Source organism: Schistocerca serialis, chromosome 5, assembly GCF_023864345.2.
Source record: "Schistocerca serialis cubense isolate TAMUIC-IGC-003099 chromosome 5, iqSchSeri2.2, whole genome shotgun sequence".
Taxonomy (NCBI): Eukaryota; Metazoa; Arthropoda; class Insecta; order Orthoptera; family Acrididae; genus Schistocerca; species Schistocerca serialis.
In genome coordinates, this window is record NC_064642.1 from 204,971,170 (window position 1) to 205,115,348 (window position 144,179).

General features: G+C 39.8%; 1 protein-coding gene across 5 annotated transcripts; it reads left to right on the plus strand.

Annotated features, from left to right (window-relative positions):
• The first annotated feature begins 237 nt into the window (after positions 1-237).
• Positions 238-114,906, plus strand: LOC126480865 (uncharacterized). 5 transcript variants are annotated; one of them, XM_050104240.1, is made up of 12 exons: positions 238-351; positions 15,569-15,630; positions 19,799-19,828; positions 34,031-34,182; positions 44,778-44,863; positions 44,998-45,111; positions 51,807-51,908; positions 57,891-57,965; positions 68,563-68,674; positions 86,895-86,950; positions 90,023-90,101; positions 114,107-114,906. In XM_050104240.1, the coding sequence occupies exons 2-12, from the start codon at positions 15,580-15,582 to the stop codon at positions 114,573-114,575; spliced, it is 1,326 nt and encodes a 441-aa protein (XP_049960197.1). In that variant the 5' UTR covers positions 238-351; positions 15,569-15,579; the 3' UTR covers positions 114,576-114,906. The 5 variants fall into 5 exon arrangements, with proteins under 5 accessions (XP_049960197.1, XP_049960196.1, XP_049960200.1 ...); XM_050104239.1 differs by lacking the exon at positions 238-351 and adding an exon at positions 434-603; XM_050104243.1 differs by lacking the exon at positions 238-351 and adding an exon at positions 9,398-9,736.
• The last annotated feature ends 29,273 nt before the right edge of the window (positions 114,907-144,179 follow it).

Below are 144,179 nucleotides of genomic sequence, written 5' to 3' on the forward strand. Positions count from 1 at the left end.
CACGTAGGGTTATCCCACACGGGTTCTCAGAGAGCGCAGCACTAGCCACTTTAACTTGAGAAAAATCCACACGAAAAAGTTTTTGTATTTATATCTCTGTAATTAATTAAATTTATTTCAATGCGTCTTTTGGCCTCAAAGTGGAAAGTTAACAGGGTTGCAGTTACGCAGCTGTAGCGTCCATTATGTCTCGACCATTAGGCGTACTAGCAACCATGGCTACGACAGGCTCAGACTTGCCCGGCGGTCCGTCGCTTGAGCATAGCGCCGATTGGCTTCTGCAGAAGTGGTAGTGTAGCGCTACTGTAGTGACGGGAAGGGCATATTCTTACGCGTAGCATCAGAAATTAGGTAAGCTGATGTAATACATTTGTGTTGTGAATGTGCTATAAGTAATACTGTTCCCGTACAGTGTTTGCCGCCGCATCTGTTTGTTAATAAGACAACACGTACATGAATTCAAAATCATTTGCTTAACATACACATATACCTCTTCTGGGAATAAATGTAGTGATGAGGTTTGCGTCTACGAAATTCAGAAGTTGGAAGCCTCATCTTGTCATTTTTGGTTACGTGTTTCGATGGAGAGAACTTTTGTAAACGGTACGTAGATTTTGTAAAATTATGATCAACATGGTTTTTCACTATATACGAAATAATCTTTTGCCTCATTGCTTGGATTTGGACATGCATGCATTGCTAATCAAGATTCTTGTAACTATATTGCTGTACGAATGTACAGTTAATTTGCAGTGAAGAATTTGGGACTCGGATATTAAAGATGCCAACACCTTTTTTTCGCAATGTTTGAAGGTGGTCTTTCTTACTGTTCCGTGAACCTTGTATTGCTCTATGCTCATTATATCAGTTTTAAGTCCTATGTAGCTGTTTTTCTCGAAACCGAACGAGTTGGCGGAAAGACACTGGATTCACGTGTGGGATAAGCGCTGTGCAGATTCCCCGTTCAATCGTTTAGACTTAGTAGTTTTCTAATTCAATTATGGCGAATGCTAGGATGATTCCATTTCCTTCACATCTTTGTGCAATTGTAGCTGGTACTTCTTCATGAAAACGCTTAGCGTACACAAAACCTAATCTTGTTTACCCAGTTTCCTTTCTTTCCGCGAATCATCTATCAGGTGGTTTCCGGGTGAAGCCGTTTCCCTTCTGTAACTAACCGCAGATAATCTCTATCAGGCTAGACAGTTGTTATTTTTGTGTCTCGTTCTGTAAATGCAGTGTGCTATGTGTATTAACAGGCAGAACTTTAAAAAAAATGTGTCATTTGCTAGTTCATTACCAGTCCGTGAAAGGACTTTTTTTCTACATTCTTCCATTGTTGTTGATAGTCTGTGTTCTTTTGCCTCATTGGGGAAAAACTGAGAATGCACGCATGCACGATTCTGTTTGATTTTAAATGGTTTGTTTCTTTCTTTTTCGATAGAGAAAGAACTATTGAATCAAAAGATGTCGATCCCGTAATACAATTTGCACAGTTTCCCCAAAAGTTGACTATCACTATCATTGTGATAATTAGAGCCCGGATTTTCATCACTACCAAATCGAAAAACCTGCATGCATTCAGGCAGTGTCATATATTTAAATATACACAGTGATATACCAGAACAATTTAAATAAGCGGTATCAAAATTCATTTCTATAATTACTTCTATTTCATTCTACAACAGCACACAACAAACAATTTTATTAGACAAAAATTTTTGTACATAAAAAAGACCTTTCTACATCACAAGACATGAAAGGTGCATATTTAACTGAAGAAATGTTGGAAAAAATCAGATAAAGTCTTTTTATATTTTCACTAAAAAATATTTTTGTCAACTTAATAAGCTCAAAATCAGGATTTCATCAAATAATTTTATTCATCTTATTTTTTGCTGCAATCATGGCTGCAACACCCACCACTAGAAATAAGGATGATTGCAAAGATTTTTCGCCTCTTCAATAATTGCCAGATTCCATGTGTTACCTGTGGTTCCTACGCTGTTACTGCCGCAGACAAATGCGCAAAATTTGATTTGATACAAATGTGTTTTTTTTTCAGTCTGTTTTCCTAAATGCCACTTCCGCAATCTACATTAGTGGCTTAGAAAGTGTCTACAACCCAAAACCGGAAAAAAGAGCTAGTGAGCGGTAACTTGAGGCTTTTCCATAGAACGAAGCAAACAGATGATAACGTCTATAATACTACGGTAATTTGCAGTCTTTTGCCGATTTAACTTCATCAAAATTATTACAGTAGAAGATGGCAGCATTTGTCCAGGTACAATATCTGGCTAAAATAAGTTGTGCTGGGAAAACTAAATCTGGCAGTATATCTCTGAATTTGGCAGCACGGACATTTCCTTTATAGAATACGTTAGGTAAAAAAGATGCATGACAACTAATCGTAACAGAGTTATCAAATCTTTGTACTTTGTGCGTCCATTTACCTTGTTTGTAGAGGATATCAGCGTCCCTATTTCAGCTACACGATGTAGAGCAGGAGTTAATATGTAACGTGCCTCAGGCTATGATCAATTTGTTCTGTCCCAGCCTTCATCCTATACGGGATAGCATCGCCTAACAACAATAGGAATTTAGTAATTCTGTTGGCACGAAGTACTGTATATTGATCGGAGCATTGCTTTATTGAGTGCGCTATGAAGTTTACAGACTGTAACAAAATTATTCATGTTATGCTCTTTTGGCAATTACATATAAAAAACCTCAGTAAAAGGTGCTCTCATGGAAGATATTGCAATATATGCGCTGATGCCATAAAATGATATAATATGCGTTGTAAACGTCTAAAATGAAATCTTCGAAATATGCATTTATTCTCCAAATGGCAAACACGCATTTGCATGGAAATCCGGGCTCATGTGATAATATTTCGCTTTGCACGGAGGAAAAGTGGTTATGCTCCTAATGTGGCTGATAAGAAATAATCATGACATTAAGCAACTACCTTGCACAACCGTTGAGGCAATAACTGGTTTTTAAATCATATATGAGTATAGGGACTTAATTGGCAGTTCACTCAAGTAGAACAAATTGCTTATAACTTTTTCTGTCTGGTAGTACTTTGCACCAATTGTCGGGTAAGGCGAGAGCGGATCAATGCGATATGTGCTGTTTCCAAATTGTATTATAGAAGTTTGAATAATATTCGAAAAATCGAGAACGCCACTATAGTAGTGCACAAAGGGAGGGTTGAAGGTAGCACCAGACGCACAAAAAACAGTGATTAACGGTGGGTGGTTTCACTCACAAAAACCTTAATTTATATGAATTGATTAAATGAATCGAATATAGTATCACATTTCAAGGTTTCGTTGTGTTAGGCCTACAGTAGACGAGACGAAGACTAAATTCAAGTACCTCCTCGCAATGTTGGAAAAACAGTTTGTTGAGCCGTGAGAGCTGATATTGGTCCACGGATTTCTTTTCGAACACAGTGTGTCATTTCTTTTGCCTTATTGTTTGCTATGGCTATTACAGTAACTGCAGCGACATCTTTATTGCAGCCATCTCGTGATCACATTAGTCTCATACATTCACTTACACATAAAAAATAAATGATTAAAGAGACTGGAAGCTCATGCATGTGAACTTTTCTGGTGCGCAGATCATTCCTCTTATTTCTGAACGTTGTGATATTTGTGTATTGGAAAGAGACAACACAGCTGGGTTTTTAGGTGCAAATTTGTGCATTTATATTGTGTATACTGGTTCAAGAATACTGCTTCAAGTTGAGATTGCTGCACCAGGAAGGATAGCAAATAACGAAATTTTTGCTTATTGTGCGTATACAATATAGTAGGAAATAAGCATTATTAAATTTTTGGTCAGTATGAGGGTGTGCAAGGTGCAAAAATTTGCAGCACAAAACTGCCCCTATGGCAGCAACAATATGACAAAGAGAATGCGATCAATGGCAACTTTCTTTCTCCTCGGAACTTCTACAGACAAATGGTCGGCTGTCGGTCGGTGTTGCTCAAAAATAGATGTTGTCCACCGTCTTGGTGCAAACAAGCCTGTTTCCCTCCTGAAGTAAGCGATGTCGCTGTACGGACACTGCACGGTCGAGCAAACGTCTGTCCACTCTTGAGCTAATCGCGTGAGAGCATCGAGAGAGCCTTCATGCCATTAAGTATGGTCCTCCAGAACCCGGTGATTCCATATTCACATGGTACCCCGACTAACGCGACCAGCAGTATCACGGAACGGTAAATCGCAGTCTCGATAACTTAGATGATGTTACTCTTGCCTATTTTGTGAGATTGTGCTGAAAAGCTAATCATTTGCATATCCAAGCATGATGTTACAATTTTGATGGCTAGCATTACCGCAAAGTTATATAAGACGTGCTTAATCACATTTTTTCATGTTTAGGGAGTTAAAATTATTCTGAAAAGTGATTCATCACCTGTGCCACAATTCTTGTTTCTAAATTACGACCACATTTATCTTCTACACTGTTCTCTAAAGACCTCTGCCTTACCTTGAAATTAGCATCTGGAAAGGTATGCAACGAACAAAACGTGCTTGTCATATCATATGTAAAAAATTACTCTGTGAAGTAACTCGCGAAATCGTAACTTTGTACAGATTTCTCGTATCTTAAAAGGAATGGCTGAGAAATTTGTCTATATTTCTATCAGTTGTGCGTTAGGTGTGTTGGTTAAATGCTGAGAGTAGTGATGGGAAGCTCGTGAATGAGTCGTTCAAATGAACGCTTCACTCCAGTGAAGTGTGAACTAACCACTCAATTTCAATGAACTGGTACTTCAAACTCTTCACAGATAGCACACTCCTCACTTTTTTCTAGTTCACTCATTCTCTTCCCCTCTCCCTCTCCCACTACATCTGCGCTACGTCACTCATCCTCCCTTCACTTCAATCCTCCCTCTATTGCCTATCGACGAACCGCGTGGTGTTTGTGGAGAACGATAGGTTTACGAGGGTTGGGTTGGTGAGGGGCGAGGGGAAAGCAGCGTCAGTTTGCTTCCTGCAGTGCTGACATCATTAACCGTGACTATTTGTGCAGTTAAACTTAGCGTCTACGGGTAGCCTACCGTTGGCAGCGCCTGCAGACAAATGAATATTAAAGATACAAACAAAGAGGCTGGCTGTGTGAGCACGCACAGCCAACATGAAAATAAAAGGTTTCTTAATAACACTGAAAAAGGGATTTTACCTGAAATCGTACCAATGACTACAGACGACAGTTAACGTTTTGAAGGAGGGTTATTATTCTCAACAAAAGTAAAATCTACAGGAAAACTTCTGAATAATTACTTAACGTAGGTACATAGACTTTGTGACAGTGGTAAACATACTCATTCTATTTTGGATTAAATTTTAAAAGGAACATGGAATTGGACTGCATTTCGTTGGTAGCCCTAGTTTTCAGTCCATGAATACAACAAATAATGTTTCATTTGGCAGATAAAGACTTTTTTGGGCGCTTCATGAGAAAATGTCGAGCAAGATTAAATATAATACCTTCTTTATATGTGACAGGCTTCTCTGTTTATCTTTCCTTTGTCCCCTTCGACCATGCTCTATTTAACTCAGACGCTGTAAGAGCTTAAAACGTTGCGTACACGTTACTGCATAGTTCGGCCATCTGTTGGTAAAATTATGAAGTATTACGAAGCTTTATTGTACTAGCGAGACGAAGCGAGCGTAGCCGCGGCTGAGCGGCGAACTGAGCAACTTCGCCAGGCTTTCGTACTTCATGAATGAACTACTTCATTTGAACGCTTCACGGCAAAGAGTGAAATGAATGAAGTAGTTCATGGGAATGAACGAGTTCGATCCATCTCTAGCTGAGAGTATACCCACAAGCGTGTGGCTCTACACTAGCGCTAGAAGCGGCAGCGGCATAACGTTACTGACAGTCAGCTGTCGTATACGCTACTGCCGGAGCTACCAACATTCAACCTCGTACCACACAGCTACTAGTAACAATAAGATGATGATGTTTGCCTCTAGGACTTCCACTCGCAATGCTCATGAGCGCAAGGCACTTTCCTCTTCCATGACCCCTGCCCCTGCGACAGCTGACATGTCATTGATGCGACAACAGCTTTTAATTTCCTGTACGAACTCGAAGTATCCTCTGCACCGGTAAGAGTCTTACGGTAGAAAGAATAGGGTATAATATCACAACGACGGCGACGAGGTTGTTAAGGCAATGCTAGGATGTGCTAGAAAACATGAAATTTCCATTTAATCCTTTCCGTCGCGGCATTCGCCTTCGTAAATTTGCAGAAGCCACGGAAATATGAGTTCCGAATGGCCATACCGTGATTTGAAACACGTTCCATCTGAATGCGCGTAGTGTCTAAAACCACTGTGCAACCTATCTCGGTAAAACTCAGCGGAGGCCAGTGGGTCCATTATGTATGAATTTTTTCTTCTCTTGGTAACAAAAATGGTTCAAATGTCTCTGAGCACTATGGGACTTAACATCTATGGTCATCAGTCCCCTAGAACTTCGAACTACTTAAACCTAACTAACCTAAGGACAGCACACAACACCCAGCCATCACGAGGCAGAGAAAATCCCTGACCCCGCTGGGAACCGAACCCGGGAACCCGGGCGTGGGAAGCGAGAACGCTACCGCGAGATGCGGGCTCTTGGTAACAGAGAAAGGCTTTGCTCTGTAACCGACGCTGGATTTTGTTTTTTGAAAGCAACTAAGAAAGCACTTTTAGTCGCGATTGAATTCGTAGAAATTAGTCACGCATAATTATTATCATAGAGCCAAAGTGACTGCCCTTCATTTCGCAATCCTTAGATTTACAATTTGTACAGAAACCAGATGGCAGTTATAAGAGTCGAGGGACACAGAAGGGAAGCAGTGGTTGGGAAGGGAGTGAGACATGGTTGTAGCCTATCCCCGGTGTTATTTAATCTGTATATTTAGCAAGCAGTAAAGGAAACAAAAGAAAAAAATCCATGTGGAAGAAATAAAAACTTGGAGGTTCACCGATGACTTTGTAATTCTATCAGAGACAGCAAAGGACTTGGAAGAGCAGTTGAACGCAATGGACAGTGTCTTGAAAGGAGGATATAAGATGAACATCAACAAAAGCAGAACGAGGATAATGGAATGTAGTCGAGTTAACTCGGTTGATGCTGAGGGAATTAGATTAGGAAATGAGACACTTATAGTAGTAAAGGAGTTTTGCTATTTGGGGAGCAAAATAACTGATGATGGTCGAAGTAGAGAGGATATAAAATGTAGACTGGCAATAGCAAGGAAAGTGTTTCTGAAGAAGAGAAGTTCGTTAACGTCGAGTATAGATTTAAGTGTCAGGAAGTCGTTTCTGAAAGTATTTGTATGGAATGTAGCCATGTATGGAAGTGAAACATGGATGATAACTAGTTTGGACAAGAAGAGAATAGAAGCTTTCGAAATGTGGTGCTACAGAAGAATGCTGAAGATTAGATGGGTAGATCACATAACTAATGAGGAAGTACTGAATAGAATTGGGGAGAAGAGGAGTTTGTGGCACAACTTGACAAGAAGAAGGGACCGGTTGGTAGGACATGTTCTGAGACATCAAGGGATCACCAATTTAGTATTGGAGGGCAGCGTGGAGGGTAAAAATCGTAGAGGGAGACCAAGAGATGAATACACTAAGCAGATTCAGAAGGATGTAGATTGCAGTAGGTACTGGGAGATAAAGCAGCTTGCACAAGATAGACTAGCATGGAGAGCTGCATCAAACCTGTTTCAGGACTGAAGACCACAACAATAACAACAACAACAACATGAAAGTGACTGTAGCTGTAAATAACGAAATCGTCCCTGTCGACACGAACATCCCGATTTTCGTTTCGTACTCGCATGTGAGCTTGGATACGGTAGTGCCTCACCAAGTCATTTATGAGGACTTGACACTGAACTTCATTTCAGCAACCGCCTCCTGTTTTTCCAAGAAGCCTAAAAGTCCTTTTTTTTAAGTCTTCGACCTTCCAGGAATAGCTAGTTTGCAAATACCGGTGCTGAAGTGGTGTTTAAGTTGAAAGATGTTGTCACTAATTCCGTCGCATAAAATTAGCGTGGCAAAAATGCAAAGCTGTAGAAAAATTCTCCAGTTGAAATTACATGGTTTTCTGATACCGTGCTGCATGTGAAACAACTGGGTAAGATTGCTCCAAACTAAAGAAATGCTTTTGCAATGATGAAGAAATGCTTTTGAAATGATGATTTACATCATTCCAGAAGCACCCCATTTTTAGTTTACCGTACGGAATGTATGAGAACCGTTCTGAGAGTTAAGTCTGACTAGATCAGCCCACTCCCGCGGAGTCTAATATAAATAAGACCATATTTCAAGTCAAGTAATCGAGAAAGCCTTTTACTTGCTTTTGCGATCATAGATAATCTGCAATAAATTTCAAGGTATTGTATGACCATTATTTAAGAGACTGAGACTGTTAAGGTCCGAGGGAAAGTGTGCATAAGACACTCAGCAAATATTTTAGAGGCGAAAAATCACTAAAACCAATTATTTCTTATAAAACCAAAATGTGTCGCAGAACCTCTTAGTGAATACCAAATAACAACCAAAAAATTCGCTCCTGCGAACTGCTTCAAAAATTTCTGATGTCAGGGAACGGCAACTTTTAATGACAATGCGCGTTAACTGGTTGTCTAGTACCTATTTATCCGTAATTGTATGAAAAACTTTAAGAGAAATTTGCACTTACTACTTGGCCAGGGGCTTAACCAAAGTGACAATGGCTACACTGCATTCGTATTGTGTACATTGGGAAACAATTCCCGTACAAATCTGTACTGATGTTCTGTGTGTTCAGTTCTAATAGAAGATGTCTACTCCTCGATATTGATTATTGTTATTTAGAACAAATATTCACCACAGCTTAAGGAAACCAACAAATTGCTTATGAAACCAAAGCATTTTTTTGGAACTGAAATGTAAGCTGTAGATTATTCTTTCAAGACGTGGATGATGGTAGATCAAACCTTGTCCGAAAGTCAGAACCGCAAATTGACACGCCGCATGGAGTTTTCGGGATAACCGAGCACTTGAAAAGGTGTTAGAAGAGAACTTCTAATGTCTCAACTGTGGCAACAGCGTAGGAAGTGCGTACAGGATCCCACGCGAAGCCATTGAACTTTATGACCTTGACTTAAATACAGTGGGTTTCCCCGCTATAGTGAGTCATGTCACTAGTTCCGTGCAAGACGACGCTGAGATTTTTAGGTCGTAAACTTCAGTGCCAATGTGATGGGGAAATCACGCCATACTGGATTAGGAAATCCCACGCCGCAAGGCGGGGTTTGCTGTTGCATCATCCATAGATCCTAGTTACTGCGCGTATCAAAATGTTCTATACGAAAAAAATTTCCGTGTTCTAGCTTAGACTAGGGTAGTTGGTATCGTTTAAGTCTTCCGTTTTCCAAAGTCATTCAGCTAATATTTCATGACGTATTTAACGATAGTCAGAACGATTCTGTTTGTACCCGTAAATAGTTTATAACGTCGACATATTTGAAGTAATTTAACTGGGTAAACACTAATATCACACTGTCACTGACTGCTAATTTACTTGATACATTTCAGTAGATCAGAGTTGTACCATGCAAAAAGTCACCTTCCCCATACGCTGTGTGGACGTTTTGTGCCCCATAGACATACTGCAGTTGCGAACTTCGTGAAGGGAAAGAAGATGCTTGGCTTGCAGCAGGTGTGAACTATGGAGGGTGTATTATAATCAGTGGCCTAAACGCATACTGTTGGAAGTACACGCTACTAGAAATGAAAAGGTCTAGTAAACACATGCTCCAGAACGCATACCTGAATAGTTATGTCCACTTCTTCATCTTAAATACTGTGAAATAAATCTCTATTACTGCAAACTCTTTGCTTTCCATATTTTGAGAGGTATTAGTGACCACCAAAACAGGAAAAAAATCCAATAAGCATGGGTCCTAGAATGCATACCTTAAGATCTATGCGCTCTTGTTCAGTAGAGGGGATGGGTTTCACATAGCTCTTAAGGTGTGGATATTGGAGCCCATATTTTTTAGATATTTTATTCTTGCCTTGGTCCATACTATGTATTCCCAAAATATAGAAAACAAGAGGCTTGCAGTGGAAGAGGTTTGTTTTACACTATCAAAGATGAAGTGCCCATTGCTCTTCAGGTATGCATTTTAGATCCCAAATTTGCTATACCTTTCTTCTAGTAGTATCATGTGTTTGCAGTTGTATGCATTTATGCCATTAATTGCATAATCACAACAACTAAAAAAAAAAAAAAAATAACAGTGCTGAGACAGATTTGCTCAGATAATCTTCTAACATAACGCACAGCTTTCTATCTTGCGAGATCAGAATGTAAGCCAGCCCGGGATTGATTGTATCTGGGTGGTGAATGACTGTGGCTGGTGCACCGGCCACACTGAGAGTTGTTTTTAGGTGGTTTCCCATGCTCATTTAGGTAAATGCTGAGCTGGTCCCGAATTTCTGCCTCATAAAATATGACATGCAGAATTCCCCCCCCCCCCCCTCCCCCCCTCCCCACCACACCACCACCAGACAGATGGCGGGTACAACTTCTCACTTCACATGTTACATCAAGTAGCAACAGTAAGGGCATTTGTCTGCAAAGTTTAATAAAATGTGTTTACCAAATCTTGAGTACAGCGGTCCTCATACCAGAGGGAGTTAATGCTGAGAAGAATAAGTTACAAATGCATATGTTAGTATATTTTCTGAACTAAGAGAACTTGGTCAAAAATCCCTGCTTGGGGCTAGCCAGCTACATGCAATACTGAAGTAAAGATATGGCTCCTCACCTCCCAGTTCTCTAACACAATGAATAGTTCTTTTGCCTTTCGATCACATATTTTATTGATTTAAACAATTATTGGAAGTTTAAATGACAAAATTTTATTGTAAGTAGATGTGGAAATACGTTTTATTATATTTCGATTTTATGTAATGTTTATAGTTTGGAATTGGGAAAGTAGTAGGATTTAGTATGTTAAGGCATTCTTTCTATGAAAATACTTACTAATCAGATCATAGAAAACCCAGATAATATCTTCTGCATGAAAATGAGACTCTTGGCACTTTGGGTCGTAACTGTTAATACAGTTTTGTATTGGAATGAATATTACTGGATAATAGGAAAAACGTAATAGTTCTGTTTTTATATGCCCCAAGCTTTCCTTATAAGTCAGCCAAAGCTTTAATGAATGAATTAATAAATGTCCACAATACAAATATTCAAATGGAGTGGCACTGTGAAAAATCAAGCACTGTTACGGTACCACCTTTCAGCTTCTGTATCATTGGAAAGGTGTATTATATAGCAACAAACCTTAGGCATAGTGAAAAACAACAAGAACCACCAAAACTCAAACAAGTGCTAAGGCACAATGAACTCCCCATCAGTTTTTGTGCCAAAATTGCAAATGAATGGGCTTCACTTCAAACTAAATTTGAAGCAGACACCTAGGTCAGAGATCTGTTAGAAACAACTTGAAAAGATAACAAGAAAGTCAGCATAATTGACACATGGAATTAATTTTCCCGTTCATCTCTATCTGTAGCAAAAAGTGGAGAATGTTGTGTTGAGGCAAAATATGATTATCATGGAAGAAAACTACATGAAAATGGAAATACTTATGAATTGAGTCTGGGAAACCAAAATACTTCATACTTTATATCCTGAGAGACAGGCAGAACTAAATTTTCTGAGGAGACTGGAATATTAAGACTGAGTTCATTATTTTACTAAAAGAGGTTAATGAATGTACAATGAGTAGGACATTGTTGTAGGAAGAAAAGAGCGTTATTTGTCAGGAGAAAAGGACAGGCTCATTTTGTTGCAGAAAACTTCATCACATCTGTGATTCTTGAGTTTCTCCCGGCGTATTTGATAGTCAAAATATCCACGGGTGTGCTGCCGGTCTATAGTGTCCAACGGGCACAATATTTCGGCGATCATACATGTCGCCATCATCATGGCGACATGTATGATCGCCGAAATATTGTGCCCGTTGGACACTATAGACCGGCAGCACACCCGTGGATATTTTGTTCATCACATCTGTTTGAAGAGATGAGAGAGTTAGAATCATTTGAAGGCACAGGCTGCAAATTCAGAAGTAGATTATTGAGCATGACAGAGCTACTATATATGGTGATGCAAAATAGTAATAAAAAAAAGAACTTTCCCTAGGCACAACAACAAAATTTTTTGTTGAGAAGATTGGCAAAACATTTATGTTCATAACAATGTTGACAGCATATTTTTCAGAACATCTGTACTTATTGAGCATGACAGAGCTACTATATATGGTGATGCAAAATAGTAATAAAAAAAAGAACTTTCCCTAGGCACAACAACAAAATTTTTTGTTGAGAAGATTGGCAAAACATTTATGTTCATAACAATGTTGACAGCATATTTTTCAGAACATCTGTACTATGTTTGTGTTTGTTTGTGTGTCTATCGACCTGCCAGCACTTTTGTTCGGTAAGTCACCTCATCTTTGTTTTTATATATAATTCTGCTTTAATGTAGCATTTACTACATAATTAAAAATGTTAAACCTAATGACATAAGCAATAGCTAACTAAAAACATAAAAATTTCCAGTGGGAGAAACAGACTTATGCACCATTGTTGTAAAAAATATAAATTTACCTAAGGAATTTGCAGAGTATTCTATAAAGCCTGCAAAACAATCTGTGTTAGGGTACTCAAATAGGTAAAATTATGTGGAATAATAATTTGATAAGACACTCATCAAACAAAATGAGATCAATGTTGAGAGTAGCTCAGTACCAGAAAGAAAGAATGTGTGATTTAAACTAGAGAGCTCAAAAGGCACAGACTCAAATTCGCTTGTGAAAAAATTAAACAAATTTCATGTTATGGAGCACAGCAATCAGTTGTCCTTTACTTTTAGGCTTTATGAAAGCAAATCTAAATTTCAGCTAGTGCCTAGCCATTATCAATGCACTATTTCGTAGTCTCAATACGTGTCCTAATATGTTCTAGACTGACATACTAGGACATGTATTGAGACTATGAAATAGTGAATCAATAATGGCTAGGCACTATCTGCAATCTAGATTTGCTTTAATAAAGCCTGAAAGGAAAGCACAACCGATTGCTAAGTCATATCACAGTTGTCGAGTGCATTCCACATTCCTAATGGAAGGTAACTTGATGAATTCAATGAATTCTTCACTTCACTAATTGAAGATCTCATTCAGGTAAACATATAGGACCAGTCATCTGTGTTTCCAGTAAGATGGTGATCTTGGATGCCTCTATGAATAAGAAAGATTGGCAAAGCATTTATATTCATAACAATGTTGACAGCATAGTTTTCAGGACATCTTTCTGTACCATTTTAATGTAGCATTTCCTACATAAATAAAAACATTATATCCTAACAGTAAGCAATGTCTAACTAAAAACATAAAAATTTCTAGTGAAAGAAACATTTCCGCAACATTGTTGTAAAAAAATGTAAATTTACCCAAGGAATTTGCGGATTATTCTAAAGCCTACAAAAGAATCTATGTTAGACAGGCTAAAATTACATAGATTAACAATTTGATAAGAAACTCATCAAAGAAAATGAGATCCGTATTAAGAGTTATAAAGAAAGAAACCTGTACCTCGGTACCAAAAAGAAAGAATGTACCATTTACACTAGAGAGCTCAAAAGCAACAGACTCAAATTCAATTGTGAAAAATTTCAATGAATTCTTCACATTGCTAGCTGAAGATCTCATTCAAGTAAACATATAGGACCAGACCCTGTTTCTCCAGTAAACTGGTGATCTCAGATACCTCTATGAAAAAATGGTTGTGCGGCATTGATGAGTGGGAGACCTCTTCTGGGGTTGTTTGCCTGATGCAACTCTGTCTATTTGGAATCATTTTAACAGCTTGCACAATTTTGTGATGAAGATGAGACAAGATGATTAGGACAACACAAACACCTAGTCCCCAAGCAAAGAAAATCTCAAAAGCCAGCTGGCAATCATATGCAGGACTCAGTGATCAAGAAGCAGCAAAAATGAACTGTGGACAGGATGCCTCTATGCATGTTCATAAAACAAATTTCCATGAAATTATAAGTAAAATTGAATCATTAAGTTATAAATGTGTAGTGGCCATGATGAAGTACCTGACTTCATGTTAAATACTTGGGCTTATTGCATAAAAATGCCATTTGCAAAAATGTTCAGCTTTTCTGTAGAAACAGATGTCTTTTCTGATGTTCTGTAAATAGCAAAAGTTTTACCACTGCTAAAAAGGTTTTTCCGATACAATACAATCTATTGACCTGTGTCACGATAAAGTCTCATTTCAAAAATTGTGGAAAAACATTTTTATCAAAGACTCATCAATTTCATAAATAAATATTCACCTCTCATCATACAATGTTATGGGTATGGAAAGATCAAATCTATACAAACAACAATTTTTGAATTCTTTTAACGTGCTATAAAATCCTTTGATCAACATAATTATCTGCAGGTATTTTCCTAGATCTTTCAAAAGCCTTTGATGTCCTAAACCATAAAACCCTGCTTGAAAAATTAGAAAGACAAAGTGTAAGAAGCACACGCATTACTTGTAGTGTTAATAGCTGAAAATTGCAAGCAGAAGGTATCAACAAACCCATTATAAAAACTGAAAAAAACTTGTGTGTGCTAGCTTTCACTTATTTCCACCATCTAAGTAAGTTCGAGTGAGATTAAAAAAGATCCTCTAGAAAAATTTTTCGTGTGTGGATTAAGAGGACTTAACATGGGATATGCATGTAAATAACTTATCAAAGAAGCTCTCCTCACCCTTATTCTATGGTCTAAGAACACTGATGACTACAACAAGAAAAAACTGTACTAGAGGCATACTGTGCACAGTTCTACTCATTGCTCCATTATAGGATAATTTTCTGGGGACATTCAACTCATAGCATAAATACTTTTAGAATGCAAATTATTTATGGCCCTAAAATGATGAAATTTTTGCAAATTTTTAAATCGGGTATATACCAGAAATATTCCAGAACAACCTCCTATTAAAGGGCTAATTAATATTAGTATCATACTTCACAATAACATACCATAGGAAACAGAAATTGCTGTGTATTCAATAAAATGAAACTAGAGGCATTTATAATAAAGCTCTGTTTTTATTCTATAAAATTATTTTTGAATATTTGAAAATGCATATTACTTAAACAATTGTAAGAATGGGGGCCTAATTTTATTTTTAACCACTTTATTGCTGATTTTATGTATTACTGTGTCCTTATTCTGACATGTCCTTAAAGAGTATATGATAAACTTACAGAGATGTCTAATAAAACTGGACCAATAAAAAAATCAATCAATCAATCAAAGACATATGTAGGCCTGCAAAACAAAACACATTTTACTTTGTTTGAAAGGAAATAGGTAGCAACTTAACAATTAAATTTTATGATTTTATTGTGTGCCCCCTAGACACAAAACCAAGTTCATTATTTTTGTTGCAGTTGACAAGAACATGGAATCTGCCAAAATCTTACCACTGCTTCTGGTCTCTGCGACACTATCAGTAAGTAGACGTATCACTTTTAAATACCACCAAAACGTTACATCTCCCAGAATAATGAACTGCTTTAATACTATAAAAGAACTGTAACAGTGTCCCAAGCATTACTTAATTAAGCAATAAACACACTTGTCTGTTATTGTATGTAGTACACGATAGTGAACTGGTGTCCTTCCAGGTTTGTGTATTCTGTGAGTTCTGCATGATACTCTGATCAACACTACTCAACTTTCACTTTCATTTGTTTGTTTTTGAAGCTCATTTTGCTAATTAAGTAGCTCATTATATATATAGTATGGTGTCAGAGTTGCGAAGTTTTGTTTTGCAAGTAATGCACTTTTCTGTGCTGAGTACTAATTCTAAAAGTTTTTTATTTATGTGTCCACTTCAGTAGTATCTTGCAGTTTTTTATTTTCTTCATTAAATTTTAATTTGTAGTTAGTTTACAAATGAAATCCATCCCACATCCTATCTATAAAAACAGGAAGTTGTCTTTGCAGTGGCACGTAGATTCTTCAAACTATAACTTGTGAAATAACTCATTCATAACACAGCTATGTGGGATGAGTATTAGTTGAAATTTTGATTGGACTGTTCACTGTCCATTTTTCCGACTATGTTGTCGTACTTACTTTTATAATACTGTTGTGTATATGTGGTTCTTCTTGTCTTTTATGATAAATAGCTCAAACAATACTGACATACTAATGTATGTTGTGCATTTCACTGATATAATGCGTTTAACTCCAAATAAAATGCAAGCAATCAAATTTTTCTCCGAGATACTTTTCTTAGCCCCCTTTTTTGTGCAACACTTGCTGTTATTCTTCCCCCCACCCCATACCCCTCCCTCCCACTCCTTCAGATGTTTTGCAGAAGATGTTTTTGGTTGGTTGGTTGGTTTGTGGGGGTTGAAGGGACCAGACTACAAAGGCCATCAGTCCCGCAGATGTTTTTAAACACATGATTTGGAAAAAAGATGTAGGTCTTTGATGTTGGCTTCATACCCTTCATGCTACTTCCCTACAAGATGTGTACCCCATGATATTAATGATTTTAACTCTAGCAAATGGTTATAGTATACTAGCATTGTGCTTAAAATTTCTACAATCTGTTATTTACTTATTTTGTTAAGTCCTTTTCAGATTTGTGGGGAGCAACGGTAGCACAAATGTGCTACAACAAAAATATTAAGAGATGAGAAATCATATTGAGGAAAAAACAATAATAATGCTAAGAAATAAAATTTTGTTTTGTGAAGACAAGTACTCTGCTGCATGCCCCTAGAACTGATTTAGGTGCCAAACCATGGAGAAAGTCTTTCAAACATACATTAGTAGATGGCACATAGTCTTTGAGCCAAGCTGTGCTTCTTTCGTCAAGGAGTTCTACTGGTTAAAAATATAATGCTGTATTTCTGTACTTGTATTATCACAAAGAAAATGTCGTGCCTCGATGTTAATGGCACTTGGAGCAAAAACTTACTCCTACTATTCTGTTGAGAAGTGAAATTTTTGAGACTATATGTACAAAATACAAGTGGATTCTTACAAAGAAGAAAAAAAACAACTAACTCCTGTTAATAATTCTACTTATCTACACAAATAGTGCTGTTACCTCCTTTGAATTGACAGGTTCATTGTCAGATGGCTCTTAATGTTTTTATTACATTTCAAGACCAGTAATGGTGCTATTTGAGTAAATAAATAGCATTATTAACAGTGCTGTTTGCTGTTTTCTTCTTTGCAAGAATTAACGTGTAAAACTTTCTCATTGGCACTTAAAACCAGTCAGCTTCCTGGTATGGCACTTTGAATGTTTTTAATAAAGCATTTATTTTATAAATTTTCTCATTATTTTTTGATGTGGTGGGCCGTTTGGTACAAACAGAGATACACTGCATTTTCATGCTCCTGAAACAAATGTTCAAACTGGTACTTAAACGTCTTACATTTCCATTATTCATATGTAGTTATAGAGACTGTTTGTTGTACTGTGAATACTAGATTCTAGTCCGTCTAACAATCTGTCTGGTGATTTTACACATATCGTATTTCAATATGTGCATTCAATTTTGCCTTCTAAGTTCTAAATTCTCTTCTGCCTCCTATTTAATAATGAGTGTACTAATTTTGAGCTGGCGGGAGTGGCCGTGTGGTTCTAGGCGCTACAGTCTGGAGCCGAGCGACCGCTCCGGTCGCAGCTTCGAATCCTGCCTCGGGCATGGATGTGTGTGATGTCCTTAGGTTAGTTAGGTTTAATTAGTTCTAAGTTCTAGGCGACTGATGACCTCAGAAATTAAATCGCATAGTGCTCAGAGCCATTTGAACTAATTTTGAACTTAGTTAATTGAACTAACTGAAGTGCGATATAATATCAGTACGCAATGGTTAATGGCTTCCTGTTTGATACAAACCAGTGAAGAATCCATGGGTCAATCTCAATATTCACATCCTTTACTTTATTCCGTCTCCTGTATTCATATTTCAATGCTCATCGGAATCCTAAAATGAACAGCTACAGCAAAAGGTGGTGGGTAGGAATTAGTAACTTACATCTGTACATAAAAAAAAAATAAAAATAAAAAAAGGAACCTTAGACATGTTCAGCATTTAGCCATATTTACAAATTAATTTGCGATGTGATTTTAAAATGACTCATTCCACATCTATGATTTATTGTGTATAGAACACGAAACTAAGTAACACTTTCCTTCTTTTAATAGTAGATTATTTTTAATTTCCCTGGACATAAATAGCTAACATAATGTTAACTGAAAATGGATTGTAAAATATTTTCAAGTTGTTTCTATTGAGATAGTTAGCATTTGTCTCAAAACATTAGCTAATTTGATGTGTGTCTTTTGTTTCAACCTTTCTGCACATGTTTAATAATTATAAATCATTGTCTATGCTCTCATTTTCTTACTGTATGCACTAATCATATTTAGTATAGATTCTACACACTGATTTTGTTGGTGGTCTTCTTCTTGGATAAGCCACACTATCTTTCAAAATAACTGAAACCTGTGACAAGCCTTCCATGCACTTTAGATTATATTATCTCATCCTATCATTAGTCATAGATATTGCCTTTCTGTGCTGTGAGTCACCTACATTTGAAATTATCAGTGAAAATTGTCCATAATTTTGTGATCTGAGTTGGGAAATATACCTTCATGTCTTGAGATAGATAGATAGATAGATAGAGAGAGAGAGAGAGAGAGAGAGAGAGAGAGAGAGAGTCCAGACATTAAAAACTATGGAAAGATACTTTGCCTGTTGTAGTTTGATGTGATACTGAATCAAATGTTTTAGGGTATATTAAAGATGTTGTAGAATCTGCATCAGTACACCACATAGTAACTATATTCAGCCTGATGTACTCTGTGCAAAGTTCCTTGCAAAATTCTAAAATACATAATTTTTAATATCATAGGTTTATAACTTTGATCTAACTTTTTGGAGTCTTTACAGGCTTTTAATTTTCAACAACTGCCAGTCAGAAATTAGTGTAGAATGTAGCAGAGATGCCAGCTGTTTCAATGGCCTAGTATTTTTTAGTGTATTGATGTTTATATTAGTTTGTATTCTTTTTTTTACAGCTTCACAAGGAATATCTTTCATGTTGTATGTTATGTTTCAACTAAATGTTATTTTGTGACATGTTGCTTACTGTTATCAAAATGACCAATGGATAAATAAATAAGTAAATAAATAAATATATGCAGTCCTGCACTGTATTTGGAGCTCACTACCTTTTCTTTGTAGTTAATATGGTTTTATAATGTTGGAACTGCATCATATTTAAATATTCTTCTATGTTCAGTTTCTCCTAGAGGGTGACTAGTTTTGTTCTAGATGAGCCTGTAAAATTTCTCTTCATTTGCCTTACCTGTATAAGCTAAAGTATTCAGATACAAAGTACATTCTATTGATTTTTAAACTACTTTGCTGTTGATCTGAAGATGCAGAGCTTAAGTCTTTGTTGTAGCATAAAAACAACTGAACAAAATCGAGTTTGATCCTGGTAATGTAAACACAGTACATCTGTATTCTTTGATAAACATGTAAATCAGCATTGGTGTATTTTGAGCAAGGATCAGTGGATGAATCATATCTGTAAACCACACTTTTGGTATGAAATACAGTGATTATTTCTTCTGTTTCAGGAAGTGGGAGGAAAAAATCTTATTATTGAGGTGAGTAATCCTAGTGCATCTATCATATTATTATATAAGTATGGATTCCTAGCATTAGTTTTCACACAGATTGTAATACATAACATGCTGGGTCTATCAGCTCATGTGGAACTTATCCAACACAATATATGGTAAATCACAGTAGTTTTGCAAACTTTATTTTTTTCTGAACTCTGTTGTATTTGGATAAGCATAAAATCATTTTTTGTGGAAATTGTGAGTCTTCTAAAATTTTAATAAGATAAATGCTTTAAGGTGTAGATCCAAGCAAATATCTCTCACAAGAAAGCTGTTTACTTTGAATCAGCAGCAACAAATAACAATCTGTGTCAGTCACCTCTTCTATCAAACCTACCACTATAATCCCATCTCATCTATGCAGTACAACTACTAATAACTACCTAGACCATTAGTTGCATCCCAAAGTTCGTCACCTGAGTGCTTCTCCCTTCCTGTACCTTCTTTTACCAGCTCCCAGCCTCAACAAACCTGTCTCCTCTTCCTGTGGGCTGCCCCATTATGGATGGTTAGTGCATAGAAAGCTTCTCTGCTTGGGCTCACTAGTGAATGTTTACAGATTGCACAGGATGGTGGACAGGGACCATCTCAGCTATATTACTTTATTCCTGTTTATTATATTCACTCGTCCATGCTGGTGATTGTCAGGGTCATGTGAACTAGGCAGGGTAGGGGTCTTGGTTGGCACTGCACTTGAGAGCTCTTTTATTGGTGGCCTCTAGAAGATGGGGATTTAAGTATCAAAAATCAGTTGCATGTGGGGTAGGAAAATTTTCAAGGGATACAGGAGCACGGGCAAGTGAATTTAATAAACAGAAGTCACTTTTGAGAGTAATCTATTCATGCAGCAGTTGTTGTACAGGGTTCCATGTGCATATTACTTATATGCTGTCTGCCCTCGTGAATGACCAGTCTAAACTGTGGCTAACTGCAAAAATGACAACATAATTGATGAACAAGCGACATACATTATTTGAAACCTGACCCCCTCTACCCTTCTCTCTGTCTCCAGTACATTCCTGTTTCTGCAGTCCCCCTGGCCTAAACTTCATCTAGTCATCATCCTTACTGTTTCCTTTCCACTCCCTGGTATACCAATGCCTCTTCCATAGTCTTCTTCTTGTTTCTTCTCTATCCCGGCTTCTTGAGATCTCTTGTGAAGAGACACAATACAACATGTTCAGTAGTGGTGTGGGACAGTCAATGAAGTTACACAAAAGTTAGTAATTTAACTTTTGAAACCGCCGGTTTATTGGCATTTCTGGAAATAAAATCACTCATATTCTCATGCGGTCAGCAAATTTTGTGTAACAGTTGTTGCCCTCCATGAATGCTAAATGCCGACTCACTCGGGCTTTGTGTGCAACGCTTATTTAAAGACGCATGTAAGACAGAAATTACAAAATGTTGAAAGCTATTACATTTTAAATATTAACTTGAGACAGAAAATAATATAGAATAGATTCACTTTAAACACAGTTGTTATTGGGGTTCACGTTGCTGAATGTCCTTAAATGGGTACAAATAATGGTGGTATTTTATGGGATGGAAGTTTTGGCATGCACTCAGATCTACAACAGTCTGCCAAAAATTTTTTGGAAACATAATTTTATTAATTTGCATATTTCATAAACTAACCTGTTATTTTAGTAAAAGCATCAATTTTTGGGAACAGAAAAAAACTAGTAACACAGGTATTTCAAAGGGCTAATATTTAAACATACTGATTTTGAATAAAGATTACTTTTGAAATACAAAGTTATTTGGAAAAAGTAAAGAGTTTATTTGAAAGAGGAGAACAGATTCATTTAAATAGGGAATGTAAATGCTAAAACAAATAATTATTAGTGAGGTCTGACTCTGAAGTGCATGTGGTTTGTGTGATTCCAAAACTGTGAATATTTCTTTAACTAAAATGTTTAAATATAAAATAATTAACACTGTTATTTCCAGTGGTCTGCAAACTACACATTTAATGGTAAAAGTCAGCAAAATACATCTTGACAAGAATCTAGCAATGGTATGTTAATATAGTTTATGCCTTTTAGTTGAGTATGAGCACTGATGACCACACTGTTGAGTGTGCCCTATACATACCACCACAAACACCATCGTATTTGTAGAAGAGGTGGACCGAGTGAGGTGACACAGTGGTTAGCACACTGAACTCGCATTCGTGACCCGCCATCCAGATTTAGATCTTCCATTATTTCCCTAAATTGCTACAGGCAAATGCCAGGATGGTTCCTTTGAAATGGCATGGCCAATTTTCTTCCCCATCCTTGCACAATCCGAGTTTGTGCTCTGTCTCTAATGACCTCTACGTTGGTGGGACATTAAACTCAATCTTCCTTCCCCCTTCCTTCTGTAGAAAAGTTATCACAAAAACAAAAGAAAAGCGTTTATTTAAGAAATGGGATTCTAATAATTGGAGTCACTGCACCTTGCTAGGTTTCATAATGTTCTATGAGTCAGGACATGGGATGTCAGATGCTTGAATGTGGTAGGGAGGCTAGAAAATCTGAAAAGGGAGATGCAGAGGCTCAATCTACATGTAGTAGGGGTCAGTGAACTGAAATGGAAAGAAGACAACGATTTGTGGTCAGAAGAGTGTAGGGTAATACCAACAGCAGCAGACAGTGGTATAATGGGAGTAGGATTCGTTATAAATAGGAAGGTAGGGAAGCCAGTGTGTTACTGCGAACAGTTCAGTGATAGGGTTTTTCTTGTCAAAATTGACAGCAAGCCAACACTGAATGATAGTTCAAGTATACATGCCGACATCACAAGCTGAAGATGAAGAGATAGAGAAAGTATATGAGGATATTGAAAGGGTAATACAGCACGGAAAGTGAGATGAAAATCTAATAGTCATGGGGGACTGGAATGCAGTTGTAGGGGAAGGAGTAGAAGAAAAGATTACAGGAGAATATGGGCTTGGGCCAAGGAATGAGAGAGGAGAAAGGCTAATTGAGTTCTGTAACAAACTTCAGCTGGTAATACAAAATACTTAGTTCAAGAATCATAAGAGGAGGGGGTATGATTGGAAAAGACTGGATGACACGGGAAGATTTCAGTTACATTACATCGTGGTCAGACAGAGATTCCAAAATCAGATACTGGATCATAAGACGTACCCAGGAGCAGATATAGACTCAGATCGCAATAGAGTAATGATGAAGAGTAGGCTGAAGTTTAAAACATTAGTCAGGAAGAATCAATATGCAAAGAATTGGGAGTACTAAAAAATGACGAGATACGGTTGAAGTTCTCTAAGGCTATAGATACAGCAATAAGGAATAGCTCAGTAGGCAGTAAAGTTGAAGAAGAATGGACATCTCTAAAAAGGGCCATCACAGAAGTTGGAAAGAAAAACATAAGTATAAAGAAGGTAACTGCAGAGAAACCATGGGTAAAAAAGAAATACTTTAGTTGATCGATGAAAGGAGAAAATACAAAAGTGTTCAGGGAAACTCAGGAATAAAGAAATTCAAGTTGCTGAGGAATGAAATAAACAAGAAGTGCAGGGAAACTTAAGACAAAATGGCTGTATGAAAAATGTGAAGAAATCGAAAAAGAAATGATTGTTGGAAAGACAGACTCAGCATACAGGAAAGTCAAAACATTTGTTGGTGACATTCAAAGCAAGGGTGGTAACATTAAGAGTGCAACGGGAATTCCTCTGTTAATGCAGTGGAGAATGGATAGATGGAAAGAATACATTGAAAGTCTCTGTGAGGGAGAAGATTTGTCTGATGTAATAGAACAAGAAACAGGAGTTGATATAGAAGAGATAGGGGATCCAGTATTAGAATCAGAATTTAAGAGAGCTTTAGAGGACTTAAGATCAATTAAGGCAGAGGGGATAGATAAGAACATCCCATCAGAATTTATAAAATCATTGGGTGAAGTGGAAACTAAATGAGTATTCGCATTGGTGTATAGAATATGAGTCTGGTGATATACCATCTGACTTTCAGAAAAATACTATCTACACAATTCCAAAGACTGCAAGAGCCAACAAGTGTTATAATAATTGCACAATCAGCTTAACAGCTCATGCATCCAAGTTGCTGACAAGAATAATATACAGAAGCCTGGAAAAGAAAATTGAGAATGTGCTAGATGATGATCAATTTGGCTTTAGAAAAGGTAAAAGCACCAGAGAGGCAATTCTGATGTTGCGGTTGATAATGAAAGCAAGACTAAAGAGAAATCAGGACACATTCATAGGATTTTTTGACCTGGAAAAAGCGTTTGATAATTTAAAATGGTCCAAGATGTTCGAAATTCTGAGAAAAATAGGGTAAGCTATAGGGAGAGACGGGTAATATACAAAATGTACAAGAGCCAGGAGGGAATAATAAGAGTGGATGATTAAGAATGAAGTGCTTGAATTAAAAACATGTAAGACAGGGATGTAGTCTTTCTCCCCTAGTGTTCGATCTGTATATCAAAGAAACAATGATGGAAATAAAAGAAAGGTTCAGAAGTGGAATTAAAACTCAAGGTGAAAGGATATCAGTGATAAGATTCACTGATGACACTACTATCCTGAGTGAAAGTGAAGATGAGTTATATGATCTGCTGAATGGAATGAACAATCTTATGAGTGCAGAATATGGACTGAGAGTATATCAAAGAAAGTAATGAGAAGTAACAGAAATGAGAACAGGAAGAAACTTAGCATCAGTATTGATGGTTACGAAGTAAATGAAGTTACGGAATTCTGCTACTGAGGCAGTAAAATAACCGATGACAGATGGAGTGAGGAGGACATCAAAAGCAGTCTAGCAATGGTGAAAGGGCATTCCTGGCAAAGAGAAGTCTAGTAGTATCAAACATTTCTGAGAATGTATGTGTGGAGTACAGCATTGTATGGTAGTGAAACATAGACTGTGGGAAAACCGGAACAGAAGAGAATTGAAGCATTTGAGATATGGTGCTACAGACAAATGTTGAAAATTAGCTGGACTGATAAGGCAAGGAATGAGGAGGTTCTGTACAGCACTGGAGAGGAAAGGAATGTATGGAAAACAGTGATGATAGGACATCTGTTAAGACATGAGGGAATGACTATCATGGTACTAGAGGGAACTGTAGGGGGCAAAAACCGTAGAGGAAGACAGAGATTTGAATACATACAGCAAATAATTGAGGACGAAGGTTGCATGTGCTACTCTGAGATGAAGAGGTTGGCACAGGAGAGGAATTATGGTAGGCTGCATCAAACCAGTCAGAAGACTGATGATCCAAACAAAAGGACCCTTTTGTAAATTGCTGGATATTGATGTTACTGTGAATTTGGGTGTTGAATTGACAAATAACTTTATCTAATTTTAGTTAAAGTTAAATTAATTTAATTTTGTTATGTCTAAATATTTCAGAACTAAATTTTGTGATTATTTTCAGTTAACTTTTAAAAATCCTTTCTCATCTGCGTTCTCATATGTTGGTATTATGCACACACACACACACACACACACACACACACACACACACACACACACACAAACACTACACATATTTTGCTGATTTTCACTTGTAAATAACACTTTTGCACTTTGCAAAACACAATGTTATTGTTGCTGGTATGTTTCCAGTCCCTGTTGACGCTCACTTGCTCTGATGACAGATTGGTGCCAAATTGCTTCAGCTATGCTGTCCTCCCTCAGCTGTATCCAGCTGACGTAGATTCCATTTCTGGACAGTTTATTACCAATTGAACATTGACATGAAATTGTAAAGTTTCATTCACCTATTGTAGCAACCTCCTTAAAGTAATCTCATGTGACACAACTTTTACACTTTGGGAACATAACAGAAAAACGTAATTTCTCTAATGAATTTTCTTTGGGATGTGGCAAGTAAATTTTCTTGAATGTGTGCTGTGGTTGTCCCATGGCTAGGCGTCAGACTACTAACACAAAAATTCTGTGTTTTATCTGCAGTTGGTCTTAGAAAGTTCTCATTTGTGTGAGAACTTTCTAAGGCCAACTGCAGATAAGTGTGAGAACTTTCTAAGGCCAACTGCAGATAAAACACAGAATTTTTGTGTTAGTAGTCTGACGCCTAGCCATGGGACAACCACAGCACACATTCAAGAAAATTTACTTGCCACATCCCAAAGAAAATTCATTAGAGAAATTACGTTTTTCTGTTATGTTCCCAAAGTGTAAAAGTTGTGTCACATGAGATTACTTTAAGGAGGTTGCTAAGATAGGTGAATGAAACTTTACAATTTCATGTCAATGTTCAATTGGTAATAAACTGTCCAGAAATGGAATCTATGTCAGCTGGATACAGCTGAGGGAGGACAGCATAGCTGAAGCAATTTGGCACCAATCTGTCATCAGAGCAAGTGAGCGTCAACAGGGACTGGAAACATACCAGCAACAATAACATTGTGTTTTGCAAAGTGCAAAAGTGTTATTTACAAGTGAAAATCAGCAAAATATGTGTAGTGTGTGTGTGTGTGTGTGCATTGTAGTTTGAATACCATGTCAAACTTTGCCCCGCAGCATCTGATTGGGTCCAGTTTTATATTGCTTCTGTTAGGATCACAACTAGTTAACCAGCTTACTTTTTTTTAAAAGTAGAAGATTAGTTTGTTAATTTTCAAGCAAGCAAGCACTCACTGTCTAATCTTATAATCTGTGGTACAAATAATGGGTACTCTCTAACACCATTGCAGAGTTTGCATTGACAGTATGAGAGACTGAGACAATGTGCCATCTTCAAGAAACTGGAGCATGTTTTAGAGAAATGTGAAAGACCCTTGTTTAAAATAAATGTATGTGAGAAGTTGTCATTAAGTTTTAATTATCACTTTGCAAAAATAAAGCTATGTAATTAATCTTTTGTTTGAAATTTCCTGGCAGAATAAAACAGAGCACTGGACTGAGAGCTGAACTCGGAACCTCTGCCTCTGCTCTTTCCACCGAGCTATACATGCACAAGTCAGGATCCATCCTCACAGCTTACTTCCATCAGTATCTCATGTCAAATCTTCCTCTTTACAGCTGTCCTGCGAAACTCTCAGGAAAGCGCTCCTGGTAGAAAGGATATTGTGGAGACATGGCTTGACCACAGCCTAGAGAATGTTTCCAGAACGAAATTTTTCCTCTGCAGTGGAGCATGAATTGATGTGAAACTACCTGGCACATTAAAACTGCATTCCAGTAAGATTCCGACTCAAGACCTTTGACACTTGGAAGGTAGGCGATGAGTTACTGTTGGAAATTGGCCTGGGAGTCATGCTTGGGTAACTCAGTTGGTAGAGCACTTGCCCACAAAAGGCGAAGGTCCCAAGTTTGAGTATTGGTCCATCACACAGTTTTAATCTGCCAGGAAGTTTCATATCAGTGCAGACTCCACTGCAGAGTGAAAATTTTGTTCTGGAAACAACCCCAAGGCTGCGGCTAAGCCACTTCTCCACAACATTCTTTCTTCCAGGAATGATAATCCTGCAAATTTCACAGGAGAGCTTCTGTGAAGTTCAAAAGGTAGGAGGTGAAGTACTGGCAGAAGTAAAGCTTTGAGAATGGGTCATGACTTGCACTTGGGGTGATCAGTTGGTACAGCACTTTCCCATGAAAGGGAAAGGTCCCGAGTTCAAGTCTTGTCCTGGCACATAGTTTTAATTTGCCACAAAGTTTCATATCAAGCACACTCCACTGCGGAGTGAAAATTTCATTCTGGAATCTCTTGTTTGTTACCACATACAATGTCTGCAGTCCTGGTACAAATGGAAATCCCCACATTACAGTGTCTTAGCATTCTGCTTGGGGAGCCAATGCTAAATGTTGCAGCCCATCTCCATTCTACCAATGGGCTATGCCATTTTGCTTTGGCTCCCCAAGCAGCTTGTTGAGAAACTGTGGTGTGGGGATTTCAGTATGTCCAGGACTGCAGACGTGTGCTTGCAAACAAACAAAAGTGAATTATGTAACTTTTTTTTTTTTTTTTTAATTGTTAGTTAACGCTTTATCTACTCCTCTTATTTCATCCTCTGTCATGTATCAGTGCAACCTTTGCGAAAGCTTGTCCCGTTGCCTTCCACTAAAGGAGTGAAGTGCTGTTGTGTCATCTTTAATTGGCAATTTTATCTGTTATAATTTTACAGAAATTACCACTACTGTACATGGATGAGCGTGCTTCCTGGCTGTGTTGTCACATCCAGTTAATCTTCAAATGCATATTTGGGATGCTGGTGTTATATTTGATACTGTTCTGACTTCCTCCTTGAATTGTGTATTATTGTTGAACGGTTGTGGATAAGTACCACTATTCTTTGTGTCCCTTAAGTCAAAAGTGGTTCTACGTGCTACTAGCGACAGTAAAACCACATTTTTATGTTCCCACACTTAAAATTTTCCTGTTTTTTATGTTAATTTTTGTCTGTCCTAACAGAAGTCATATTCTCTCAATACAATGATTTCCTGTCATTTGACAATTCCGTGCTACAACATTCCTGCATTTTAAGCTTTCTTTGGCATTGTCTCGACCTTTAATGTTGATTTCATTCAAATTTCTGCAAAAAGTGCATCATATTCATGCTCAACGTCAGTCTTGGAACAAAGCGAAAAGTGCAAAATATACGCAAAGTTATTGATCCTGTAACTGAATGTTAGTATGGTACTCAAGATTTTCATTGTCAGCATGTTGAATCATGGTTGCCTGTGTTACAAGTTCACAGTGTTGGAAAGGGTGGGAAAGTATGCTGAGTTACTGCTTCAGTGATAATCACAATCTGATGATAGTGACTGTTGTAGCAACCTTCTTTCTGCTCATTGCATTGTATTAAAACAGCTTTAATTTAATTTTACAGTCATCTATACTAATAAAAACTGCTTTTGAAGATGGCTGTCTCTATAATGGGCTTTCAGGAATTATTGTGACTTCCACGTGAAACATGTTAATTCTAGGTTCTCAGTTTAGATTGGTATGACCTGATGTCAGATGTAAACATTCCTCTTCAAGATTCTCCATAACATGACGGCAATTTCCACCCTCTTTGTCACCTAGAACGCCCCTGAACCGAGTGACCACCTTGTAACCATCAAGTTGTAGGTTTTGTGCCTGTTCTTCTCCATTTACAAAGACTGCCAACTTTGGTGTTTTAATCAGTATTGTGTTACAATTATTTACCATAATTTTTATTGATTATCAGTAATAAGTCTCACATTAGAGTATGCATAGCTTTTTAATGTGGTATCAGGTAAGACTTTTGCTTCTGTGTTTTATTTACACATTGGCCATGATTGGAACAGTTCAAGCCATTGCACTGGTAGTGCATGAGGTGATGATTGTGTCTGATGCATTGGGTACTGTGGAGAGACAAGTAGTGCTAACTGCTATTAGAAAGAAACAAAAACAATTAATTATTTCAGATTTTTTTTTAATAGCCAAAATTTAAATTGTTTTAATTTCATATTTTGAACAATATAAAGAGAATGACAGTAAGTGTAATTTATTAATTTTTGTTGTTGTTTCCTTTGCCTTCCTGTGTTTAACACTTCCCTGCATTTTACACTCTGTGGGGTCGGTCCACTGAAAATTATAAAAAGGGGGTTTTACTGTAACTTAAATGCTCAATTAGCTATTTATTTTTTGAGATTGTTTACATAAAACATATTAACCCTGCTGGGTACTAGTATACATCTTGCTGGTAATAGTAGTAGTAAATGAAAAAAAAGGTGGTGACAACAAATACTCAAGAGAATAAATTTGAAGGCTGTAGAATTTAATTCTTAATGAAATTGATTTGAACAGCTTTTTGAGTAATGTGTCATAGCAGTGAATTTGACAACATGAGTCAGTAGCAGTTAGCATCTTATTTTCTCATAGTAGCTGATTGAACATGATTTGTTGGCTCTGTGGTAAAGTGTCCGACTACAAATCCAAAGGTCTCAGGTTTGATCCCCGCTTAATTTTGGGAGTTTTATCTGCCATTCACCACTTCTTTCACCTCTGGCAATGTTTGTTGATGTGAAAAATGCTTAGTTGCACCATGGTTCAGAATCCACGTTAATTTGAAGGTTCCCCAATAGCTGGCTCGGTAGGTCACTTCAGAGGTCGGAGGAAGACAAGCACATTTCACGTCCAACATTGTTATGCCCAGTAAAGTACTATGGTGTTCAAAACAATCTTCAGCTTGATGATTGCTTTACATACATTATTAATAGTGTCATGGTGCCTACACAATGAATAAGTTGTACTGGAGCTGGTAGTTCTGCAGTGTAAACATTGTAAATAAGAAGAAAGCTTGGTGTTTATCGGCGAACTATAAAAGTATAATAGCTTGAATAAAATAATTTTATGATTGAAAGACCGCAGTGGTGAGGGGCAGCATAGCTGGCATGCAGCTGCATGTGCTTGACAGTGCTCTGCATTTACCTACAAAAGAGGCAATACAGCAACCATGTGCTTTTCTATAAAAAATAAGATTGGCTAGCAGTGCCACCTACCATTTGACTCACTTAAACATCAATCAGTTTTTTTAATAGGTTGTCAAAATGTGATACATGCCTTCCAGGAGAGGAGGGGTCTTGTAGTTCTGTTGAACATATCAATGGATCAGTTGATATAATCATCCATATGTTCAGCGAGATCCAGTGGAGTATAAACCAACCGATGCCAGATCATGAGGATAAACAGCAGCAGCTGATTTAAGGACTACCTTGGACCATCTTGGTTGTACTTGGCTCAGCTTGCCAATGTATACCACCTGCTCTCTTGTGGAAAATCACCTTATGGTAATTGAATATCCTGTGGAGACTGATTTGTGCTGTTTTATTCCACACCATAGACATTTAGCTTCCATATGGACAGGCATGGTATGGGCATGTTAAGAGGATGCATGGGCAGAGACTCCCCAAAATTATGGAAGAACTAAAAATGGATGGGAAAAGACCTAGAGGGCGCCCAAGAACACGGTGGAAAATGGGAATGAAAATATCTGTGGAAAGGAGAGGTGTGACCTGACAGCAAGTGGAGGAAGAAAAGTGGTGGGAGGGTCAAGCCAAATGGAGAGGACTCGGCAGCATGCAGACCCGGCAATAGCTGGAGTGAGATCTGGATATAGATAGATAGATTTACAGGCCTTGTTTCCTACTGAGGTACTGTCATTGTTCTCTATTTGACCGCATGTTGTGCCTATTATGAGTACTTACATTTGAGTTATTCAGGAAATTTCCAGAGTAGTTTTTACTGCCACGATGTATCCACCGCTAGAAGTCTTGGTTTTTGTTTATTTCAGTAAGAGTCATGATTTATTATTGCCTGTGGTTTGTTTATACTTAATTGGTATGCAACAAAACTGGCATTCTTCAAGAAGCAGACTTGTAACAGAGGGAAAAAGGGGGGGGGGGGGAGTTGAAAATATTCATATAATTAAAAATTACAAGTCATTCTGAGTTTATAAACTACCTATAATACATACTGGATATTTATTTAAATTTAAAAAATATCCATTTGATGGCATATATTTGTTTTGCTGATAAGAGCAGTGTGCAAGAATTTTCTGCTTGTCATGGAAATGACTACCCCCAAAAGGATTTTTGGTGTCATCAATATTTTCATTGCTGAAAGTGCAATTGCTTGCGATAAATGTAAGGGAAAATGTGAGGGACTGTACTGGATTATGATAAAGTCAAAGCTCCCACTCAAGAAGCATTATGAACCCACTGTATGATCCACCAAGAGCAAAGTATAGTGAATGAACTAATGTAATGTAAAAAATCTATTCACCAAGTGGTGGCAGGAGAACGTGCTTATAAAAGATATTACAATTTGCAAGCTTTCAGAGCCAGTGGCTCCTCCTCCTGGCAGAAGGGTTGAAGGGGAAGGAAGGGTGGGGTATAAAAGGACTGATGAGGTTTAGGTAAAGGGGTAGAGTTCGGAAAAGTCTCCCAGAAACCCGGGTCAGGGGAGACTTAGCAGATGGGATTAGAAGAAAAGACATTGTTGGGGACTGCACTGGAAGAGATTTGCAAACCTGTGTGAAGCAAAGGTGGAAGATAGGGTATTATGCCAGAAAGAGATTAGTGCAGGAGTTAATAAGAGCAACAAGCTATATGCATTGTATGTGATAGAGGTAAGAGGGTGACAGTGAAAAATGGCAGGTCAGAAAATGAAAGATTTAGAAAATTAAAAGACAGTGAGGAAAGGAATAGTTCTCCGAAGAAATGCTTAGACCAAAGAAAATAACATGAATTAAGGCCAGGTGGGTGGCGAAAACTAAGGACATGTAGCACCAGTTTCTACATCTACATCTATACTCCGCGAGCCACCTTACGGTGTGTGGCGGAGGGTACTTATTGTACCACTATCTGATCCCCCCTTCCACCTATGGAGTTCTCAAAAATTGGCATCTGGGGGAAGAAACCAGATGACACATGTGATAAAACAGGCACCAAGGTCATGACTGTCATGTTGTAGAACATGCTCTGCAACAAGATATTCTGTTGCCAGAATACACCCTCTACTTACGCCTATTCATCCTAACTTGGGGGTAGTCATGCTGATGGAAAAGACCAAACAGTGTTTACGTAACAGCTGGTATATGACGTGTCATTTCACAGGTGACCCTTTCTTTGATAATATTTGTTTTTCCAGTTACAAGGCTGATATAGGTGGTGCTAGGAGGGCGCATAGGGCAAGTCACAGGAGTAGGAACCATAGGGTAGTAAGATGGATGCAGAAGGAGCATAGAGTCTGACAAAGATACTGCGGAGATTGGGAGAGTGACAAAAAGCTATTCTAGGTGTGGTTGGCAAAAATCTCACAGAATGGATCTCATTTCAGGGCATGATTTGAGGAAGTCATAATTTTGTCGAAATAGCTAATCAGCTATCAAGACCAGGATAATACCGAGCGACAAGTGGTGTACTCCTAAGTTGGTTTTTGGAGGGACCAGCAGTACCAGAATTGGATGTGATGGCCTGAGAAATTGGGTTTTGAACTAGGCTAGTGGGATAACTACATCCAGCGAAGCTGAGGTGAGAACGGTGGTGTGTTGCTTTAAAGAATCTGCATCTGAACAAATATGTTTGCTTCAGATGCAGAGACTGTGTGGGATAGAATGTTTGACAGGGAAAGGATGGCAACTGCAAATATGAAAATACTGTTGTTTGTTAGTAGGTTTAATGTGAACAGAAGTATGTAGCTGACCTTTGGTGAGGGTGAGATCAACATTGAGAGAAGTGGCATGAAATTTGGAATAGAACCATGTGAAATTTAATTTGGAGAATTTATTTAGAGATTCCAGGAATTTTAACAGGTCAGCCTGACCATTTGTATTTATCCAGTACATTATATTCTCAAAAAATTATTATTTTTGTTGATATATTAGCCTGAGTAAATGAACTAAGTGTGAGTCTTACATAACGAAATGTCGTTTTGATGTTATGTTGCAGCCAGTTTCGGTGACTCAGTACACCATCGTCAGGCTTCAATGACACTGAGGGGGTGAACTCCAATTGTATGTATGATCCCATCAGTAGCCAACATCTGTGAACTGGCTTACATAGAATACTGTAAATCAATGTTGTGTTTGCATCCATCAGCCGTGGAAGCCAGTTCATAGGTGTTGGCCACTTATGGAATCATGCATACTATTGGAGTTCACCTTCTCAGTGTCAATTAAATCCTGAAGATGGTGTTTCGAGTCACTGAAATGGTTTGCAATATAATAAAATAACATAAGAATGACAGCTGCAGGTGTTCCATTTTATTATGTAAGTGAACGGCTGAAGTCCCACACAAAAAAAGTGTGACTCGCTCTGCTGTTGTACTTCTTAACTCATTTCACAACCTTGAAGGTTCTTTCTCACCGTGGCGCCTCTGGTATACCGATATGTGTTTCACATTTGAAACGGTGACCAATTTCATTTGCCAGAAAATATTTTGTTAAAAAACATATTGTCTTCAATCTGAATGCTGCAGTTATAATGTGATCTGCTATATTTGCATTTAACACGATGTATTGCAACATTTGTGAAAAGAACGTATTGTACATCTTAACAGATAGAAATCGTAAATCTTATTGTTTACTTTCTAAAGTCATAAAATGGTGTGTGAAGTGTTTGATACCATATCATTGTCATGTTTGTCATAAAAGTTTATCATTTGATAATGTAAAATTATAAATTAATCAATTCAAATATGTTCATTGTTTTTCAGTGTGAAGAGGATCATGAATGTGGAGAAAAGAAATTCTGCTATCAAACTGGCCTATGTGCCCCCTGCACAAACTGTTCCACCTATTTTAGGATGCCACATGAGTGGAAATACTGTTCAAAATCTCCAAATGAATGTGGACCGTGTCTCCCTGGGTAAGTTAATGCAACATTGCAATGAGTTAATTTAATGTAAAATATCTGAAACCTAAACTTATTATGGAAATTAGGAGTGGGGGCAACAAGTTTGAACTTACTTAATTCTCTTCTTCATTTCCTCCTATCTCTTCATCTGTTCACTGTGGTTTCTCTTGCATTCCTTGGTCTGTCTTGTATTTCATTCAGCAGGCATCACAGCAACTCATCATCATTCATCCTCATTACCGGCATGCAAGTCACCCACTGTGGCGTTGACTGCAATAAGGCTTGCACTTGGCAGTCGAACTTCCCCGGGTGGGGCCTCCCGGCCAACAATGCCATACGCTCATTTCCATTTATTAGATAAGAGTTTTCAGTTTTGATCTCTTCATCAATGATTTCGTGACAAATGCAGTTTTTTTATGTCTTTGTGTTGCTATTAGCTATTTATTGATAATTTTCATTATAAGGCAAGCCTTAAATTTTTGATGAGTCTATTTGTAACCCTTCTAAATGGGTGACTTTAAAACTGCTGTCATCCATTCATGAAGGTATCTATCAAGGGCCCTAGTTGGGTTTGATAGCCTGAAACATTACTTGTACACTCGTGTGCAAAACTTAAGGACAAAAGTAATTTTTGCATGGTGTGACACTGCCAAGTAACATAGCTCAATTAAACTTAGACCATACATACAAAGAACTGCTATGGTATAGTGCAGAAGGTAAATGAAGAAAATATGCAATGAAATAAACAGAAATAACACTTTTCTTCAAAGACAATAATTATGCTGAGGTCTCTGTGATTTATTATGTCCCCCTGGACATTATAAAAGGTGAGACATGGTTCTTAATAGCTTATGTGAGCACAAGAGATGGCACATTATTCTCTGCAACATGCTCCCATGCTGGTCATGAGGTTGGTAAGGAGTTCTTGTTGTAGGGTGTTCCATTCTATCACCAGTACACTTGACAACTGCTGGAAGGTCATTTGTGCATGTGGAAGTGCCGCAGTACAGCTCCACAGTGCATCCCACATACACCCAAAGTGGTATATTTATTTTTATTTAGTTATTGGTTTATTTAACCTGGCAAGATAAGGGGCATCAGGTCCCCTCTTGAAAGTAACAGGGGATTGTACATATTTTACATTACATGTATTTCAGTAAGCATGTTATACTACATTTAAATATTACATTGATACAAATAAAAAAATGCATACACACAGATATATCAACAAAAATAATTAAATCTACTCACCAACTGGCTGCAGGAGGACACACATATCAAGGTATTTAAATTTGCAGGCTTTTGGAACAAGTGGCTCCTTCTTCTGGCTGAAGGGTTATAGAAGAAGGAAGAGGGATGTAGGAAAAGGACTGGTGAGGTTTAGGAAATGGATAGAGTCTGGAAAAATCGCCCAGAACCCTGGGTCAGGGTAGACTTACCAGACGGGATGAGAAGGAAGACTTGATTGTTGGGGACTGCACTGGACGAGCCTCCAACAATCAGTCTTTCCTTCCCACCCTGTCTGGTAAGTCTTCCCTGACCCGGGGTTCTGGGTGACTTTTCTGAACTCCCTCCCATTTCCTAAACCTCACTGGTCTTTTTCCTTCTCCTCCAACCCTTCTGCCAGAAGAAGGAGCCACTGACTCCGAAAGCTTGCAGAGTTAAATACCTTTGTATGTGTGTGCTCCTGCCATTGCTTGGTGAGTAGACTTTTTTATGAATCCAATTACATTATACAGGCACAAAGTTAATATTCATACATGATAAGTACAGCAGTACTTAGCAATTAGGGTAAGGAGGGTTTTTAGTAATGTGCACTAACAGCAGTGGACACAAGAAAAAGTTGTGTAGAGGGGAGGGAAAGAGGAATATGGTGACACACAGTTAAAGAATGTAAGCAAAAAGAAGATAGGGTGACTCAGAGAGGAAGGAAAAGAGAAAGGAGAACAACTGAGAGAAGACAGGAGCATTGGCTTTGCTATTTGACATCGGGGAAGCTGGCTTTATATGTTAAATTTTGAGGGAAAACATTATTAGAATAGGACACCCTTCAACTTCTGTAATAGCAACAGTGCATTGAATTGCTCAGAATGCCCTCTACTTCTTAATAGCAACAGTGTGGCAAATTGTGTGCAGAGTGCAGGACAATTTGTTCCAAGAGTGTTACGAATGTTTCTGTCATGTCAGTGGGCACAGGTAGGATACTAGATAAATGGTATCTTGGGTTAAGATTCTGATTACATGAAAGTTGTTTAATCTCAGATGCGAGGTAATTGGGTGCTTGTGCTCTGAGGAGCTAGTGAAGTAGACACAGCATGTGATAGCTACATAATTTGAGAGAAGCAGAAGTCTTCCAAGATATTGCAACACTTTTCTCTATCCAGGACTGGTGACCTTGCCATTTTGGTTCCATAACCCCTCTAAATTAACCAATCAATCAATATTATCTATCCAGTTGAGATGCTCATTCAATGTTACGGCCAAGTTCTCCACAGTTTTTGTATGGTATTGGAATACTGTCAAGCTGAACAGGACTCAGTTGTTCACAGAATTCTGGACTTAATTTCTGATGGAATACTAAGCTTCTGTGTGATTTTTTTGCATTTAGTTTAAGGCCTAGGTTTATCACATCATTCATCTAAATGATCACAGTATTTATATCGTCAGGTGTGGCACTTTGTCAAAATTGGAGATCATCAGTATGAAAATGATTTTGCAGAAGGACAGAACCAGTGAAAGGTCATTGACATATAAGGAAACAAAAGAAGGCCTAAGCCTGATCCCTATGGTACTCCTGAGGCATGTTTCCAGGAAGATTTTCATTCCCGTAGACAACACATTGCTGTCTGTTTTTCAAGCAGCTTTCAAACCACTTCATCACACTATCTGAGAAATTTAGCTGTTGCATTTTTCTGAGAAGTATGTCAAAGTTGACAGTAACAAAAGCTTTGCTAAAGTCTAATACTGTCACTATTGATGCCTCATGGTTGTTGGTGACATAGTTCAAGGCTTCAGTTACCTTAATTAGTGCAATTTTTGTGGTGCGGTGTTTACAAAAGCGGGACTGATATTTGTGACATAGGTTGAATCTGCACAAATGTTTGGTGAGAAATATATTCCAGGACATTGGAAACAGCAGGTAACATGCTAATTGGTCAGTAACCAATTGCAGGTTTTTGATCTTAAGGATGTGTCGGACTGTACTTTTTTTTCCGCAAAGTAGTATATATTCTATTATCGAAGGAAAAATTAAATGTCAGTTGATGCAGGTACTAAGCTATTGGTGACATTATTCAAGAATGAATTTTCACTTTTCAGTGGAGTGTGAACTAATATGAAACTTCCTGGCAGATTAAAACTATGTGCCAGACTGAGACTCGAACTTGGGATCTTTGCCTGTTGCGGGTAAGTGCTCTACCATCTGAGCTAAGCAAGCACAATTCATTACCCGTCCTCACAGCTTTACTCATCTCATCTCCTCCCTTCCAGATTGGAAGATTGTGGCCATGTTGATACCATTGTTGCATGATGCTTCAGAAGAGATTTTAATTATTGCATTTCTTGTTGTATGAATTGTTACTTGTTTGAGATGGAAAGCATTTTCGATAGTTTTGTAGTTTGGGGATTCTATTGGGTGATAGTTCTTTGCCACAAAGGGTTTAAGAGTTGCAGAGAAGAATTCATTCAATTTGTCAGCTGAGCCTTGAAAAGCAGTTTCTGATATCACCTTTTCAACACCCAGGCTATCGAGATACTTCCACAGAGTTGTGTGTGTCGTATGCAAGGTAACGAGTGTGCCTGATTTTGGCATTACAAACGCATTGCTTTACCCTGTTTTGTAGCTTTCTGTATTTTTCGTAATGGTCTAATTTTGGATTTGCCTTGAAAGTCTATGGGAACTATCCCTATTGCTCATTATTTGAAATAATTCAATTTTCAGCCATGATGGAGGAGGATTTTTTACATGGTTTGTGCTTGTAGATACATATTTGTCATAGAGAGAAGCAAGTTTATTAGCAAGTTCATTGATTTTGCTGTCAGGCTTTCTGGTTATTTGATGCCATGAAGTTTCTGAGCAATCAGCTGTTAGAGCATCACAATTAATGTGTTCCTACAAGTTATGTAACATGATGCGAGTTCTGGGGACTGTGCAGAGTATACTGGGAATATTACTTCATCTGCTGAGAAACCTGGAGCTGGACTTTGACCAATATCTCTTACTTTGTCAATCTTTTTCATTGCATTTACTTCTTTCAGAACGTGACTGTGCGCCACATGATGTGTAGCTTGTAATGGAAGAATGATCATGTTGTTTTAAGTAAACAATCTTCTTAGGATTTACGTCAAGGAAATGATCAGGCCAGTCAGTGTGCCAAATATCTTCTCATTCCAAGAGCTGGTCCACCAGTGCAGTTCAGTGTGGTTGCATATTGTCATACATAAAAATGAAGTTAGGGCTGAATGCACCTCTGAAAAGATGCACAGAGTAGTGTGTCTCAATAATGCTGACAGGTGAGTGTACAGTATTCAAACATTTGGAGGTCAGAATGCCCATGTGCCCCCATACTATAACACCTGGGCCACCAGAACGATCATGTTCAACAGTGTTCCTGGGTGCATTAGGTGTCTGCATCCCTCACCAAATGAGGGTATGTAATGCACCTAGGAATATTATCAAACGTAATCATTTTGGTTGTCCAGGGGTTGTGGTGTGTGGAGGCATAATGTTGCATGGGTGTACTGACCTCTAAATCAAAATTATTTTAACACTATACTCCAGCCACATGTGCTTTTTTTTTCAGGGATACAGTCAGCCTTGAATTCATTTTTATGGATGACAATGTGTGATCGCATTGAGCTGTGCAGGTAGAGGTGCTCTTGGAATGAGGGAATATTCACTGAATGGCCTGGCCCGCCCATTCCCTTGACTTAAATCCCCTTGAGTCTATGTGGGATGCATTTTAGAGACATATTTCAGCATGTTTACATGCACCAGCAACCATCCAGGAGCTGTCAGCCATGCTGGTGGAGGAATGAAATTACCTATCACAAGAACCCCCTTAACAATTTTGTGGCTAGCATGTGAGCACATTGCAGTGCATGTATTGCTGTCCATGGTATCGCACACCCTATTAAAAACCATGTCACACTTATTTAATGTCCAGGTGACCCCCATGAATTGTGGTGACTGCAGTGTAAATATTGTCTTTCAATAAAAGTGTCATTACTGATGTCAGTCTTATAAGATTTTCATGTGATTTTGTAGGTGTTGGGTATAGTCTTACTGTTCTCTTTATTTTCCATACCAACTTGTGCCTTGAAGTCTCTCAGTAATATTATGATGTGTACAGGAATTTTGTTACTTCTTCTAGAAGTTCCTAGAAGTCATACAGTTTTCGTGAGTTTTTCATTTTGAGATGGTTTTTGGAAAGAGCATATTGATTACTGTGTATGTCTTGTTTCCTCATTTGATGTGAAAATGTGAAAATTAACACTGAACTGGTGAAATTTTCTTTAAGCACAAACACTTGTCTCAAACCAGTGGTTCGTTGGAAGCATTTGTGGCTGGCTTTCTTGTATAGATCCTGTAAATCTCCTGATCCAGAATAATTTTTTATGCCTATAGCAGCTTTCCTGATGTGTTAAAATTTGAATGTCAAGTATATTTAGCACATCCATTAATAACTTTACTTTGTTATTTTGAGTATTGACTTTGATAATTAACGCTTGAGCAGGTGCGCCTATGTATAAAATGCGCCAACCGCAAATAACAATGTCTTGTACTGTTTCATTGTTGTTGTACAGTCATGATCCCATATCTATTCCTTCATTATTGCTTCAGCTAACACATTGATGTGCTGTAGTGTCATACATCCAAGAGAGCACCAGTAATATAAAATAAACATTGACATCCACATTTATACTCTGCACACCACTGTGAAGTACATGGCAGAGAGTACATCCCGTTGTACCAGTTATTAGGTTTTTTTTTTTACCATTCCATTTACATATCAAGCATGGGAAGAATGATTGTTTGAATGCCTATGTGCATGCTTTAATTATTCTAATCATAGCCTTATGATCCATATCTGCACCATACATAGGGGATTGTAGTACATTTCCGTAGTCATCATTTAAAGCCAGTTCTTGAAACTTTGTTAGTAGACTTTCTAAGGATAGTTTACGTCTACCTTCAAGAGTCTGCTAGTTTAGTTCCTTCAGTATCTCTGTGACATTCTCGCATGGATCAAATGAAAGCTGTGACCATTCATGGTGCCCTTCTCTGTATATGTTCAATAGCTCCTGTTAGTCCTATTTGGTATGCATCCCACACACTTGAGCAATGTTGTAGAACCGGTCACATGAGTGATTTGTAAGCAATCTCCTTTGCAGATTGATTGCACTTCTCCAGTATTACCGAGCGAGGTGGCGCAGTGGTTAGACACTGGACTCGCATTCGGGAGGACGACGGTTCAATCCCGCGTCCGGCCATCCTGATTTAGGTTTTCCGTGATTTCCCTAAATCGCTCCAGGCAAATGCCGGGATGGTTCCTTTCAAAGGGCACGGCCGACTTCCTTCCCCGTCCTTCCCTAATCCGATGAGACCGATGACCTCGCTGTCTGGTCTCCTTCACCGAAACAACCAACCAACCAATCTCCAGTATTCTACCAATAAACTGAAGCCTACCATCAACTTTACCAATGATTGAGCCTGTGTGATCATTACATTTCATGTCACCACAAAGTGTTTTACCCAGGTATTTGTTTGAGTTGGCTGATTCCAACAGGGACTCATTAATATTATCGTCATAGGATACTATGTTTTTTTTTTTTCTTTTTCATTTAGCTTCTTTCAGACAGTACATCATTATAGATAATTGCATCATCTGCAAACCGAGCGAGGTGGCGCAGTGGTTAGCACACTGGACTCGCATTCGGGAGGACGACGGTTCAATCCCGTCTCCAGCCATCCTGATTTAGGTTTTCCGTGATTTCCCTAAATCGTTTCAGGCAAATGCCGGGATGGTTCCTTTGAAAGGGCTCGGCCGATTTCCTTCCCAATCCTTCCCTAACCTGAGCTTGCGCTCCGTCTCTAATGACCTCGTTGTCAACGGGACGTTAAACACTAACCACCACCACCACCATCATCTGCAAAAAGACTCAGGTTACTATTAATATTGTCTGCCAAGTCTTTAATATACAACATGAACAGCAAGGGTCCTGACAAACATTCTCGGAGCACACCCAAACTTACTTCTGCATCTGATGATGACTATCCATCCAAGATAACATGCTGCATCCTCCCTGCCTAAAAGTCCTCAACCCAGTTACATGTTTTATAACAATGAAAGCAATCAATTATTGACAAAATTATTTAATTGGATAGATAAAAAATCTACTCACCAAGTGGCGGCAGAACACTCGCATAAAAGGCAGTTGTAATGGGCAAGCTTTCAGAGCCATTGGCTCTTTCTTCAGGCAGAAAGGTTGAAGGGGAAGGAAGAGGGGTGAAGGAAAAGGACTGGGAAGGTCTAGAAAAAGGGGTAGATTTCGGGAAAGTCACCCAGAACTGTGGGTGAGGAGAGACTTACCATACAGGATGAGAAGGAAAGACTGATTGTTGGGGAATGCATTGGATGAGATTTGAAAACCGGAGAGCTTAAAGGTGGAAGACAGGGTAATATGCAGACAGAGATTACTGCTTAAACATCATGCATGAGTTAATAAGAGTGAAAAGCTAAGTGCATTGTATGTCACAGGGATGGGAGGGGGGTGGTGAAAAATAGATGGGAAAGACAATGAAAGATGTAGAAAACTAAGGTGAAGCAGTTGCTGCACCCATTTGCCTACCCTTTGTGTCCTACCCCCTTGACCGTCTCTTCTGCAAGATTTGCTCTATGCACCCTTCTACCACCACCTATAATAGCCCTGTAACTGGCAAAACAAATACTATCAACAGGAGAGCCACCTGAAAATTGACACGTTGTATACTAGCTGTTATGTAAACACTGTTTGGCCTATTACATCAGCATGACTACCACCAAATTATCAATTAGGATGAATGGGCATAGGCAGTAGGTGTATACTGGGAACTCGCAATATCCTGTTGCAAAGCATGCTCTACAACATAACATTCATGACCTCGGTGCCTGTTTCACCTCACGCACCATCTGGATTCTTCCCCCAGACACCAGTTTCTCAGAACTCCACAGATGGGAACAAGCACTACGACACGTCCTTGGTCCTCGCCACCCACCTGGCCTTAATTTACGTTAATTTCTTCTGTCTCAGCATTTATTCACTGTAAATATTCTTTGCTTCACTTCATTTTAGTTTTCTACGTCTTTCGTTGTCTTTCCCGTCTATTTTTCACCGCCCCCGTCCCAACTCTGTTACGTACAATGCACTTAGCTTTTCACTCTTATTAATTCATGCTTGATGTTTAAGCAGTAATCTCTGTCTGCGTATTACCCTGTCTTCTACTATTAAGCTCTCAGGTTTTCAAATCTCATCCGATGGAGTTCCCAAAAATCAGTCTTTCCTTCTCATTCTGTATGGTAAGTCTCCCCTGACCCGCAGTTCTGGCTGATTTTCCCAAAATCTACCCCTTATCCCGGACCTCTTCAGTCTTTTCCCTTCACCCTTCTTCCTTTTCCCTTCAACCCTTCTGCCTGAAGAAGGAGCTACTGGCTCCAAAAACTTGCCAATTACAACAGTTTTTTATGTGTGTGTTCTTCTGCTGCTTAGAGAGTAGATTTTTTTTATGTATCTTGTTACATATTTTTATAATGGAAGGAAACATTCCACGTGGGAAAAATTATATATAAAAACAAAGATGAGGTGACTTACCGAAGATTTTGTCTGATATACCATAGGATTGTATTTTTGATAATAAGCACAGGTTTGGTACTGGGTCAAAAGCTTTTCAGAAATCAAGAAATATTGCATGTATCTAACTGCCTTGATCCTTAGCTTTCAGTATGTCATGTGAGAAATGTGCAAGTTTCATATGATTGATGTTTTCGGAATCTGTGCTGGTTGGCATAGAGGATGTCATTCTGCTCGAGCTATGTGAAAAAATGAGGCAGGTGTCTATGAGATAATATGTGATTGAATAAGCAGTTGGGGCTGGGATCTGATGCAACTGTATGATTTAACACTTCAAGTGGGTCATTACTGTGAGATAATACTTGTAACAGCAGCAGAGTCATATAATAAAAGTTTATTTTATCAGTGTTGAATTAAACTAAGATTGAACTGTGATTTTGCTCACACGTTTACCTTGGTAACATAGACAGCTATTCTTCACTTGTGTATAAAGTACGCTATGCGCCCACTCATGTTTTGATAAAGGCATGCCTGCTTGAGGGCTAAGTAACTGTGAAGCACTTGCATTACAGAGCTTTGGGAAACAAAGATGCATTTTTACGTGATGGTCCTGGTCTCCTAGTATTTAATGATGGAAATGGCGTAGTATGTCTTCGGAGTCTGAGATAGTTGCATCATTTGCAAACATATCCTTTATGCTAATAGGTTCAAGATGATGAAGAGAATTTCAATCAAACATAAAATGCGTACACATGCACACATATACAGATATGCCCCCCTTCTCCTGTGCACACACACACACACACACACACACACACACATACACACACACACACACACGGAAAGACTAACAGTTCTGTTAATAAGTTGTTGTCTGGATAGACACATGTGAGGGGCAGAGGAAAGTATTGGGCAACTCTGTGATGGGAACACACTTGGGGCAAGGTGAGTACAGTGAAGGATATAAAGCAAAGACAGGGTATAGAGCAGAAGAGAGGTGGCTGTCAGCAGCAGTTGCTGAAAGGCCCTCCCCTACACCATTGACACTAGTTGGAGTCTAGACTCTTATATTTTGCATACCACTGCTTTTTTTTTTTAAAAAAATTAAGGTCAGTCATTAAATTTCTTTTGTAAAGTTGAAGTAACATCCTCTATCTTACGTCCAAAAAGGAAATCCTTGGTGCTAGTCATATTCAAACTGGAACTTTTGTTGTAGGTTATTTTAAATTTAGGTGAATATAGTTCATTTCTACTTAAGTTAGCTGTTTTTTGCTGTTTCTGTCCCATTCCATTTTTTGTTGCCCTTGAATGTTTGTCTGTACCTGTAACATTATCGGCTTTGGGCACAAAGTAAGCCTTTCCAAAAGGGCTAAAGTACATTGTAATCAGTCATCTTTATATTCCATTTCAACTTTGTGCTCCATATCCATTGCTTGAGAGAAACTTTTGAAAGATTTAGTCTTCAATTTCCAGCTTTTAACAGTAAGCTAATTGACACATTTTGTAATGTCTAGCATTTGCATGTATAATAAAGTGAATTTGATTATTTACAGTTTTGTTCAATACACATAAGTATTAAACTTACTTGTATTACATATTCTTATTCCTCATTACATTATTGATTACATATGGCAATTATCAGGCTTTAAGCAGATGCAATTTTGGAATGGGTTTAGATACTTTAGTTTTTGAACTGTTTGTCTTCCTAGTATCTGATTGTAGAAATACTGCATGTGAGGGATTAATGAAAGTTTTCACTGCTTATTTCATTCTTTCAGTTATGCAGCAGATCCCCTGACAGATGGCAGGGAGAGAGAGCTCTGCACGCAAGTACAACAATCAGATGGCAGCCGAAGTATTCCAGGTATGACATTTGTAATTCACTGTCATCATTTGTCAAGGCCATTAAAAAAGTTCAGATATAATGTTAAAAATTTACATTGAAAAAATTGTTTCATTGCATAGTATAACAGAATTATATAACAATATTTGTTTTAGGTGACCAGTGGTCTCACTGGCTTTCTGGAATCATGGTGATAGGAATTCCATTAGTAGTGTTATGTGTCATCCTGCTGATCTGTTGGAAAACTGGCGCATGTCGAATCAATAGAGGTAACGTACTTTTATTTTATGGAGAGATAGACTTTGAGATGTCTAAAAGTGGTTCCTTTTATAACTGGCAGAGAGCTCAGTAGAGAGAAACAGAATGAATAAATATATTTTTAACACAAGTAGGAAATGTAGTCCACTCCAGACTGGAGTACAGTGTAATGGTGGCCATTATCGTGGTTAATCTTCACTTAGTATCAGCCCATTTTTCAGCAATGTGACACATCACAGGATAGAAAAGTAAGTGATTTAATGTGTACTTCAGTACTCAACTCTTTATTTTGATAATCAAAACATTATTATTATTATTTACATTGAAATGTTTAGTATTACCTCTTCTGGCATAGTTCCTTAGTTTCACAAATTAATGGTTCACTCAGCTAGGATATTTTGATGGTGCACTTCTTTATACTCTTTAAATGCTTGGAAGTTGCTGTAACCATTAACTTCCACCAGGAGACTTATTGCTGCCCATTGAGATTGTAGTGATACACAGGATAAATCCTGGCCTTTCTTGTCTGTCAGTTTGAAAGTGTAAAGTTAAAAAAATGTATGTTTTGTTGCATTACTGTCATTATCATTATCATCATCATTAAAAATGCCTTGATATCATCCTTTTAACACATCTTCACCAGAACACTGTGCACCAATGTCCATGTATATTGTACTACATGCTGATTTTCTAAAGGTTGCATCATATATACAGGTAACCGTCAAAGTTTGGCGAGAATGGGCAAAAACCCAAGGATTTCTGCTTCACCTGTGGGGAAGTCCTGCAGGATAGAGGTTGTCTATACAGAGCATAAAATCAGAACCAGAAAACAGCCTACTGACCCAAACAGTGCAGTCCAAACACATTGTGTGTGCCAAAATTTCTGTTGGTGTTTGGCTCTAGGATGTATCTTCCTGCTGCCAGTGAATTGTGTAATTTTCTGACAAATCTTATGTAAGAATTTATTAACTGTTCCCGAGGATGAGCCCTGGTTTGGGCAGATAGAGAATAGAGAATGCCAGGACAGAAATAAAAAGAACAGATAGAAGGCTGACAGTGAGACTGAGAGCAAGATTGATTCAGATACCTGGAAAGATGAAGTAGTCAGTAAAATTAGTAATACCAGAGTAAAAAGACAGTAAGGACCTTTTCAAATCAGGAGTGACCTCTGACAGTAGTAACTGTGGTTCTGTTAAGATAACACTTGTAGTGTCTCTCAGTGTTCCCTTTCTTGTTTTTAATTTTTCCTCATTACTCCTAGTTCATGGGGAGAAATTAGTGCCTGTATACTAACTTGACCAATGAAAGCTAAAGACAAATTAAGACCAGGGTCAGCTTAAGGCCCAAATGACTCAGACATCTGCTTGTGACACCAAGCTGAAAGGCTTATCAGAGGTGCAAATTTTATGTGCAGACTGTATTGTAATTAGTACTAAAAACAGACACAGGTGAAAGTATATGATAACAGATTTAAAAATGTTCAGTAAACAAGGGTCCACAAATGAGACAACTAAAGTCTGAGGTAGGAAAGGGCAGGATGTGAAATGGATATGCCATTTGTGTGAAAAAAATGTTCTCAAACCAACCCTGGTAAACACATTCTTTTCATGTGTTAATTAAGAGAGAGAGAGAGAGAGAGAGAGATAATTTTCCGGACAAGATTTAATGCACATTGTCAACTGGCAACAGTTTTTCTTGGGGACTGTCTGTTTGTATTTAGTGATAAGTTTCATGACAAATGTGGCAGCACATGGTTTTGAATTTGACATGCTTCGTCAATAGCACAAATACTATTTGTGGGAGTTTTTGCTTAGGCTGTATATGGACAGAATGTTTATTTTAGGTGTGATTAGCTCTGCCATACTAGTATAACATGCTTACTTATCTCTCTTAATGATGAAAATTGTTACAAAAAAGTTGTTTCCTGTGGTATTTTTGTTCTGCCTGCATCTACACTATGGTGTAACATGTTTGTTAGTTATTTGCCTTGTTCTATATATTGTATTTGAGGAGTAATTGCTCCTGTTATAATGTGGAATGAGTCCATTTACCACTGTAATACATTTTTTAGGAAAAAATGCAAACATGTTGACCATTTACATGATAGAACACATTTCAGAAATTCTTGAGCACAGTGGGAAGTGATGTTAAGCAGACATTATTTCAGTTTGTATTTGAAATTAATTTGTATTATCTGCTAGATAAAGCTCGGTTACCGCTCGGTATGTGGTCAGAGTTTTGTTCACTAAATTGCTTACTCCTTTCTGTGCAACACTAATGCTGGGTGCTGGATGGTTTTTAAATTTTTCCTCTTTCTAGAATTATTTTTATGAGAATTGCTGTGAGTGTTATCAGTACACCCAACTATTTAGAGTTGTACACAAGAACACCACATACCATCTTCAGTACGTGCTTCTGTACCACAAACCATTTCTTCTCAATGAAAAGTTACACTAGAAAAAGATGCCATAGCTGATTAATGAATGAAAATTGGATAAATAAGTCAATTCTACATTCAGATCTATGGAGTCAGTTATCTGTAATGCAGAAATGACAATCTATAACCTATGGCTTGCAGTTCAGGTTTTTTTATGATACTTTAAAAACGCTTTCCATGTTGCACTGAGGCATCATTTAGTTCCTGTATGATGGATGTAGAAGATTTATGGGCAAGATTTAAACGGTTTGTAAATTGTGCTCTGGAGAAGTATGTACTGAGTAAGTAGATTATGGATGGAAAAGATCCACTGTGATTTAACAACGAAATTCAGAAAATGCTGAGGAAGCAAAGGTGTTGCACTCTCAGTTCAAAAGGGAAAGCACAAATGACGACAGGCAAAAGTTAGTAGTAATTCGTGCATCTTTAAAAAAATGTATGCACAAAGTATACAACATCGGATACCTTCATACCTTGGCAAAAGATCTTGCCAAGAATCTGAGAAAATTCTGGTCCTTCCTAAAACTGCTTAGTGGGTCTTAAGGCCTCTATCCAGTAACTTGTTGACCAGTCTGGTGTTGCAATAGAAGATAGCAAACAGAAAGCTGAAGTTTTCGGTTTTGTATTTAAGATAATGTTCATACAAGAGGAGAATCTTAACAGACATACTGTCATTTGACTATCTCAAAGACTCCCTTATGGGTGACATAATAATAAGCATCTCCAGCTTAGAGAAGCAACTGAAAGGGTTAAAAGCAAATATGTCTCGAGGTCTATAGGGAATTCTAATTTGCTTTTACAAAGAGTTCTCTATGGCATTGGCCCCTTACGAAGCTTACATTTATTACTAATCTTTTACCAAGCACGAAATCTCGAGCTATTGGAAAAAAAGCATAGATGACTCCGGTATATATGAAGGACAAAAGAATGGACCCACAAAATTACAGATTAGTATCCTTAACATCAGTTTGCTTGAAAATTATTGAACATATTCTCAGTTCAAATATAATAAATTTCCTTGAGATGGAAAAACTTCTGTCATGAATCAGCACAGGTTTAGAAAGCATCACTTGCGCGAAACTCATCTTAACCTTTTCTCATGAGATACCCTGCGCACTATGGATGAAGGGCAACAGGCAGATTCCATCTTCATAGATTTCCGACTAGCATTCAACATGGTGCCCCACTGCAGACTGTTACCAAAGGTATGAACACATGGAATAGGTTCCCAAATACATGAGTATGGCTCGAAGACTTCTCAAGTAACAGAGCCCAGTATGTTGTATTCGACAGTGAACAAGGGTGTTGTCAGGAGTGCCCCATGCAAGTGTGATAGGTCCACTATCATTTTATATCTACTTAAATATAAATGATCTGTTGGACAGGGTCAGCACCAATCTGTGATCATTTGCTGATAATGCTGTGGTGTGCGGGAAGATGTCATTGTTGAGTGACCAGAGGAGGATAGAAGATGACTTAGACAAGATTTCTAGTTGGTGTGATGAACAGCAGCTAGATTTAAATGTAGAACAAACCTGTAATGGTTGAAAACAGCATTAGTAGTGTGCTGCTTGACACAGCCATGTCAATCGAGTGTTGAGGCATAATGTTGCAAAGTGATATGAAATAGGATGGGCATATAAGGATTGTAGTAAGGAAAGTGAGTGGTTGACTTGGGTTCATGGGGAGAATTTTAGGAAACTGTGGTTCATCTGTAAAGGGGACCACATATAGGACACTAGTGTGACTGATTCTTGAGTACTATTTGACTGTTTGGGATCCACAACAGGTCAGATTGAAGGAAGACATTGAAGCTATTCAGAGGCGAGCTGCTAGATTTATTACTAGTAGATTTGAACAACATGCAAGTATTATGGAGGTGCTTTGAGAACTCAAATGGGAAACTCTGTAGGGAAGGCAATGTTCTTTTTGAGGAACACTGTTGAGAAAATTTAGAGAACTGGCATTTGGAGCTGACTGCAGAACAGTTCTACTGCCACCAACATATGTTTAGCATAACTTATGAATATAAGATAAGAGAAATTAGGGCTCCTATTAAGGCATATAGAAACTTGTTTTACCCTCACTCTGCAAGTACACACCGTATGGTGGCTTATGGAGTAGATATATAGATGCAGAAGCAAGAGACTATAATATAAAGTGAATATTATGAACCTTCAGAAGACAGATATTTTTGTTTAAAAATTACAAGAAAAATCAGTACCGACATGGTTATGGAAAAGTGTGAATGGCAGGACATGTAAAAAGTGGCTGTAAAGCTAAACTGAGGGACTAGTATATATATTTTATGTGCACTCATGAGCAGTAAACAAATAACATTTAACTGGAGCTATTGTCTTGCCACCCTTGATCTTATAGATTGGTGTGTTGAAGTTTTTGGCTTTTCTTTTTGGTATGTTTCTTATTCCTTCTTTGGAAACTTACCCTTACAGTTGTGATTACAGTGAAACCCTTATTTTATGTTTTTGTGCGGTTCAGACTTAAAAAACGCAAATCAAAATTGATGAAAAAGTTAAAATCCCCAAAATATTAGTAAAAACAGATGTAACTGCCATATATGATTAAAACTTATTATCATCTCCAATACATTGTACAAAATCTGTGTAAGTGAAGAAAACGAAATGTTCAATACAATCTTTATATAGTAATTCGTGATAATGAATGTCATCAGTTCTTAAAAAATCACAGACATGTAACGGCAAGTAAAAACTCATCAGAAAATTGAAATTGGTACCTGGGTACAAGATAATTGAGCTATTTACGAACATGCGGACTACAAATCATACGTTAAAATTGTTTTTGAGAGGCCTTTTCATTGTGCTCACCCAGAAAAAAGCAAATATTGATGAACATGGTGAATTAAACTGAAAACTGTGAAGTACAGTGAAAGGCATCAGAATCTAACATGTGGGAGTGTTTGTTTTTTGTTGTATAGCCAATAGCAGTGCAGCATGCTCTGGTGATGTTAATGCATTGACCCCTAGTGTATCCAGCACGCGAGCTCACTTTACATGTGTTAAAAACCCCTTTTATACAGTCAACTTCCTTGTCTCAATTCCCGTGAAAAGTTCGTTCTACAACTGAAATTCTCCTGTCATTAACACATCCATAAACATCAACTCAGCACTATAGCAATTGGCAAATTGATAGTCTTGTTTCTGGTCACCTTCACGGTGCCACTATGTCACGATTACATCAGTTCCTGCAAAAAGTAGTGTGAAATATACTTGATATGACCTATCACATTCTTCGAGACTGAGTGTTTGAATTTAAAAGATTGATGATTGAAATTGTTGCTGAATACAGTACATTGGAAATACATGCAAAAAGACAAGACTGCATTATAACTGACACAATAAAAAGTGGTAGCTGGGCCCTTTTGCCATGAATTGGCTCAGTCCAAAACACTTCACATTGACTGTCCTGTTTTTTCATTGCTGCTACCGTCTAGCAGTAGTTGTATCATAATTGCACAGTAAAGCTAAATGTTGCAAGTGTGAACCATCTGTCTTTTGTGCCACTTATAACTCCTTCAGTCACATCAAATGTCAATAGGATGAAGTAAAGTGAGGTGTCAAGTAAGAACATAGAATTGAGGTAAACTTTATTAGGAAGACACGCAAAATTGTGTAATTTTCAGCATTGATCTTATGGGTTTTCCACAGGTGATATGAATTTATGGTGTAGACTCACAAAAAATATAAAATTGGAGAATGTAAAATCAAAGTTCCACTGTAATGTGTGTTGAGTTTGCCACCTAGATGTTCCCATAGTGACTGAGGTCGATATCCCCATTCATAATTTGTCATATTTTAAAAATTGTTTTAGTGTATGGTACAATATATGTACTTAAGACTCTTGTCAAAGTGGCTGATGAGAGTTGCAGAGTAAAAGAAACTCAGATGACATCAATCACTGTTTGGCTGATTTCTTCCAATCTTTAGCAACCAGAGAACAGTCTGTTTGATGCATCTATGTCTATGAAAGAACAAGTGACAGGAATTACCTATCATTGAAATGACAGAAGGGGCTTTGAAAGCATCTTGTAAATGATACATTAGATACTTTAAATATTACATAATCCACAACTAACACTTATTGCAGTCAGAAACTGGGCGGTACCAGTCAACATCATTTGCTTTCTATTGACTCAGCCACTTCCATCAAGAGTCTTCTTGGAGTGCAAGATTAATGTATGATGTACTTATTTCCTGTAATCATATTTGGTTATACAAATCTTGTTAACAGGTGAAGTTCTGAAAACTGAGCGACCTTTATCAGGACCTGTTAACATGCGGCCACCACCTTATAGCAGTTGTGGAGGATCACCACTTCTAACAAGACATACAGGTAATGAATTATATTTGTGAATGAATCTGAGCTTACTTGAACAGTTTTATTTTATGACTAGAGAAACCCCGCATTGCTCGGGTTATTTATTTATTCCAATCTTCTATTAGTGTATCTCCTGCTCTCCCCTTTCTCTGTTTATCTCTTCCTCTTCCCTTTCTCCATCCTTTTCCTTCTCTGTCTGTTTATCTCCTCCTCCCTTTTGTAGTGTGTGGAGTAAGTTGAGAATGTGAGTCTGCTGAGGCCTGCTTGGAGTAAGACTGCACAGCCACATTAATTTCTGTGTTCTTGGTTGCTTAGGGGTTAGAACGACTTCCTAGTAAGCAGGAGATCCTGTGTTCAAATCCTGGTCGGGCACAAATTTTCAACTCTCCCTGTTGATTCTGTCCATCTCCCATACATAGCTGATGTTTGTAATTCTTTGAAATTTCATTCTTCACAGCTGTCATGCTCCACCATTTTGTCTGTTCTTTCTGACATGTCTGAAAGAACAGGTACCATACACATATATAGATGCAGACTCAGACATACCTCACTGCCTGTTTCCTCCTCCTCCTGTCTTTGCCCATCTTCTCCTCTTCTCTTTCTCTGTCTATTTCCTCCTCCCCTCTCTCCTCATTTGTTCACTTCCTCCTCCTGAATCTCTCTGCCTGTCTCCTCCCTCCACTGTCTCTGCCCATTTCCTTCTCTTCTCATCTCCCTGTCTATTCCCTCCTCCCCTAACACTGTCCACTCTTCCTTCTCCTGTCTGTGTTTATCTCCTCCTTCTCCTTGTTGTTTCTTTGTCCTCTTATCTTCCTTTTATCTCCACATTATCACACTCATCCCAATCGGAGGCTGGTGGTTCTTACTTCTACAGTATTTCTTTCCAAACTGTAACAAGTATGTGTGCTGAATTTGCTTGAAATCATTCCAGGGCATTAGGATAAGCTTTTTGCCTCTGGCTTTGCTTGTTGCATATTTGTGCACATATTTCAATTGTATGTCTAGTGAATTCCATCCTGCATTTTCATGCAGCTTAATGTTTGCGATGTCATATCTGCTGAACTATGTCTATACAATGATATAATTTTGCAGGTATACCCAGTGATATATGTGCCTACTGCCTGCAAAATAATAAATAGAGTTAATAATAAAGAAGTAATAAATTAAAACATAATGCTTGATGCAACAGTTTCTCATGCATCTCTGTGTTTATGACGCTACATCTCCTGAACTGTGCCAAAAATATATATTTGTGTAGGAACCCCCATGAACCATGGACCTTGCCGTTGGTGGGGAGGCTTGTGTGCCTCAGCAATACAGATGGCCGTACCGTAGGTGCAACCACAATGGAGGGGTATCTGTTGAGAGGCCAGACAAACGTGTGGTTCCTGAAGAGGGGCAGCAGCCTTTTAAGTAGTTGCAGGAGCAACAGTCTGGATAATTGAATGGTGTAGCCTTGCAACACTAATCAATACGGCCTTGCTGTGCTGGTACTGTGAATGGCTGAAAGCAAGGGGAAACTACAGCCGTAATTTTTCCTGAGGGCGTGCAGCTTTACTGTATGGTTAAATGATGATGGCGTCCTCTTGGGTAAAATATTCCGGAGGTAAAATAGTCCCCCATTCGGATCTCCAGGTGGGGACTACTCAGGAGGACGTTGTTATCAGGAGAAAGAAAACTGGCGTTCTACGGATCAGAGCGTGGAATGTCAGATCCCTTAATCGTGCAGGTAGGTAGAAAATTTAAAAAGGGAAATGGATAGGTTGAAGTTAGATATAGTAGGAATTAGTGAAGTTCGGTGGCAGGAGGAACAAGACTTTTGATCAGGTGAATACAGGTTTATAAATACAAAATCAAATAGGGGTAATGCAGGAGTAGGTTTAATAATGAATAAAAAAATTGGAGTGCGGGTAAGCTGCTACCAACAGCATAGTGAACGCATTATTATGGCCAAGATAGGCACGAAGCCCATGCCTACTACAGTAGTACAAGTTTATATGCCAACTAGCTCTGCAGATGATGAAGAAATTGAAGAAATGTATGATGAGATAAAAGAAATTATTCAGGTAGTTAAGGGAAATGTAAATTTAATAGTCATGGGTGACTGGAATTCGAGAGTAGGAAAAGGGGGAGAAGGAAACATAGTGGGTGAATATGGATTGGGGGAGAGAAATGAAAGAGGAAGCCGTCTGGTAGAATTTTGCACAGAGCATAACTTAATTATAACTAACACTTGGTTCAAGAATCATAAAAGAAGGTTGTATACGTGGAAGAATCCTGGAGATACTAGATATCAGATAGATTATATAATAGTAAGACAGAGATTTAGGAACCGGGTTTTCAATTGTAAGACATTTCCAGGGGCAGATGTGGACTCTGACCACAATCTATTGGTTATGAACTGTAGATTAAAACTGAAGAAACTGCAAAAAGGTAGGAATTTAAGGAGATGGGACCTGGATAAACTGACTAAACCAGAGGTTGTACAGAGTTTCAGGGAGAGCATAAGGAAACAATTGACAGGAATTGGGGAAAGAAATACAGTAGAAGAAGAATGGGTAGCTCTGAGGGATGAAGTAGTAAAGGCAGCAGAGGATCAAGTAGGTAAAAAGACAAGGGCTAGTAGAAATCCTTGGGTAACAGAAGAAATATTGAATTTAATTGATGAAAGGAGAAAATATAAAAACGCAGTAAATGAAGCAGGCAAAAGGGAATACAAACATCTCAAAAATGAGATCGACAGGAAGTGCAAAATGGCTAAGCAGGGATGGCTAGAGGACAAATGTAAGGATGTAGAGGTTTATCTCACTAGGGGTAAGATAGATGCAGCGTACAGGAAAATTAAAGAGACCTTTGGAGAAAAGAAAGCCACTTGTATGAATATCAAGAGCTCAGATGGAAACCCAGTTCTTAGCAAAGAAGGGAAAGCAGAAAGGTGGAAGGAGTATATAGAGGGTCTATACAAGGGTGATGTACTTGAGGACAATATTATGGAAATGGAAGAGGATGTAGAATAAGATGAAATGGGAGATACTATACTGCGTGAAGAGTTTGACAGAGCACTGAAAGACCTGAGTTGAAACAAGGCCCCGGGAGTAGACAATATTTCATTAGAACTACCGACGGCCTTAGGAGAGCCAGTCCTGACAAAACTCTACCATCTGGTGAGCAAGATGTATGAGATAGGCGAAATACCCTCAGACTTCAAGAAGAATATAATAATTCCAGTCCCAAAGAAAGCAGGTGTTGACAGATGTGAAAATTACCGAACTATCAGTTTAATAAGTCACAGCTGCAAAATACTAACGCGTATTCTTTACAGACGAATGGAAAAACTGGTAGAAGCTGACCTCGGCGAAGATCAGTTTGGATTCCGCAGAAATGTTGGAACACGTGAGGCAATACTGACCCTACGACTTACCTTAGAACATAGATTAAGGAAAGGCAAACCTATGTTTCTAGCATTTGTAGACTTACAGAAAGCTTTTGACAGTGTTGACTAGAATACTCTCTTTCAAATTCTGAAGGTGGCAGGGGTAAAATACAGGGAGCGAAAGGCTATTTACAATTTGTACAGAAACCAGACGGCAGTTGTAAGAGTCGAGGGGCATGAAAGCGAAGCAGTGGTTGGGAAGGGAGTGAGACAGGGTTGTAGCCTCTCCCCGATGCTATTCAATCTGCATATTGAGCAAGCAGTAAAGGAAACAAAAGAAAATTCGGAGTGGGTATTAAAGTCAATGGAGAAGAAATAAAAACTTTGAGGTTCGCCGATGACATTGTAATTCTGTCAGAGACAGCAAAGGACTTGGAAGAGCAGTTGAACGGAATGGACAGTGTCTTGAAAGGAGGATATAAGATGAACATCAACAAAAGCAAAACGAGGATAATGGAATGTAGTCAAATTAAGTCGGGTGACGCTGAGGGAATTAGATTAGGAAATGAGACGCTTAAAGTAGTAAAGAAGTTTTGCTATTTGGGAAGCAAAATAACTGATGATGGTCGAAGTAGAGAGGATATAAAATGTAGACTGGCAATGGCAAGGAAAGCGTTTCTGAAGAAGAGAAATTTGTTAACATCGAGTATAGATTTAAGTGTCAGGAAGTCGTTTCTGAAAGTATTTGTATGGAAGTGAAACATGGACGATAAATAGTTTGGTCAAGCAGAGAATAGAAGCTTTCGAAATGTGGTACTACAGAAGAATGTTGAAGATTAGATGGGTAGATCACATAACTAATGAGGAGGTATTGAATAGAATTGGGGAGAAGAGGAGTTTGTGGCACAACTTGACGAGAAGAAGGGATCGGTTGGTAGGATATGTTCTGAGGCATCAAGGGATCACAAATTTACCATTGGAGGGCAGCGTGGAGGGTAAAAATCGTAGAGGGAGACCAAGAGATGAATACACTAAGCAGATTCAGAAGGATGTAGGTTGCAGTAAGTACTGGGAGATGATGAAGCTTGCACAGGATAGAGTAGCATGGGGAGCTGCATTAAACCAGCAACAACAGCAACAACAACAACAACAGGAACATTCAGCAGCATACATGGATGCTGTCTGCAAAATGTGTTGTCAGTTGAGTTAGTAGCAACAGGATAATATATGTAAACATATTGCATGATGTGGTAGTTTTTCACACAGTTAGTGTTTATTATGTTGTTATCTCCTGAAGTAAATGCTGTTCAGTGAAGTACCTTTTGTGGTACATTCAGTGGTATATGTGAATACTGTCTGCAAAATGTGTAACAAGTACAGCTAGTAGTAAAGAAGCAATAAATTGAAACGTCACACTTCTTGTGGCAGTTTTACTGCATGAACAGTGAAAACATAGTAGGTGATAAACATTATTCCATTGATCATTTTGTGGGTGTTGTCAGTGAGGAAAAGTTACATAAAGGTTTGAAATTATGTGTAAAGTTTGTTGCTTGTCCCTAATGCTCTTACTTTCAAATACTGGATGACTAAAGTATGGATATTCTTGTGTTGTGGGCTACACTGTTTCTTCACCCCTAACCACCTCTTTGATAGGTGGGTGGTTTTTACCCCCACAGTGACTCTTTACAGAGAGAGTAAATGATACGTGATCCAAGTTTGGTTGAAACTGATCCAGTGGTTTAGGTGGTGCTGTGGAACTTACATACATATACATTTGTATGTTTAACGATTTTTATGATTTGTATGGATTTTACTGGCCAATGGAACAGATCTTTCCTGGATTAGTGGATCTAGCTTCTTTTAATCAATGTATACTGATTTAATCACCTAGTTCTTCTTCGTATCATGTGTAACGGAACAAAATATAACAGTCCAGCTCTCTGGTAGAACTGGTCTGTGCTTACGAATAACATGCTGTGGAGATGGGCTGATACATGCTTCACAACTTGAAACTAGATTCCTAAATATAAAAATAAGAAGTAAGATTAAGAGAAGACAAGTACTAGAAATAATGAAATCTGTTAAAAGGCCTTCACTAAGGGAGACACATGATGTGGAAATGAACATGAAATAATAATGGCAGACTAGCAAAACACACATGTTTGGAGTGTTGGTACATGAAAACTACAAATAAACTGTCTGCACTGGAAGAACACAACGTGTCTGCTTATGAGCATACTATGAAACATATCAGTGTCATCTTGGGTGTTGAATTAACCGCTCGTGGTATTTGGGTGCATCTTCCCCTTTACCACAACACGATTACTGGACTCTACACCTGGGAACCAGCACTTCTGTATACACTTGACTCTTGCCATCTGTGTGGTCTGAAGTTTCACTGGCTTCTGGTCTGAAGTTCCATTGGCTTTTCTTTCCCATCATCATTCTGTTTCACAACCTTCCTTCATCCTTTGTGCTATTTATCAGCAGTATTTCTCTGTATTTCATTTTCTGTATTGCACTAATGAATGTTTTTACTTAAATTTTTGCCACAAATTTGTGTTTAGCTTCATACCTTACAGAACAGTTACAACATTCCTATTAGAAATCATTAACTTTTGTAGGTGAATCAGAGTACTATTGTGGCAGCGTGTGGCATACTGATCACAAGATGAGCGGCAGCAGCTACCATGATAAAGGTGTGTATGTTTGAAATGAACTAAAACAATAAACAGGTTTATTTTGATGAGTCATTTACTATTCCAAGTTTTCAATTATGATTTTTATTTGTTGATACTAAGATTTCACAATTTTAGTTGTAAAATTTATTAGTAATTGCATACTAAGCATGGGAAAGGGGGTGGGTGGGGGAGGGAGAGAGAGAGAGAGAGAGAGAGAGAGAGAGAGAGAGGGGTGGGGCTGTATAAAGTAAGTATATGAATTTTTTACTTTTACATTGTGTGATTAGCAAATGAACCGCTTACTTCAAAGTTGTCATCCTCTGTTATGCCGCAGGTCTATCAATTTTTGTTCAGGACAATGAAATTGCTGGTACTCAATAAAGGTATGAGAAATTTGATACCTATAATGGCATTATAATTTTTTCTGACAGCAGTTTGGTTACAGTTAACTGCATGACCTTGTTGTTTCTAGCCCTAAATCATGGTTAATAAATCCCATACCTATTGTAAATGTGGTGCAAATCAAGAAGCTGACATTTTCTGAAATTAAGCAAGTTAAATAGTCACTTAATGTAATCTGTGTTAAATCAGCATGATGGACATATACTAAGTAGTAGTTTAAGCAGGTGTATTGTGTGAAAGTATTCTCTTACAGACTCATTCTTTTCTAATTTAGTTTCATTTCTGAAGGGTGCATCATAACTGTAGCATGAAGTGTAACTAATTATCTCCAGAATTCATGTTGGATGTTAACAATTGATTGGTCTTATATGTCACGAGTATTGAAAAAAAAAAAAAAAGACCATACATCTGTTCCTATTGTAAAACTATGTTCCCTCATTCGCAACTTCAAAAAGATTTTTGCTATTTATTGTTATTACTTTCCTGTGCTTGAATAATTTAGACTGTGAGTTGTTTCACTGTGTTCACCATGTCTCTTATGTAGTTTTGATGCTGAAGTAAACTTGCAATTTTGCAGAAGTGATAGGAATCAATTACATTTGGGGGAAAATGAAATAAGAGAGATTTGTATGAAAACAACTTGGAAAAGAACCTAAGTATTTGAGATAAACAGGACTGTCGGATGACATGGGGAAGGTAAGAGGCGGTTACACTAAGGAAGAAAGGGAGAAGGAAAGGAAAGAAAAGGAAAAAATCCAGATAAGTGTGAGTAGAACAAGAATCAAGTATCTCTAAGATCTCTGCCTGTTACTGGTATTGAAACTGGCAAGATGTCAGTCCCAGGAATTCCAAGACTTTCAAGAATGACAAAAAACATTTATTTTGTGGGATACAATTACAAATTAACAGTCTTCATATTTTTTCCTCTGCTTTTATTGTGAAAGCTTACTGCTTGCCAAATTTGATGGTTCTAGGTTAATGGGAAGTATACTACAGGTTTTGATGAGCAAGTTTGTGAGTATCGAGATATGTGACAACAGGGTAACAATTATTGAACTATATGAAATAAAATCGTCATAACTTCTGAATGGTTTGTGTTAGAATGTTCAAACTGCACAGTTAGCTGGGGGACATGATGGAAGTTAGGATGCGCATGTATTGTTTGGTTTAGCTATGAAGCCCATTTTCATTTGGATGGTTTAATCAAAAAGCAAAATTGGCATATTTGGTGAGACACATTTCATGATTGAGAAGTCTTTTCACCCTCAATGGGTGGCTGTGTGGTGTGCAATGTTCAGTCAATGAATAACTGGTGCAATATTCCTTGAGTGACCACCAAACAGAATGTGAAGGTTTTGGAAGATGATTTTATCCCCATTATCCAAAGTGCCCCTAATTTTGACAAGATGTGTTTCAAGAAAGATGTAGCTTGACCCTATTGAAGCAGGAGTGTTTGATGATGTCTTGGAGGAGCACTTTGGGAACCAGGTTCTGGCTCTGGGGTACGCAGAAGCCACTGGCATTTTACTTTTTGTCCGTGCCACATCACTGCCAATGATGGCAGGCATATCGAACATGTCATAACCTAAATCTGAATATCTGTAGTGACATTTACATATTGAATAAAGTGTGTGCATGTTGTAGTTTATAACTAATTTACATTTTTTCATATAGTTCAGTAATTTTCATCCTGTAAATGGCTTTATCTTTTGGATATATTGACCTGGAAGCTTAAAATTTTTACACTGCAGAGAGACCATAGTTCTTCATATGTGACATAAATCTTGACTTAATGCATCTTCCAGTTCATAAGAAAAAGGTATGGAACCTAAAAAGAGGGCAACGTATGCAGTGAAATATTTAATGTACACATATTATACTTCATTACTTTTCCCTTCCTTTTTTTTTTTTTTCTTATGATTCACTGCTTAGATTTTCCTTCCATTTTCTTTTTTTACAGTCTTCACTCATTATCCATCCATGATGGAGAACAACCAAAATGTGTTTACTCTTCACTTCTTTATCTCCTTTCATCATATATTTTCTTGAAACTGTATCACTTTTAGACCTATGTGTATTTATAGGTATGTTTATCCTTTTGACTGCTTTAGATGAGTTAACTCCTCATACTCCGCCAGCTCCTGCACTTCCCAGGAGCTGTTGATGAGTTTAAATGCAACCTCAGAATTTTCATGGAGAGCAGTTGATGAATTAACATGGGCATCATTGCCAGTCCCTGAGCAACCATTCAGGCACCTGTGTGTTGTTGAAGAATTCAACCATACAGCAGATTTTCCACCTCATATCTCAGTATCTCTTTCTCCACCTCAGATCTCAGTGTCTCTTCACAGTTCTGGTCACTAAGCGTTGTTTGAGTACTTCATCTATTGTGATCGTGTTTTTCTACATCTATGTCTACATGATTACTCTGCAATTTACAATTAAGTGTCTGACAGAGCTTTCATCAAACCATCTTCAAGCTATTTCTGTATCGTTCACTCTTGAACAACGTGCAGGAAAAACGAGCACTTAAATCTTTCTGTGCATGGTCTGATTTCTCTTATTTTATTATTATGATGTTTTCTCCGTATGTAGGAGGGCGCCAATGAAATGTTTTCGCAATCGGAGAAGAAAGTTGGTGATTGAAATTTCATGAGAAGGTGCTGCCACAACAAAAAACACCTTTGCTTTAATGATTGTCACTCGGATTCATGTATCATGTCTGTGGCACCCTCTCCCCTGTTTTGTGATAGTATGAAAAGAGCTGCCCTTCTTTGAACTTTTTCGATGTCTTGTGTTAGTCCCATCTGAAGCTGATCTCACATTGCACAGCAAAATTCCAGAAGAGGGTGGACAAACATGGTGTAAGCCGTACCTTTAGTAGAACTGTTGCACTTTCTAAGTGTTCTGCCAATAAATTGCAGTCTTTTACATTATCTGTGTGAACATGATTGAAATCCCTAAATACTTAGTTGAATTTACAGCCTTTAAATTTTTGTGATTTATAGCGTAACAGAAATTTAGCAGATTTCTTTTACTACTCATATGGGTGTTTTTTCACACTTTTCATTATTTAGAATCAATTGCCACTTTTTGCGCCATGCAGATATCCACTTCTTGCACTATACAGATATCTTGTTGAAATAATTTTGCAGTTGGTTTTGATCATCTGATGACTTCACAAGGCGATAATTGACAGCATCATTTGCAAACAATCTAAGAGGGCTGCTTAGTGTGTACCCTACATCATTTATGTAAATCAAGAACAGCAGAGGGCCTATAAAGTTTCTTTGGGGAACACATGGTATTACTTCTGTTTTACTCAATGACTTTCCATCAGTTACTACAAGCTGTGACCTTCCTGGCAGAAAGTCATGAATCCAGTTGCACAACTGAGGCAATACCCCACAGACATGCTATGTGATTAGAAGTCACTTGTGAGGAATGGTGTCAAAAGCATTCTGGAAATCTGAAAATATGGAATCAGTTTGACATCCCCTGTCGATACGACTCATTACTTTGTGAGAATAAAGAGCTAGTTTGTTTCACAAGAATCATATTTTCTGACTCCATCCTGATTATTTGTCAATAAATCATTTTCTGTGAGGTAATTCATAATGTTTGAACACAGCACATGCTCCACAAGCCTACTGAAAATCGATGTTAGTGATACGGGTTTGTACTTCAGCAAATTACTCCTACTTTCTTTTTGGGTATTGGTATGACTTATGGAACTTTTCATTCTATAGGTATGGATATTTCGATGAGTGAGTGGTTGTATTTGATTGTTAAGTATGGAACTATGGTATTAGCAAACTCTGAACAGAATCTGCTTATATACAATGTGGATGAGACACCTTGCCTTTATTAAGTGATTTAAACTGCTTTGCTACACCTGAAATAGTAACTTCTAACACGTAAGTTAACATAAGTTGGCAGTTGTTCTAGATTTGAATTCTGGAATATTTACGTTGTCTTCCTTTGTGCACTTTACTTAGGTTTCTACCTCACTGCTTATCAGGATTGGCATCAGTGTTTTTCTCATCATATTTTCCATCAATAAAAATGATAAGTGGTTGCACTGAGCGAAAGATCATGGAATTATGAAAAGTGATAGCGAGGATAAATTTTTAAATTTGAATGTAAGAGATAACTCTTGCTTCAATTCTGAAAAAAAAAGTCTGTCAGCAGGTGTAACACTACAGACTTCCTTAGTAAGAAACAAAAAATCAGTGACAAATTTGATTGGGAAGAAAAAGATTTTTGTCCACTTAATCACATGTTCGATTATTTGCTATCAGTACATGACTGTATACAAGGTATGTCAGAACACAGCTGTCAACTAGGGGATGATCCAAGCATTCTGTCATTCTTTGTGTTATTTTTGACGGAAGATCTGGTGACGTTCATAGCCAATGAGATTCATTTATTCATCTAGGAAACTACTCCAGGAACAGTTCGTTCTTCACCTTCAAAGTGTAAAGATACAGAACATGAAGAAACATATTGTTTCATAGCTATTTGTCTTCAAATGCCCCTCTTGTAAAAGCTAAAAATTAGCAAACATTTGTCCACATACATTCTTCTGAAAACTCCAATTTTCAGTTAAATTGCGTAAAGAGACCATTTTTTGTTATTTTTGAGATTGTTATGTTTTAATGACAATTTGCTGCCAGCGGAGGACACTGATTATTTAAAATCAGGAAGATTTTTGATGAAGTTTGTATGGCATTCCATTGCATTTAATCTACATCAGTGTTGTTTGATTGTCAGAATGTCTCTCTCTTAGATTTCACTGAATACACAGGGACAGCAACAGAAACTGTGTTCCACTGTTTGGGGAAAAATCATAACATAGTGGCAACAGTTAATGAAGCCCTATTTGGAATGTGGGCATATTCTTTGTTGACAATTGATATGCTGGCCCAGATCTGTTTCCCTGGCTTGAAAAAGGTAGCATGGACATATATAGTGCTGAAATTTGACATCTGGAAGTTTGCCTGAAATTTCATAGAACATATGATGCTGTTTGTAGCAATGAACAAAACATGCCAAAATTTCAGAAGAAACTCAAATGAGGAGATATTCAGTTTACACCAACTAATATGATGCTTTCCATTAAGCAGTGTGACAAAAAGGAAGTGTGGGTATTGACCACTTATAACACCATACAAATGCTTGAAACAAGAAAGACTGACAGGAATATTAGAGCGGAAATTAAGAAACTGCAATGCATTGCAGAATAAAACTTAAATGTAGGAGGAGTTAAATGTCATAAAAGTCCTTTTTTCATGTTCCGAATGTGTGTGTGTTAAATGCTTCATGTTCTGCAGAGGTCAGTAGCAGGTCAAAAAACATCAAGTGCAAAGTTTCATCTGTTGCTGGAATGCGAACTTCTAGAAATGTACACAACAGATTGCAAAAAGTTGACAGGGGAGGTACTGTGGTGATAATCTTCTGCAGATCTGGGGAGCCATTTTACAAATGTTATAACAGTTTAGCACTCCAAGAAAGTTATGCTAAAGTGAAAATGTACAGTTTGCTCAAAACAGAAAGTATGCCGAGAAACTGAATACAAATGCAAAACTACCAAGGCACTATTGTATAACAGTCCGTGTTTCAAGTCTTACCATATGAAGATGAATTACTAATTTTTATACCTGTAATAATGTTCATGTCAGTGGTGACAAATCTTAGAATGAAAGGAGATGTTGCAGAAAGCACACCACAATTATTAAGGACAGGGTGAGGCAGGCCCAGGTAGAAGCCTAATTGCAAGCTGCTTAGTGTAGATTGTAGATTGTAGATTGTATTTTATTAGTCCTGTTGTCTACATAGCAGCTTATGCATAAGACATTGGACAAGTCAAGTTATAAATATACAGGCTGAAAGTAATTTCAAAGCATACATATTTAAGCTTACAATAATATACTTTACACACAAGTATTTATATAACACATTTCATAAATTTAAATATTCATCGATGGAATAAAAGCAGTGATGCTGTAAATATGACTTTAGAGATTTTCCAAATGTATTGACCTCAGTGATAGCTTTTATGTTTTCAGGAAGTTTGTTATAAAGCTTAACTCCCATGTGAAAAGTACCTTTTTGGCACAGTGCTGTGCTGATTTGAGTCATATGTAAGTTCCTGTTTTGTCTGGTAAAGTGCTCATGTATATCACAGTTTTTTTGTAGCCTCTGGTCCTTGCCTATTACATTTAATTTAAAGAACAAAAGGGTTTCCATAATGTATACACACGGTAATGGGGGAATACCAGATTTCTTAAACAGGGGTTTACAAGAGTCTCTAGGCTTGCACCCAAACAAGATTCTAATGGCCCTTTTTTGTAGTTTAAATGTGCTATTAGCTATTTTAGAGTTTCCCCAGAAGGTGACCCCATATCTAAGACGAGAATGAAAGTACGCATGATATGCACTCATTACTGTTTTCTCACTACAGCATGATTTTAATGAACAAAGAAGATAACACGTTTTGCTCAGTTCTGTATTGAGACATTCAATATGCTTATTCCATCTGATGTTACTCTGCAGCCAAAGTCCTAAGAATTTGGTTTCAGTACCGTTACCAACTGGTTCGTCATTGATAGAGACTGATGGGATAAACATGTCCTTGTTAGGAACATTGTGGAATTTTAGAGCAACGGTTTTCTTACTGTTTATTACAAGCTGGTTACTCTGTGCCCAGCTGCTAAGTTGTTTCGTGACCGTGTTTACTGTCTGCTGTAACTGTTCATCGTCGTCTCCTTTTAGTAGAATCGTGGTGTCATCTGCAAATATGATTGATTTGTGTGCATCAATATTTAAGCTTAGATCATTTATGTACAGAAGAAACAGAAGGGGTCCCAATACGGATCCTTGGGGTACACCACATTTTATTTGTTTATAGTCAGATAAGTGATTAGATACAGTTTTTAGTTCAATATTTGTGTGCTTGACGCACACTGCCTGCATACGATTTGTCAGGAAGGAACTGATCCACTTGTTGGACAGACCTCGAATACCATATCTTTCTAGCTTTGATAGCAGAATTTTATGGTCCACCATGTCAAAAGCTTTTGACAAGTCAATAAAGACTCCTATTGTTTCCTGTTTTTTGTCCATCAGGTTTAGGATGGAATTGATGCACTCATAGACAGCAGTTGTCGTTGACCTCTTATTTCTGAATCCATGTTGTTCATTACATAGGATGCTGTTTTTATTTATAAATTTCATAAGTTTCTCATACATAACTTTTTCCAGTACTTTAGAGATGCAGGAGGAAATTGTGATGGGTCTGTAGTTGTTTACATTGTCTTTATCCCCTTTTTTATATACAGGAATAACTTTTGATGTTTTTAACACATCAGGGAAAGTGCCTGCCTGAAGTGAGCAGTCGCATAAATGTGTGAGTACTTCAATTAGGTTTGATGCGCTCTTCTTTAACATTGTTGCAGGTATACCATCAATACCTGCCGATTTGGAATTTTTTAGTCCTTTTATTGCTTTAGCTACTTCATCTTGTGAAACAGAACTGATGTACATTGATCCTCTGCATGTACTTATTTTATATTCACTTGCCTGGATGCTCTTAAAGTTTGATTGTAACATATTTTCAGCAACACCTGTGAAAAAGTTGTTAAATGTGTTAGCTACTTCTAAGGGGTTTGTTACTTTTTTATTTTTATGTGATAGTGTTATATTTTTCCAAGGTTGTCTGTATTCTCCACATTCTTTTTTTATAACACTCCACATAGCCTTTGATTTATTAGCTGAATTATAAATGATTTCATCATTATGCATTGTTTTTGCTGCTTTTATTACTTTTCTTAATATTTTGGAGTATTTTTTATAGTATGCGCATACTACAGGTGAGGAATTTTTTGAGTTACATATATCATGAAGTAGTCTTTTCTTCTGGCATGAAACCCTTATTCCCTTTGTGATCCAGCTGTTTGTTCTAGAGTTTCCCTGTATGGTTAATGTTTTCAGTGGGAATGCAAGTTCAAAGAAATGGGTTAATGTATCAATGAAAGTGTCGAATTTTTCATTTATATCGTTCATTTTGTACACTCCTAGCCATTTTTCTTTCTGTAATAAGTTGTTGAAGTAGTTCACATTATGCTGATTATAGCTTCGATATGCTGTTCTAAGAGACATGTTGTTAATAATACTGCCTTGTACTTTTATGCTTAATATTTGAGCAAGATGATCACTAAAACCTGCATTGAAAATTTTTAGTGAGGTGTTATGTAAACTCTTCTTTACTAGAAACTGATCAAGAGCTGTTTGACAAGTTTCTGATACTCGGGTAGCTGCTTTTACTTCAGCCTTTAAATTGTAGGACGTTGCAAGGTTCAAAATGGTCTCCCTATTTCCACTATTCGTGAGGAAGTCAATATTGAAGTCACCACAGATTATCAATTCACAATCTATTTTATTTACTTTATTTAGCAATGACTCCAATTTGTTTAAGAAAAGTTCAAAATTCCCGGACGGTGATCGGTAAACTGTAGCAATAACCAGGTTGAACTGAGTAACTTTTATAGCTGCAATTTCATAATCCTTTTCGACATTTGCCCTAGTTAAGTCAGGTAGTGTAATAAAATCTACATTTTCCTTTGTGTAAATTGCTACCCCACCCTGTTTGCTGTTTTTCCTGCAGTAGTAAGCAGCCAAGACAAATTTGTTTATTTTCGTATTCTGGATTAATTCTGGGTTAAGCCAGTGCTCAGGAATGCATAACACTGAGATATCATTAAGTTCATGTGTTAATATAACGTTAATTTCATCGATCTTATTACGCAGGGATTGCACATTATGGTGATAAATTTTTAGTTCGGGCGTATTCACGATTTGGTAATTGTGCACTCTAAGCTGATACTCAATGTTGTGGCAAATGGGAGAAAGCTTAAATGATAGATTCCTTAATGGTCACTTCCATTAGCCACTGTGCTGAGTGTCACCTAGGAGTGCACGGATAGTAGACACATTACTTGATATTGACACAGTTCTCAACTTGGCATGTAGCCATTGACTAAGTGAAAAGTTGGTTTCAGCTTAACCATTGTGAGAAGTTGTGTATAGAGGGGAAGGGTCACATGTATTGCTGCTAGAGTGTGCTGTGTAGCATATGACAGTGTCGCAGTACACTAACCAGATGAAAAGGTGGATCTGAGCATTCAGTTGCATGGTGGAGACCACATCAGCATATTGCACATTGAATGCCATGTCCTGGGTGAAGGCAGCTAAAGTTCAGCAACCTAGAGAGATAGTGAACTTGCTGCTCAATATCTCAGCGGTGGTTAGGTATGTAGCTCTGTAGGGTAATCACTGGGGAGTAGTAATAATAGTAGTAGTAGTAGTAGTAGTAGTAGCAGTAATGGTTGTGTTCATTTGTGGATCACTTATGTATTAGACATATCTTGGTATTGACCTGCTTGTATAGCATAACATGCAATGTGCTATCTTGCAAGATGGGGAGGTGAGCCAGCTGAAGATTGAATCCGCATGGTGATTCATTGGCACTGGGCTGATAACTGGCAAGTGTTAAGTGTGGTTTTATGGTGGTTTTGCCTGCTCGTTTAGGTAAAGGTCCCCAAATTCCACCTCAAAAAATACATACACAAACAATTAAAACATGATAATACACAAAACACACTTTATATGATTCAGAGACAGATGGCCTACACACCTTACCTCCGTTATGGTACCTTGATGACTGTGGCATGAGGAAGGGCATACAACTACAAAGTTAAACAGTGAAATAAAATTCAACAAATGCTGCCAAGGTAGACCCCATGCTAGGCAGGATAAATACTGGGCAAAAGAAGAAGATTATATATTTTTTGGTACTATAGTTTCAGGAAAAAAACATAATTCATATATACAGGCATTTACAAACAGTAGGAAGTAATTTAAGGAACTCACAGAAAATCAAAATCAGAATGGCCAGTTGGGAATAGATCTTCCATCTTCCTGAATACATGGCCAGTTTAAAACAGCACTTCATTTGTTTCAACCCAAGTGTAGAAGTTTGTATTATTTATGCATTCTTGCAAAGAAGTTATTTTATTGTGTAAAAAGACAATGCAACACTATTCATTCCTATCTTAACAGCAGTCACTCCATGCACTATTTCATAATGAATTGGCAGTAATTTTTTAATCTTCTCAAAAGATAGGTAAATAAAAATGAATAAATAATTTTTCAGAACCTGTGAAAACCAGTGTAGTGGAGAAGACCATAGACGGGGTCCAGCAGGCTACGCCGTTTGAGTATCAACCAGATGAACTGCAAAAGATTAATCCTCAGTCAAGGACAAGGTTTGTACTTGTTATGTACAATAATATTACAGGATGTAAATGATTAATCAAACCCCAAATGGCCGTTGATACATGGACATGAGTAACAGATAGGGAAACTGCACTGTGTGTGAAGTGAGCTATCACTGTTTATTGGAACCAAGTACATACTCTCTCAAATGCACACCCCTGTGGCAATAGCAACTCTGTCACTCACTGCAGGGCGCGCGCGCGCGTGTGTGTGTATGTGTGTGTGTGTGTGTGTGTGTGTGTGTGTGTGTGTGTGTAGCTGTAAGGAAATGTTATGCTGCACTTTATACTTTTCTTGAATAATTATGCAGGCATCTTAGATATATATAATTATGTACAAATAATGTTGTCCACAATCATGTGAAACATCCTTTGTTTGACATCAATTGTCAAATCAGAATGCCCAACATGAAAACTCTACATACAGATTTATCCATGCAATGATAGAATCAGAATGGCGTTTCATTTTATTTTTTTGAGTCCAGTCAGAGGTACATATTTTCTGAGGATTTTGCGCTTCTCCAAAGTAAGCCAATGATGCCAGAAGCTCATATATTTGCGTCCATGCAGGTACTTTCTCTTGCCAAGTAATTGTGATTGCTGTCCCTCCTTGTAAAGACATGCTTCGTCCCCTGGCATGATTCTCCACGTGCAAATAAAATAACAAATCGACACAATATTTGTGCTCTCCTCTGTGATCATTTGTTTCCTCGTCTTCAATTGTAAGTTCCATTCATTGGTAAGAATACACAGGGATACACATCAGTCCTCTAGAATGATACATAGTACCTTATGTCCCCCTCTCTTAGTGAATGATCTCGCGATAAATATTGTTACTTTTCTTAGTTCATAAGTCAAACTTCTACCATTTTATAATCCTTTGATACTATCAGTAAATTCCTTTGATAAATATTTATAATGCTATATTATAAAGGTAGTAAGCCTTATCATGTGAGAATAGTACTATGCTTCTCATTTTTGCGCTACTGGACATTTCATCTCCATTATTATTGTACTGTTAATTGTGTCTCAGTTGTAATTGGAGGAATATGCATTTATCCTTGCACCTAACATTTTCTTAATATGATAAATGTTCAAATTTGTTTTAATATGCCTGTATACCGTATATACTCGAATATAAGCCGCACTTTTTTCCGGTTTTTGTAATCCAAAAAACCGCCTGTGGCTTAGAATTGAGTACAAAGCAAGCGGAAGTTCTGAAAAATGTTGGTAGGTGCCGCCACAACTAACTTCTGCCGTCAAATATATGTAACGCTACACAGGCATGCTTTGTAGGCACAAAGATAAATACTGGCGCCAAAACCTCTGCGTCAGTAAATAAATTAAAAAAAAAAAAAGGTGGAAGACGAGCTTTTTTTCTCCGCCCCGAGCTTCGCCCACTGCATTTTGATACATTATTCAACGAAGTAAATACAAATTCCGTATTGTTCATCTTCTAATGTAGCAGAATTTCAATGTAATACGAAAATCCGACTGGCAAGACTGTTTGGGATGTTTGTCAATATGGCCAACTCTACGTTCTGAATTTTTTCCTACCTGTGAGAAGAGATGGTTGCTAATAGGAACCTGATGAAATGTGATTCACATGCAGTATTCTCTTCACCATAAGAATAATACAAATATAAACATTTTGCGATGTATTGTTTCGTGTTTGCTGCTATCTCATTTAAATCCTGTCTGCCTAATAAACTACGAAACTAGAGTGAGACAACAGCAAACGTGGAAGAATATACGTATTGTTTCATGTATATATTCGTAATATTCTTATGCCTAATAGTGATACAGTCAGAAATGAAGCACAGCAACTGACTAGATTTTTAAATCTAAGATGACTCTAATTTCTAAGCAGAATGTAATGTACTAAAGAGGCGTCTGCAAAGATTTTCAAATGGAGAAAAATTTTCAGTAAACTCTTGTTTAGAACATCTTCTATCATACGCAGTCTGTTACTTGGTTCTTGTTGATCATTATCAAAGAAAGCATCAGTGCAAATAACAACAAATAGCAGTCTCTTGCCATTGTTTCGCTAATGAGACGATTCCTCTCTCTCTCTTCTTCTTCTTCTTCTTCTTCTTCTCTCTCTTTTTTTTTTTTTTTTTTTTTTTGTGAGCGGCGGTAGCGCGCACAAAAGCAAGCCATGCTGCGAGCCGCGACAGGCGTAAACACGCACTATCAGAATGTGACAAACAATGCATGACACAGTACAGTAATGCATTTTCAGCTTAGAGTGACGTAAACACCTATAACAAAGAAAACGACACTTACCAGATCAAAGCAAAATAAGCAATCGATTCAAACCAGACGAAGCACGTGAAAAGTGGAAGGGTACCCGTATAAATACGGACGGAGCGCCTAACGTATAGCAATGGCTACCTGGTAAAGCTTAACTGCTAAGCTTACGACTCGAACCAAACTACTGTAGCTGCATCGTCATTCATTCGACGTAAATTGTGTCTCATATTACAATGGACCAACTTTGTTTCGATTTGGAGGTGCGGCCTAAAACTTTTTTCTCCCCTCGAATTTCGAGTCCCAGATTTCAGGTGCGGCTTACATTCGAGAATTTTTTTTTTCTTTATTTCGAGTCTCATTTTTCAGGTGCGGCTTAGATTCGAGTGCGGCTTAGATTCGAGTAAATACGGTATTTGGATATAATACTGCTTTATCATTGTAATATTTCTGTTACATGGAGACAAACAATTTCATACCTTTAATAGTTTCCTGCTTGATTATATTCCTTAATCTTTTACAACTCAGGCAAGTTCCCATTGGAGTAAATTTCAAAATATTAAATATTCTACGTTTATAAAAATCATCATTCACACCTCTTTTCTCAGACACAATTATTATCTTTACCTATTCATATTCCTTCTTTACTTTACGGAGATGGTGTCTTCCTTGGTAGACATATACCATTTCCTACCATACTACATATATTTGGGAACAGCATCCTATTTAAAAAGCATGTCTCTGTCCTTGCTCTTGCTCTTGCTTCCTGCTTCCTGCTTCTTGCTCCTTGCTCCTTGTTTCTTGCTCTTCTGATATTCTTATTTTGCAAAAACTTTTACCAACTGGTTGCCTGATTTTGTCTCATCTCCATTTTCTAAGTACCCATTTAGACCACTTTAGCCAGTTATCCTTGTAATTAATTCACATGTACATCATATTTGTTAGCACTCCTTGCCATTAAGTCACTCATTATAAAATTATAACAGTCTGTTATAATGTTATATTTGCAGTAACAGAGGCACATCATTACTGTTAATTTCACTACTGTATGTTGTTGTTGTGGTCTTCAGTCCTGAGACTGGTTTGATGCAGCTCTCCATGCTACTCTATCCTGTGCAAGCTTCTTCATCTCCCAGTACATACTGCAACCTATATCCTTCTGAATCTGCTTAGTGTATTCATCTCTTGGTCTCCCTCTACGATTTTTACCCTCCACGGTGCCCTCCAATGCTAAATTTGTGATCCCTCAATGCCTCAAAACATGTCCTACCAACCGATCCCTTCTTCTAGTCAAGTTGTGCCACAAACTCCTCTTCTCCCCAATCCTATTCAATACCTCCTCATTAGTTAGGTGATCTACCCACCTCATCTTCAGCATTCTTCTGTAGCACCACATTTTGAAAGCTTCTATTCTCTTCTTGTCCAAACTAGTTATCGTCCATGTTTCACTTCCATACATGGCTACACTCCATACAAATACTTTCAGAAACGACTTCCTGACACTTAAATCTATACTCGATGTTAACAAGTTTCTCTTCTTGAGAAACGCTTTCCTTGCCATTGCCAGTCTACATTTTATATCCTCTCTGCTTCGACCATCATCGGTTATTTTACTCCCTAAATAGCAAAACTCCTTTACTACTCTAAGTGTCTCATTTCCTAATCTAATTCCCTCAGCATCACCCGACTTAATTTGACTACATTCCATTATCCTCGTTTTGCTTTTGTTGATGTTCATCTTATATCCTCCTTTCAAGACACTGTCCATTCCGTTCAACTGCTCTTCCAAGTCCTTTGCTGTCGCTGACAGAATTACAATGTCATCGGCGAACCTCAAAGTTTTTACTTCTTCTCCATGAATTTTAATACCTACTCCGAATTTTTCTTTTGTTTCCTTTACTGCTTGCTCAATATACAGGTTGAATAACATCGGGGAAAGGCTACAACCCTGTCTCACTCCTTTCCCAACCACTGCTTCCCTTTCATGCCCCTCGACTCTTATGACTGCCATCTGGTTTCTGTACAAGTTGTAAATAGCCTTTCGCTCCCTGTATTTTACCCCTGTCACCTTCAGAATTTGAAAGAGAGTATTCCAGTTAACATTGTCAAAAGCTTTCTCTAAGTCTACAAATGCTAGAAATGTAGGTCTGCCTTTCCTTAATCTATTTTCTAAGATAAGTCATAAGGTCAGTATTGCCTCACGTGTTCCAACATTTCTACGGAATCCAAACTGATCTTCCCCGAGGTCGGCTTCTACCAGTTTTTCCATTCGCCTGTAAAGAATACGCGTTAGTATTTTGCAGCAGTGACTTATTAAACTGATAGTTTGGTAATTTTCACATCTGTCAACACCTGCTTTCTTTGGGATTGGAATTATTATATTCTTCTTGAAGTCTGAGGGTATTTCGCCTGTCTCATACATCTTGCTCACCAGATGGTAGAGTTTTGTCAGGACTGGCTCTCCCAAGGCCGTCAGTAGTTCCAATGGAATGTTGTCTACTCCCGTGGCCTTGTTTCGACTCAGGTCTTTCAGTGCTCTGTCAAACTCTTCACGCAGTGTCTTATCTCCCATTTTGTCTTCATCTACATCCTCTTCCATTTCCATAATATTGTCCTCAAGTACATCACCCTTGTATAAACCCTCTATATACTCCTTCCACCTTTCTGCCTTCCCTTCTTTGCTTAGAACTGGGTTGCCATCTGAGCTCTTGATATTCATACAAGTGGTTCTCTTCTCTCCAAAGGTCTCTTTAATTTTCCTGTAGGCAGTATTTATCTTACCCCTAGTGAGACAAGCCTCTACATCCTTACATTTGTCCTCTAGGCATCCCTGCTTAGCCATTTTGCACTTCCTGTCGATCTCATTTTTGAGACGTTTGTATTCCTTTTTGCCTGCTTCATTTACTGCATTTTTGTATTTTCTCCTTTCATCAATTAAATTCAATATTTCTTCTGTTACCCAAGGATTTCTATTATTCCTCGTCTTTTTACCTACTTGATCGTCTGCTGCCTTCACTACTTCATGCCTCAGAGCTACCCATTCTTCTTCTACTGTATTTCTTTCCCCCATTCCTGTCAATTGTTCCCTTATGCTCTCCCTGAAACTCTCTACAACCTCTGGTTCTTTCAGTTTATCCAGTTCCCATCTCCTTAAATTCCTACCTTTTTGCAGTTTCTTCAGTTTCAATCTACAGTTCATAACCAATAGATTGTGGTCAGAATCCACATCTGCCCCTGGAAATGTTTACAACTTAAAACCTGGTTCCTAAATCTCTGTCTTACCATTATATAATCTATCTGATATCTTTTAGTATCTCCAGGATTCTTCCACGTATACAACCTTCTTTTATGATTCTTGAACCAAGTGTTAGCTATGATTAAGTTATGCTCTGTGCAAAATTCTACAAGGCGGCTTCCTCTCTCATTCCTTCCCCCCAATCCATATTCACCTACTATGTTTCCTTCTCTCCCTTTTCCTACTGACGAATTCCAGTCACCCATGACTATTAAATTTTCGTCTCCCTTCACTACCTGAATAATTTCTTTTATCTCGTCATACATTTCATCTATTTCTTCATCATCTGCAGAGCTAGTTGGCATATAAACTTGTCCATTCATGTCCATTAAACTAGCTTGCCTATTCTTCCTATTGTCAAATTGACATTGCTAATGTCCTGAAAAAGAAATCTTACTGTAGTTCATAGCAAAATGATAATTGTATTATAACACTATTGAAAAAATAATTATAATAAAAATAAACCGTGGCACAGTTCTGATGTAATCCCTTGATATATAACAGAAAGGGCAATGGAGGAAACATTTCTTATAGCGAATATTGTAAATGTTATCAGTCAGTATAATAATGAAATAAAATATTCTCAGCAACCTTTTCTTGCTCAGAATGTTAAAAATGAACATTTCTGTGAATCTTTCTTCAATAAGTAACGTATAGTTACCCTGTACAGAACAGTATTAATTAAACCTTTATATGCGTATTTCAGGAAACCAATCCTTTTCCTCAGAGTTAATCCTTCAAGCCAGTAGTTTCTGTGCACTCACCTAGTCTACTGCAGTAATTTACACAGCTGGCTGGTACAGGAATGTAGTGTTTTACTGGAATTGCTCTAACTTCGAAATTATTTACAGAAAAGCAATGATATTTTCAAGATTTTTTATATATAGAAAAGCAATGAAATTTTCAATATTTGCTAACTATACATCTTTAATTACAATTCAGACAGACACTGCATAACAGTTGCTGAGGAACAGAGGCATTGTTGGACAGGAATAATCACAGCCAATGATTGGACAACGTGAAACACGGTATATACATAACTGAGGTGTAGTGGCCTATTTATAATGAAAAATCATACACATGGGAAATCAGGATAACAGACATAAATAATGTTCATGTTTGATAAATGTCAGACTCCCAATATAAAGGTTGATATTGGACTTTCAGCAAGGAATGTGCCCTCCTTGTGGACTCTAAAGGACATTTTTAACATGTTATTCATGGTTCCCAAACTATCGAGTCCTTCTGGGATATTGTCTCATTCCATACTCAAGTCAGTTTTCATTTGTCGCACATTTCATAGAGGGGGCGTTTGTTGAGAAGTGCACCTGCCAAGAGCATCCCAGGCATCCTCTGTAGGGTTTAGGTTTAGGGAGTGTGCTCGCCATTCCATAGCTCAATGTTTTCACATTCCATTGTCAACACCTCAGCGGCCCTGTTTGTGTGGGCAGTGCCATCCATAAACAGAAAGTTCGGACATACCGCACCCCCAAACAGATGGACATGATCCAGAATAATCTCCATCAATAAAGTAGGCAAATATGTGGTGTTCGGCCATTGTACATAATACTAGTCCACACCATAATGCCTAGGCCATACCAATGACATTCTGTGCTGTGTGACATGTCCCCCCCCCCTCCCCTCTCTCTCTCTCTCTCTCTCTCTCTCTCTCTCTCTCTCTTTCTCTCTCTCTCCCCCCCTCTCTCTCCCTCTCCCTCCCTCCCCCCCTCCCCCCTCCCACCCACCCTAACTGGTGGATAGAATCCCTTGTCATAGTGAAGCACGATTCATCGGAGAACATCACTGCTCTCTATACTAATGAACTCTTTCTCAATGATGGCATGGGTGAAGAGGGATGCAGTGATGCTTTTAACAGGCTTCCGAACATACAAACCAGCTTGATTTAATGGTTCTAGGAGAGACACATGTACCAGCAGCGACTGCAAGGTCCACAGCAATCTGCGTAGGAGTGAGATATCTGTTCCTTTTCTCCATTATGCCTATGTGTCGATCCTCTTCTGAATCTGCTTAATGTATTCATCTCTTGGTCTCCCTCTATGATTTTTACCCTCCACGCTGCCCTCCAATGCTAAATTTGTGATCCCTTGATGCCTCAGAACATGTCCTACCAACAGGTCCCTTCATCTTGTCAAGTTGTGCCACAAACTCCTCTTCTCCCCAATTCTATTCAAAACCTCCTCATTAGTTATGTGATCTACCCATCTAATCTTCAACATTCTTCTGTAGTACCACATTTCGAAAGCTTCTATTCTCTGCTTGACCAAACTATTTATCGTGCATGTTTCACTTCCATGCATGGCTACACTCCATACAAATACTTTCAGAAACGACTTCCTGACACTTAAATCAATACTCGATGTTAACAAATTTCTCTTCTTCAGAAACGCTTTCCTTGCCATTGCCAGTCTACATTTTATATCCTCTCTACTTCGACCATCATCAGTTATTTTGCTTCCCAATAGCAAAACTCATTTCCTAATCTAACTCCCTCAGCATCACCCGACTTAATTTGACTACTTTCCATTATCCTCGTTTTGCTTTTGTTGATGTTCATCTTAAATCCTCCTTTCAAGACACTGTCCATTCCGTTCAACTGCTCTTCCAAGTCCTTTGCTGTCTCTGACAGAATTACAATGTCATCGGCGAACCTCAACGTTTTTATTTCTTCTCCATTGACTTTAATACCTACTCCAAATTTTTCTTTTGTTTCCTTTACTGCTTGCTCAATGTACCAATTGAATAACATCGGGGAAAGGCTACAACCCTGTCTCACTCCCTTCCCAACCACTGCTTCCCTTTCATGCCCCTCAATTCTTGTAACTGCCATCTGGTTTCTGTACAAATTGAAAATAGCCTTTCACTCCCTGTATTTTACCCCTGCCACCTTCAGAATTTGAAAGAGAGTATTCCAGTCAACATTGTCAAAAGCTTTCTCTAAGTCTACAAATGCTAGAAACGTAGGTCTGCCTTTCCTTAATCTATTTTCTAAGATAAGTCGTAGGGTCAGTATTGCCTCACGTGTTCCAACATTTCTGCGGAATCCAAATTGATCTTCGCCGAGGTCAGCTTCTACCAGTTTTTCCATTCGTCTGTAAAGAATACGCGTTAGTATTTTGCAGCAGTGACTTATTAAACTGATAGTTTGGTAATTTTCACATCTGTCAACACCTGCTTTCATTGGGATTGGAATTGTTATATTCTTCTTGAAGTCTGAGGGTATTTCGCCTGTCTCATACATCTTGCTCACCAGATGGTAGAGTTTTGTCAGGACTGGCTCTCCCAAGGCCGTCAGTAGTTCCAATGGAATGTTGTCTACTCCTGGGGCCTTGTTTCGACTCAGGTCTTTCAGTGCTCTGTCAAACTCTTCACGCAGTATCGTATCTCCCATTTCATCTTCTTCTACATCCTCTTCCATTTCCATAATATTGTCCTGAAGTACATCGCCCTTGTATAGACCCTCTATATACTCCTTCCACCTTTCTGCTTTCCCTTCTTTGCTTAGAACTGTGTTTCCATCTGAGCTCTTGATATTCATACAAGTTGTTCTCTTTTCTCCAAAGGTCTCTCTAACTTTCCTGTAGGCAGTATCTATCTTACCCCTAGTGAGATAAGCCTCTACATCCTTACATTTGTCCTCTAGGCATCCCTGCTTAGCCATTTTGCACTTCCTGTCGATCTCATTTTTGAGACGTTTGTATTCCCTTTTGCCTGGTTCATTTACAGCGTTTTTTTAATTTTCTCCTTTCATCAATTAAATTCAATATTCCTTGTGTTACCCAAGAATATCTACTAGCCCTCGTCTTTTTACCTACTTGATCCTCTGCTACTTTCACTACTTCATCCCTCAAAGCCGCCCATTCTTCTTCTACTGTATTTCTTTCCCCCTTCCTGTTAATTGTTCCCTTATGCTGTCCCTGAAACTCTGTACAACCTCTGGTTCTTTCAGTTTATCCAGGTCCCATCTCCTTAAATTCCCACCTTTTTGTGGTTTCTTCAGTTTTAATCTACAGTTCATAACCAATAGATTGTGATCAGAGTCCACATCTGTAGTATCTCCAGGATTCTTCCATGTATACAACCTTCTTTCATGATTCTTGAACCAAGTGTTAGCAATGATTAAGTTATGCTCTGTGCAAAATTCTACCAGACGGCTTCCTCTTTCATTTCTCTCCCCCAATCTATATTCACCCATTATGTTTCCTTCTCTCCCTTTTCCAACTCTCGAATTCCAGTCACCCATGACTATTAAATTTTCGTCTCCCTTTACTACCTGAATAATTTCTTTTATCTCATCATACATTTCTTCAATTTCTTCGTCAGCTGCAGAGCTAGTTGGCATATAAACTTGTACTACTGTAGTAGCCATGGGCTTTGTATCTATCTTGGCCACAATAATGCGTTCACAATGCTGTTGGTAGTAGCTTACCCGCACTCCAATTTTTTTATTCATTATTAAAACTACTCCTGCATTACCCCTATTTGATTTTGTATTTATAACCCTGTATTCAACTGACCAAAAGTTTTGTTCTTCCTGCCACCGAACTTCACTAAGTCCTGCTATATCTAAGTTCAACCTATCCATTTCCCTTTTTAAATTTTCTAACCTACCTGCCCGATTAAGGGATCTGACATTCCACGCTCTGATCTGTAGAACTCCAGTTTTCTTTCTCCTGATAACGACGCCCTCTTGAGTAGTCCCTGCCAGGAGATCCGAATGGGGGACTATTTTAGCTCTGGAATATTTTACCCAAGAGGACGCCATCATCATTTAACCATACAGTAAAGTTGCATGCCCTCGGGAAAAATTACGGCTGTAGTTTCCCCTTGCTTTCTGCCATTCGCAGTACCAGCACAGCAAGGCCGTTTTGGTTAGTGTTGGAAGGCCAGATCAGTCAATCATCCAGACTGTTGTCCCTGCAACTACAGAAAAGGCTACTGCCCCTCTTCAGGAACCACACGTTTGTCTGGCCTCTCAACAGATACCTCTCTGTTGTGGTTGCACCTACGGTACGGCCATCTGTATTGCTGAGGCACGCAAGCCTCCCCACCAATGGCAAGGTCCATGGTTCATGGTTCATGCTGCTGTACCACATAGAATGTCACACTAATCGGTTCCCCAACCACTTTCTTCAAACACCATACTGCATTGTGTGTCGAATGGGTACAGAGCATTGTGAATAGGCTTCACTCTCTACATTTTTGTTTAATATCAATGGCCAAATATTCATAATAATGATCGATTGTTCTGTAGCCATTGGCAGTTGTTCCTTAGAAAGTGTTGTTCGTTAGCAATTGTGAGGCAGTGTACATTGTCACTTAATATGAATTTTCAGTGTGGTGTACCTAGAAACAATCTTCAAAACAAAGTTCCCCATCAAAGTCTCTGCAGCATAATGATAATTCCTATCATTCTGCATCACACTACACATCTCTTTATAGGACTGTTCTTCTGTGTGGGTGGTATATTCTCAATGAAATCCCATGCTGTGAGCCATTCAGGCATAGATGTTTTTGAAGGCTGCCCACATTGAGGTGAAATCACATCCTTTCCATTAGTTTCCAGCAGTTATGATACAAGAAACAACCTGAAATGTACATGTGATTCTTCCTTTGTCTTCTCACTGGACTTGTAAACAATAGCCGGCCGGGGTGGCCGAGCGGTTCTAGGCACTACAGTCTGGAACCGCGCGACCGCTACGGTCGCAGGTTCGAATGCTGCCTCGGGCATGGGTGTGTGTGATGTCCTTAGGTTAGTTAGGTTTAAGTAATTCTAAGTTTTAGGGGACTGATGACCTCAGAAGTTAAGTCCCATAGTATTCAGAGCCAATTTTTTGTAAACAATAAAAACATTTTGCATGACAATATTCATCAGCCTTGTGAACATTTTCATGTACAACTTTGTGCCTTTCTTCCTTTCTATGAGAGAAGGATATAGTTTCTAAGCCTTCATATCTGCACCACCCATAAAAGAATTGTATTTTTTAATAAATTGAGGCTTTCTCATCTCTTTGCCCCATTTGGTTGTTGTAGCAGCTGCATCATTATGGAATGTTGAAATAAAAGTCACCTGTTTTTTATCCATCCATTTCAGCATCATAATACCCAGTGAATGATTTTACCTTTCTTGAGTGCATCAGGGCATCAGGTACATTCTTCCTATTCAGCCAAAGTGTGCCAGCTACATTTGTACCTCTTTCCACCAAACAGTAACACAAATGTGTGCTTTGTAATCTGACACAAATGTACGCTTTGTAATCACTGTCTGCCCAGAGTTTATGGCCTAAGTTAAAATGAGGCTCAGTAAGTTCTAATACTGTCTGACTTGTTTTCAGGGTATCTGCAGAAAGAAATTTTGTTTCTTTCTCAGTGGGACTTTATGTGTAAATAACTGCCATAAATATTGTGCGGGGGATTCACAGATCTTCTAGGTCTTTATTCCAAAATTTGATGTTTTTCTAGGTGGGCAGGTTTTTATTGCCAGCCTTCCTTTCCATAGCATAAGGGATTCATTCACCCAAGTGCTTTCTCCCATTTTATATATATTTTTAAATGTATCATTCAAGTGCTGAATGACCAAGTGCAGCTTGGACAATCTTTTATTTTTCTCAGACGCATTCACTTTCTCATAATGGCATCTACAAAGTATCTCAAATCTGTCTTGGTGCATAGTCTGGTTTGTTTCAGTCAGTATAATTGTCATCAGTAATATCTAGGTCACTCCCATTGTCATTTATACAATTTGTTCCTTGGTTCACTGATAATTGCAAGATTTTGCTCCGATGTAAGACTGCACTAAGTATTTGGCTGTGTAGTTGAGCATTCGAGGGCATCACTCCGATTGTAAGATACAACACATTGTCTCGTCTGACCTGTTCACTTTCTAACAAAAATGTTAAAGCTAGGTCAGCACAGACCTTTTTACAGTTAGCTGATGAAACAGCATAATTGGTTGTCAACAGAAGGCAAAGTAATGTAGTTTCACCTGCAAGAATGCACCTGGTAAGTATGTGATCAAGATAAAGCCAATGCAGATGCTCGCAACACACAAATTCATACTTGAGGTGCTGGCTTGAGGAGTTAATGCTAAACTTTACTTCGAAGTACATTGTTATTCAGTTTTGTATTTGTCACCTTAAAGATAAATCAAAAGTGGAATAAGTTTCCGGCGCATTATTTTAACCCATTGTGCCAGTGCCATTGAAAAATATATCCGAATACCCTTCTCAGGATACATCAGTTACCCTACTTTTCTTATTTTACTTATTGTAGGCCTGAGGCCTCGTACCTTCTTTGTCGAATTCGCTTCTTCTTTTCTTTATATTTGTTTTCCCAAGATAATTACTTTTCTCTTTGTTTGTGCTGTACGATCTAAACTTACATGAGCAACTGAATCTTATTCTTTGGCACTCATAAGAGTTTTTTTTTAAGCTAATGTTAAGTTATCATTACATAATTGTATATCAAAATTTAACATTCCACACAAACTGACTTAAAACACCACTAGATAAGCAAAATCATTACAGCTAATTCTAAATTGTCCACAAAAAATATTTAGATATATTTTCTCCACCAGTTCAGCTGCACCTGTAAAATAAATTTAAATAATTTTCCCGTATAGATTCTTCACATGCAATATAATTAAAGCTATTTTCTGCTCTTAAATTTAAATTACATACTTCAGTTTTCATATTGTTAACTGATGAATGAGGTTTACTGTTACCTGATTTGGCCTTTTGTTCATTTAAAATATTAACACTTTCTTTCAGCATTTGTTAAATTGGAACATAATATTCCTACTTCATCTGAGTCTGTACATTATTCTGAAATATCAAGTCTGGCAATAGTGTCTGAAGTTTGTTTTAGATCTGTATTTAATTCATCAGACTGATTGTTTACCTTTTTCTTGATCAAATCGGATTGTTCTGTTATGTCAGAATGTAAGTCTTCAAGTAAATTCAATATTGTAAATTTCTATGTGTAATAAATTTCTGTTTGTCTCTATGTTCCCTGATGTGATTCATCAATTTGTTCATCTAATTATTAACTTGTTTATGTGTCTTTCATTAGTTACATCAAATTGATTGGTGTGTTCATGTATTTTGGTGTTGGTTATATCTAATTTAGAATTTAGCTCAGTAGTTGTCGGAGCATTTGTCTTGAGAAGAGCTTCCTCAGGCTGCTTTAGTTCTGCTCTAAATTGTTCTTGATCTGCCTTAAATTTTTCAGTTAGATTTGTCAATAAATCTTTCAAACGAGGTTCCATATTTGTAGTTAATATGGACATACAGGCACACTGCTACTGCTAATAATAATAATAATACTGAAAAGCTTTTGATAGTGCACCCCACTCATGGTTACTACAAATATTGGAAATACACAAAGTAGATCCTAAATTGATACAGTTCCTAAACACAGTAATGAAAAATTGAAAACCACACTTAATATCCAAACAAATTCAAATAATATCACATCACAGCCAACACAGATTATGTGTGGAATATACCAAGGAGACTCATTAAGTCCTTTCTGGTTCTGCCTTGCTCTGAACCCACTATCCAACATGCTAAATAATACAAATTATGGATAAAATATTAATGGAACATACCAACACAAAATCATGCATTTGCTATACATGGACAATCTAAAACTACTGGCAGCAACAAATCAACAACTCAACCGATTACCAAAGATAACAGAAGTATTTAGCAATGATATAAATATGGCTTTTGGAACAGACAAATGTAAGAAAAATAGCATAGTCAAGGGAAAACACACTAAACAAGAAGATTACATATTGGATTACCACAGTGACTGCATAGAAGCGATGGAAAAAACAGATGCCTGTAAATATCTAGGATACGGACAAAAAATAGGAATAGATAATAAGATAATACAAATATTAAAGAAGAACTGAAAGAAAAATATAGACAAAGACTAACAAAAATACTGAAAACAGAATTGACAGCAAGGATCAAGACAAAAGCTATAAATACTTACGCTATACCAATATTGACCTACTCATTTGGAGTAGTGAAATGGAATAACAGACCTAGAAGCACTCAATACACTCACACGATCACAATGCCACAAATATAGAATACATCACATACATTCAGCAACAGAAAGATTCACATTAAGCAGAAAGGAAGGGGATTTATCAACATAAAAAACCTGATGTAATTCTTCATGCTTTCCCGGCGATCTGTTGTCATCTTGGATATTCGGGAATCCAGCCGGATGTTCGCGTCGTTCTCGCACGATATTTCAACAGCGTGCCTCGCTGTCTTCTTCAGGTGCTACCTGAGACTGGTCCTTGGCTCGATCGAGTCCAGTATTTATGCCTGGGAGGAGCTGGGCGTTCCCTAATCGGTCCGCGCCGGGTCGAGTGTTCCATCTGTGGTCCGCGCCCGCCAGACTCAGCTTCAATGGACCCCTCCAGTCGCAGATGTTCCGACTGCCGTCGGCGCCCGTTCTGGCCGTCGTCAACGGATGTGGTTATCACACATCCGTTGACGACGGCCAGAACGGGCGCCGACGGCAGTCGGAACATCTGCGACTGGAGGGGTCCATTGAAGCTGAGTCTGGCGGGCGCGGACCACAGATGGAACACTCGACCCGGCGCGGACCGATTAGGGAACGCCCAGCTCCTCCCAGGCATAAATACTGGACTCGATCGAGCCAAGGACCAGTCTCAGGTAGCACCTGAAGAAGACAGCGAGGCACGCTGTTGAAATATCGTGCGAGAACGACGCGAACATCCGGCTGGATTCCCGAATATCCAAGATGACATAAAAAACCTGCATTATGGACAATTTAAGAAAATTGTTTATAGAACGAGCAGAAACTAGCAAAATACACAAAGCAATCACTCATATAAATACATCAGCTACACCATTGCAATTTCATAACCACTTCTACAACCCTTTAGATCACATAACATCAACAGATATGAAGAAAGTAAATTGGAAAAAGAAAACACTACATGGCAAGCACCCGTATTATCTAACACAGCTACACATTGATCAAGACGCATCCAACACATGGCTAAGAAAAGGCAATATATGCAGTGAGACAGAAGGATTCATGATTGCAATACAGGATCAAACATTAAACACCAGATATTACAGCAAGCATATTATTAAAGATCCCAATACCACAACAGATAAATGCAGACTTTGCAAACAACAAATAGAAACAGTAGATCACATCACAAGCGGATGTACAATATTAGCAAATACAGAATACACCACAAGACATGACAATGTAGCAAAAATAATACATCAACAACTTGCCATACAACATAAACTAATAAAACATGTTCCCACATACAAGTATGCACCACAAAATGTACTGGAGAATGATGAATACAAATTATACTGGAACAAAACCATTATAACTGATAAAACAACACCACATAACAAACCTGAAATTATACTCACCAACAAAAAGAAGAAATTAACACAAATAACCGAAATATCCATACCCAATACAACAAATATACAGAAGATAACAGCAGAAAAAATTGAAAAATACGTCCAACTGGCTGAGGAAGTCAAGGATATGTGGCATCTGGATAAAGTTGACATTATACCAATTATACTATCAACTACAGGAGTCATACCACACAATATCCACCAGTACATCAACACAATACAGCTACATCCAAACGTATATATACAACTACAGGAATCTGTAATTATTGATACATGTTCAATTACCCGAAAGTTCCTAAATACAATGTAACATATACCGTACAGTTAAAAGGAAGTCACGCTTGATCAAGGTCCGCTTCACTTTCCATTTTTAACCAGACATAACGTCTGAGAAAGGAAAGAAATAATAATATTTTAACAATACTTTTCTAATAAACGATTCACCGACTCTTTGTTAGAAAATTTCTACTACAAATCAATTAAGTCTTGAGAGAAGGAGAGAGAGAGAGAGAGAGATAGAGATAGAGATAGAGATAGAGAGAGAGAGAGAGAGAGAGAGAGAGAGAGAGAGAAAGAGAGTTTTGTCGTGCAGCATGCAGCACTGTAATGTGGAATGCACAGTGCAACTGCAACTCAGTGACATCATGAAGTTGTTGAGCAACTGCCACCTGCACTGCTAGACACCATAGAATTGTCAGTCATGAGTTGATAACAGTCACCATTGGTAAAAGCTGCCGGCCACCAATCATCTGACTCACTGTGTTAATAACCTTCTTTGTTGTATGTAATGCTATCAATTTTAACTGAATTCCCTTGAGAATATATTTCATTCTTCTAAATATCTGGTTTTTAGTGCATGTATTGATATGTGCACTTCTTCTCACCGTTCAGTTATTTATTTGTATAATTGTTCAGTATTCCAGTTTATGTCTGCCCTCCAGCAATAATTAGCTCTGCACCCTCCAGTAGTGCACAACAAGTGTGGGGTACTTGTTGAGTTAGATGTGGATTAATTAATGAAGATTTCCTGTTTTTCTAGTTTACCTCTTGCTTTGCTGAACTGTTGCCTTGAATGGAGCAATAAGACATCTCCTCCTTTACTGTTTTGTACTGTAAGGAAAAATTTAATACTGCAAATACTCTTTTTCTTGACTAATTTTGCAGACACCTTATGTGTATGCAATAACATCACATATCAAATCAGAATGTCCAACACAAAACCTCATCATATGAGATAGAATCAGAATGACATTTCATTTTCTCGAGTCCAGTCATAAGGATTGTCAGAGTTACATATTCTCTGAGGATTTTGCACTTCTCCAAACTAGGCCAGTGATGCAATGAGCTGATATATTTGCTTGCTTCCAGGAACTTCCTCTTGTGAAGTTACTGCAATTGCCATCCCATCTTGGAGACTTACATTGTCCTTAAGTGTGATTCTCTGCATGCAACTAAAATAACAAATCTGACCAATATTTGTGCTCTCCACTATGATGACTTGTTTTCTAGTCTTCATTCACAAGTATTTTTCCTTGGTAAGAATACGTAAGGAACACAGCACTCCTCTGGAGTGATATGTAACACTACACTGTGCAGACTTCAGTCCAACATGCCGAAATCTGTAATTTATGACGATATCCACTAATTTCTGACTCTGAGAAGAAGCTGTTATGGGTCTGAAAATTAATTCTTTTACACCGTACGTAGTGTTGACTGTGGTGATTGTATGTGTCTGGTAAATACACGAAGAAGGGTACCCAAGAGAGCTGTGTTCGTGTAAAATCATTTATCTAGCATCATATTTTGTGACCATTTGCAAGTCACTAACATTTAACATTTTTTAACCAGTTCAGGGTGCAGCAGTTTGATCATAACTTCCATTGGTATTTAAATTTACTCGTCCGTAATGAACAAGTGTGGGTGGACACATTATTATTATTCAGAAGAAACAGCTGCCACTTGATTTTATCATATTGTTACAACAAATGAGTGGTGGATAATTGTATTCCAAATTACAACTGTGTTAAGTGTTTATGGACTACCAATTTCAGTTGGCTATGGTCCCAGTTTTCTGTCACTGTGTTGCTCTTATCTTTACAGCAAATATACTGAATTCATAAATGGTAAATGTGTGTATGGATACATTAACAGAGAGAATTGAAAAGATAACTACTCAGTAAAACAATCTCTAATTAAAGATTTTAAATTCCAGATCATCCTGCCGACCAAATGATGGCTGCCGACCAAATGATGGGACAGATCATCATGGTAAGTTGCCAGTGCAGTAAACAGTTAATCATTCGAAACTGTTAAATTAATAAGTCCTAGTAATGGAAGAAGGTTATAATAGTAAAAATAATTCTGGTTTTACACAAGAATCCATAAGGTGTCATACAAGGTGCATAGAAAAATTCAGTGAAATAAGAGTTCCAAACAAAATACCTTTACTGTCCCTCAGAGTAATCACCATTGGTTACAACACACTACTGAAATTGGTTGTAAAGCTGTTGAAAACTGTCTGCAAGCACCACGGTCATGTTTTGTCAGATATCTAGAACATTCACAAGTGTTAATGAACGATGTACTTACACTGTCTCTGCTTATCTTCAGCTCTTCTGCTCTCATTCTCAAAGGGAGCTGCTGAACATGCACAAGCAGCCGTGCACTTGTTCAGTGTTGTCTGGGACTGTGCTTGTTGATCTGAATGCAGTTCATCCTCGACACTGTCCTTTCCTTCTCTAAAACACAGTTTTTTCTCACTTCTTCAACACTGTACACTTGTTCTAACATGGCATGAGTCTCCATTGCCGTATTCCCTAATTTGAAGCAAAACTTCATGTTAATGCATCGCACCATTTTGCAATGACACATGTGCAATGGTTTCTTGTGGATGAATGGTGGCTGTCTTTGAGAATGAGAGAAAAACAGTTGGAGTTAAGCAAAGACAGTGCAAGCACTATTGTTCACAAACATTTTTAGACAATTTTGGATATCCAACAATGCTTGATCACAGTGCTTTGAGTGATTCAAAAGGAGCATTTGCTGACAGTTTTCAACAGCTTTACAACCAATGTCAGAAGTGTGTTGTATCCAGTGGTGGTTACTTTGAAGGTCAGTAAAGGTATTTTCTTTAAAACTTTTGTTTCCTTTATTTTCTGTAACCAATCACTGAGCATTTCTGAAGCATCTTCCGTGTGACAACTGTTTAATGTAGGAAAGCTTTGTAGTGTTGTGTCATCATTCAAGCTACTTAAGCCATTAGAACTGCAGTTCTGAGTAGATTATGATACATCATTTTTGTCTTGCACATTTTTTGGTGCAGACATTGTGTACTAGCTATTTTGTGTGCCCTTAAATAGCTATATACAGCATCTCCTTCCTGAGTTTGGAAACATGCAACATATATCCACATGGGTGGGCAGGTGGAGAGGTTGGTTATATACCGTGAAACCTCTTTATAACGTTCCTCCATATAATGTTTTCCTCTATGTTACGTCCGTTATTTTCAGTCCCGACTAAAAACCCATATAAACAATGTTAAATTTTCCTCTTTACTACGTTTCCTCTATATTACAATTTCCTCCATGTAACACTCATATTTTTGGAACCCTGGTCAATTATTTACCTCTTTATAATGTTTAAGTGACTGGATGTAGACACATTGTTTTCCGTTCTGTGGATTCACAGTTTGCACTAGCTCGGAAAGCCCGCACTCAGCGTTTTTCATATGTCAGCGGCAGAACCCGGTCATGCGACATGTGACACACATTCTGCTTGCGACCTTTTTGGAGTCATTTCAGTTGATGCTTTGTATTTGTAGCATGTTGTGTGAGCTGAGCAGCAAACAGTTCGTGTGTCTAGTGAGAGTGTGTCTTCGATATAATGTTTAAAAAAAAAAGCTTTCATCAGTGGACATGAGTGAAAAGCGGAAGAACATTTCTCTGGAAGAGAAGGCTTATGTTATTAAACAAGTGGAGGCATCTTCTGGTGTGAGTCGCGTGGAGCTAGCGAAGCAATTTGAACTGGCCTCCTTAACACTCAACACTATTATGAAAAACAGATCAACGATAATGGAAGGATTTGAGAATTGTGGAAATTCGAAATGTACGCATTTGAAACCATTGACTTATGGTGAAATGGAGGAAGTTTTATTAACTTGGTTTCAGAGAATTTGATGCCAAAATGGGGAGTGCTGCAAGAAAAGTGCTGATGTTTGTAGATAGATGTGTGGCACATCCACCAGATGGATCCTTTCTGAGAAATGTGAAAGTAATTTTCCTGCCACCCAACTGTATCAGCCATCTGCAACCTTTGGACTTGGGAATAATACAAGCCCTTAAGGTTATATATAGGACAGCCCTTGTAAAAAAAGGGCTTGAATTTGATGGACCAAAGAAAACCGGGAAGCCAGCAGAGCTCACAACTGAAGCTGAATATTTTACAGGCAATGAATTTAATTATGCACTTATGGAAGGAAGTCAGTGCTGAAACTATTAAAAACTGTTTGTGAAAGCGGGATTCTGTGAGAATGAGATGGCAGCTCCTGTGGAAGATGATGCAAATGATTTGCAAGAGTTTCAGGAATTAATAGGCAGTGATTCTGTCACTTTTGAGGACTTTGTGTCTGTGGATGACAACGTGGCAGCCACAGGAGTACAAAGTATTGAGGAGCTGACTGCAGAGAGAAGCTTGGAGAATAATAGTGGTAGTGAAAGTGACAGTGACAAGGAAGATGACCCTGTCCCCTTATACTACAGCAGCTGAAGCCTTTGAAACATTCAGGAGATATATGATGGCCCATAGACTTGAGGACAGAACAGTAGTTCAACTTGCTCATTTGGAGCAAGAAATGATTACCATAGAGTCTAGGAGAAATAGAAAACAAACATGCTTGCTTGAATATTTAAAAAAAAATCATAGGTATATGATTTTCAGATTGCATAGATTCCTAGAGTTTTGTGCAAATTTAAGTTCCGTTTCATAATTTAATTATTGAAGTAATATTTTTGTAACTAATTCTTTTTTAATCTGTACCATTTACTAATCATTTGATACATTGATCATTTGCAATGAATATCATATTAAAGTGTTGTGAAAATTTAAAATGTCGTCTATGGCACCATTTGTCAAAGCTGATTAGTGGTATCCCAATCTTCAGTAATGCCCTATAATTATTATTTGGAAGCCTTCCTCTTTATAGTGTTTTCCTCTATACATTGTTCAGAATTTGTGGTCCCTTGAAAAACGTTATATAGAGGTTTCACTGTATATTTTTTTCTTTTATATGAAGCCACCTACGTATTTTAGTGTTAAATATGAAGATTTTTTTTTCCCCCCCAGATGAGGATGACGACAATGAAGATGGACTGAGTGTTACGTTCGACAATGGGGTTAATGAAGTGGATCCCTGCAACTCTGGGTAATTATTTCTTGCTATCTTTGTTTATATTGTGATCTTTATGTGTATTATATAATACATTTGAGACATAAAACACAAATTACTGTCTTTGTCTCACAGAATACTGGGTGACATAATTATTAATCATTACTATTATAAAAAATGTAAATTCCACTAGTTAAAGTACATACTATTTTCAGTAATCACCATTTTGAGAATGATGACACGAGAAGTTCTTGCTATTTTTTTGAACTCAGGATCTTGTGTGTGTGTGTGTGTTCTTGTGGATCTTTCAGAAAAGGGATTTTTTTCCAGGGTGTATAAGCGGACAAGGAAAAAAAAATTCCCGGTTATCCCATTTAAAAAAATATACTTTTTCCCAGTCGAAAATACACTTTTTGCGTGTTAAGTGACAGTAGGTTTTCCATAGATTTTTCCTTTGGAACTGTAAAAATTATCAATTTTTTTTGGGTGGGGAGGAGGGTGGGGTGGGCGGGACAGGGGAGAGAAGTTTTGGAAAGAGTTTTGTTGAAAAAAAAAAAAAAGGAGATAAGTTTTGGAAAGACCTTTGATGTGCAGCAACATATACGCTGCATATTTTCGTATTACGAAAATATAAATTCGAATTTTACGAAACACAGCACTTTAGTTACCAGAGCATTAAAATTGAGATTGCGATGTCCTTTTGTAAGCCAGTCATGTCTCATGCTACGTGACCTTACCAGCAGATGTTCAGAGCATAATACACGTGTTATAGTCAGCCAATAGCAAGATCCCAGTTATGTAGCGTGAACATCCAAAGAGGAAAAGTTAATGGTTTACATTAATACAGGGTGTACATAAAGTCCGGGAACACTTTCAATTATTTATTGCACAAGAATCATACATTGTTCAGAAATATCATACATATGTCAATTTGAAGAGAAACCCTGAAAGTTTTTTTTTCCCCCTTTTCCATGTATACTGCCACAGTGTAGTTTGGTAATTTGCCGATAGTAAGCGCTAGTCACAAACATGGCGCGTTCAGGTGCGGAGCGAGCTGTCTGTGTTTTGGAGGGAACAGCTGTTTCATGAAATGGCCTCCCCGATCACCAGATGTGACATTTTGCTGTGGGGACACATTAAAGATCTGTTGTATGTACCATCTCTACCATGTGATGTGGCAGAGCTCAGGGAGAGAATACGAGAAGCGACTGCCACAGTCAACGATGCCATGCTGGGACAGGTATGGCAAGAATTCGGTTACTGTATTGGCGTCTGCTGGGTCACTCATGGTTTGCATATCACATGTTTAATTAAAAAAAATTAATAATAATAATAATAATAATAATAATAATAAATCAGAGTTTCTCTTCAAAATGCAATATGTATGACATCAGTACAATGTTTAGTTTTTGTGCAATAAATAATTGAAAGTGTTCCTGGACTTTATGTACACCCTGTAGTAAATTTAAAATAATGACATAAATGTCTGGTCTTCTGGGCGCGAAATTCTTGTAAGTGGTTGGTCCTCAAAGTGTTCAGTTTTAAACGCTCTGTGATTTAAGAAATTGATTCCACTTTCTCACACGTAACATAATTCATCTTGGGTAAAAAGAAATTTGCTTTGAAAGTAACGCTTTTTGAACCATCATTCGCAATGCTATCCTGAGACTGTTAGAAATAGGTTCGATTTAGCAGTTGCCAGAGAGTGCGTGAAAACAGGCATATTGTGTGTGTGGAGCTACAGTGGTGTATGAAGCCCTCATGTTCCTATGTATAGCACTAAGAGAGCTTACATTACACCATAAAAGAAACAGGACATCAGGGGATACTCCAAGAGCATTGGAATTTTGTAAACCATACTAAAATGCATATTTCAGCTTGAAGTGCTCATCAGTTTTTTTCCAGATTCACAATGCAGTAGGTCCCATCTGATATTAAGCTTTTCAGTGTGGTTTTTGGAATGTAAATTTTCTTGGAGTACCAGTACTATCTCATACTTGGTTCTTTATTATGGCATAATGCCATAGTGGCAGGAGATGAAAATGTGCACTTGAAATTCAGCAAATAGTGAACTAGCCAATACTATGGAACAAAACATTTCATTTCAAATAAATTGATTGCCTCAGCAGAAAGATTAATAATGCCAAATTTCTTTAGCAAACTGACAAAAATTACTTCATTGTTCTGCAAGGCGATTAATGTTTGACTGCTAATAAGTTGGAAATAAAATAGAATCAGAAAACTGAAACTAATAATATATTTTTGTCCTCCATACTTATGTGACTGTATTATAATTCGCTTGACGGCTCCCAGCCGCAGAAATCCGTTTTGGTTTCATTTGATGTGGGATCTGTAAATGAAGAGAAACACTTAACGCAAACAGGGGTCAGGCGGTGACTAACCCCCTCCCCACTACAACTCAGACAACACTGCATGTGCATGAATCTGGCAGCTAGGGAGCGCGAGAAAATTTTTTTCTCATTAGCATCTGGTTGCTTGCTGTTACTGCCGATACAGTTAACAGCCACACTTCAAGTAGTGGGAAGTGGGAGAAGGTACTGCTCATACACGAGTCAACTGCGCCTGCGCATGAGCCCGCTGGCAACTGGTCAGATGAACCTAATGTAAACGGTTGTGATGTCATGCTCATAGAAAGCAGTTTATTGTTACGAAGTATTACATAATCTTCGCCCTAAGGCCTTTGACATATTTTTGCTGTTTGCAGATGCTTGTTTGTGCACAGTGTTTTGTTGTTGTAAATGATGCATTTCCTGTGCCACTAAAGTTATATTTTTTCCCCTTTTGTTTATATTTTATTACTGCAGTATCATTCTCCAGTAGCAGGATACAGTAACATTCTTTGCTAGAGAATCAATTCTTACCAGCGTAAATCACAAAATTTTAACTGAAAGCTAAAACAATGAAAAATTCCCAGAATCCTGAAAAATTTCCTGAGGTTTTCCCGGTTTTCTCCGGGATGAAAAAATTCCCAGATTTTTCCCAGCTTTCCTGGTTGTCCTGGGTCGTATACACCAGATGTTTTCATGTGAGGCATTGATTACCTTTTTGTTATTACATTTTACTGAGCTGAGACATATTCCCAGTTTAATGACACATTGCAAACAAGTGAGCAAGAGTTGGTCGAGACTGATAAACCAGTTTGTTTGTGGAACATGGAGTGGCCTTTGGACATGGAAAGATTAGAGGCAACCAGCAGCATGATGATGTAGTAGAAAGCTGAAATTACTACATTAAACATTCAGATGAAATGTACACAAGATATTGTGTGTTTTAATTCCATGACTTCCACCAGAGGAAAATGTCTGGATATAAATTAACTACCTCCTCTGCAGTGAGTCCTTTGGATGCAGAGTGCTGACTACACCCATGTCAGAAGGAAAGCATACACAACCAATATTCAGTGAATTAGTTCAAGGAATTATAGATCTCGTAGAGAACTAGAAAATCTAAAAAGACAAATGAGTGGAAGTTATAGATGGTAATGGTCAGTAAAGTGAAGTGAAATGAACTGGCCAATTGATTATGGAATAATGGTTTCACCATCAGATAATGACAACAGAAGTTGCAGCAATTATATATGAGTTAGGGGGCACAGAATGAGTTCAAAGTTGAGTACTGTATGGATGCAAGTGGGTTGTTCCACATCAAGTGTTATAGGAGTCCCCACTCAGCCATCTCAGATTCTGTTTATAGGTGGAGGAGTCAGATAATTGGTGAATGCCTGGTGCCAGGTAGTAACTGCGATTAGTAACAACAGCGGTGCAACCTTTGTCTGCAGGTAGGATGTTTAGGTCGGGATATGTCTTGAGGTTGTGTGTTGCTGTTCTTTCTTCTTCTGAAAGGCTGGCATTCTGAGGAAGTGACCTGGGGAAGGATGGTGAGGCTAAGTTGGAGGTAAGGAATTCCTGGAAGGTGACCGTGAGTGGGTGAGGGGGGTGGAGGGGGGGGGGGGGGAGGATCATGGTTGGATGGTGGTGTGGACTGCAAGAGATGGTGTTCACTGTTGGAATTAGGGTGGTTTTGGTTTGAGAGATTGGCAGCATAGAAGTTCTTCCACTGCAGAGATTGGGAGAAGGGGAGTAGGTCTTTGACAAGTCCAGCATAGTTAAATTTGGGTGTAGAGCTAAAGGTGAGTCAAACATCTGTTGAGCTGAGAGTTTTGTTGGAAAGGTTAATGACAGTGATACAGGAATGTTTTGGCTCTGGATTTGGTAGGGAGTTTTTGGGGATGTGGCAGGCTGAAAAAAAAAAAAAAAAAAAAAAAAAAAAAAAAAAAAAAAAAAAAAAAAAAAAAAAAGAGGTCAGCTAGGCAGTGATTAGCTGCTATGAGGGGTGGACAAGGAAGGAAACAGTGGGTACATTAGGGCTTGGATAGTGGTGCCCCAAGGTGGCAGTAGGATGTCAGCAGGTTAGATAACTTAGGGAGGTGGTGTCAGGAATGCTCCTTCAGAGCAAGGGATTCAATTTCAGAGGTGTGATGTATGGAGTAGGGATTGCAGAATAGTAGTATCTTGTGGAGGGAGCAAAGGTGGTTCTGGGATGCCTGTGCCATGGAGATAGGTTTTAGAAGTACCAGGCCTGTGAGGGTCAGTAATTGTGGAATCTAGAAAGGTGTGGATCATCATGAGAGGATGGGTGGGATCCAGAGAAAGGAATCTTTACGGTTAGGCTGTTGGGGGGGGGGGGGGGGGGGGATTCCATGGTTTAGGCAGCATTTGAGAAGCAGGACATGGGACTGGGATTTAGCCAGGGAAAGGTATACTTTTCTGACCTGGTGTAGAAAGTTGGAGCAAGGGTCCATTGTGGTAGGAATGGTGTAAAGGAAATGGAAATGGCAGAAATGGGCAAAATACGTGTTGATGATTGTGAGAAGAGCCAGATATGTAAAAAGATGAGTAAAAATGCATAAAAATATGTAAAGACACACAGAAACATGCACAGATGTGTCAAAATAAACACAGATATGTAAAAATACACGCAAATATGTAAAAATATGCAAAAACATGTGAAACCACATGAAACTATGTAAAAATATGTACAAATACATTAAAAATGTACAGAAATGTAGGAGGAAAGAAACAATGAGTTATGGGAGTGTGTGTGTGTGTGTGTGTGGTGATGAGTGGAGAGAGAGAGAGAGAGAGAGAGAGTTGGGGGGGGGGGGGGGAGGGGTTAGGACGAGGTTCTAAGTTTGTGTGGCATGGGCAGGTGTGGAAAACAAACTGCTAAAGTATGTCAGGATGAGGGATGAAGTGGGATTATTAGGAATAAATATAATTAAAACTATCAGAGGAAAGAATCGGGGGCATCAGCTACTGCATCAATAATCCGCACAGTCGCGAAGTGTGTGTTGTGCACTGATGATCGCTGGTACAGTATGGCTCATAAGTAGACGTGGTTTGGAAGGCAGTGAATAAACACAGGAAAGAAGGGAAAGATGGATACTGAGAAGAGTTATGCTATAGAGAAGAGTAACAAAGGAAAGCATCACAGGATTGTAGGATGGAAGAAAGCCGTTCGGCAAAATCAAACAATGGAAACCTCAGGTAGGAATATCAACAATGTAGGAAAAGACAGTTTGCTACTTACCATAAAGATGCATTAAATTGGACACAGATACACTTAAAATACACTTACATAAAGCTTTCAGCCAGAGCCTTCATCACGAAAAGAGACACACACACCACTCATACACACAAACAAGCACACTTCATGCGCACATGACCTGCAACTCCAGCCCCTTGGGCCGGAATGCAGTTATCATGTAGGATGCAAGTGGCAGTCTGAAGGGGGAGGGGTAGGGGAAGGGGAAGGGATAGGGATAGGGATAGGGATAGGGATACGGATAGGGATAGGGATACGGATAGTAGTGTAGGGGTGGCAAGAGAGATGAAAGATGTGTGGTGGAGTGTGCAGGGGGTTGTGGGGCAAGGAGGTGGGGGAAAAAGGAGCAGAAAAAGAGAGGAGTGGGGGGAAAGACAGGCAGATTCATTGGCAGAGGGCGGCAAATAAACGGTGGAAGGTGAGAATGGAGAGGAGGTGAGAGGATAGGGAGTGGAAACTGTTGGATTTAGGGTGTGGGCGAAGGATGTGGTTCAGTTGTTCCGGTCCGGGGTGGTGCTGAGTGATCAAGGGGACACTCTTTTGTGGCTGGTTCTTTGAAATGGTGGGAGAATTGGAGAACTGGAGGTGTGAGAGGAAATGCCACAGGAGAGCTGTTTACAGACTACGTCTGGGGTTAGTGCCTGTCAGTGAAGGGCCTGGTGAGACCCCCAGCTCACTGAGCAAGGGAGTTTTTGTCACTGCAGATATGCCATCCCCAGCTGGCCAGGCTGTATGGGATGGATTTTTTGGTGTGAAAGGGATGGCAGCTGTTACAATGCAGGTACTGTTGGTGGGTGTAACGTGGACAGGGGTGTGGATGGAGCTATTAGAGAGGAGGAGGCCATGTAGATTGTGTTGAGGAGGACCACTGAAGTGGATGGGAGAGAAGGCATTCAGATTGTGAAGGAACGAAGATATGATGTCTTGGCACTGCCCAACCACCCACCCAGTACTTCCTATTCCAGTCCTGTCACATGTTTATCCTACCTCATCAGGGGCCAGGCCAACTGCAAAAGCAGCCATATCATTTACCAGCTCTGCTGCAATCACTGCACAGCTTTTTGTATTGGTGTGACTACCAACCAGCTGTCCACCAGAATGAAAGGCCACCACCCAACTTTGGTCAAGAGCAAAGTAGACCACCCTGTGGCACAAGATGCAGCTGAACGTAAAGCACTTGAGTTTAATGGCTGCTTAACTATGCGAGCCATCTGGATCCTCCCTTCCACCACCAGCTTTTCTAAACTGCACAGATGGGAGTTGTTGTTACAACACATTCTCCACTCCCATAATTATCCTGGGCTTAACCTAAGGTAACATACTGTCCCCACACCCTCCACCCAAAAGTTTCCACCCTCCCATCCTATCACCTCCTCTCCATTCTCATCTCTAACACTGTTCATTAGCCACCCTCAGCCATTGCATCTGCCTGTCTTCCCCCCCCCCCCCCCTCCCCTCCCCTCCACCCCCCACACCCTCTCTCTTGTTTTGTTCCTGTTTTTCCCACCTCCCTGCCTCAGAATCTCCTGTTGCTGTGCCTGTTGGTATTCTGGTCCACCACACAGGGTTCATCTCTCCCACTCGTGCTCTACTATTCCCTTTCCTTCCCTATCCCCTCCAGATTGCTGCTTGCATCTCATGTGATAGTTGCATTCTGGCATGAGATGCTAGAGTTGGAGGTCACATGTTCATGAGGTGTGCTTGCTTGTGTGTATGAATGGTGTGTATCTCTCTTTTACTGCTGAAGGATGTGGCTGCAAGCTTTATGTAAGTGTCTTTTAATTGTGCCTGTCTACAACTTCATGTGTCTTCTTTACAGTAAATGGCAATCTGTCTTTTCCCACATTGTTGACATAGGGGACTATGTCATAATTAATGTTCAGTATAAATTCAGTGATGCCATCAGCATTTCTCTTAAAAATATTTGCATTTACACAATGCAATGTGTATTAGTCAGAAGTGCAGCATGTTAACATGATTTAACATTATGTTGAATTAACATAATTAGAAAAATGAATTATGTGGGTAATATGTAACAGTTTGCAAGATGTCACAACATCTAATAACATGACTTTGAGTGCTCCATGGCAAGAAAATGTTCTGCACAAAATTTTACAAAATCCTTTTTAGAAATTATGACAGGACGTCGTAACTTGAAAATATCAACAATGTGACAGACTACGTTGTATTAAAACATGATCGTAATCAGCTGCTACTTCCTCCTGTGAATTATGTGGGACAACTTCAGCAACTGTGGCCAGGTGCAAACCTACCATCAGAAATCTGACATACCAAACAGATTAAAGTGGTTTTCAAGGATTTAATATCTGCAGATGCAAATAAGACTTGCAAATGCAGCACGGATAGCACATGTCTTATCTACGTAGATCTCTAATTTATTTATTTATTTATTTTTTTTTTTTTAGTGTGCATTTTATTACATTCATGACATAGGGCTTTCAAAATACAAGACACTATAAAGTTTTACATATTTACATTCATTTACACAGTATAGCCACAGGTAAGTTGTAGTATTATATCTAGACTGATAGATTTCTTACGGACGCATCCTGATTGATTGTAGTAAAGTAAACAATATTTTACATCTACATCTATACTCTGCAAACCACCATGAAGTCCATGACAGAAGGTACATCCCATTATCCCATTGTTCCATTTATTAGGGTTTCTTCCCATTTCATTCCCATATGGAGCACGAGAAGAATGATCGTTTGACTGCCTCTGCGTGTGCAGTAATTACTCTAATCTTATCCTCATGATCCCTACATGAGCCATACATTGGGCTGGTAGTTTATTCCTAGAGTCATCATTTAAAGCCAGTTCCTGAAACTTTGTTAATAGACTTTCTCGGGATAGTTTACATCTATCCTCATGGGTCTTCCAGTTAAATTTCTTCACTATTTCTGTGACACTCTCCCACAGATCAATCAATCCTGTGACCATTCACGATGCTCTTCTCTGTATGCATTCAATATCCCCTGTTACTCCTATTTCATACGCACCCCACTCTAAGCAGCAATATTCTAGAACCAGTGACATGAGTGATTTGTAAGCAACTTCCTTTGTAGACTGATTGCACTTCGCCAGTATTATACCAATAAACCAAAGCCTACCACCTGCTTTACCCACAACTGAGCCTAAGTGACAGGGTGATTCTAGAAGTTGGTCGGGGGAGGGGGGGGGGGGGGTTGGAATATTGCTTAACAAAAAGAGAGTTGGGATCCTCCACTGACAAATGGTAAAATTTGGTGTTGCTTAAAGTAGTTTTTGGTAACTGTTTTGGAGTTCAGGGTAAAAACCTGTCTACAGAATGTGTGTGCCTGGGAAAATAATATGATTTGATGCATATGTCCAGCGACTTCAAAGTTTTTGTCTGGGTCCAGCAATTTAAGTGGTGTTAGGCATACCCGGCATATTTAGCTTTCTTGATTATTGTAAGTGGTACTCGTACATTAATATACATCCAATGTACAGTATATTAATAAATAACGAGATGCCCATTTTAAGTTAAATTAATAGATAGTAAGTAATAGATAGTAAGCTATTTGCCGCTATTGTTCTTTTGTTAAAATGTGTTTGAAATGCCGTATTTACTCGAATCTAAGCCGCACTTTTTTTTCCGAGTTTTGTAATCCAAAACACCACCTGCGGCTTAGAATCGAGTGCAAAGCCAGCGGAAATTCTGAAAAAAGTTGGTGGGTGCCGTCACAACTTACTTCTGCTGTCAAATATATGTAGCGCTACACAGACATGCTTTGTAGACACAAAGATAAATACTGGCGCCAAAACCTCTGCGTCAGTAAATAAATTTAAAAAAAAAGGTGGAAGACGAGCTATTTTCAATGTACTACGAAAATCCGACTGGCAAGACTGTTTGGGATGTTTGTCAATATGGCCAACTCTACGTTCTGAATTTTTTCCTATTTGTGAGAAGAGATGGTAGCTATAATAGGAACTTTATAAATTGTGAATCACATGCAGTATTCTCGTCACCATAAGAATAATACGCATATAAACATTTTGCCATGTATTGTTTCATGTTTGCTGCTATCTCATTTAAATCTGGTCTGCCTAATAAACTACGAAACTAGAGTGAGACAACAGCAAACATATCATGTCATGTTTATATTCGTATTATTCTTATGCTTAATAGTGATACCGTCAGAAATGAATCACGGCAATTGACTAGATTTTTCAATCTAAGATGACTCTAATTTCTGTGTAGAATGTAATGTACTAAAGAGGCGCCTGCAAAGATTTTCAAATGGAGAAAAATTTTCGCTAAACTCTCGTTCAGAACATCTTCTATCATACGCAGTCTATTATTTGGTTCTTGTTGATCATTATCAAAGAAAGCAGCAGTGTAAGTAACAACAAGTACCAGTTTCTTGCCATTGTTTCGCTAATGAGACGATTCTTCTTTTTTTTTAAAAAAAAAAAAAAAAAGCGGCGGTAGCGCGCACAAAAGCAAGCCATGCCGCGAGCGGCGACAGGCCGTAAACACGCACTATCAGAAAGCGATAAACAATGCGTGACACAGTACAGTAACGCATTTTCAGCTTAGTGATGTAAACACCTTTAACAAAGAAAACTGCGCTTATCAGATCAAAGAAAAATAGGCTATCAATTCAAACCAGACAAAGCACGTGGAAAAGGAAGGGTATCCGTATAAATACTGACGCATAGCAATGGCTACCTGGTAAAGATTAACTGCTAACTTATGACTCGAACCAAACTACTGTAGCTGTATCGTCATTCATTCGACCTAAATTGTGTCTCATATTACAATGGACCAACTTTGTTTCGATTTGGAGATGCGGCCTATAATTTTTCTCTCCCCTTGAATTTTGAGTCTCAAATTTCAGGTGCGGCTTAGATTCGGGAAAATATTTTTTCCTTGATTTCGAGTCTCATTTTTCAGGTGCGGCTTAGATTCGAGTGCGGCTTAGATTCGAGTAAATACGGTACTTGAAATACATTGCAACCTATATTGCTAAATAATTATAAAATATGATGAATCTGTTGAAGTAATATATTCGCTGATTTCTGAAGTCATTTTATCCAGTGTAATATGATACTCCATTGTGGGGGGGGGGGGGGCTATAGCACCCATAGCTCGCCCCCCCCCCCCCCACCCCGACACCACCCCTGCTAAGTGATCACTTCATTTCACATCCCTAAAAAGTGTTACAGCCAGGTATTTGTATGAGTTGGCTGACTCCAAAAGTTTCTCATTGATATTATAGTCGTAGGATACTACATTTCTTTTTCATTTTGTGAAGTGCACAATTTTACATCAGCACAATTTTACATCAGCAAGGTGCCAATCTTTGCACCACTTTAAAATCTTATGAAGATATGACTGAATATTTATGCAGCTTCTTTTAGACTGTATTCCATTACAGAAAACTGCATCAATTGCAAAAAGTCTGAGGTTACTATTAATATTGTCTACAAACTCATTAATACACAACATGAACAATAAGGGTCCTCATACAATTGCCTGGGGCACACCAGGAGTTACTTCTACATTTGGCAATGACTATCCATCCAAGATAACATGGTGTATCCTCTCTACCAAAGAGTCCACAATCCAGTCAAAAATTTCACCTGATACCCCATATGATTATGCTTTAACAATAAGCATAGGAGAGGTACTGAGGCAAATGCTTTTCGGTAATCAAGAAATACTGCATCCACCTGACTGCCTTGATCCAAAGCTTTCAGTATGTCACATGTAAAAAGTGTGAGTTGGATTTCACATCATCAATTTCTTCGAAATCCATGCTGGTTGGCATTGAGGTGGTTATTCTGTTCAAGATACCTCACTACGTTTGAGCTCAGAATATGTTCTAAGATTCTACAACAAACCAGTGTCAAGCATATTGGACAGTAGTTTTGTGGATCACTTTTGCTACCCTTCTTGTAGGCGGGTGTGACCTGTGCTTTTTTCCAAGAACTGGGTGTATTCATTAATGCTGTAGAAGCAGTGGATTATGTTATATGTAAAACATAGTCCTGGTATGTTGATTTTGTGGATACATCCCTCTTTCTTGTTTCAGAATTGTGAATCCCACCGTTCAAACTTGAAAACTTTTGAAGGGCCTTAATGAAACGGATACTTTTACATATATAGATGGCTGTGTCATGATCTTTAATTCTTTAAAAATACCTCTACATGATTTTCTGTGAGCAACAGCTTTCTTCTGAAGCTTAAGTGACTGTTTTGCAAAAGTAGTATTTACCAGAATGGCTATCATATCTTAGTAGACTAAGCAAAACACTGTTTCAGCATTGCAACAATATTTGAACATTCTTAATATGTAACAGCTCTTGAATAACTTTGTGTTAAGTTTTTCCTTCAATAGGTGTTCATCCTCCCATTATCCTTTTTTTGCCCCCCAATGAATGTGGCTTCTCACTATCGCAACCTTTATGTTGGTTGTAGCTTTGTTTTTTATATGGTTGAAGTTCATCCATACAGTTTTCTCTTCATTAACAACTAGACAATCATCTTTAAACCATTTTTTCTGTTACTTCTGTTGTTTTGTCATTTTTTGTTGCAGATCTTAATCATTCTTTCCTATCATAAGAAAGTTGGTAGCCTGTGTAAATGCTGTGTTTATGCCATTAATAGTTTTTATGATAGGTCATTAATAAAAACCATGAACAATAGTGGGCCCAGTACTGAACTCTTGGGCTCCCTGTAATTATCTTTTTTATATTCAGAATTGTGCACTTTACCTTTCTGACAAATTTTTGCTCCTTGTTACCTGTCAAGTAAATATGACTAAAACCACTCATAGGAAATGCCGCACACACCTTAATGGTTTTAAAAATACTAGATCATAATTTGTAATTTCAGAAACTTTGGGAAAGTCCAAAAACAATACACAGTTTAATGTAATTCATTATCATCTATAGCTTTGGAAACAAGTTTTAGGAAGTTGAAGAAAGCTGTTTCCACTGATCTACCTTTTCTGAAACCAATCTGTGCATTAAAAAGAAGTCTGAAGTTTCTAATGTCAAACTTTTCACCACTTTTACAAATTAGTATTACTGTTGATTGCTTAAGTCTGCATGGAAACACTCCTGTTGCAAAGTAGCTATTGATTATGCTAACAAGTTGAGAAACAATATTAGCAGCACTATATTTAATAATTTTGTTAGGGATATCATCAAATCCACAGATCATTTTACTCTTTAGTTTACTTATAGCCCTTTGTATTTCTTTGGGTGCTAGTGGATATATGGACAGTGTTCTTCCACTACTGGAATTTCTTCCTTGTGTCTGGATGATATTTACTTTTGATCAGGTTCTGAACTACATTAATATAATGGTAATTAAATATATTGGTTATTAGAAACGGATCATAAAAAATTTCAATTCTGTGCTGTATGGTGAATGTATTACTTCCTTTATTGTGTTTGTATGAATGATTACTTATAACTTTCCACACTGATTTCATTTTGTTGCTGTCCTTTCTGAAGTATGGATCATTGTATTGCTTTTTTGCTACTATTACAGCTCCCCTACACTTTTTCCTATAGTACTTCACACATGGTTTCAAAACAATATGGCACTTTGAAAATTTATACAGCATTTGGAGATTTTCTAATGACTTTGATTTTGCTTGTTATCTGTGCATTTGATTTTTTGTTAATTTTAACTCTCTTCAGATTGAATGAAATAGCACAGCTGCATTTATAATTAGACAAGAATGTGTTGAATCTTACATGTACAGATCTATTGGTTTCCTTGTCCCAATTTACATTTTTTAATGTGAGATTAAAGAATTTAATTCTGTCTTCTTTAATTAATTTTCTCTCTGCATAATTATCATTGTCACATTGCTTGGTAGATTTATAAAAAAATCAGTTTGTGCTTCTTGATCAGTAAAACCTGAATCTGTATCTTCAGCTTTATAGCCACATTTTGATTTATCAGTAAATGTTAGTCAATAGCAGTTTCACTTTTGCTCCAATACCTGGTGGTATGTTCTATAATTATATCCCTATTATATGTTCCTTGCAGATTAACCAATTGCTCGCCTTTTGTGCAGTTATCCCTGAAATTAACATAGAAATCCACAGACACAATTGTGTATTTTGACTGTTTTAAATAGTTTACATTTAAAGAGGTTTTCTAAATTATCAGAGAACACTTTAAAATTGCCAGATGGTGATTTATATATACATGTAATCATAATATTACTTTCTGTTAGCTCAGATAAACAGCACTCAAAACTATACAGGGTGAGTCACCTAACATTACCGCTGGATATATTTCGTAAACCACATCAAATACTGATGAATCGATTCCACAGACCGAACGTGAGGAGAGGGACTAGTGTAATTGGTTAATACAAACCATAAAAAAATGCACGTAAGTATGTTTTTTAACACAAACCTACGTTTTTTGTAAATGGAACCCCATTACTTTTGTTAGCTTATTTGAACATATAAACAAATACGTAATCAGTGCCGTTCGTTGCATTGTAAAATGTTAATTACATCCGGAGATATTGTAACCTAAAGTTGACGCTTGAGTACCACTCCTCCGCTGTTCGATCGTGTGTATCGAAGAGCACTGAATTACATAGGGATCCAAAGGGAACAGTGATGGACCTTAGGTACAGAAGAGACTGGAACAGCACATTACGTCCACATGTTAACACCTTTTTATTGGTCTTTTTCACTGACACACATGTACATTACCATGAGGTGTGAGGTACACGTACACATGTGCTTTCCGTTTTCAATTATGGAGTGGAATAGAGTGTGTCCCGACATGTCAGGCCAATAGATGTTCAATGTGATGGCCATCATTTGCTGCACACAATTGCAATCTCTGGTGTAATGAATGTCGTACACCTCGCAGTACATCTGGTGTAATGTCGCTGCAGGCTGCCACAATACGTTGTTTCATATCCTCTGGGGCTGTAGGCACATCACGGTACACATTCTCCCTTAACGTACCCCACAGAAAGAAGTCCAGAGGTGTAAGATCAGGAGAGCGGGTTGGCCAATTTATGCGTCCTCCACGTCCTATGAAACGCCCGTCGAACATCCTGTCAAGGGTCAGCCTAGTGTTAATTGCGCAATGTGCAGGTGCACCATCATGCTGATACCACATACGTCGACGCGTTTCCAGTGGGACATTTTCGAGCAACGTTGGCAGATCATTCTGTAGAAACACGATGTATGTTGCAGCTGTTTGGGCCTCTGCAATGAAGTGAGGACCAATGAGGCGGTTGCCAATGATTCCGCACCATACATTTACAGTCCAGTCGCTGTCGCTCTACCTGTCTGAGCCAGCGAGGATTGTCCACGGACCAGTAATGCATGTTCCATAGATTCACTGCCCCGTGGTTGTGAAACCCGCATTCTCTGTTAATGCCCATTGACAGAATTGCACTCGATGATTAAAGTCATCACCATGTAATTGCTGATGTAGCGACACATGAAACGGGTGAAAGCGGTGACGATGCAGTATGCGCATGACACTACTTTGACTCAGTCCACCAGCTCTCGCAATGTCCCGTGTACTCGTGTGGGTTCATGGCCACAGCAGCTAACACACCAACTGCACCCGCTTCTCCTGTGACGGGCCTGTTACGGACCCGTTTGCGTGCTACGACCATACCTGTTGCATACAGTTGGCGGCAGATGTTTTGCAATGTGCGGCACGTTGGATGCTCTCTGTCCGGGTACCGTTCTGCATAAACCCTGCAGGCTTCAGCTGCATTTCGTCGACACTCGCCATAGATGAGTATCATCTCCGCCTTTTCAGAGTTCGAATACACCATGGTCACAGTTCCTACAACACTACACTATCACAGACGTCTGGTAACATGGTGTACTACAGTTGGTCTGTGTGCGGAGACGAATGCAGAATAACAATAGCAGCAAGCGCTACATGCGGACACTGCGACAGCTAGACCAAACCACAACAGTGCACTACAGCCACACTCGTAAACACGGTCGTCATCGTAAACATGTCCCTGCAGATGCTGCTTGCCGACCGTGGCCCGTGTTTGTTACAACACGCTACTGAACGTCGGAGGTTTCAAGCATCAACTTGAGGTTACAATATCTCCGGATGTAATTAACATTTTACAATGCAACAAATGGCACTGATCACGTATTTGTTTATATGTTCAGATGTGCTAACAAAAGTAATGTGGTTCCATTTAAAAAAAACGTAGGTTTGTGTTAAAAAACATACTTCTGTGCATTTTTGTCTGGTTTGTATTAAACAATTACACTAGCCCCTCTCCTCATGTTCGGTCTGTGGAATCGGTTCATCAGTATTTGATGTGGTTTACGAAATATATCCAGTGGTAACGTTAGGTGACTCACCCTGTATATACATGCAATTATTACTTTCTGTTAGATCAGATAAACAGTACATTTTTTTAAAAAAGATTTAATACCTGTTCTTGCATATACACATGTTCCACCCCTTGTGTGTTTCCTTGCAAAAGCTACAAACCTTTTGGAAGTCTGATATTCTAGCAGTACATTTTTGTTTTTGTTGCAGCAAGACTGAAACTTCCTTCAAAGTATTAGTCAAAAGAAAATCTTTTTACAAACTTGATAGTCATGCTCTATACATTATGATGTAGCATGGTTAGCTAATTATAAAGTGCTTTCTTTCTATATTAATTCTTTGAAGTGAAAAGTCCTGTATTCTTTTTGTTTCTGTCATGAGTTTCACACCCCGGGAGTCCTGGCTGTAATCTTCATTGTATTCTTCTGCAGGGGACTGGGTCATAAGAAATATCTTCCATGTGATGTTTGAAAGCTGTGCTCTGCTGTGTTATTCACCATGATTTTTTTGGCACTGCTTCTTCCCCAGCTCCTTTCTTCTTCTTCTTCTTCTTTTTTTTTTTTTCGTGCGACCGCTACGGTCGCAGGTTCGAATCCTGCCTTAGGCATGGATGTGTGTGATGTCCTTAGGTTACTTAGGTTTAAGTAGTTCTAAGTTCTAGGGGACTGATGACCTGAAAAGTTAAGTCCCATAGTGCTCAAAGCCATTCCCCCCCCTGCCCCCCCCCCCCCACCCCACAAGGTTATTGTTTTCTGTGCTGCCTCTTTTCCAGTTATTTGTGCCACCGAAGGTGTAGTTATTGATTATTTTGCTGTTGTTGCTTGTGTTGTTTTGTCAGACTGTGAGTACTCAGTTTTATGGCAGTCAATTTTTTCTATTGCAAGCAAATTAACTGAGATCAATGGAATAGTGATAGGCGGTCGCATAGCTGAATAATGTAGGTTTGTGCAATTTTTTTCTTTTCCTTTCATAACCAGTTGCAGTTCATGTCTCATGTAATTACTCCTCCTTAAATACTTTATAATAACCACTGTGTTAGCATGACTATACTGGGTTGTGCTTTCCATCAAGAATTTGTTTTTTTTTATATATTCTATTGTCTTGGTCTGCCCAGTCAAATCTGTAGGGTACTGTACACAGATTCACTTTTCTGTCAGTTGTTTTCAAAAGTAGCTTGTTCACAGTGTACTGGGATTCTCTGAAATCAGTTTCTGTGTCATTTTCTCCAGGCAGAATGATGAAACAGTTAAGTTTATTGAAGTTCTTATCTGTTCTCCACTGTTGCTAGAGAGAAGCTGGAAAAATTGATGAAGTAGAATGCCATTCCAGTGCCATTCAGAAGGAAAAAAAAGAAGACATACTTAAAGAGTGAGGTAGAGAAACAAACATAATTGGAAAAGCAAGGAATGAACAGAAGAGTGTGGGGGGCTGAAGGAAAGAAGAAGACGTGTGACAATTAGAGCTATCAGAATGGGTATTCCTCTATACATTTGCCAGATCTGAAGAAAAACCAAGGCAGGATGTATACGGGGACAAGGAAAAAAAATTCCCGAATTATTCCCGGATATCCCGTTTAAAAAATATGCTTTTTCCCGGGCAAATATACACTTTTTCCATGTTAAGTGACAGTAGGTTTTCAGTAGATTTTCCCTCGGAACTGCAAAACTTATCAATCCTTTGAATGGTTAACATTTTATACAATCGCGTAGAACGGGAAAAAAAAAGAAAAGACGGGGGAGAGAAGTATGGAGAGACTTTTAATTAAAAAAATGAGAGAAGTTTTGGAAGGACCTTTGATTTGCAGCAACATATACGCTGCATATTTTTGTATTATGAAAGTATAAATTCGAATTGCACCAAACACAGCGCGTTAGTTTCCAGAGCGTTGAAACCGAGGTTGTGATGTCATTTTGTAAGCGAGTCGTATCGCAAGCCACGAGGTCTCGCCAGCTGATGACAGCAGCTATTCAGAGCATAGGACAAGTGTTATAGTCAGTCAATAGCAAGATCACTGGTTACATAGCGCGAACACACAAGAGGAAAAGTTAACGGTTTACATTAATGTACACAGTACCGTATATCTACAAGAAAAGCTAAGCTTTCACACATTATTTTGGTCTCTAAGATTAACACGCTACAACAGAAGTTAAGCTTTCACATGTAATATTGATCTCTTTTGCGTGTGTTACATTTTAAGATACATCACACAACTGTGCCAGTAAATTTAAAATTATGACATAAATGTCTCGGCTCGAAATTCTTGTAAGTGGCTGGTTCTCAAACTGTTCAGTTTCGAACGCTCTATGATTTAGATATCCATCCCACTTTCTCACACTTAACTTATTTCATCTTGCATAAAAAGAAATTTACTTTGAAAGTAACGCTTTTCTAACCACCGTTCGCAGTACTATCCGGAGACTGTTAGAAATAGGTTCAATTTACCAGTTGCCAGAGAGCGCCAGAAAACAGGCATTATTGTGCGTGTGCAACTGCAGTGGTGTAGGAAGCCCGCATGTTAGTGTGTATAAAGCACTAAGAAAGCTTACATTACACCATAAAAGAAACAGGGCATCAGAGGATACTCCAAATTGGAATTTCGTGAACCATACTAAAATGCATGATTCGGCTTGAAGTGCAAATTGGCTTTTTCCAGATTCACAATGAAGTAGGTCCCACCTGATATTAAGCTTTTCAGTGTGGTTTTTGGGATGTAAATTTTCTTGGAGTACCAGTACTCTACGATCTCATTTTTGGTTCTTTATTATGGCATAATGCCATACATGGCAGAAGATGATAACGTGCACTTGAAATTGCACTTGAAATTCAACAAACAGTTGGAACTAGCCAATACTGTAGAATGAAACACTTCATTTCAAATAAAATGACTTCCTCAGCGGAAAGATTAATAAAGCCAAATTTCTTTAGTGAACTTGCAAAAATAACTTCATTGTTCTGCAAGGCGATTAATGCTTGACTGCTCCTAACTTGGAAATAAAATAAAATCAGAAAATTGAAATTAATAATATGTTTTTGCCCTCCGTAATTATGTGAATGTATTTTAATTCAGTTGATAGCTCCCGGCCACAGAAATCCGTTTTGTTTTCATTTGACGTGGGAGCTGTACACGAAGATAAGCAGCGAAGTCACTTAACGTAAACATGGGTCACGTGGAGACTAACCCCTTCCCCACTACAACTCAGACAACTCTGTGAAAGTGCGAATCTGGCAGCTATGGCACGCGAGAAAAATTTTTCTCGTTTGCATCTGGCTGTTTGCTGCTACTCTCGATACAGCTAACAGCCAAACTTCAAATAGTGGTAGACGGGAGAAGGTACTGCTTATACGCGATCAAATGTGCATGCGCAACAGACCGCTGGCAACTGGTCAAACGAACCTAATGTGAACAGTTGTGACATCATGCTCATAGCAAGCAGTTTATTGTTACGAAGAATTACAGTCTGCGCCCTACGGCCTTTGACATATTTTTGCTATTTGCACACACTTATGCGTGCATGGTGTTTTGTTGTTGTAAATTGCACTTTTCCTTTGCCACTAGATTTATTTTTTTCCTTCTCGTTTATATTTTATTGCTGCAGTATCGTTCTCCAGTAGCAGGAAACAATAACATTCTTTGCTAGAGAATCAATTCTGCAGTCAAAATTACAAAAATTTAACTGAAAGCTAAAGCAATGAAAAATTCCCAGAATTCAGAAAAATTCCTGGGTTTTTCCCGGTTTTCTCCTGAATGAGAAAATTCCCGGGTTTTTCCCGGATTTCCCGGTTGTCTCGGGTCGTATACACCCTGCAAGGGTAAAACTTCCATTGTTTTTGCATCTGTTTGCTATTTAGAAACTTTGATAGACCTTATGCTCTTCTTTTTCTTTTAAACACAGTCACAAAACCTTTATTTAATAGTGACCAGTTTTTGGCCATCTTCAAAATCCGTAAGTATGGTGGCATGTGGTGAACAAAGCATACATGAAATTTTTGTAGTACTATATACTGGAATTTTCTGTTGTCTACCATAGGCCTACGAATAACAAGTCACTTCCTTCATATTTAGTTAATATGCTATAAAATTCTAATAATTATTCATTGCCAAAAGTGTGCCAATGGGGTTATACACTATGTGATCAAAAGTATCCAGACACCCCCAAAACAATACATTTTTCATATTAGGTGCATTGTGCTGCCACCTACTACCAGGTACTCCACATCAGCAACCTCAGTAGTCATTAGACATCATGAGAGAGTAGAATGGGGCACTCCTCAGGACTCACGGACTTCGAACATGGTTAGGTGATTGGGTGTCACTTGTGTCATATGTCTGTATGCAGCCTTTCCACATTCCTAAACATCCCTAGGTCCACTGTTTCTGATGAAATAGTGAAGTGGAAACCTGAAGGGACACAGGCCGACCTCATCTGTTGACTGACAGAGACCGCCAGCAGTTGAAGAAGGTCTTAATGTGTAATAGGCAGACATCTATCCAGACCATCACACAGGAATTCCAAACTGCATCAGGATCAATTGCAAGCACTATGACACTTAGGCAGGAGGTGAGAAAACTTCTATTTCATGGTTGAGCAGCTGCTCATAAGCCACACATCACTCCGGTAAATGCCAGACAGAACTTTGCTTGGTGTCAGGAGCATAAATATTGGACGACTGAACAGTGGAAAAATGTTGTGTGGAGTGACGAATCATGGTACTCAATATGGCAGTCCAGTGGCAGGGTGTGGGTATGGCGAATGCCCAGTGAACGTCATCTGCCAGCGTGTGTAGTGCCAACAGTAAAGTTCGGAGGTGGTGGTGTTATAGTGCGGTCGTGTTTTTCATGGAGGGGCTTGCAACCCTTGTTGTTTTGCATGACACTATCACAGAACAGGCCTACATTGATGTTTGAAGCACCTTCTTGCTTCCCACTGTTGAAGAGCAATTTGGGGATGGTGATTGCATCTTTCAACATGATTGAGGATCTGTGCATAATGCATGGCCTGTGGCGGAGTGGTTACACGACTGCAACATCCCTGTAATGGACTGGCCTGCACAGAGTCCTGACCTGAATCCTGTAGAACATCTTTCGGATGTTTTGAATACCGACTTCATGCCAGGCCTCACCAGTACCTCTCCTCAGTGCAGCACTCTGTGAAGAATGGGCTGCCATTCCCCAAGAAACCTTCCAGCACCTGATTGAAAGTATGCCTGTGAGAGTGGAAGCTGTCATCATGGCTAAGGGTGGGCCAACACCATAATGAATTCCAGCATTACGGATGGAGGGTACCACGAACTTGTAAGTCATTTTCAGCCAGGTGTCCAGATATTTTTGATCATATTGTGTATGTGCCTTACATCATCAAGCTTTCTGTAGGCAATTACAAGAGCACGTGGAAAAGCAATGCCTCCAAATTTCTGATTCTGTTCTTAATATCACTTGAGGTATTACATGTCATGCATTCAATGAAGCAAGTTGTGACCTTCTGCCACTAGAGAACTCTGAATTGTAGTGCATAATATGGCAGTGTGTAATTTAACTTCGTTGGCATGTGAGAAACAGCATGCTGTAATTGAGTTTCTAACCACTGAAAATGTGTCTCCAATTGAAATTCATAGAGGAATGGAAACTGTGTATGGCAATGATTGTATCAACATCAGTAATGAGTGACATTGGGTTGTTAGTGCTCGTAATGTAGGAAATTGTGGTACCAACCTCAACTTGTGTGACAAAGCTCAGACTGGACAACCACATACTGTAGCCAATGAGACTCATTCTAACTGGGTAGATGAACTCATCAGAAAAAACTATTGGATAATATTGTGACAGGTGATGAAAACTGGGTTCACCATTTTGATCTCAGAAACAAATGAGCATCAGTGAAATTCTGCCAGAAAGTGATCACCAATGCCAAAAAAGTTCCAGACCATCACATTAGTAGGCAAAGTCATACTCCCAGTGTACTGAGATGTTCAGGGTATGGTACATTTGGAATTAATGCTTAATGCACAACTGTAAACTTCACAGGGTATTGTGAGGAGACCCTCAGAAAATTGAAAGTGCTAATTTGAAGAATTCATTCACACATGGACCACCCTCTCTTTCATTATGGCAATGCCAGTTTACAAATTAGTACTGTGACATCTGCGACAACCCAACAGCTTGTGTTTACTGTCACTGATCATACTTCATACAATCTCAACTTTGCCCATCTGATTTTACATCTTTTCAAAACTTAAAGAACACTTTTGACGACTTCGTTTTGATAGTGAAGAAGCAGTGCAAGCAGAGATGAGGTTGCGGCTCTGTCAACAGAGTCAAATATTCTACAGCGACAGTATCAGCAAACTGGTCTCTTGTTGGGAGAAATGTGTTCATTGCGAGGGTGACTATGTTGAGAAATCAATAAGTAGAGATGACGAATAAAGATGTAGAGTGTTAATAAAGTTTGTTATATTTAAAAAGCTCTAAGAGTTTTCACATAAATGCAGAGGCATTACTTTTCAGCCCACCCTCATATTTAAGCAACTAGACAAAACAACATCAAATTAACAATTTATTTAGTCCTAAATGAACTTTGTTGTTGCAACTGTTCAGATTTTCTAAACAGTCATCATTACATATAGAACATGGAAAACAATGGTCTCCACTAGTCATGATTTAATCTGACTGATGTAGAAAGTGGCATATTAAACAAAAATAAGAATATTTCATATCTTCCTTAGTGTATTAATGGTGCTGATAGATGAGTAAAGCAAGTTAAAATAATTAAAAGTATAACTGAATTACATTCTCCGCCAGGGTTTTGATTACCTCTTGTCATGCCCTGAAATGAGAAATATCCTACCCACTGTCCTTCCCACCCCTCCTACCGTGGTATTCTGCCGTCCACCGAACCTACACAATATACTCGTCCATCCTTACACAACCCCTGCTCCCAATCCCTTACCTCATGGCTCATACCCCTGTAATAGACCTAGATGCAAGACCTGTCCCATACATCATCCTACCACTACCTACTCCAGCCCGGTCACTAACATTACCTGTCACATCAAAGGCAGGGCTACCTGTGAAGCCAGTCATGTGATCTACAAGCTAAGCTGCAACCACTGTGCTGCATTCTATGTAGGCATGACAACCAACAAGCTGTCTGTCCACATGAACGGCCACCGACAAACTGTGGCCAAAGAACAAGTGGACCACCCTGTAGCTGAACGCGCTGCCAAACATGATACCCCTCATCTCAATGACTGCTTCACAGCCTGTGCCATATGGATCCTTCCTACCAACACCAGATTTTCTGAATTGCACAGGTGGGAACTTTCCCTGCAATACATCCTACGTTCCCGTAACCCTCCTGGTCTCAACCTTCATTAGTCACTGTCCTCACCCATCCAGCCCCCTCTCTGTTCCCATTCCAGCACTACATAGTCGTCATTTCACCACCACACCCAGTCTTTTAATTTCTTTTATTTTTATTTCTCTCCTTTCCACTACTTACCCCCTCCCCCCTCCGCACCTTCTCTCCTACCCTCCGTCTAAACTGCAACACTTCTCTGTCCACCGCTCCCACCATACTAACCCTCCCCTCCCTGCACCAGCCTCCTCCTTATTCCCACCCAGTCGCCGCTCCCATCATGCACTGGTGCTGCTGCTCGCAGTGTAGTTTCAGCTCTCTGAGACTGCGGATGTGTGTGCAAGTTGCGCTTGCGTGAGTGTGTGTGTGTGCGTGTGTGTATGTTTGTCTACTGCTGAAAAAGGCCTTAATGGCCGAAATCTATGATTGTGTGAATCTTTTTATTGTGTCTATCGTGGCTCAGCATCTCTGCTATATGGTGAGTAGCAACTTTCCTTCTCTCAGATTGTAAAAGTATGTTTGCTAGATAGTCCTTTCTGCTCCATAGATTTTTTCACTGAGAAAAGTGTCATTTTTTTATAATTAATTGACATATTCCATACTCAAGTGAGACATTACAAACATGAAAATAACTAATTAATTGTATTTTGTATGTATAGTTTGTGATGAAATTTACTTCTTTTCTATATGTCACTTTTGTTTGTTTGTAGGTTATCAAATAATACTGAACATATGGAGGTGGATCTGAATCAGAGTGAAGAAGCCGCAGCTCCCAAACAAGGGGACATAGTGGTTGAACCTGCTTGTAGGAAGTGTGCTTTAAATAGGAAAACAGGCAGCAATGAACACATGTTTGATACTCATGGTTCTTTGTGTAACATTGCCTTGAGATCTGATCATTCTACTTATAGCTTGTGTTCGGCGTCTGACATAGAGGGTAGTTGTCAAGTACCTGTACAATGTTCATGTAAAAAGAACATATTGAAAACATTTTTTTTACCATCCAAATATGATTCTGGATTTATTTCTAAGTCTTCTGTCAAATTTGAGGAATTACACGATGATACTTCTAGAGAAAATACACAGACTAGAGATAAACCACCCTCCACAGAGGGAGGATCTATAAATATTAATCTTCCTGTAAATATAAACATATTAAATCATGTTAATATTTGTTGATAATGATAGTGACATGACCTATTCATTCACTTTCTTTACAGCGAGTATTTTTAAGTAAAATAAGCACGTATTGTAATACAATATTGTGCAGCGGACTGGATGGAAGTACTCAATGTAATTGTCGTCTATCTCAGTAAGGTCGTACTTAATCCTTCCTGTGACTATCAGTATTTTAAGATACTTTATGTGTATATATGATTATTGTACAGAACAAACATAAAATGTTTCTTAGTGTATAGAACTTTTTATGTTATATTGTTATAGTTTTTTAATTTTTTTAATAAAAATGAGTTGAATCGTGTGTTATGGAATAAAGATCCAATAAAAGCAATTTCTTGTAGCAGAAAATAATTTGTCTGCATTCCATTCTCTGGGTGTGCACTATATTTTCACGTAGAATCTGGAACCAAGTGCCACTTACAAGTGTGGGATTGTCAACAAGAACTAACACTTTACTCCAAAAACAGGTTTAATCAGTGCACGTGGAGCTTAACTGTCTGTCTTAGCAGAGTGTTACTATTTATACATATAGATAAAGTTCTAGTATATTAAATTATTCAATAAATAAGTTCCGAACCCTCCATAAATTGCAACTCTATCAATCAACATTTATGCTCCACAAACCATAGTGAACTGTGTGGCACAGTATGTGTGTCTTGTACCACATATTAAAATTTTTTCTTATTTGATTTGTATATAGAGCATGTGAAGAGTGACTGCTTAAATGCCTTTATGTGCGCTGTAATTAGTTTAATCCTGCAGGAGATTGTAGTATACCCTGTATCTCAAGCTTCCTTTCTTAAAATTGTTTCTTAAGTGTAGACACTGTAATTAATTAATCTTACATGGAATTTTAGTATATTCCAAACCTTTTCCCTTGATACTGGTTCTTGAAAATTTGTAAGTAGGCTTTCATGGACTGACGCATACTATCGTCACGTGCCTGTTACTTCAGATTTTTTAGCATCCCCGTGCTGCTTTCCCATGGATCAAACAACCTGTGCGCATTCACACTGGCATTCTTGACTAATGTTCTGTAATGTGTTGCATGAATGACTTTGTAAGTACTTTCCTTTCTACACTTGTGATTGCATTTTTCAGTATCTTACCGATGAACTGAAGCCTACTGCCTGTTGTACCTGCAATTGAACTTATTTAGTCATCCCATTTCATTTCCCTGCAAACAGTTACATCAGAAAACCTGACTGGACCTGATGGTATGTGTATATGATTCTACATAGAATATGTGAGAGAGCTCACTCATTTTCTACAGTAGTCTGTCGTAGGCAGCAGGAGGAACAAAGCGTTCCATGTGAATGGAAAACTGCAGTGGTCATTCCAGTTTTCAAGAAGGGTAGTCGAACAGATGCACACAACTATAGGCCTACGACACTAAAGTCAATAAATTATTTACTGTAGAATTTTGGAATACACATTATGCATGCTTATTATGACTTTCCTGGAATTCAAAATCTCCACTGCAGGAATGACACAAATTCTGCAAACAATGATCATGTCCAATCTTTTACTCTGTTCCTCCACAAGACACAAAATGCAATGGAACTGTTCCTTGACTTACAGAAGGTGTTCGATACAGTTCACATTGTTGCCAACGGAGAAAATATGAGGGTGCATAGTATCAGTCCAGTTTTGTGACTGTATTGAGCAGCTCCTTGCAGATAAAACACAGCTTATGATTGTCAATGGAGAGAAATCTTAAGACGTAAAAAGTAGCTTTGTGAGAGATCCAAGAATGTGTTACATAGGAGCATTACTGTTCACAATACGCTATGCCCCAAGTTGTGCTATTATATCTGACCATGAACGGCACCTGAGTTATGTCCTCAATACGTTGCAAGTGCCAGTTGTAGTGTGAGAGCATTACGTTGGAGCTAAGTGAATTCCAGTGTGGGCAAATTGCTGGTGTCCATATGACGGGTGATTGCACAGCTAAGGTAGCTGAAGTGTTTGGTGTTTCGAGAGGCCCCGTATTGAAGATTTATACGACATACAGGGAAAAGTGAAAAAACATCGTCTGCTAAGTCACAATGCAGATGAAAGGGTATGTTGAGTGATGATGACAGACAGTCACTGAAGAAGATAGTGATGAAAAATAAAGAGGACAACAGCTGCACGAAGCACTGCCGAACTGAATGTCGCACTCGCGAACCCTGTCAGTACAAAAACAACACGAAGGAAAACTGAAATGCCAAAACCAGTCATCAGTCATGCAAATGCCCATAACCGGAAAACATGATGCCAAAGCCATAAAACCTGGAGTCTGGAGCAATGGAAGGAAGTCATTTGGTCAGATGAGTCTTGTTTCGTGCTGTTTCTAACTTCTGGCCGAGTTTACGCCCTGAGAGTGAAACATGGGGGGGGGGGGGGGGGGGGGTTGATGATGATTTGGACACCCATATCGTTGTATTCCATGGGCCTATAGGTACTCCGCAAGGTCTCATTACTGCCAAGGATTATCTGATCCCTTGGCTGATCACGTCCATCCCAGGGTACAATTTAACTGAAGGTAGTCACATGGAGAAAATGAAGAGTGTGATCTATATATAATGTGGAAAAACTTTTTATAGCCAAGAGAACATTGATTAATATTTGTTATTGATGACCAGTTTTGACAGTTGGAACTATGTTCTTCTGATCTTCAAAAAAATTTTTGGTTATAAATCGTGTTCCATTAGGAGTTTATCACTCATGTTCAAATGGCTTTGAGCACTATGGGACTCAAGCGCTGAGGTTATCAGTCCCCTAGACTTAGAACTACTTAAACCTAACTAACCAAAGTACATCACAAACAGCCATGCCCGAGGCAGGATTTGAACCTGCGACCGTAGTGGTCGCGCGGTTCCAGACTGTAGCGCCTAGAACCACTCGGCCACTTCAGCTGGCAATTTATCACTCATGGCATATTTTCATTATGGTGGAGGATATACAGCACATTACATGTAGGTTTGTCAGAAGTAAGACCATATACAGATAAAATGGATCTCGTGCCAGTGGGCATGTTTACATGTGTAGTACTCCACTGAGGCTTGTTTGTTATTACAATGCATGATGTGTAGCACAAATACAAATATGTACAAATGTTTACATTTACATGACATGTTGTATACATCATGGATACCTCTCAGTCTAAGTATCAGTTGAAAATCAGAAGATGACAGTTTCAGAGGTCAAAACAGGTAGTTAACAATAAATATTAACTAACACAATTTTGACTATAAAACATTTATTCCATGGTACAATGTTTTGTATCCCACCTGGAAGGCGGCGTGTGAGTCTGCTCCTGAAAGCTAAAGGGTAGGCCGAATGCAGGAAGCTAGGAGGAGCAGGTGAGGTAGAACACCGGTACTGCAATTAGGGTATAACTCTTTTTACTTTTGTATGAACATCTACAACTGATAATACTTAGCTCTGGCTGAGATGAGCACATAGGTGCAAAGCTGTACATCAGTCAAATCTAATAGCTACTGGTAGCTGGACAAACTATCATTGAAGTAACTGAAGTAACAAAGTCTGCAATGACTAGCCCCCTATGAAGTAGAAACTAAGTTGCTTGGTCGCCGGCTCGGAATCAAATGGGCTGAATCCAGAGCTGCACAGCGCTGACTAGAGGGCGCTGTCGTCGGTGTCAGTGTCGTAGTGCCAACTTATGAACTTGCACCTATGCTGTGGCATCTTAGCTATTGATACCACATCCCTCCCCCCGAAACGATGCACTGTCGTTGAGTAGGGCTTCCAACGGCGGGTTGAGGGACCCAGGGGTGGCGCAGCTGAGGGGGCGGCCAGTGGAACTGCCGGAGCACGCTGTCGACCCGCATCTCCGAATTGCTTGTGAGAGGGCAAGGAAAATGTCTCGTGGAAAACCTGTCCAGGCCGCGCACTGCCACTGGGGTATGCTCGGATGAGGAGGCGGAGCCTTGACCTCCATGACCGACAGCGGCAGCGGCGGCATGATGGCAGCCTCAGCATCCATCGGTTCCAGCATTGCGGAGGAACATGACGGCGGTGGTGGTAGCCAGAGGTGGGGCGTGGTGCCGGCGAGAGGGGCCCGTCCAGTGCAGGTGACCGGGCCGGCAGCGGTGATGACGGCAGGTGCACTCGCAGCAGAGCCTCCATCGATGGAGTCATGGGCTGAGGTGGCGGAAGCCATGAAGCCTCCAATTCTGCTGGAGAACAGCCAACGGCAGAAAACCAAGAATGGCACAAACGGATCTGATTCCAGTGTTGCTTGACAGTGCCGGAAGGACCAGAAACGACAAATAAGGCGTGGCCAATCTGCCAAAGAATGCGCCCCTGCTCCCAGCCCTGTCTGCCAGAGAAAACATGATAGAATGCCAAATCCTGCGGCGCCAAGCCAGAACGAGGTGAAGCGGTGAGAGCACACGGCAGCGGGTGCGATAGCTGCAGGAGCGACCGATGGCACAGTCGTGTAGCAATTCCGCTGGGGAATGGGTGCCACATGGCTGGGAGTGATACGAAGCATGGAAAGTCCAGAGCTTGCGCTCACGAGAGTGCGTGGCATGCAACTTGCTCATCTGCAACTCCACCGACGGAGGCTTCACCATGAGCGCATCTGCCATCGTTGCCGCTGCCGGTCCAGTCATCTATACTGGATGGGCGCCTCTCGCCGGCGCCATGCTCCACCTCTGGCCGCTGCCACCATCATGTTCCTCCACGGTACCAGAATCGATGGACGCTGAGGCTGCTGTCATGCCGCCACTGCTGCTGCCGCCATCAGCCATGGAGGTCGTGGCTCCACCTCCTCATCCGAACATACCCAATGGTGGTGTGTGGCCTGGGTAGGTAAGCACAAAACGTTCAGCCTCACTGTTCGACTGGGGGTGGAACGGGCTGAGGTCAGATAGCGAATGACATTAGCAGCACAGTACGCTTCAAACTCGGAGGACACGAATTGGAGGCCATTGTCGGAGACAATAACTTCAGGAAGGTCCTCAATACAGAAAATAGATGTCAAAGCCCGAATAGTACTTGCAGATGTAGTAAAAGACATAGGTACAACAAAAGGAAAGTTGCGGTACGCATCAGCCAGCTGGTGTCCCAGAAAGGACCCGCAAAATCAATATGAACAAGCTGCCAAGGCGCAGTAGGAGTCGGCCACGCAAAGAAGCACTGGCGGGGAGTGGATTGATGGTCCACGCAAGAGCGACAGTTAGCAAGCAAATCCTCAATTTATTTATCAATGCCGACCCAAGTGCAGTGATAGTGCGCTAATTGCTTCATCCACACTATACCCCAATGACCAGCATGCAGCAACTGAAGGATTTCCGACTGCAACGAACGAGGTACAACAACAGGAGACTGATCATTGTCAAATCATGACAAGCTAACACCGTGGTGCACAGACAAGTTGTGACGTTTCCCAAAGTAACGCCGTACAAGGGGATCACTAATCTGGGTAGCAGATGGACGCCACTGAGTACGAATATACAGCAAAAGAATCTGCAAAGAAGCATCGGTGGCTGTCGTGGAAGCAATGCGACGAAAATCCACTGGAAAACCATCAGCTAATTCCGTATCTTGCGAATCAATAAACATGCATGACAATTCGGAAGAATCAAACACTTCGTCATGACCATAGGTAGATGAGAGAAAGCATCAGCATTGCCATGCTGGGCCATAGTTTGAAACAAAATTTCGTAAGTGTAGTTAGACAAAAACAATGACCAATGTTGCAACTTTCGTGCAGTACGGGCCGGAACTGGCTTCGTCAGGTGGAACAACGACGTCAGAGGCTTATGGTCGGTGACCAAATAGAACTTTCGACCGTACAAAAAATCATGAAACTTAGTCACTCCATAGACAATAGCTAAAGCTTCTTTCTCGATCTGAGAATAGTTTTGCTGGGCAGAATTGAGCAACTTAGACGCGAAAGTGATCGGGCGATCGACAGAATTAATGCAATGCGAGAGAACCACCCCGATGCCATGAGAAGATGCATCGACAGCCAAAACAACTAGTTTGGAGGGATCAAAAGGAATCAAACAGTGATCACTCAACAAAGCAGATTTGAGCTTGTGGAAAGCAGCGTCACATTCCGAAGACCAAACAAAAGGAATGTTCTTACGCCAAAGGCAATGCAAAGGAGCTGCAATCTGCACTGCATTTGGTATAAACCGAATATAATATTTAATTTTGCCCAACACAGACTGGAGTTCTTTCAAGTTCCTGGGTGCAGGCAAGTCTCTAATCCCATGGAGATGTGACGGTGAGGGATGGATACCCTGTCCGTTAATCGTATGTCCTAAATACTGAATGTCAGTTTGAAAAAAATTGCACTTGGCTTGGTTACACTTGAGTCGGCCAGCAAAAGTACAGTAAATAAGGCACGCAAATTCTGCAAATGTTCGTCAGGGGTGTGACCTGAGACAACTATATCGTCCAGATAATTGGAACAACCAGGGACTATGGCACACAACTGCTGCAAGTAAGACTGAAAAATAGCAGGAGCCAAAGCACAACCAAACGGAAGGCAGCGAAACTTGAACAATCCAAGGTGGGTGTTCGTCAAAAAATAGCACAGCGACTGTTCGTCGAGCGTAATCTGAAAGTATGTGTCCCACAAGTCAACTGTGGAAAAGAATTTTCTTGCGTCAAGCTTATCAAAAATATCTTCAGGACGTGGTAAAGGAAACATAGCTACCACTGTCTGGGGATTTACTGTAGACTTAAAGTCAGCACAAATCCGGAGACGACCATTTGGTTTCTTCACACACATTATAGGTGAAGCCCATGGTGAAGCAGAAACAAGTTGAATGACACCACTGTCTTGCTATGGCGTCGCGCAGTGCGTGCAGTACCGGGCGTGCTCGCCGGAAAATAGGCGTGGCATTGCCTTTAACTACAATGTGTGCTGCGAAGTCTGCGATGCAACCAAGGCCATCAGAAAAGAGGTCAGCAAAATCATCGCATAGGGCGGCAACACTCTCTGCATGGTCACTAGCGCTGATGCAAAGTACATTGTCCTGAATTGTGAGGCCAAAAAGTTCAAATGCATCCATGCCAAATATGTTCATAGCATCACTAGAGTGGAGCACATGGAAAGACACTGTACATGTCGTTGCACCATACATGGCTTGCAAACAACACATGTCGAGCACTGAGATTTCTTGTCCAATAAATGCAGTCAGCGTGGAAAGCGAACAACGAAGCAGGGGCGAACCAAGCAAGTCATACGTTGATTTGTTCCGTAAAGAAACTGACGCACCAGTGTCCAGCTGCATGTGAACAGAACGTCCACAAATGTTCAAAGTCATAAAAAATTTCCTCGCATTGCGCTGAATGCGAGAGGAAGTGGCTAGCAAAACTTGATTCACACGATGTGCTGTAGAAGCACGTGAAACAAAAGGCTTTGAATATATGGCATTAACGTCCATAGGCTGATGTGAATCACGAACACGGTGGTTTCCGTTGCGTCTTTTTTTTTTTTTTTTTTGTGGGGTTTTAGAGCGCTCAACTACTGAGGTCATTAGCGCCCAGTCACAAATATAAGTGCACATATAATCTGGTAAAACTCAAGGGGGGGAACACCAGAAGGTTCTTACAAAGACACAGATAAAATAATTAAAAGAGTTAGATGTCTTTGGACAAGTCCATCAAAGTAATAAAACGAAGAACACGAGCAGCTGCTCGAGCGTCATCAGCTAAAATTTCCTGTAAAGTAGATGGCAGAGACAGGACAACACGAGATTGATTAAATCGGGGACACGACAATAAAACATGGCGCACTGTCAATGCATGACCACAGAGGCACTGCAGGGCGGGTTCACCGGATAGCAGGTAGTGGTGGCTAAACTGGCAATGCCCAATCCGCAACCTGGCCAAAAGGACCTCCTCTCGCCGAGATGGTCGGGAGGAGGTTGTCCAAGCTGTTGGGAACGGTTTTATGGCCCGGAGCTTATTTTCTTGAAGTGACGACCAAGTATCCCACCATAATGACACAAGCCTCTTACAAACAACCCCACTAATGTCAGACTATGGGACACAAAGGGAGGCTGGCCGAGGCAGGAGGACTGCAGCCTTGGCTGCAGCATCAGCAGCCTCATTCCCAGGCACTCCTACATGGCCTGGAACCCACATAAAGCTAACAGGAGAGCCATCATCAGAAAAGGAATGGAGGGCTTGCTGGATCCGTTGCACCAAGGGATGGACCGGATTGGAGCTCCAAGGCTCTGAAGAGCACTGAGTGAATCAGAGCAGAGTACATACGGAGAATGGCGGTGGCCGCAGACATACTGAACTGCCTGATTGAGAGCAAAAAGCTCGGCCGTAAAGCTGGAACACTGGTTGAGGAGCCGGTATTTAAAGGTGATGTCCCCGACGACAAAGGCACAGCCAACACCATCATCAGTTTTGGAGCCATTAGTGTAAGTAAAGTTGTTACTGGCAAGCTGTGCACGAAGTTTGACAAACCGTGAGCAATACACAACATCCGGAGTACCCTCCTTCGGGAGCGAGCTAAGGTCAAGATGAATGTGAGCCAGAGCCTGGAGGTAAGGTGGTGTCGGGCTCTCACCCTCTCTGAATGTGGTAGGGAGGGAAAAATCCAATTGTTGAAGCGGGCGACGAAAGTGGACTCCAGGGGGCAGCAGAGCAGACACATACAACCCATACTGACAATCGAGAGAATCGGCGAAGAAGGACTGATAAGAGGGGTGGTCGGGCATTGACAACAGCCAGCAGGCATACCGACAAAGCAGTATGTCGCACCGGTAGGTCAATGGTAATTCAGCAGCTTCAGCATAAAGACTCTCGACAGGACTAGTATAGGATGCTCCGGTCACAAGACGTAACCTCCGATGATGGATGGAGTTGAGATGGTGTAAGAGGGATGGCCGAGCAGACGAGTAGACGAGGCTCCCATAATCCAGCTTTGATCAGACTATGGACCGATATAAGCGAAGCAGGACAGTGTGATCCGCTCCCCAAGATGAACCACTAAGAACACGGAGGACATTAAGGGAACGTGTACAACAGGCAGCCAAATAAGAGACATGCGGAGACCAACAAAGTTTCCTGTCCAGTGTGAGCCCTAAACACTTTGTTGTCTCCACGAATGGGAGAACAACGGGACCGAGATGTAAGGATGGTGGAAGGAATGCTTTATATCGCCAAAAGTTGATGCAAACCGTCTTCTCTTCAGAGAACCGGAAGCCATTAGCCACACTCCATGAGTATAGGCTGTCAAGACAACGCTGGATGCAGCACTCCAGGAGGCATGTTCTCTGGGCACTGCAGTAGATCGCGAAGTCATCGACGAAAAGAGAGCCTGAGATGGTAGGTGGAATGCAATCCATAATTGGATTGATTGCTATGGCAAAAATGGCTACGCTCAAAGCGGAGCCCTGACGCACTCCATTCTCCTGGAGGAAGACGTCGTACAATATGGAACCCACACGTACCCCAAACATTTGATCTGTTAAAAATGAATCAATAAAAAGGGGCAGGCAACCACGTAGGCCCCACCTGTGCATAGTGCAGAGGATACCTCCTCTCCAACAGGTATCGTAAGCCTTCTCCAAATTGAAGAACACAGCTACCGTTTGGCACTTTTGCAGAAAGTTGTTCATGATGAACATCGACAAGGTCGCAAGGTGGTCAACAGTGGAGCAGCGTCGACGAAGGCCGCATTGAACATTGGTAAGTAGCTGTCGAGATTCAAGAATCCAAACCAACCGAGCATTAACCATGCGCTCCATCACCTTACAGACACAGCTTGTAAGAGAAATGGGGCGGTAACTAGAAGGAAGGTGTCTATCCTTCCCAAGTTTGGGTGTGGGAACGACGACGGCCTCACGCCAATGGATGGGGACCTGACCTTCGGTCCAGACGCGATTATAGGTATGAAGAAGAAAGCATTTGCCTGCCGGAGAAAGGTGTGTCAGCATCTGAACGTGAATGGCATCTGGTCCCGGGGCAGAGGACCGGGACATTGGAAGTGCACGTTCGAGTTCCCACATGGTAAAGGGGGCATTATAATCTTCCATATTGAGTGAGTGGAAGGAAGGTCGCCGAGCCTCTTCAACCTCTTTTCTGGGAAGGAAGGCAGGGTGGTAATGGGCAGAGCTTGAAACCTCCGCAAAAAAGTGGCCGAAGGCGTTGGAGACATCCACAGGGTCCACAAGTACCTCATTACCTGAAGTCAGGCCAGGTATCGAGGAGTGGGCCTTAATGCCCGACAGCTGGCGCAGGCCACCCCAGACGACTGAAGAGGGAGTAAAACTGTTAAAGGACCTTGTGAAAGAGGCCCAACAAGCTTTTTTTCTGTCTTTGATGACTCGACAACATTGCGCTCGGAGTCGTTTATAATCAATACAATTCGCCAGTGTAGGATGGCGGCGAAAGGTGCGTAAGGCACGTCGTCGAGCACGGATAGCGTCTCTGCAAGCCTCATTCCACCAGGGGACTGAAACGTGATGTGAAGAAGAGGTAGTACGAGGAATGGAACGTTCGGCAGCATTGGTGATAACAGCCGTGAGGTATTCGACCTGACTGTCACAGCTGAGAAAATCTTGGTCTGGAAAGGTCGCCAGGGAGGAGTAAAGTCCCCAGTCAGCTTTCGGTATGTTCCAGTTTGAGGGACGTGGGGATGGGGTGTGGTGCAGGAGACACAGGGGAAATGGTCGCTCAAATAGGTGTCAGAAAGGACATACCACTCGAACCGATGGGCAAGAGTGGTAGAACAGATCGAGAGTTCCAAGTGAGAGTAGGTATGAGTAGAGTCCGAGAGGAAAGTTGGGGCGGCAGTATTGAGGCAGACAAGATTGAGATGGTTGAAAACATCCACCAAGAGGGAGCCTCTCTGACAGGATGCAGGAGAACCCCAAAGTGAATGGTGGGCATTGAAGTCGCCAAACAATAAAAACGGCGTAGGAAGCTGAGCAATCAGGTGCATCATGTCAGCCCGACTAACTGCAGATGAAGATGGAGTGTAGACAGTACAAACAGAAAAAGTAAAGGCAGAAAGAGTAATATGAACAGCTATTGCTTGGAGTGGGGTGGTCAATGGGATGGGATGGTAACAGACATCGTCCTGAACGAGCAACATGACCCCACCATGAGATAGAATACCGTTCACAGGGGTTAGGTCAGATCGCTCGGAGGTATAGTGGGTAAAAGCAATACGGTCAGTTGGGCATAACTTCATTTCCTGGCGACCAATGACGAGTGGACAGTGCAGGCGGAGGGGCAGTTGTAATTCCTCCCGATTAGATCGAATACCTCTTATGTTCCAATGTAACAGAGCCATCGCGAATCAGAGAAAGGGGGAAAGAAACGGGTGAAGAGCTGGTCACCTCGACGGTCATGGAGGGCCAGGTTTCGAGGGAACATCGCTACAACCGCTGGGAGGCGGATCCTGTTCCATCATAGCCAGGTGCGGCCACATTCCTGGGTTGCGCAGGAGGGGCAGCATCGTCCAACGCCGATGACAGGCCAGCTGAGCGCCTGGCAGCAGAGCATCCCGGCGAAATTGAGGATGGCCGGGAGCAGCGACTGTCGGATGGAGCATCAGACGAAACGCACCGGGGTGGAGAGGGGAAGAAAGACTTCTTCTTTGAGGCCTTCTTGGAAGACCAATGAGTCACAGGGATGGTGGGCTGTGGGGGATGGATCTGAAGAAAGTCCTCACACTCAGGGTCCTTTTTGGAATGCTGGACCTTGGAAGCCGGGGTCCGTAACATTTGCCCGATGGATGCCTGAGAAGATGATCGCTTCTCAGGCGGCGGAGGAGGAGGAGGAGGAGGAGGAGGAGGATGAGGAGGAAGGGTGACCCCTGGGGCAGAGGGGGCAGGGGACACGAGGGAGGAGGATTTGGAAGGGAGGGATTTGGGAGGCGGAGGCATAGACCCCGGATGGGGTGAGGAGGTGGAGGGGGGACAGGATAGGGGTGAGGATACTGCAGAAGGAGTGGACATGACTGAAGTAAACGACATTGTCAACATCACGGGATTGAGGTGGTCATATTTCTTCCTGGCCACAGAATAAGACAGACGATCTAAAGTTTTCAATTCTTGTATCTTCTTCTCCTTCTGATATGCGGGGCAGTCAAAAGATCTAGGCGAGTGGAGGCCAGGACAATTGATGCACCGAGGTGGTGGGGTGCATGTATGTCCCTCACGAAGAGGACGTCCACAATCACCACAAAGGGGCTCAGCTTCACACCATGACGACATGTGCCTGAAGCGCAAACATCGAAAGCATTGCATAGGAGGTGGGACGTAAGGCCACACGTCGCACTGGTACCACATCACCTTTACCTTCTCTGGGAGAACATCCCCTTGAAGGCGAGGATAAAGGCACCAGTGTCGACGCGACAGTCTTTGGGGCCGCGCTGGACTCGCCGGACGAAATGCACGCCACGGCGCTCCAGGTTGGCCCTGAGCTCCTCATCAGATTGCAGCAGGAGGTCCCGATGGAAAATAATCCCCTGCGTCCTATTGAGTTCCAGATGTGGGACAATGGACACTGGGATGTCCCCTATTTGGTCGCATGCCTGGAGCGCCGCCGACTGTGTAGTGGAGGTGGTCTTTGTGAGAATGGACCCCGAACGCATATTGCTGAGAGCCTCGATTTCTCCTAAGATATCCTCGATATGCTGTACAAAGAACATGGGCTTGGAGGTGGTGGACATCCCCCCATCAGTCCAAGAACCGACTAAATAGCCGGAGAAGTATTTCGCCCCAAGCCAGTGGGCCTGTCCTTCCTCCCAGGGAGAGGCCAAGGGGGAAATGGCAGAAGTACCAGAACCAGAGACAGAGACAGAACCTTTCCACTTAGAGGAAGCGGCCGCAGAGTGTCCTGATGCATGTTGACGTTTCATCTGCGAAACGTCCGCCCCGATACCACCCACTCCGACCAGGGGCTCTCCCCACAGGCGCCACCCAGCCTCAGCAAGGGCCACCTGGCAAGATGACCGTTGCCGGGAGTCCTGATACCCCAGGTAGACGGGCATCTACTCCTTGGCTGACGTGGGGAGGGTGCAGCTCAGGTATTGGCGGTACGATCCCTGTGTTGTCAGAGGGCTACAACCTAGAGGGTACATGACGACCCCACCACAATGGGCTGGCTACCATGTTGGATTTCGGGTGCCATGGAAAGTCCATCGTGATCGTAGGTGCAGATGGAGATGCACTATGGGCGTAACTTGTGCAACCCATCAGGTGTTTAGGCCCAAATTGATGAACAGTGGGTGCCAAGGTCTTAGTGCACTGAGGACCGGTGATACACCACATAAGGTGTCCTTCCCCAAAAGGCTCATACTTCTGTAGAATTTTGAAAAATGCAGGTCAAACCCCAATGGGGACCATCACATTGAAGGCCGAAATGGTTGAAACTCCTTTTAGTCGCCTCTTATGACAGGCAGGAATACCTCGGGCCTATTCTTAACCTGGACCAGCAGGGGGATACCATTGCAGTGATGCCCACTGGAGTTATGCGAACGTGAGACATGTGAATTAGAGTTTCTCTTACTACATACAGCTTCCTTATTAGAAAAATAACACTGTGCATGATGGGATGGGCAACTGTCCCGTGTGTGGGCACAAACACAGTTTGGACATGATTTCAGTTTCTGAGTGGATGCATGGTGTGAAACTTGTTTACACGCGCGCGAATGGTGCAGCGTGGCTGGCTGTGCTGGGGCCGGGCAGGAGGGCACATGTTGTGCCATGCTAACAGTACACGCATCCAAGGTCACGCCGAACGTGGAAGTAGCCATGTCTAATGTATCTTGTCTGTCTAGCAAGTCCACTACTTCCTGCAAAGACGGGTTTTTACATTAGAGGATTTGCCCACTGATTCGGTGATCTGCCACATTCTACGCAATAGCCTCTCTAATCATTATATCCACATATGAGCGTCCACATGAGCAATTAGTCACAATCAGAAGTTAGTCCCTGAAGGTCTGCTAACCATGATTTATTGGACTGAGTAGGGCCACGCCGGAGACGAAAGAATTTGTAGCATGCAGCTACCACATTGGCACTATCACGGAAGTGGGAACTCAAAGCGTCAATCACTTCGCCGTAAGTTTTAGTTCTGGGTGGGTGGTGGGAAACAATTTCACGAGCACACGGCACAACACAACACCCGCGTTGGCAACGAAAAAGGCAAGCCGCACTGTGCCTAGTATGTTGTATGTTGCGAAGTGTGCCTCGAGCTGGGCGATATGTTCTGGCCAGTGTTCAACATCAGGATTGTAGGCACGAAATGGCGGCACCGTCGGCAACGGCGTCGGTACAGGTGGTGGTGTCGGAGGAGCCGAAGTAGCTGCTGTTTGTAGTGTGACAAGTCAATTTATGCCAGCAAGCAGCTGCGTCATTTGCTGAGCCTGAAAACGTACAAGATCGGACAGCGAAGCTTGTTCCTGTAGCGAAGCCATGGTTTACACAAATGAGTCTTACAGAGAATGGGGAAAGCGGTCTTACACTGAGGCTAGCACGAAAATAAAGCAGTGCCGAGCAAAAAAAGAAATGGTAGGAGAGGGAAAAAAAAAGTTTTTAGTCCGTGCTCGTCGCCACTTTTTGTATCCCTCCTGGAAGGCAGCGCGTGGGTCTTCTCCTAAAAAATAAAGGGTAGTCCGAATGCAGGAAGCTGGGAGGAGCAGGTGAGTTAGGACACTTGGTACTGCATTAGGTTATAAATCTTTTACTGGTGTATGAACATCTATAACTGATAATACTTAACTTTGGCTGAGATGAGCACGTAGGTGCAAAGCGATACATCAATCAAATCTAACAGCTACTATAGTTCAATTCATTTATCTTGGCGGCTCGCGCATGCCCGCCCAGACGCGGGAGATTGCAGCGTTGCCAGTTGTACGCGCCAAGAGAAGCAGCGCCGTAGCAGTGTAGTTCTCAAACTTACGTTTAGGGGGGAGCGTGCAGTTTATGAAGTAAAGCCACCACGGCCGCATTAAACCTTTCGCTGCTACAGAGACGTGCTCCCCGCATTCCACGCCGTGCGCGATTTTGTAACCACTGCACTGCTCGCCTGTGCAGACACATAGTGTTCCGACTGCTTTGACACACTTATCATTCGATTTCACAAAAACTATTTGGCCCAAAAATTTGATTTTGACACATCTTCTTGACTGATACCTTCCCCCCATAAATGACTTAATTTTGTTTCGATTTTCAACGCAGTTATATTGCAGCATTAAATGTAGTAAACCATTGCACGAAATTTTGAAGAGTTTGCAGAGGTAAAGTTCATAGCGTATACTTTCCGTATGTTCGATTGTAGTTACCACAATGTTGAGAATGAAATGTGGACAAGATACCTAAATTTCATATAAAATTTACTGTATAACAACATCTCATTTAATTTAAGTACCAGATTGGTGTCGTATGTAATATTGAGAAATATTCCGTCTTTCGCGACTGTAATAAAAGTTTGATTTACACCGGGCGCGTTTGACTTTATTTTAAAGCACTTCAATCAATCAAAAGGAAGTACACAAAATACGTTAAACAAAACTGTGGACTTACAAAAACATTAGGACTTGAATATACTGTGTATCAGTGCTCTGAGCTATGTCAAATATAATTTTTGTGTGTGGCACACACAAAAAGCATTTATTTGCTAAAACACTGATCGGCCGACACAAACGTTGAATATTGTGTTACCTCAGCACAAAACTACGAAAGGTGACTTGGCAATGGAGGAGACAAAATGCTGTCCAATGAAGATGCTTCAAAAGAGAAAAACGCGTCTGGTCTAAATAAGACGCTTATTACAGTTGGAGAAGAGGAATATATTTCAATACCATTGGTAAAATTGCAACTGTGGAACAAAAACAAGAAAGAGAACATGAGTATTATTGTGTATGTGCCTTACCCTTCATTGTTGTCAATCGCTGCGATAGTCTTCTGCATCGCTGTAGTCAGTGTCGCAGTCCGAATCATCAGGTCTTAGAGTTATGACGATGGGTTCAAGCAGATTGTCAATTACAATTTCCCTGTCCATGTCCTCCTCCTGTAGCCTTTGTGCATGCCGAACACATTCAGCCCATGCTGAAGAAGTAATTCTGTCAAGTGCTTCGTGCAGAAGCCTTTCTGTATAGGCAATTTTAAATGTCACGTTTCGTTCTGCGACATACCCTTTCACTTGTGCCCAAATTAACTCTATCGGATTGTATTGGCAATGGTACGGTGGCAAACGCAAAACTGTGTGTCCATGTTCCTGTGCAATACAATCGATTTAATAAACTTTTGTGCGAGGCTTATGAAGCACTACAAGATTCAACATTTCAGCACGAGTTTGGTTGGCAGTATGTGGAATATTTTTACTTGCAAGCCATAACATGATATCGGCTTTTTTTGTACTTGTTGTGGGCGTCTTGTCAACAACAACAGAGTGATAACTCGCATTGTCCATTACAATCACCGAGTTTGCAGGCAAGTAAGGGAGAAACTGATCCCTAAACCACAATTTAAATGTCTCAGAGTTCATTTCGGAATGATAATCCCTTGAATTTCTTTTTGCCCGGAACACTAATTTGCTTTCTGGAATGAATCCAGAAGCAGAACCAGCGTGAAGCACAATTATTCGTCCACCTTTATCAACTGGTACTTTAAACCCACCCGAACCATCACTCATTTTCCAACACGCTTTCCTTGTGTGATTTTGGTTCACCCATGTTTCGTCCAAGGAAAAAATGTTATTATTCCCGGATTTTCTTACTTCAATAATACGTCTTAAAAACTGTGCCCTTGAAGCAGCGATATCACTACGTTCCATTAAATACTTTCTTCCGTCATTTGTATGTACATATTTGAATCCAATGTTTTTAAGTATTCTATTCATTGAAATCATGCTACCTTTAAAATTTATGGTTTCACGCATTTTCACAGTGATTTTTTTTACAGTAGGAAATTCGCCTGTGTTGTACATGTTGAGCACTTCTCGTCTTAGAACATCTTTGTCGAAATTATCTAAATTAGTTACAGTCCTCTCACGAGTGCGATATTTCCCTGGCGATCTGAAAAGTGGGCTTCCACAGGTCTCCGTAGATAGCTTTCCTTCATTGGCAATCCGCTGAACGGTTCTCAAGCTAACGCCTGTCGCTTCTGCAGTGTGTTCCTGAGATCTGGCGACATCCGTGATAGGTCCACCGTTTTCTGCTTCGCGCTTGAAAAAAGCGTGAATCCAGTAAATTATGTCCCTCGCCTGTTTATGGAGAGTTTGTCGCTTACCACCATTATCAGCCATGACAACTTCCAACAAATGCGATAAAAATTCACCAAAGAATAACTACAATCACATTTAACACTCGCACTCGCCAAGACATTCCCAGCAGACCGTTCAGAAAACTACTGAACACTCATTGGCTGTCAGCGGATGCGTGACGTCAGGTGCGTAGAACGAGCCTTAAATCGACCGCAGTCGTTCATGGTTCCAACTATACAGAGTGTTCATTTTAATTGGAGACATTGAAATATCCGCAAATCTACACATCGGATCAAACAAATTTATAACTAATTTTTTTTTTGTCTCAGGGGGGGACATCCAATGATACCAAATTCGACGAATTTGTAGTCAAATTTGTTATAATTGGATGTCCCCTTCCGGGAGGAACTAATTTTCATTAGGATTTCTTTTGGCTCTATGTGTCGTTTTCAAGCGATTTCAATGTCCCCATAAAATGAACACCCTTTGTAACATAAACAGTGTTTATAAATTGGGAAATATTCTATCTTTAGCAACTGTAACAAAACTTTCTTTATACCAGAGTCATTTCGCTTTTTTCTAAAACGTTCTGATTAAAACGAAGTTGGCGAAGTACACAAAACTGAATTTTGGACGTAATAAAACATAAAACTAAAATATATTGCCAGTGAGGCACAGTGCGCAAACATTTTGTTTTTGTCACAACGGACAGCAAATACTTGCCAAAACATAGATCAGTCGACGAAACCATTGAATGTGATGTTGCCAAAGCAGCGAAGCAAAGAATTCCGTCAGACAATCAAATAGCTCGGCAACGTACGAGCCGAAATTCTGCTCTAAATAATACTTTTAATACTGCCGCAAAAGAATATATCTCAATATGAATAGTAAAACAGCGACTGCGGAAGAGGCGATATACAAACAAAACGGATAACATGAATATTGTATGTGTGCCTTTTCGTTGTTTTTAATTGCTGTGAAAAGAAATACTGGAGGAGAAAATTACAAAAACTGATAACTTATTATGATTATAATGAAGCACAGGAAATTTCAAAACATTACATTCAAACGAATAAAATTCATTAAGTAAGACACTTCGCTATTGTTTTTAAATAAATAAAATATTTAGTATGCAACAAGCCTTGAACTCAGAATCTTCCGATTAGCAGCCCAACACCCTAACCATTACAGCAACGCAGCTACTCATTTCTGGCATCTCCTGGAGCACTCTAAACGTCTGCAAAATACCGACAAACACTGTTGGGATGACTATGAATTACTCACGTTCCGTCGAAGTACAATAGGAAATAAACAATTACCGCTGTTCTTTATTGCGAAAAAGCGGTACGTGAGACTGATACAAACACCTTTCCTTGCTATCGCCTGAATTAGGAGGCTTATTGTTTGTTTGGTTTAATTAATTAATAGAATATGAAGCAATTGGTGTAAAGAATGCTTTTTCCAAACTTTCTATAAAAGAAAGTCTGCTATCAAGACATTGCTTTTGTTCAATTACTTCATTTATGACTGAACGTTTCTAAAATTGAAGACACTCGTCCGTGCTCTGCACTGCAGTCGAGATCTGGCAACGTCGTTCTCTGTTCATTGGCTGACTGTGATTTGTGACGTCAAATGCGCAGAATGAACCTAAACTCGGCCGCCAAGATATATGACGCGCACCTTAGTAGTTGGACAAACTATCATTGAAGTAACTGAAGTAACAAAGTCTGTAATGACTAGCCCCCTATGAAGTAAAAACTAAGTTGCTTGGTCGTCGGCTCGGAATCAAATGGGCTGAGTGTGGAGCAGCGCTCGTAGAGGTGCGCAGTGCCGGCTAGAGGGTGCTGTCGTCAGTGTCGGTGTCATAGTGCCAACCTACGAACTTGCACCTACGCCGTGGCATAATAGCTATTGATACCACACAATGTTTGTTCCCCAAAGGTGGTGCTGTGTTCTAAGATGATAGGACCCTTGTTCACACAACTTGCATCATCCAGGACTGAGGATGAATTTTCACGTCTTCCCAGCCACCACTGTCATCAGTTCTCAATGTTATTGAGACTTTGTGGTCTGCTTTGCAGAGAAGGGTGCACGATTGCTATGTACCTCCATTACCGATATCTGAATTTGGCACTGTTTTTCTGGAAGAACTGTGTAAGATTCCCTCAAGGACCATATAGCACTTGTGTTTATCCAGTCCAGGACAACTGAAAACTGTTTTGAATGCCAATGGTTTTCCTATATCGTATTTTATATTAGGGCTGTTATAGTCATGGTAACATCTTGTGTTTTGGTGTTTAAGTGTTTTTGTCTCCCCCCTATATAAATGACATAGTGGATAAGCGAGAAACTTTATAAGGCTCTTTGCTAATGTTGTTGTATAAAGAAGACTCGAAATTCTGAGAAATTAAAACAAAATGAAGGCTGTAGTGCAGAGGATTGACGGTTAATACAGCGATTTGCAATTGACTCTCAACATACACAAAATACAGAGTCGTTTAATATGGAATGAACACACAAAACTAATCGTAAGAAAGGCAGATGTCATACTGCGATTAATTGGAAATATCCTCAGAAAGTGTAGTCCACTTAAGAAGGAGGTAGTGTACAAAACACTTGTTTGACCTGTACTTGAGTTTGTTCCTCAACGTGAGACCCTTAGAAGGTATGAATTGTATAGGAAATAGAGAAGATTCAAAGACTAGCAGTGCTTTTTGTTAAAAGTTTCGTTTAGTAATTGTCACAGAGATGCTCATCCAAATCCACTGGCAGACGCCGCAAGAGAGGTGACGTTCATCACGGTATGCTCTACTGTTAAAATTCCGAGAGCGTAAGTATCTAGAAGAGTCAACCAATACACTGCTTTCTGCTACATATGTCTCGTGTAAAGACCATGAAGATAAAACTAGATTCGAATTACACAGAGGCTTACCAACAATCGTTCTTCCCATGTGGCATTCGCGGATGGAACCTCGGAAGGTGATAAATGGTAGTGGACCCAGGAGTACCCTTCGCCACGCAACGTGACGTGGCCTGCATATGATGACGTAGATGTACAAGGTGTGTGAAAAAAGTAATGAGACTGACAACATTGCGAGCGATCAGTGAATGCTGTGTTTTTCTATTTATGCAGACCGGTGTGTCCATCCCTTCCAGATGCTCAGTCCAAGTTTCAGTACGTACAGACATCATGTGATTTTTCACAAGATTTTTGCTGCCATAAACCATTTTTGCAAGGCTGAGAACACGTTGAAAATGAACCTCGCTCAGGAAGACCTTCAACTTAAAAAACTGACAATAACATCGAATGTGTGCATGCTCTCATGAGATCAGATCTCCAGGACAAACTGTCAACCAAGTGTTTTACAAAGATGTCTGTGAAAGGCTCAGGAAAAGGGCGAATTGGATGAGACCAGACATTGCAGACAGAAGTTTAAAGATGGCGTCAGCTGTGGATGTTTTTAATTTAGAGGTTCGAGAAAATAATGTTAGTAATAGTCAATCTTGCAAAAAGTCAGCAAAAACTGTTAAAAGTGGCTTAATTTGCGTTCAGTGCAATCAAAAATTTCATTTTCAGAAAGGTCAACCTCTCAATGAGAAGTGACGATAACTATGCAAGTGTGTGAAACTGTGTAGAGTGTAAACAAAAAGCAGCGACCATTAATGGCCAAGAAATGTGTACTTGTGAGGCAGCTAGGACGATCAGCAATATCAAAAAGGAAAACCTAATGTTTATTTCAATTATCAGAGTCTTACAGAACGAAATTAAAAAACTACAAGAGAAATATGAAATAAACAGAACAATGAAAACCGTTACTGTTGATCCAACAATGAAGGATGATGAAAAACAGACGATTGATTGGCAGTGTGGAGAGTGTAAATTGAAACTGTCGCCAGATCGGATATGTTTCAGAAAAGAAGAAACAGCAAATCAGTGCCACAGATCAGCTGCATAGAGGACCGGTCCACTTGCAGCTGGCAGTAAGGGCAACAGAAGTGTAAGGCACATTTTCAGCAGTAATACCCACAACAGTGAAGCTAGCAGCGTTCGTTCATCGTAGAAGTAGTGCAATTTATTGAAGAAAATGTACAAGAATGCAGAACATGTAAGTCCCACATCTTCACCAGTGCTACCTAAGAACGCAGCCCAAGATTCAGATTATGAAGCAACTATTAGCACAGGCAAAACAACATACAAGATGTCCAACAAAGTTCTAAACAGTAATGTTTAAGCACCAAGAAGAACAAAATAACTCCTAATTTACGCTGACAACCACGGAAAAGGCGTCTCTGTTTGCCTTCATGAAAATATGAACTCAAATTATTTGGTGTTTGCTAAGCTCAAACCTGGAGCTTCATTCAATTCTGTGGTAGAAAACGTAACAATAGAAACAAACAAACTCAACAAAGATGACTGCATTGTGATTATAGGTGGCACCAATGATATACGAGTATATGGAAATGAAAGCAAGTCAGCACTGAGAAGTTTCAGAAAGTTATTGCCGGAATTACACCACACTATTGGCACTGTAACAAATGTACCAGAGTGGTCTTGTGTTAATAGAGAAATAGAAACTCACAATTCAGTGTTACAAATATTTTGCGAAAAATTCACAATGTAAAGTTAATAGATGTTAGCAAAATGAACCGAGATGAACACACCCATCATGGACTACACTTGAACCGTAAGGGAAAATTAAAGTCAGTGAATGAAATGAAAGTTCTCTATGTCCCAGTCACCTACAAGAAGGAACCAATAGCACTAGGTTATAACCCTGAAGCTTTTTTAGAGAAAAGAACCATTACAACAGTGATCAAAAATGCAAATTAGATGTGTGTGAGCCTTGTGCACTCAGTGTAATCACACATGTAGCAGATAAGTACAACAGTGAAGATAATCTTGGTCCACTCTCACAGAACACAACAACATCCACAGAGAAGAAATCCAGGCATCACTTAGCATGATACATCTGAATGTGCAGTACCTTAGGAGGAAATTCACTGTACTAAAGGTATTTGTAAATGGGCATTTGCCACGAATGTTAGTATTAACTGAACATGAAATGTAATGAAATTAACTGTTATAAACTAGATGGATATGTATTGGCAAACAATTATTGTATGAAACAGCATAAGGGTGGAGGCATGACAATCTTTGTGAGATAAAATTTTATGTGTAAGAAACATTTATTGAGCAATTCAGTAAAGAGAGGATATTAGACTCATGTGGTATTGCGACTAAAAGAGCATGGAGTCAATGTAGTAAAACATAAAGTAATAGGAATATACAGACCACCTTATGCAGATGTAATCCATTTTCTCAACAGCTTTAATACCGTAATTAGGCGAACTGGACCCAATGACCTTACTATACTTGGAGACATTAACATTGATGCAAACTCCAACAGCATTGCTAACATAAAACTTGTAGATTTATTAACTTCATACAATCTTAGAAATATAGTTATCATGGATACCGGAGTCTCAGTATCTATGTCTACCAGGAGAGATTATGCAATAATTAACAAAACTGTTGAAGACACTGCTAAGTTTAGTAACGTAGACTTTCATTACTCAGACCACCTTGCACAATAGATAGAATATGGAAAAACAGATCATAAAATAATGTCAAAAATGTTTGAAACGAAATGAGTTATGAGCAATAGTAACATCAGCTCCCTGAAAATTTAACTGGCTGAGGAGAAGTGGGATCAAATCTACCATGTGGAAGGATCAGATAGCAAATCGGATGAGTTTTATAACATCCTACTGAGATACTTTGATTCCTTTTGTCCCATTAAAGAAATGCAGACAGGGTCAATACATAGAGTGGAAGAAATAAGAAACTCAGATTTCCACCCAGCCTTGTTAAAGTCAGGCAAAATATTCATGACCTGGATTTCCTATACAAATCAACAAGGCTTCATTTTCAAACAAAATTATAACACAGCTAAGCAAACCTTTAAAGCAGAACTTCCAAACGTTAGAAAACAAGTCCACAGTAATGAAATCTCTCAATCTACACATGTAAGCAAGACATCATGGAAACTGATAATAAGTATTAAAAAAACCTCCACAAATAGGGGCAGTAAACCATTATGCATTATACAGGATCGTAATATTATAAAAGAACCCAAAGCATTATGTAGCCTTTTTCATAAACACTTCATATCACCAACAGGAAATCCAACACACACTTGAGAAATGCACCGAGAGATACTGAAGCTCACACCTCAAGCAGTGAGTTTTGAATTTAATGAGGTTAAAGAAAATGATATTAGAAAGATAATCCTCACATTAAAGAACAAGAATTCAGCTGCGTGGGATGAAATGTTGAGTGTAGTAGTTAAAAAATATATCAAAGAAATAGTTAAACCACTAATGTACTTCATAAACTGTAGTATTGGAGAAAGAACTTATCCTAGTAGTTTAAAAATAAGCATTGTTAAACTGTGATTACAAAACAGTTTTCAAACTACCGCCCATCATCATTGATCCCTATTTTTAGGAAGGTTTTTGAAATGGTTATCCTTTCTCAGCTCTCTGTTTATTTTAAAAAGAACAAATTGCTAACAGAAACACAGCATGGCTTTAGGAAAGATCGGTGCACAACTACTGCAGTTGCTGAATTTCTCCATAAAGTGTATACGTTCCTAGAGCAAGGTATGCAGACACCGGGCATATTCTTAGATCTTTCCAAAGCCTTCGACTCGGTCAGCCATGGGTTGCTCATTAAGAAATCGAAGGACTCATCTATGCAATTACTGACCACGTATTTGACAAATCACAAGCAGTGTACTAAACTTTCACGTAAAACAAATAACAAGGTAATAGATTTCCAAACTTCTAGAGATCCAGGGGGTATCGAAGGGATCGACGCTTGGTCCCTTTCTCTTTTTGGTTTATGTCAACGACATGACACAACCGTTTAACTCACATCTAGTAACCTATGCCGATGACACTCCCCCTCCGCCCCCCCCCCCCACTTTTATTTTGTGAAAAAGACTTGGAGACATCCATTTGCAACTAAGGGTGTGACGGAAGTAGCCACATATTTTCTACATCAAGGTCTAAACACCAAAATCAGTAAATGCCAGCTACTAACATTTAAAACAGGTGGTTCTCATGAGGCTGAAATAAACAATATATGTGCTATTACATCAACAGAAACAGGTAACATTAAATTTCTTGGTGTCCACCTGGACAAAAATCTCCGTTGGGTAAACCACATTACTTCTTTGTGTGAGAAAATCAGCAGTAGCTTGTATCTTATGAGTCAGTTGGGAAAAGTAGCGTCAATCCAAACACTAAAAATTGTTTACCATGGAACAGTTTATCTATTTCTTAATTACGGTACTGAACTGTGAGGTCGTGTGGCAGACCTGCACCTGAACAGAATATTAGAGTTACAGAAAAGAGCCATCAGGTTAATGCACAGCCTAAAGGCCAGAGAGTCCTGTCATGAAACCTTTTTCCAATATAAATATTTAACAGTATATTCCTTTTTTATGTGTAAACGTATTATATTTTTTCAGAATAGTAAAAACAAACTAAATAAGTGCAATGAAACACATAATTATGATACTTCAGGCAGAGGACAAAATTAAAAATAACTAACAATGGCAGATGCTGTTCAACAAGCTGCCACAAGCTTTGAAAACTTGTGAACCAAAGCTGTTCCAAATGAAGTTCGTTGGGTGTCTAAGAGAGCACATCCAGAAGATACGCCCCTACTGCCATCCAGGCATGGCACCGGCCTGCTGTTCGTGCACAGGGGTTGGGTTGTTTTGGGGGAAGAGACCAAACACCGCGGTCATCGGTCTCATCGGATTAGGAAAGGACGGGGAAGGAAGTCAGCCGTGCCCTTTCAAAGGAACCATCCCGGCATTTGCCTGAAGCATTTAGGAAAATCACGGAAAACCTAAATCAGGATGGCTGGACGCGGGATTGATCCGTCGTCCTCCCGAATGCGAGTCCAGTGCGCTAACCACTGCGCCACCTTGCTGGGTTTGTGCACAAGGACCTCAGCTCGTGCTCTCATGTGATGCTATGTAGTGATGGCATCAAACCGGCTCTCCGACCGCCCTACGGCGATCCACACCAGGTAGAGGACACCACACACTGGACACTCTCCTGAACGGGAAATGTACCACTGTCACTATCGACAGAGTCAGGCTGGCCTTCATTTTCCACGAGCCACCCCCAGCGAAGACTGCTTGTTCCATCGCCGACCCGAGCAACAGAAAAGACCCGGTCACCCACACCGTCTATGCCAACAGCTCCTGCAACACAACCCGGTGCACAGTGCAGCTGTTTTCTAATGGCATGGCAGAGTCACAGGACCTTATTCATTTACACTGCGGCTAAAGTGGTGGTGACACTGACGTGATCTGAACACGCAATCTTCTGATCTGGAGTCGAGTCTCTCTCGCGTCGGCAGCGTCTCTACACTGGACGATGTGACACACACACACACACACACACACACACACACACACACACACACACACGCACACACACGCGGTAGGTGCCGAGGGGGCTGATGCAGCGACCTGCAGATGTGTGTGTGAGTACTCGAGTGTCACATAGTCCAGTGTAACAAAATGGTTCAAATGGCTCTGAGCACTATGGGACTCAACTGCAGTGGTCATAAGTCCCCTAGAACTTAGAACTACTTAAGCCTAACTAACCTAAGGACATCACACACATCCATGCCCGAGGCAGGATTCGAACCAGCGACCGCAGCGGTCGTGCGGTTCCAGACTGTAGCGCCTTTAACCGCTCGGCCACTCCGGCCGGCCCCAGTGTAACACACACACACGGTAGGCGTCGACGGGGCTGATGTAGCGTCGCGCAGATGTGTGTGTGAGTACTCGAGTGTCACATAGTCCAGTGTAACACACACACGGTAGGCGCTGAGGGGGCTGATGTAGCGTCGTGCAGATGTGTGTGTGAGTACTCGAGTGTCACATAGTCCAGTGTAATACACACACGGTAGGCGCCAAGGGGGCTGATGTAGTGATGCGCAGATGTGTGTGTGAGTACTCGAGTGTCACATAGTCCAGTGTAACACACACACGGTAGGCGCTGAGGGGGCTGATGTAGCGTTGCGCAGATGTGTGTGTGAGTACTCGAGTGTCACATAGTCCAGTGTAACACACACACGGTAGGCGCTGAGGGGGCTGATGTAGCGTCGCGCAGATGTGTGTGTGAGTACTCGAGTGTCACATAGTCCAGTGTAACACACACACGGTAGGCGCTGAGGGGGCTGATGTAGCGTCGCGCAGATGTATGTATGAGTACTCGAGTGTCACATAGTCCAGTGTAATACACACACGGTAGGCGCCGAGGGGGCTGATGTAGTGACGCGCAGATGTGTGTGTGAGTACTCGAGTGTCACATAGTCCAGTGTAACACACACACGGTAGGCGCCGAGGGGGCTGACGCAGCGTCGCGCAGATGTGTGTGTGAGTGTCACATAGTCCCGTGTAATACACACACGGTAGGCGCCGAGGGGGCTGATGTAGCGACGCGCAGATGTGTGTGTGAGTACTCGAGTGTCACATAGTCCAGTGTAATACACACACGGTAGGCGCCGAGGGGGCTGATGTAGTGACGCGCAGATGTGTGTGTGAGTACTCGAGTGTCACATAGTCCAGTGTAACACACACACGGTAGGCGCTGAGGGGCTGATGTAGCGTCGCGCAGATGTGTGTGTGAGTACTCGAGTGTCACATAGTCCCGTGTAATACACACACGGTAGGCGCCGAGGGGGCTGATGTAGCGTCGCGCAGATGTGTGTGTGAGTACTCGAGTGTCACATAGTCCAGTGTAATACACACACGGTAGGCGCCGAGGGGGCTGATGTAGTGACGCGCAGATGTGTGTGTGAGTACTTGAGTGTCACATAGTCCAGTGTAACACACACACGGTAGGCGCCGAGGGGGCTGGCGTAGCGACGTGCAGATGTGTGTGTGAGTACTCGAGTGTCACATAGTCCAGTGTAACACACACACGGTAGGCGCTGAGGGGGCTGACGTAGCGTCGCGCAGATGTGTGTGTGAGTACTCGAGTGTCACATAGTCCCGTGTAATACACACACGGTAGGCGCCGAGGGGGCTGATGTAGCGACGCGCAGATGTGTGTGAGTACTCGAGTGTCACATAGTCCAGTGTAACACACACACGGTAGGCGCTGAGGGGCTGATGTAGCGTCGCGCAGATGTGTGTGTGAGTACTCGAGTGTCACATAGTCCAGTGTAATACACACACGGTAGGCGCCGAGGGGGCTGACGTAGCGACGCGCAGATGTGTGTGTGAGTACTCGAGTGTCCCATAGTCCAGTGTAAAGATGCTGCCAATGCGAGAGAGACTCACGATGGCACCACCACTTTAGCTGCAGTGTAAATGAATTAGGTCCTGCGACTCTGCCATGCCGTTAGTAAAACAGCTACGCTGTGCGGCAAAAGATTGCCGTTCTCCCATCAGTCGACAGCTCATCTAGCGGGCATTTTGGCGAGCAGTGTCGCTGTTTTACTGATAAAAAATCAGTCTCATTACTTTGCTCACACACCTAGCATGAAATTCGAACAATATTTCATCCACGCACGACCATTACTTCTGTTCTACCGTTTCTCATTTTCCACCAGTGTATTAATATTGGACATGGACTGGAGCATGATACACTACGCAGTCCAGACGTTGCCGGGGAATGGTTGGCGCAGCAGAAACGCTTACGTCGCACAACGCCTCTCAGAAATGGAAGGCTGTGGAGAAGCATTAGAATTCACTAATAATCGAATAGCTTTCACAATATCTCCGCTGGCAATTTATATGAAATCATTTCTTCTGTATGTTTGTGAAAAGAAGGTGGGCTGCAGAAAGCAATTTCTTTATTCTCTCGTCAGAACGCGACAAATAACCTTCCATTGTATTTTTTCGGCCGTCGCGATCGGAGAAGCCTTTGCAGTGCTCATCTGTAAATGAGGCCTGTGTAATTGCGGGGGAAGGTGCGGTGAAACGGCGAGGCAGGCGAAAGGGTTGGCGTATATAAGAGGGCGCGAGGCAGTGGCGACCCACACGGCGACAGCTCTGCAACCAGGCCGCTGTTTCGCCTTCTGTTGCAACCGGCTCCCCAATAAAAAAGGTGAGCTATCTGCATGTTTACACAGCGCTTTCAATGTGTACAAAGATAAATGATTTCATCATTTTTCATGTAGTGTGCCATAGTGCGCCAAGTGGGCCAACATTCAGACATGGAAGGTGTCCCAAACGTTTGGTCAAAATTCTAGTGACGGCAGATGATTATGAAGATGACGATGTTGAACCTAGGACGTACAATAACACGGTTATCGGCGCTCTTACTGGATACCAACATATACTTCTCGCAGACTGAACGGTATCTGTTCCCACAGGCGAAATTGTTGCGATGATTCCCAAGGAACACAAGTTACCAGTTTTCTTCAGAAAGTCAACATAAATATGTGGTTTGCCGCTGACAAACTCAACTGATTCATTCCCTTCTCATGCATTAAAATCTGCCAGCCATCTGGAAAAAGTCCTTATGACACACACTAAACTATGAATCCTAAAACATTCAGCTCATTGTTTCCACGGTGGGCAGTTAATTAGCATCTGCACTCACAATGGCGTATTTTTTAATTGAAGAATGCTGTAGTAATTCTGACTTAAGATGCTACTTAACGGAAGAATCAGCTGAATAAAACTGCTAAAACTGCCTGTTATATGTGGACGGCTGATCACAAGCGCCAAGCCGACTCGGAACTCATTGACTTCCTCTCCGCGACACTTTAGGTGGGAGTCCCGATATTTAAAAACGATTTAGGAATGCGTGATACACTGTTGCCTTTAACGCTAAGGTGGTGGACATACATCCAAGCAAACTGAGGGTTTCTCTTGTGTAAGCATACAAAAGTGGCCGGCCGATGTGGCCGAGCGGTTCTAGGCACTTCAGTCCGGAACCGCGCTGCTGCTACGGTCGCAGGTTCGAATCCTGCCTCGGGCATGGATGTGTTTGGTGCCCTTAGGTTAGTTAGGTTTCAGTAGTTCTAAGTCTAGGGGACTGATGACCTCAGATGTTAAGTCCCTTAGTGCTTCCAGCCATTTGAACCACACAAAAACGGACGACGGTTCAAAGCCACGTCCGGCCATCCTAATTTAGGTCTTCCGTGATTTCCCTAAATCGCTTCAGGTAAAAGCCGGGATGATCCCTTTGAGTGGGCACGGCCGACTTCCTCTCCCATCTTTCCCTAATCCACTGCGACCGATGACCTATCTGTTTAGTCCGCTGCCCCAAATTAACAAACCAACCAACCAACCACCGAATACAAAAATGGTTATTCCACAACCTCGCCGTACTGCTGTATGATCCGGACGAAGA

Coding starts and splice junctions, on each gene's coding strand:
- LOC126480865 (XM_050104238.1), top strand. CDS start 10,723: ATGCTGAGAAGAATAAGTTACAAATGCATAT. Junction 34,183..44,777: donor TGTGGACCGTGTCTCCCTGG/GTAAGTTAATGC, acceptor TCATTCTTTCAG/TTATGCAGCAGATCCCCTGA. Junction 45,112..51,806: donor CGCATGTCGAATCAATAGAG/GTAACGTACTTT, acceptor TCTTGTTAACAG/GTGAAGTTCTGAAAACTGAG.